Below are 144,179 nucleotides of genomic sequence, written 5' to 3'. Positions count from 1 at the left end.
TTGCAACACAGGCCCTGGCTCACCACGTGGGCACTAAGCTCGCCATGCAGGCACTTGCATGGGCACTCTCCTCACCACACAGGCCCTTGACCTGCCACACAGGAACTCACGTGGGTACTCAGCTCTCCACGTGGGCACTCAGTTCACCACACAGGCATTCAGCTAACTACAGGGGCACTGGCTTGCCGCACAGGTATGCTTTCTCTTCTTCCTTTCCACCAAGAGCCTCTAGGGATCAAACCCAGGTCCTCCCATATGATACGTGGAGGCCTTACCACTTGTGCCATATCTGCATCCCTCAGGTCAATCATTAAAAAAAGAAATAAAGAGAAAAGTGTAGTCTGATAATAATGGATATGGTAGGGAGTGGGGAGGGAGGGGAAAAGGAGGCATAAGTCTAGAAAAGAAGACAACATGCATAGGTTGTTAGTGGGTGGCCCCAGGCATGGGAAGGGCAGACTCTTCCTTTTTTATGACCCAATTTCTATTCTGCATCTCCGATTCAGTAAGAGTACAGCACCTCACTTACTTCGCAGTACAGAGTCACAACTAGAAAAAACAGAGGAAGAAAAGAAACAGTGAGAAAAGAGCCATTCTTCCAGGATTCTCAGAAATGGAGCTAGTATTTGTATAACACCTTAGTGGTTGTAGAAGGAGACATCCCAGTCTTAATGTTTTTTCATGAGTTCCTTGTTTCTATTCCTTGGAAATGTTTCTGCATTACTCATGCAACAAGTCAGAGAAATAGGGGCAATACCTGTCTTTACTCTAATACCATATGATGAAGAATCTAAATTATATCAGATTTTTGAAGAATCCCAAGGTGCCCTAGGATTGAACTAAATTGGGGCCAGATCAGGGTAAAAGTTAGCATTATACCTCTAACTTTTCACTAATTCTTGGCTCAAAAACCCAAAACAGAGCTCCCTGCTCTAAACAGATTATCTTGCAATCCCCAAACAGAACTCACTTTCCAGCTTCTATAAACGCAGTGTTACTTTCTCTCCTTCCCTAGACTATTAGCCCCTGTTCTTTCCCTCTGGGGAAGCAAACAAAGAAAATCATCTCTTTCAGGACACCTTTGCTAATTAATACTACCAGTGGTATTTACTCAACCCCTACAGTTTTATAGCAACATCACCTCATTTTTATCATGATCCTGAAGACTAAATTAATTCTTCCATTAAACTATTAGTAAAATGTCTTCTGTGCTGGGAACAAAGAACCCTAAAAGAATGTACAAACTATTGAGAATAGTTTTAAGCAATATATATATTATTTTAACTGAGGAAAAAAATACAGTGTACTCATGCAAAATTTAATTTAATTTTTTCCTGCAGACAAGAACATCCTGAGGAATACTAATTATTAATTGCATGCTGTATTAGTCAGCCAAAGGGGTGCTAAAGCAAAATACCAGAAACTGGTTGGTTTTTATAAAGGGTATTTATTTGGGTTAGGAGCTTACAGATACCAGGTCATAAAACATAAGTTACTTCCCTCACCAAAGTCTATTTTCACATGTTGGAGCAAGATGGCTGCTGACGTCTACGAAGGTTCAGGCTTCCTGGATTCCTTTGGGCTCAGGTCCTCTGTTTTCTCTACAAGGTCAGCTATAGACTATGAGGCTCTCTAGGCTTTGCCTCTCTTCACAAGGTCAGCTGTAGACTTTCAGGTGAATGGTTCTGTTTCTTTCCCCACGGCTCTAGCTTAAGACTTCAGCATCAAACTCCAACATCAAAACTCCAACATTAAGAACCCTCATATCAAAAGCTCCAACTCTGTCCTTTACCATGCCTTTTATCTGTGAGTGCCCACCCTCCAAGGGGTGGGGACACAACACCCTAATGACATGACCCAATTAAAGCCCAATTATAACTCAATCATGCCCAGTAATAGATCAAATTACAAACATAATCCAATATCTATTTTTGGAATTCATAACTATATCAAACTGATACACTCCACCTTCTGAACTCCAAAAAGACCTTACAATATTTTTAAAAAAATAACAAATCAGTAACAATACAAGTACTGAATCATATCACAATCAATTTAAAGAAATATAGTTTGTCTTGGGGCACAGTCCTGTCTGCTATAGACCTCTGAAAGGTACAAAACAATTTATCTGTTTCCAATACACAAATGAACAAAGGATAAACATTTTCATTACAATAAGGAGAAATTGGGAAAGAAACACGAGTCATGGGTCCTCTACAGTTCAGTAAAGCCGCAGGGCATCCTCTATTCAATTTCAGTCTGACAGTCATTCTTAAGATGATAGTTTCTTCTCCTTGGTGCCTTATGAGAACTCACCCTTTCCACATGCTTGCTCAGAGGCCATTTTCTTGGTTCCACCCTCATCAAGCATCTGGGGGCCAACCAAGCTCTAGATCTCACTCTCCAAGAGTGTTGGGGTGATTGCCACACCTTATTCAATCTTTGGGTTAGAGGTTTAACCCCCTTAGAACAGTGATGTGAAGACAACATTCCCTCTAACCTTTGGCATACAGGCTTAACTCTCTCAGAGCAATGAGTTGACAACCTGGCCTTCCCTAACCTTTGGGGGACAGGTCCACTCATTTAACACCTGTGGGGTGCTGATCTTAACTGCTCTAATCCTTGGGGAATGTGCTCCACCCTCTCTGTACCCTGGGGCTGCAAAACTCCCAGAACATCAGGCAGGAACATCCATGCTATTCAACTGCTGGGGCAAACTCAACCTCTCTGTACACATGGGTGGGGTTCCTCTCTTGGCCCAAGGTGATGTTCTAATTCCAGATCTCAGCTGTCATGATTTTCCTCTTAAAGCTGTTTCTCCTCCAATCTCTTCTTTCCATGTCCCTTTAGTCCAAGCTGGCAGTGGTTTTGTTCATACAGCTCTCTCAAAAACCTTGTTGGTTTAGCATGCAGAAAGCAGGGGTCCAAGCCATCAGACATTAGAACTTTCCACAAGTCTTTCTGAGATAACTGCATCTTCAATCCTGATTTACAAATTCCGTTTAGTTAGGTCCTCCAATGGGGAACTTTCATCTGGGAGCTTGATTTCCAGAGGCTTGAGAAATTTCCAGAATTAGTTTCTGTTTTCTTTGTGCCTGACAGTTCAGTCCTCAGTATATCACTCATGTCTAGCATTTTGCTATAAGCTGCAAGCAGAAGCCAAGCCATATTCTCTGGGTTTACTTTGGAAATTTCTTCAGCTAGATACCCAGGCTTGCCATTTTCAAATTCTGCCTTCCATAAAACACCAGGAATTAATCTTGCTAAGTTCTCTGCAACTTTAAAACACAGATTGCCTTACCTCCAGTTTCCAATAATAGTTTCATCATTTACTTCTAAGGCATCATAAAAAGTCTCTTTAGCATCCATATTGCTACCAACAGTCTCTTGATAGCAATCTAGGCCTTTTCCATTAAGCATCTCACAATTCCTCCAAAAAGTACCCCTTACCCGTTTATAATACCATTCCAGCATTTTAGTAATTGCAAAAGCACCCCTCCACTCCTCGGTACCAAATTCTTCAAAGCACTCTAGGCCTATTTTCACATGTTGGAGCAAGGTGGCTGCTGACGTTTGCAAGGATTCAGGCTTCCTGTGTTCCTTTGTTCCTACAAGATCAGCTGTAGACTATGAGGCTCTGTAGGCTTTGACTCTCTTCACAAGGTCAGCTGTAGACTTTCAGGTGAATGGTTCTGTTTCTTTCCTCAGGCCTCCAGCTTAAGACTTCAGCATCAAACTCCAACATTAAGAACCCTCACATCAAAAGCTCCAACTCTGTCCTTTACCATGCCTTTTATCTGTGAGCCCCCAAAGACCAAGGGGTGGGGACAAAACACCCTAATAACATGGCCCAATTAAAAGCCCTAATTATAATTCAATCATGCCCAGTAATAGACCAAATTAAAACATAATCCAATATCTATTTTTGGAATTCATAACTATATCAAACTGCTACATATGTTAATATAGATTAGCTCTGGTTGCTCACTTCTTTATATTCATAGAAATAATATTGGAAAGTAGAAAGAAGATAGAATTCCTAGTGGGAAAGACTTGAGTGGCATTATGGAACTGACACTTTACCTTTATGCCACATGGCTCTAGAATGTTTTTTGCATTGAGCTTAGTGTTTATTTTAAATAATTTTCTGTTTTATCTTTTACTGCAATAGTATCTGCTGCCTGTTTGTATGTTGCTTTCTAGGTGCTTATGGTAGATTATATTCTTGGTCCCAAGACTTCACTGGAGGATATGCAGACATATCCTTGCCATGGCCTCATGGTAAAGGAAGAGTATTTCCCAGCCTCTTGACTTTTAGTGTGGCCACATGCTTTGATCTGGCCAAAGGGATATCAGCAGATGTGTTGCAAGCAGAGATTAAAATGTGCTTGGGCAACTTGATTTGCTCAGTTGCACTACAGACTTTGCCATGAAAAGAAGACTCAGGTAACCACTATTCAAAGGAGGATAAGAAAAACAAGAAATAGAGCTTTATTCAACCTGCAGCTTGGAGCCAAGTTCAGTCAAGATCAGCTGAACACTGACCAATGTGCAAGTGCATGGGTGAGAAACAAATGCTTATTTTTAGAAGTTACTGGATTTGAGGTTTTTATGCAACCTTATTGTGATTGTAGCTAATTAAACCTAGAGCTTACATCTCTAGGTTTCATCTCACTGGATTATAAATTCCTCAAGAGCAATAACTTCTCACTACCATCAGTATGGCAGCTTCTATCAGACTCCCACACTATCCACACACTAATGCCACCTTCTTTGATGATGCATCTAATTTGTGGGAGACATTAAAATATATTCACACATGTTAGATCTGCATGAAGAACAGAGATTAAGCAGGTCATAAGGAAGCCTGCAGGAAGCAAACGTGGCTCAACTGATAGAGCGCCTGCCTACCATATGGGAGGTACAGGGTCCAAACCCAGGGCCTCCTGGCCTGTGTGGTGAGTTAGTCCACATGAAGTGCTGTCGCGTGCAAGGAGTGCTGTACCATGCAGGGGCACCCCGTGTAGGGGATCCCCATGCACAAGGAGTACACCCGGCATTGAGCCGCCCCATACAAGAAAAGCGCAGCCCATCCAGGAGTGGCACCACACACACGGACAGCTGATGCAGCAAGATGATGCAACCAAAAAGAGACACAGATTCCCAGTGCTGCTGATAATACAAGTGGACACAAAAGAACACACAACCAAGGGGGGTAGGGGGGAGAAAGGGAGAGAAATAAATAAAATAAATCTTTAAAAAATAAAAATAAAAAAAGAGTCTGAAGCAGTGCTATCCAGTAGAACTATAATGTGAGCCAAACACATAATTTAAATTTTTCTACTAGTCATTTTTGTTTATTTTTTTAAAGATTTATTTATTTATTTATTTCTCTCCCCTCCCCCCCCACCCCAGTTGTCTGTTCTCTGTGTCTATTTGCTGCGTCATCTTTGTTTGCTTCTGTTGTTGTCAGTGGCACGGGAATCTGTGTTTCTTTTTGTTGCGTCACCTTGTTGTGTCAGCTCTCCGTGTGGGTGGCACCATTCCTGGGCAGGCTGCACTTTCTTTCACACTGGGCGGCTCTCCTTATGAGGCACACTCCTTGCGTGTGGGGCTCCCCTACGCGGGGGACACCCCTGTGTGGCAGGGCACTCCTTGCGCACATCAGCACTGCGCATGCGCCAGCTCCACACAGGTCAAGGAGGCCCGGGGTTTGAACCGCAAACCTCCCATGTAGTAGACGGACGCCCTAACCACTGGGCCAAGTCCGCCGCCTACTAGTCATTTTTAAAAAGCAAAAAGAAACACTTGAAACTAATTTTAATATGTTTTATTTAACCCAATATATCCAAAATATTTGCATCTCAAAATGTAATCAGTGGAAAAGCTTTTAATATGGTATTTTCCATTCCTTTTTTTTTCATACTCAATCCTCAAAGCTCAGTGTATATGTTACACTTAGGGCACATCTCAATTTGCATTAGCCACATTTCAAGTGCTTAGTGTCCCTATGTGGCTAGTGGCTACACAATCGAACACATCTGGAGGGTTTCCTTAAGAAGCTAAATGGACAAACCTTGGTGCAGAGATTTTCTAACAACTACTGCAACTACTCAAATTCCTCTTTTTTTTTTTTTTGCCATATTTTTAGATCATTGGCTGACCTCCCTAAGAACCTAAGAATACAAAATCAGAACATTTAGGTTTGCACTTGACATGCATTTTGTGTTCTATCCTCAAACTTGTATTTGTCTATTATTTTATCCTATTTTACTTTTTCACTAAATTTTTAGCTTTCCCAAAAACAATTCTCATGGGAGTCTTTATGAGCTATTATCAGCACTTTTTAAAATGAGAGGCAATATCACTAATAAATGATACTTTCTGTGCACTTCTCTTAATGCTTTGCTAATACTATTCCTTTGATCTAAAATATTTTCTCTCCCCTTTCCCACCCTCCCCAGTAGCCCACATCGTCCAGTCCTTTTGTTAAACGCCAACTCAGCTTTAGAGTCTTTTTAGCTTCTACTTATCCTGTCTCCCTCTCCAGAACTGTTTCTGTGTTCTTGGTCTCAGGTCTCCCTTTGGCTCGGCCATAGTATCCATTTATTTAATCAAACTCTAATCCAAGTGTTGCTGGAAAGGTACTTCAGAGATGTGGTTAACATCTACAATCAGTTGACTTCAAGTAATGGGCCTTCAATAATGTGGGTGGGTCTCATGCCGTCAGTTGAAGGCCTTAAGAGCAAACCTGAGGTTTCCCAGAGAAGAAATTCTGCTTCCAGACCCTGCAGCTTGAAATCCTGCCTGAGTTTCTAGCTTGTCCACCTGCCCTATAGCTTTTGGAGCTGCCAGCCCTCATAATTGCCTGAGTCCTTAAGCCAGTTCCTTAATTTTAATTCCTTAATTTAGATTAGATTAGATTAGATTAAATAGATACTTAGATAGCAAGAACTCTGAGTGGCTTTGTTTTCTCTGGAGAACTTTGACTGATACAGGCATCCTCTAGTTGTTTTCCCACCATGAGAAATTCTGAATCAGCTCAAATCATTGTCAGTAAAAGATGACATGCCTCACTTTCCGTGACCCAAGAATGCTGTTGTGCGTGACACATTCTCATCCCTAGAACACACTGCATGCAGTCACAGGAGTACAAAAAGGAGCCAGGCTCAGATGGCTGCACAGTATAAATGATTTTTAATCTTCCATTTTGCTTTAATTTGGGGAGTCTGAAAAGTTTATTTCAGATTATTTTTAATCTTTTGGCTCAAAGATTAATATTATAGTTTTATTCCTCCTTTCTTTCCTTGATATTACTTTCTCTCACCAATCTGCATTGGTTAAACCATTAATTAGAGAATAAAAGCATTTGTAAATTATTTTTAATATTGCTCCAACCAGACTATCTTCATAAGAAAGTTCATTCTGTTAGTGAATTTAAAGTAATGTTAATAATGGTTCTTCTATTGAAATTGATAGCACTATTGAAATTAAAATGAATTCATATTTTTTTCACACAGGAGAAAATTAATTTTTGATAATGATTTTACACTTCCCCCAGGTTTAGCATATATCTATGCATAATTCTTAACAACCAGTTTCTCTGTAGAACATAATCTTATAGCATTTTGATAAGGTTGTAGGATGTGCCATGGTAAGTTTGTAGGATGAACATGTACAATATAAGATAGCCATTCCCACTGCTAATTGAGTTGAACAAAAAAACAAACATCCAAATAGATCCATCAGAAATCATCCAGCATGGTGACAAAACCTCAAAGAGTGAATAAGAAAGTAAATGAGGGAAGCACATTTGGCTCAACTGATAGAGCAACTGTCTACCATATGGGAGGTCCAGGGTTCAAACCCTCTGGACCCGTGTGGTGAGCTAGCCCATGTACAGTGTTGATGTGCACAAGGAGTACCCTGCCACGCAGGGGTGTCCCCTGCATAAGGGGGCCCCATACACAAGGAGTGCACCCTGAAAGGAGAGCTGCCCACATGAAAAAAGCATAGCCTGCCCAGGAGTGGGGCTGTGCACACAGAGAACTGATGCAGCAAGATGATGCAACAAAAAGAGACACAGATTCCCAGGGCTGCTGACAAGAATGCAAGTGGACACAGAAGAACACACAGCAAATGGACACAGAAAGCAGACAATGGGGGGTGGGGGAGAGAAATAAATACAAAATAAATCTTTAAAAAAAAAAAAAGAAAGTAAATGAGGGAACACAGATATGGCTCAAGCAGTTGTATACCCGCCTACCACATGGGAAATCCTGGGTTCAATTCCCAGTGCTTCCCAAAGACTAGCAAGACAAGAGCTGATGCAATGGGCTGGCAGGGCAAGCTGATGCAACAAGCTGACACAACAAAGAGACACAATGAGGAAACACAATGAGAGACACAACAAGCAGGGAGTGGAGGTGGCTCAAGCATTTGGGCACCTCCCTCCTACATGGGAGGTCAGAGGTTCAGTTGCTGGTACCCTCCCCAAAAAAAGATGAGCACATAATGGAAAGATATAGCAAGTGCAAACAATGGGAGGGGGGTGTAAATAAATTAAATAAAGCTTTTTAAAAAAACAACAGAAAGTAAATGAGGATGACAGGACCTTTTTTGTTCCTTGCCATTTATTCTTTGGCCTAATTTGCATAGATATTTTCACTGAAATAATTTTTACTTTTTCTTGCAGGATGACTTTTATAGCTTATTTAGAGTTGTAGTACTAGGAAGGAAAAAAATTAGAGCCAACAGGAAATAGAGTAGTACTGAAAAACTGACAAATGTTTGGCCTATTTTCAAGATTCTGTTATGCATTTATTAATACCTGCCTTCACTCTAGTTTTCACACACACAAATTGATAGATCCATAGATAGCTAAGATAGATTAGGTAGATAGACATGGAAAGGTAACAGAGAGAGGGGAGGAAGAGAGAGATTGGAGAAACCGCTATATGTGAGGCAGTATATTAGTTTTACAAGGATCAAAAGATATTCAGACATGGATTTTACCTTTCGGTCATTTATCATGCAGTAAGGAGAATAACAGTTATGCGTAAATACTTGTAATGGAGTGTGATATAAATGAGATTTTTTGCCATGCAGACTTCAGAGAAGAAAACTACTATTTCCTGTAGGAAGGGAGAAACAATGGAATGGAATTGGAATGAAAAATCAGGACAGACCTCAAGAAAGAAATGGCATTTAGTCTGGTGATGACCATTTAGATGTGTAGAGACACAGGTTGTCAAAAGAGAAGGGAGAGTATTTTTAGCTCACAAGAAGGTCTCCAACAGAAAAGGAAGAAGCATTTATTAAAAGAAAGCTGTAGCTTCATTTATTTATTATTCATACATTAACTCATTCCCTAAGCAATTAGATAACCTAAAAGAATATATATAAAATTAATATAAAAGGTTTTTAAAATTCATTCATTCGAAAAATATTTATTGAGAACTTAATATGTGCCATGCTAAAAGAAGACAAAAATTCCTTGCTCTCATGGAGCTTTAAATCTAGCATAGGAGATTCAGATTTGACAGAAAAACAAGCATATAAATAAATCTACAATGCTATAAAGAAATATAATGCAGGAAAAGAGAGAAAAAGATGACTAGGGTGGGGAGGGACATTCTATTTTAGATAAATTGGACAAAGAATACTTTTCTAAAGAGGCGAATTTTGAGCAAATGTCTGATAAAAGTGAGAAAATGAACGTTGAATATGTCATGGACTCAATAGTGGTTGGACTTCTTACGTGGTGGCTCAAGGCTCCCAGGAAACAGTCCCCACACCAAAGGAGAATCCGTAGATTTTTAAGAGCTAACCTCAGAAGACACAAATTTTCACTTCCACCTCATTCTGTGAGACAAGCAAGCCATTAAGGTCTGTCTAGATTCAAAAGGAGAAAAATCAGTTTCCATCTTTCAATGGCAATAGCAGAGAATTTGAAGTCAACCTTAGTCTCCAACAGCAGGAGAGAATTTTCTAACTAGTTCGGCACATCTTTTCATAAAGAAATTGTCCACAGCAGTGGTCAATAAACTGTACCCAAGCCAACTACAGCCAGAGGCCCAAATCCAATCTGCTGCTTACTTTAAAATAAAGTTTTATTGGAAAATGGCCATGCTCATTCATTTATGTATTACCTATGGCTACTGCTATGCTTCAAGTTGAACAGGGTGATACCTCGGTACTCATTGTTAATTGGTTCTAGGAGGTGTGACAAGTACCAAAAATGATGAGTAACAAACAAATTTTTTCCATAAGGAATAATGTAAATAAATATAATGCATTCCCAAACCAAAAGCAATGCACATTTTAAAGGCAATTTGTAAAAAGATAGGGTTGTATCATACTTTACAGAAGAAATGAAACTAAAAATTAATAAATACTTAGATTAAATAAAATGAAAGCTTCCCTTACCTACTGAGAAGAGCTCCTGGCCTAACGGGACGGTGGGTGGAGAGTGGTGAGGGGGGAGGTCATGGGGGAGCGTTGCTGGAAGGAGAGTCCCCTCCAGTGGAACATCGGGCTCTTGCACTTTAGGGCTTCTTTCCCTTTTCTGCCTTTTTTCAACTTGCACCACAGGCTCTGACACACTCTGTCACCTTCACTAAAAACTTATCCAATGAGGACTGCTTCTGTCTTCTTCTCAGAATTCCTGGAAAGTGTGAAATTGTTCAGTCATTCAATAAATTCACATTTCTGCCTGTCAGAACTTTGTCCAGATGGTACTTCTCCACGTTTTGAACTTCTGCCCATTTTGCACACATTGCTTTTATCAAGGAACTGGGGACATCCTCCCTTATCCCCTCCTCACCTGAAGAAATCTCTCCAGCCGCCTCTCGTTGCTGCTCCTTCAGTAGTTCCTGCAGCTCCTCAGCGCTGAGCTCTTCGCCATGTTCCTCCACTGACTCCTCCACACCAGCCTCGACCTCCAGACCCACGGATTGGCCCAAAAGTCCAATACCCTGCACAAGTGGACCCTCTGGACCTGCAGGCTTGGGGTCAGCCTCAAACCCTTCAGAGTCCTTCTGAGTCACAGCTTCTGGCCACAAATTCTTCCATGCCGAATTCACTGTCCTAGAAAAGACTTCATTGCAGGCCTTATCATTAAGATTAAGGCAGTGCAGGATATTGAAATGCTCCTTCCAGAACTCTGTGATGCTCAACTGGGTGTCAGAGGTGATCTCAAAGCACCTCTGGAAAAACACCTTGTGTCCAACTTTTTGAAGTTTGGAAAGACCTGCTGGCCCATGGGCTGGAGGAGATGAGCAGTGTTGGGGGCAGGAACCTTAGAGTGATGAAGCTGAACTCCTCAGTAAGGCATCCTCCAAGCCTGCAGGGTTCTGGTTTGTTTTTCAAAAGATTGGTGTGCAACACTTGTACTTTTTCATATATCCTGGCTTCCAATACACTGTCGTCCACTAACTGCTTCTTGTTTACCAAAATTAATAACAGCTTTTCAATTTCCTCGAGTGTTTGGGAATCCTGCTTTGTTCCTGCTTTAACTCTTTTCCCCAAATCAGCCTTTTTCTCTCTTCGTTATTCTTAAGGATGATAGAGACCATTGTTCTAGGCATTCTGTATTCCCTAGCAAGATCAGTAATGCATATATCACTCTCATATTTGTCATTATTTCCTTTTTTTCACTCAGTGGTGGTGTGAAGTAATTTTCTTTTCTGCTCATCTCTATCACTGCTCATTTTCTTAGGACCCGTAATGAGGGGAAAAAACACAAAAATACACAAAATAAGCACAGAAGCTAAGATAAGACCACAATGGGATGTGCAGCAGGGACAAGAGCTACCATGGGACTAACACATGACACTTTGTTTCAGTTGGAAAGGGTAGTGTGTCATGAGACAACTAACACTGACAAGTTCTAGTTTGTGTGTCAAGTAGCAAACAAATGATGAATACCAGGACAAAATTTGCCTGTCAAAATGAGTTGAGTACCAAATTCGACAATTTTAAAGTAGTTGAGTACCAAGGTATGACCGTAGTTGCAACACAGACCATATGGCCCGCAAAGCCAAAAATATTTATTATCTTGCCCTTTCCACAGGAAAGCAATCATGCTATATCTCAATTATTTCACATAACTCTCCAGCAATTTCACTTTCAATCTTGGCTCTGGGCCCTAGAAATATTTACTATGCTTTGAACATCAAAGTAAAAGCGGATTTTTAAAATGAAAACTGATATCTAACAGAAAGCATGTGCCTCAATAAGAAGAAGAAATATGTTGGACCGAATCCCATTAAACCTAAACCAACTGAAGCAGAACTGGGGAAACAAGACCTCCTCACACCAACCAGAGAACCAGGCAGCCAATTCACTACAAGCTCTGTCAAGGATTTTTGTTCATCTGTTGCTTAATTTAAGGAAAGGAAAAAGAGTTCTCAAATCTTAAAATTAAGAAAATGCCTTTCTTCTGTAGATTCAATATTAAACCCATGAGAAAAACTTGGGTTTTGACACTCCTTTTAGCAACATTCCAAGAGAGGAAACCTAGATCCATTTCAAGGTGTTTCCCAGTTGTAAAACAATGCAACCATTAGCTAAACTAAAACTCTTACCCTCAGGTATTGGCCACATCTATCTTCCCAGTGGGTTGACTTGGTTTATCACCTTCATCCAGACTTAAGATAATGCATACTTCTCCAGTTTAAAAAAGTAGAGGTATCTACTGATTTGGGGGCTGAGTTAAATGCACTAGTATAGATCTACTGTTTAATTGGCCAAATGAACAATCTAGGCTATGTCTAAGGAAAGTGAAGTAAAGAATTCAACTCTGACTGATATTGCTTGTATTTTAGAACTGGCATATTAGGATGCAAGAGTGCAAACAACCGCGCCCCCCTCCCCCCCCCCCAAAAAAAAGCAGCAAAGCATGTCACTTCTCCAGATAAAATCATTATTGCTGTTGGAAGCCTTGTCCTCTATGTATTTCCATGATTTGGGGTTAAATTTGTTTGGGGTGGGGTGAGGGACATCAGAAGGGTTGAAGCACATTAGACACCATCACAGAGCATCTAGTCTGCCCTGCTTGTGATGAGTCATCCCCTTATCAGTAATTATCAGTAATTACACAAAAAAAAATTCATTTAGACCATCACTAAATAAAAACAGCAAAAAAGCTAGTGAAAGTTGTTATATCAGAAGTATACAATAGGTGTTTTTTTAATTAGGCAAACATAAGAATAATAATTACACAGTAAAGAAAAACACATTTAAAAACAACTAAAGGATATTAATATAGAACAAATAATTAAGAACTTGGAAACAATAAATATTTTAAATTTTAAATATAAATTTTAAACAATCAATAAACCCTTTAGAAAGAATACTTTAAATGTAAAGTATGAAATAAAAAATAGCCTTAAAAGATATTAAATATGTTCAATCTAACATGGAATAATAAAATTCATAAAAGTAAGGAAAATATAAATTAGGAAAAATAAATGTAGATTTCAAAGTAAGAAATTAGGAGTAAAAGAGACTTAAAATTATAAGTGATAAAATGAGCTGTTTCTATAAGAGGTATGGGGTAAATATGCAAAATGAAAAAATAAAGAAATTAATAAGAGCTAATAGGATAAACCATTAGTGCCAAGAATTAGAAGATAATATAAATAAGATTTTAAGAAAAAAAAGGCAAAGGGATTAGATACAATAGACCTGAAAAGTGAGAAAAAGTCATGAAAGAGGCTAACATCAGATAAAGAATGATTAAAACAGCAAGCATGACTTCCAGGGAAGGTAGTGGTGTAGGGAGCTCCGGAATTCAGTCTTCCCACCAAAACAACAAGTAAACTGGTAGCAACTGTTTGAAACAACTATTTTGAAACTTCAGAGGCCAGAAGAATATAGTACAGCATCCAGGGAACAGCAGGAGGAAGAGGCTGATGAATTACAGTAAAGAACTGCAAATTGCTCTGTCTGTGCAACAGCTACTGGCACCCATTCCCCACTCTCACAGCAGCTGACACAGGGTCTAGTTCCTGACTAGCAGCATATAAAAATCTTCTCCCCAAGAACAGGACGGTGCATGGCCAATCACTGATCATGGCTTTTGATTAGCGAATTTGGATCCCTGGGTCCTGGCTCTGCAGACAGCTATTGTTTCAAGCCTCCCAGGACAGGGGCAGAAGCAATGGAGATTTAAAGACTCGGGGCTCCCTCAAAGTTGCAGGGGGATACGTTAGCTGAAGAACCACATTTGCGGGCAGGCCAAGAAAGCTCAGCTTTGGGGAACTATTGGAGAAGTTTTTAGTTCCCTTCCTGATCCCCTCCACAGGGCACTTGGGAGCCAGTCTGTGCCCTCGTCATGAGTTCCTGATCATGTTTTGGCTGGGAAAGACCAAACTGGGAAAGTCCTTCCCAGGGTGACCCTCCTCCCAGAATTTGCCCTCTACGCAAAAGTAGCGTGAGACAATGAAATGAGTGTAAGAAATTATAGAGGCAGACAGTCTAGAACAAAGACCTACCAACTTGAAATACCTGGGAGAGGGAGGTTTGTTCCCTGGGAAACAAAGGGGACAGCCCAACTCTGTTAAAAAGGGGAACTATCAAGGAAAAGCCCAGGACAAGATGGAGGCCCAGACAGACAGGGAAAACCCTGCACACTGCATTTTGCCTTGGGCTGACCTTCCTCAAAGGAGCGCTGAAGTTCAAGAAAATCTCTGGCTTATCACCAGCTGGTTATGAAACCAAGAACATCCCAGGGAATAAATCCCAGAGTTACCATTTTAAAATACTAAAAATGCATAGTGTGCAAGTAAAAGTACAAGACAAACAAACAGGAGACAATGGCCTATTCAAAGGAAGATGATAAAAATCCAGAAAACACCAACGGAAATGAGTGTATGGACGTACCAAACAAAGACTTTTTAAAAATGCTTTTAAAGATGCTCAAGGAGGTGGGCGGCTGGAACCAGGACTCAGCATGAATGCACCTGAGTACCAGGTCCTCTGGCGCATGCCACCAGGATGCTCTCTGGGCCTTCCCCAGAGGCCCTCTTCCTCCCCAAAGTCTGAGAGTAGCCCTAGATGCCTGGTGCTAGGAACCCTCCACACGCCACCATGGAACCATGCTGCCAGAGCTGCAAGCCCAAAGCCCCCATAGGTGCTCCACGAGTGAGACCCCTGGCACCCCAAGGCCTGGTGCCTCCTCACCAAGCTGTGAGACACCACTTATCTTCCTCTGCATTTACCTTTATGACCCAACTCTTTTACTCAGGCACTTCCTTCCATCAACATGGTCCATGGAAACATTGGATTCTGAAGGAGGTATGAAAGCTTCAAAAGAGCACAGATCTATTGGTAAGGAAGTTGCCCTTCAGCCTTCTGGTAAGAGAAATACGTGCTAAATTATCTCATAGTATGGACTTCAGCTGGAAAGCCAGGCCCTGTTGGTCCTACAAGGAGCAACAGAAACATTTCTAGTTCATCTGTTGAAAACTCCTTCCTCCACTCTTCACATGCTAATCGCATCACTCTTTTTCCCAAGGATGTACAACTGGCCAGGAGGATCCAAGGCATTCGAGAGGGAATGGGCTGAGCTCCTGCCGCCTGTGGCTCTGTAAACCTTTCCTGCTTACCTAGAGAGCAAATGTATTTTGAAGAAAAAACACCTAGCTTCTTATAGCTGGGGTTGGAGTTTCTCTGAAGGAATTTCACTTCTCCATCCTTAGTCCCTTGTCGTCTTGCCTTCCATTTGTTCTGTAGAAAAGCTAGACCTGCTTTTAACTTTATGCTTGAGACACAATGGCTAAGACCCTTTTGTACAATGTTAAATAAAGATATTTTTCTATTTAATAATGACCAGACAACCTGAATCTCTGACAGAGTTAAGTTTCTCCATATAATAAGGACCAGATGACCTCATTTCAATTAAATGAAATTTTTGTTACTTGTGAAAATGCCTTATTAGTAGAAGTGTTAGTAGAATTTCAAGGATGATACCAGAGATTCTCCCTAAACTCACAGAATCAGAAACTAGAATATAGGTTACCAGGGTGAGGATAAGGAATGGGAAGGTAAGGCTTAAAATGTACAGGGTTCCTATTTGGAATGATGGCAAATGTTTTGGTAATGGATAGTGCTGATGGTAATACAACATTGTGAATGCAATTAACAGGACTGAAATATCTATCTGAATATGATTAAAAAGGAAAATGTTAGACTGTGTACATGGTAACAGAATATTTTTAAAAATCCATGGAACTGTACTATACAGTGAACCGAAAGTTCAACCATGGACTTTAATTAATAGTAGCATTATAAAATTGTGCTATCATCAGTTTTAACAAATGTTTCACAGCAATGCCAGGTGTTGAGAATCCTGTATTTTATACATGATTGTTCTATAAACCCACAGCTTCTCTAATAAAGAAAAAAACAAAACAGTAAGCATCAAGACACAGGATTTATTAACACTGCTTAAACATAGACTATGGAACAAAATATAAATAAATTTTTATTTTAAATGAAAATAAATACTTCCCCCTCCCCCCCAAAAAAAAATGCTTAGCCAGAAACACTCAAGTTTTGGTGTTCCTCAGTAAAACAGAACATCATTCTGTGCTGTGGAGAACTCCTGAGGGCCTGAGAGTCTTTGGGAAACAGTGTCATCCTCTGCAGAAGCCCTAGCTGACCTCCAAACACTCTGTAATGATAAGCCCAAAGGAGCTTCCCTTGACTAGTAAACAAGAATACATAAAGGTAAGCAGGGGTCAACAGCCTAGAAATAGAGTGTGAAAAGGCCTGTTGTAGAAGCCTTAAATGCCACATTAGGTCTGTGTTTTCTAAACCTGGCCATGTGTTAAAAATACAGGTTCTGCCCTATAGATTCTGGTTTAATAGATCCAGGTGAGTCACTGGGATTGGGAGTTGGGGAGGCACTAAAATGCTCTATCCCTGTCCCTTATGACATCTTCAGATATATTCCAACCCTTTTAACAAGTTTCCCACCAAGTTGCTATTTATCCAACTTTGGAAAATAATGATTTATGATCTTGAAACAACTGAAAATTGTCCATCGATATTCAGGTGTCAGATTTTAAAACACAGGTAATGAGGACAAAGTATTTTGAATAATAGCAAGTCAGAGTTACACAAACCCAGTAAAAGTTGCAGCCAAGTTTGAGTGACACTGGAAACCTGTTCCTTTCATAAGAAACTCAACTGTTTTCGCTGCTTTATGCTCACTGCCAAGAACCCAAATTAAGAGGAAACCATGAATAATTCCTAATAACACATCACTAACGCCTTTTAACAACAGATTATCACCAAGAGAAACAGAGATGGTCTTTTGATATTCATTTATATTGGGGATCAAATGTATGCACTCCAGGCAATATTGACCTCCTACAAGATACTAAAAGGATAAAGATTAAGATTATTCAAGCCCTTTGCTCCTCAACCTTTATATAGGACAGTGCTTCATATTGCAGCACACCTAGAAAAGGGTCAAGTTTGTGCAGCACTGAATAAACTGCAAGGAATTTAAGAGCCTCTGCATGAGTGAGGTGAAAAAGTCATCACATTTCTTCACATTAAATAATTAGAACATAGAATAAAGTATTAGTATTTGAAGCCGGCTAGTAAGATAGGGAGAAACCCTGGATAGTCCCCAAGGACTTTATCATCGAGCCCTCCTGGGAGATTGATGGGAGAAATAAGCAATCAAAACAGTAAACAGCTGGAACTCCTCCCCTGCCATTAGCAAAGGGGTGGGAGAGTTGACAGTTTAAAAAGGCAGGCACAAGGCGGGAGCTCCTACTCTTACTATCTCTCGCCTGCGGACCCCTGTTCTGCCCTCTGCCCAGTGCTCTCATCGTTTTTCCTCTGTCATGTGACCATGCAAGTAAAATTTGGGCATTCATAACCTATAATGGGGAATTTATTTTTTTAAAGATTTATTTTTATTTTTTTATCTCCCCTTACCCCCCTCCCCCCATTGTCTGCTCTCTATGTCCATTCGTTCTGTGTTCTTCTGTGTCTGTTTGTATTCTTGTCAGCAGTACCGGGAATCTGTGTCTCTTTTTGTTGCATCATCTTGCTGCGTCAGTTCTCCATGTGTGCGGCACCACTCCTGGGCAGGTTGCACTTTTTTGCACAGGACAGCTCTTGCAGGGTGCACTCCTTGTGCATGGAGTTCTCCTATGCGGGGGATACCCCTGCGTGGTACAGCACTCCTTGCACGCATCAGCACTGCGCGTGGGCCAGCTCACCACATGGGCCAGGAGGCCCTGGATTTGAACCCTGGACCTCCCATATGGTAGGTAGATGCACTATCAGTTGAGCCAAATACACTTTCCAATATAATGGGGAATTGTAGTCTATAAATCAGCCCTCTTTATCACTTTTCAACCCCTTTCTCTCTATCTGGGACCCCTGATCTGTTATTTTTCCCATTTCTCGTCCCTCCCTGCCTGAATAAATTACTGGTCTCACTCACCCAACATGCTCTTGAAATTCATTTCTGCAGTATAGTCAAGAACCTAGACAAAATCTGGTAACATATTTGTGGTGGGCAAGAGATGCCATTTTGATGGCTCTTCAAGGAAGGACTTGTCCCAGTTGGAAGCAGATGCCTCCAGCTGTCAGCTCCTTCGGGGATTGCCTCTCATTGCCCAAGGACACTCCTCTCCTGCAAATGGCTGATCATAGCAGGGGAGCAAAGGCCAAACCATTTGGCCCAATAGGGGACAATTACATGGGCTGTGCTCCAGAGCTGCCTATGGGGTTGGCCGAGGCTTTATCCATATTGCAGTGCAATTGTCTCCCTCTTCCCAATACTGCTCCCCTCCCCCCCTTTTCCACACTTGTTATTCTCAGATTTTGTATGTAACATGGTGCTTTTTTAGGTCATTCATGGACATACACAGAGCAGCGAAAAATTTGAGTTGCCAAATGCTTTCATTTTCACCTGAGATCACACAAGGCAATGTTCTGCCTTCATGTTCAAGCTTTCATACTGTAAACAAATGTCTTTTTTCATGGTATATTTAGTGCCATTGTTTTTTTTTTTACATTTTGGGCTTTTTGTTGATTTTGCTACTTAAAATGTTCCTCCAGCATAGTGCAGAAGTGCTGTCTAGTGTTCCTAAGCACAAGAAGGCTGTCATATGTGAGATGAGCTTCATTTCAGGAATAAGTTATAGGGGCTGATGGCCATGAATTCAATGTTAATGAATTGACACCTTATATAATAGGCTCCAGTTACCTTCCTGCCAATGCAATTTATGATTTAAGTCACTTAAATTTATGTTCAGAGGCTTTGTTTAGCTGCTGCTCTAAAATGTCCTGAAGACAATGATACTGTTTCTAGTATAGCTAAGTGGAGGCAGTTTCTAAAAGGTTGGCAAAACAAAGAACTTCCTAGAGATCCATGGTACACAAATTTAAGAAGAAAACAGAAGATGCAAGATATCTTTTAAAAGAAACACATAAAACAAGGTTATATATTGATTGGTTGAGAATTTGTTATGACAGTTTCTCCACTGTTCACAGGACCCTAACTCTATTACCTCAAGGGGCAATAATTCAGGCTTTGCTAACTCAGTGTTCCCTGCAACTTTATAGAGCATATTTACCATGAACAATGAGGACCAACTGTCAATACTCTGCCTGGTGAACTTGATTTCAGTGACTGCTTCCAAGAAACCAAACCTGCAACAGTATTCCAAATTGATTTCTATGAAATTTTCAAATAATCTTTTCAAATATTTAAGACACTTTAATTTGCTTTCATGATTGTAATCTTTTCTATCATGATCTTTGCTTGAAATGGCTTCTCATAATTGTTTATCAGACCATTTAATAATGAGCCCTTCAAATATTGGTGGATCACCAAGAAAAGCATGGTTTATATGTATAAACTAAAAACATTCTGTATCTCCCCTTTCATTTCAATAGCAAGTGTAATGTTGAAAGACCTTGTGAAATATTCTATATCCAATGAAATAATAATGAAGCTCTAGTTTGTAGACTGCACACATATCATTAAAAGCTGGCACCATGTAGCTCTATTAGACATCACTAAAAGTAACCAGTAAGTACACAAAGGACAAAAATATTTTATATGAAATCAGGAGTTCAGAACTCCCCTACAACTATGTCAACCAGAAGATCCCATCCCTGACCTGCCGTGTCCTCTTTAGGCTCACGGAACACAAATTTTTCATCAACTCTATGTTTTGCCGTTTAGATAGATGCTCAGTAATATCACCCCTCAGCAGTTTTCAGAGTATCCCAGTGGAAGAGCAAATACCCAGTTTTGCCTTTCCACCAGTGCTGACCACAATCAGCACCTACTTCTGACCAGGCCTCTGGATTCTAATTCTACCCCTACTTACTAATTCAAGAGATAGCAAACATTTGCTGTAAAGTATCATATGGTAAATCAAGTATTAACTACTCAACCCTGTCCTTGTAGAGCAGAAGTAGCCATTGACAATATATAAATGACTGAGCAAGGCTGTGTTCCAATAAAGCTTTATTTGCTAATTGGCCATAGGCCAATTTTGGCTTGTGGGCTATAATTTGGCAACCTCTGCTCTAAAATACAGGTGTACCTGGATCTCTTCTTTTTTCTCTTTTCTCCATGTTCCCGCTCTTGTCAATCCGTATATCAAATCTTACCTTCCTCTCAACTTGCAGCCTTGTATTCCAAAAGGATATAGACAACACTTCCTGAATGTCTTACAAATACTTCTAATTCATTAAGCACAGCTTAGTGGGAAAGCTCTCTTTAACCTCTCACCCAGACCCTCCAGTATTCAGAAAAATAACCAGTTTGACACCAGTATCTGCCTCTTCCTACCAAATTTCCCCAGATAAAATCAGATTGGTCTTTCCTCTGAATTGTTGATTTTTCTCTTTCTTCCTCAAAATCTTTCAAGTACCTTCTAAAAAACAGCAGTCAAAGAGAACTATGTGCAGTCCCCTTGCTGCTGAAACACTTTATCTTAATTTTCTCATGATTTGGTTTTCCCCTTCCTACACTCATTAGAAGGCTTAGCTTTAACAGTGTCTTCTGCACAAAGCTCTTCCAGCTGAAAGAAATGTTTCCATATTCAGAACTCTTCCTGTGCTTAGATTGTGCCTGTTAGAGCTACATTATGCTTCTGCTGTATCACACTTAGCTCCTGGCTGTCTCCTCTTATACACTCTTAGCAACCTGGAGACAGACTCTGAGATTTTTTTTTTCTTTTCCCCAGAGTATTCAGCCAAATAACTTCCAACCCTCCTCATATTAGGTGTTCAATATTGGTGAATGAATAAGAGATGGAAGACAAGCATTCTCTGGGCAAGAAAACGTGTGAATGAGTGTTTATGATAAAAAGAAAAACTCAAGATCAGTAGTTAATTTTAACTCATTCTTCTCTTTGCCATCTTCCTTTTTTTCCATTGGGCATCAAGAAGGAGGATATGAGATAAACATTATTTTAAATTCAAATCAGTAAACTAAACTCATTCTTTTTATTTTTTCCATTTTTTTAATTAGAGCAGTTGTAGGTTTACAGAAAAATAGCGCAGAAAGTAGAGTCCCATATACCCTCCCATACATACAGTTTTCCTTAATAACATCTTGCATTAGTGTGATCTTTGTTATAATTTATGAAACAAAATTATTATAGTTACACTATTAACTGCAGCCCATAGTTTTGCATTAGAGTTCACTTTATATTGTACACTCTAAAAATCATTCTTAATGGTGCTGAGGACAGTTGATGATATTGTTTTATTTTTGTGTGTGTCTGTGTTTTTTGCTTAGGGGTTATTTGCCTTGTTTTATTTTGTTTGAAGAATATTGTCTTTGTAAGATTATACAGGAAAGGATGAAGAATTTTAAAAATATACAACTATTATGTATTAATGTTTTCCTGTGCCAGGCATTGAACTAAATGATTTATATGCCTTATCTCCAAAATTCTTTCAACATCCCTGGGAGGTAAATGATCTTCCTCCTTTAGGAGATAAGGAAACTGAGACTCAGAATGTTTCAAGCAATTTATTCAATCCAGGCTAGTTCAACAGCCTGTGTCCCCATTTACTAAGATATACTACTTCTAACATTAAAAATAGCTATTAACCTGAAAGTAAGAACTCCAGACTACTGGTAAATCTGTGTATTAAGAATTAGAGAGTTGAGACAGAGTAGCAAACAGAGTCAGATTCGGAAGTAGAAACCATACCAGTTAATTTAACAGAGAGAATTTAACATAAAGAATTGTTAACTATGCATAAAGTTGCAACTAGATAACTAAAGAAGCAAGAAGAGAACCACAACATATTGAGGAGATGGTAAATGCAGGAAGCAGCTGCCACCCCTAGGGCAAGAGAAACAAAAGGAAGAAGTTGGTTGAAATTACTGAAACATAGAAGCTTAAAGGAGTGGTCCCAAGGAACTGAAACTCATATTCTGAAAAGAAGTTGGTGGTGGTATTTGGCTTGTGTTGGAAAAACTGCAAATGGATTCAGCAACTGCTCCAAGAAAGAATTGCTGCTGCCAGGGTGAAGAAGTCCTGGGCTGGGGAGGCACTGACAGGAACTGGAGCAGCCAGGAAGGAACAAATGTCTCCTGCCTCCTCCAGCCTCTCTAGTGCTCCCAGTATATAGAGGCTAAAAGAGAAGCAGCTGGCAAAACATAACTATGGCTTGTAGAGTCCCAGGACAGTGTAAAAAATTGGGTTTGGACATGAGAAACAATAATTTAAGAACTACCGTGGGAAGGATAAATATAAAGGGAAAGTTTTTGAAATGTGCAACTTGTCAGCCTGAGAGTCAAATCAAATTGGCCAAGATAACCAATATTAGACAGTTCTCTCACCTATGAAAAATGAACTTGTAAAGAACTCTAGATGGGGACCTGAAGGCAAATAAAAGAAAAATATGCAGATAAATTTCTTGACTTCAGAAATCAAATAACAACACAAGGAAACACCACCAAGACAAATGATCTCTGATCTTGGAGCGAAAATATTTATATACATGAAGTTGTCATAATTGGTAAAGTGATGTTTAATTCAAACCCCAAGGAATGCTAAACTGCCATTGTCTCACACTAGAGGTCACCCCCGGTAAGAAAATATTATTGTACCATCCTTTATTGTCCCCCTGTAGCTGTTACAATATTGGGAGCTGCGCCTTATTGCAAAGATTGGATTTTTATGAGACTGACATGCTAAGCAGCTTTCTAGTCAAGTAAAATATTACATTAAACAGAATTCACTTTCTTACCTTAGTGAGAAGCAGTTATATATTCACTGTATAGTACAGGAGACATTATTCATTACATGCAATCACTAACCTATTTCTAAGGTATCAGATTAGAGTTGTGGCAACACTGTTATTAAGAAATGATCCAGTGCATATAACACAGAGAAAATATTAGGTATGTTTTTTAATTTGGTGGAAAATACTGCCTTGTGTCAATAGGAAGCTGGTAATAATTACACCAAATATTTTACCAAACTCATTAAATTTGGGGGATTATTGCATTAAAAGTATTTACAATTTAGGAAATTAGGTAGAATATCTTTCTGTATTATTTTTGGCAAATTATGATGACTCAAGGGCATCCTCAAAAAAGAACACTTGTTAATTCTTTTTTTTTTTTTCCTTAAGATTAGGTTTTATTAACAATCATGTCTATGTAATAATGAGAAGAATTAACACATTCTTACATGCAATTATAAATTCAATCATGTTATCAGGATCAGTATTGTTGCAATAAAGGGAATACCAACAGATGAGCAATTTCAGGGTTTTTTTTTCGCATCCCATTACTTCATCTTTGGTTTCAATGATGGTTTGCAAACATCCTGAGTACCAAGAAAACAATTCCTTTGATTCAGGATTGGTTGAACTGCAGGCATTTACTGTCTACCTCACTCCTTCACCCAGCTCATACTTTATCTTCACCTACCAAATAGCATGGTATATCATTCACAGTCTAAACAAGAAAATGAAAAACACTTCAAGGATTTACAACAGATGGACTTTAACAAAATGAATTGTTCACACAAATGACAGAGGAAATGAGAAGCAAAAATAGTGTAGTGAGGACTTTCAATCAACAAAGATAACATCATAAGGAACCCCAAGGTTTCGTCTTCTGACAGGATTTTTTTTTAAAAAAAGCCTTTATTTATTTATTTTTTTTGTTGACTTTGTAATAATATTACATTAAAAATATATATGTGAGGTCCCATTCAACCCCACCCCCCCCACCCCTCCTCTCCCCCCCCCCAACAACATTCGTTCCCATCATCATGACACATCCATTGGATTTGGTAAGTACATCTTTGGGCACCTCTGCACCTCATAGACAATGGTTCACATCATGGCCCATACTCTCCTCCATTCCATCCAGTGGGCCCTGTGAGGATTTACAATGTCCGGTGATTACCTCTGAAGCACCATCCAGGGCAGCTCCATGTCCCAAAGACGCCTCCACCTCTCATCTCTTCCTGCCTTTCCCCATACCCATCGTCCACCATGTCCACTTTTCCCAATCCAATGCCACCTCTTCTATGTGGACATTGGATTGGTTGTGTCCATTGCACCTCTATGTCAAGAGGAGGCTCAGATTCCACATGGATGCTGGATGCAATCCTCCCATTTTCAGTTGTAATCACTCTAGGCTCCATGGTGTGGTGGTTGTCCTTCTTCAACTCCATCTTAGCTGAGTGTGGTAAGTCCAATAGATCAGATTATAGGTGCTGGAGTCTGTTGAGGCTCAGGACCTGGCTATCACATTGTCAGTCCAGAGATTCAACTCCCCTAAATATATCTTAAACCCCAACATTAACTGCACCTCCAGCACATTAGCATGAAAGTCTTATGAAGGGAGATCCCATTTGAGTCCAGATTCATCACACATAAACACCATTTCCAAAGAGGGGCCATCTGCCCTGGTAGTTAACCCCATCGGCCATGACCATAACTCCCATGGGTCTCTTTAGCCCTCAAAGGAACCAATATCTGGGGGTTGTATCTGCTTTATCTGTCTCTCTGACTCTGCTCAGTTGTGCATGAGGGCAATCCTTCTGCCAGCCTCCAGACTCTTTTTTAGAAACTCGTAGCCATATAAACTCATTTCTCCTTTCCATTTCCCCCTTACTTTAGGTCAAACAGCATTTTAAAGTCATGGTATTTTATGTAGACATGGATATTCTGCTGATCCGCATTGAACCTTCCATATAAGGTCATTTTCCAGTTGCATCATCAGTTGGTAGTTGATAGTGGTCCCTCGTTGCCAGGGAGGCTCATCCCCGGGTGTCATGTCCCACGCTGGGGGGAAGGCATTGCATTTACATGCTGGGTTTGGCTTCGAGACTGGCCACATTTGAGTAACATGAAGGCTGACAGGAGGAAATTCCCAGGCACAATGTTGCTCTAGGCCTTGTTCTTATTTTAGGTTTATCAGCTCACAAGCATAGTCATTAGCATCAGGGGCTCACTGTTGAACCCTCACTCCCTCCCGGTCCCCGCCACTGTACCTGGGAGACTGTCGCTGCTCCCCTAGGGACCACGACAGAGCACCACTGGCCAGGAACCCAGTACCCCCCCTGCTGTGGTTTTTAATTGTTGCCACTATGAGTATATCCAAACATTACCATGCCCCCTGGACATATGTTCTGTACAGCTCCCTGTCAGCCATATATCACCTGTCATTGGTATCCCATACCAGTATCCCTCCATTGCCATTGTTGAAACACTCTGTGATCCAGAACTCCCCGAAATTTGAAGCCCAATATAATGTCATGGTCCCTTACTAGGGAATGGCATATAGCGATGGGTTTAAAGGTTAGATAAAGAACTTGGATAAAGTTAGATAAAGAACTTAGATAAAGAATGTTGACTTGAAAAAATTCTACATCCTATCTTTTTCTTTTTTTTTTTTTTTTTTTCCCCCCCTAATTATTCAGCTTCTCTTCACAGGAGTCCTAGACCACAGCAATGCATATATAAAATATACAGCACTCCCATACATCCACCACAAAACCTTTTTCCTTCCACAGCGATACTCTTACACCCTATTCACATCATATTTACTTAACGTGATGTACAGAGTCTGAGACATTAGCTTTCTAACAAGGTGACGTCTGTGCTTACATTATGGTGCATACTTTAGGATACACAGTTCTTTACATTCTTAGTTATCCTATGTTTTACATTATGGTTTACATTATCAGTCTGTCATCTCCTATATGTTATGGTGTAATATTACATGTTTTATATCCATCCTTGTGTACTCTCAAGAAACTCCTCTCTTACCCCCCATTTACCTTGGTTCCACACTTATGTTTATGTTGTATTATACTATACCATGTGTAGCAGTTTAATATGGCTATGACTTCCAAAAATAGATATTGGATTATGTTTGTAATCTGGTCTGTACCTGGGCATAATTGAGTTATGATTAGGGCTTGGACTGGGCCATGTCATTATGTCATCCCTTAGTGGATGGGAACTCACAGATAAAAGGCATGGCAAAGGACAGAGTTGAAGGCTTTTGATGTTGGAGTTTTGATGTTGAAGTTTGATGTTGAAGCCTTAAGCTGGAGCCCTGGGAAGTAAGCTCACAGAGGAAAGAGAAGCAAGCCCCAGGAAGACAGGAACCCTGAACCCAGAGAGAAGCAAGACCCTGGAAGCGAGGAACCCAGGAAGCCTGAACCCTTGTAGACGTCAGCAGCCATCTTGCTCCAACACATGAAAATAGACTTTGGTGAGAGAAGTAACTTATGCTTTATGACCTGGTATCTGTAAGCTCCTACCCCAAATAAATACCCTTTATAAAAATCAACCAATTTCTAGTATTTTGCATCAGCACCCCTCTGGCTGACTAATACACCATACTACATTAATTATATTATATAGTCCCACTCCACTACTCTTTAGCCTCACTAATACCTCTAAGTCATTGATGCTTCATTTTTTTGCAATCCATCACTTCATCCTTTTTGCTCCCACTGCCCACCCCCCAGGTCCTATTTAAATCCCAAAATCTGTCATATAATCTCTCACCTCTCAAACCCTTTGCCCCCAAGATCCCTCTGTTATTCTCTTCTGGATAAACTCCAACCTTGGGTAGATCCAACTATCTGCCTATTTCATGTTTTTTTTCCCATAAACCTGAATAGTACCATGGAAAAAACACAAAGCCATACTATCAAATCTAAATTTGAAAATCACAAGCAAATTATTTGGAAATCCTAACTAGAGAGTCAAAAGAACTCTCAACCTTCCAAGTATACTTCTATGATATATTTGCTTACTCACTTAAAATGTAGATTTACTATATTCTTCTTCTCTCTCTTAAACTTCCAACATCAATTAACATGCACACATTTGATCTCAGCTAATGATGTCACCTCCTATTTAGCTGATAAAATGGAAGCACCCAGAGGGAAATTGCTTCTGTTTATCACAACCAAGCACGCCCTCTCCCACCACCCAGACCTGGATATATCCCCCCAGTCTGCCTTTCCTTCTGTTATATTGGATGAAATTTGCCTTCCCTATGTATCCTTCCCCTTGTTTCAAGATCCCACCCCATTTCAACATCTCAAGGTATGCATCCATTTATGATAAGCACTTTCTCACTGTCTACTGGACTATTCCCATCAACAGATGCACAGTTCCTCTAACAACTTTCTTTCCAACATCCCAAAATAAATTTAAACCCTGCCAATTTATGCATAACAAAGTACAGAGGACAGCTTAGCTCTGTTAAGTAAAACTAATCTGACAGGCTCAGACCACTGGGGTTTGGTCATTCACATTCTGGATGGCTGGGAATGATAATGTGCCAAACCTCCTTGGGTACTCAGTGAACCACACTCTCCACCATCTCCCTACCCACTCCTGGCAATTACCAGTCTGGTTTGCCTGGCTCGCCCAGTCATATTTGAATGAGGTTGCTCAGCTGAAAGTGAATGGTGTGTGTCCAACCTGAAAGGCAGCCTCTGACAGTTGTTTCCCAGGCCTACTTGCAGCTTCATCAACCTCTCTAGATGTCAATCAGAATCATCCCAAAAAGCAGCAGGACAGTGGAAGGCAGAGGCAGGAAAGGGGAGTTAGGAGACCTGGGATCTAATTCCTTGCTGTCACTCACTCACTGAATCACTCTGGGTTTCTGTGTGCAAACTGTGGGGTTCACACTAGGTAATCTCTAGGAATTTCTTCCAGCACTAACATTCCAGAGTTGTAAACCGCCAAGTGGTACGCATTTGCTGGGTTGCAGATTCCCCAAGCCATTCTCCAGCTTGGGGTGAGTGGCCATTTCACTGCCATTTGGGTTTCTTATATTTGCCCTAAACCTCATAATCTTGAGGTTACCCTCACCACACTGCTTTGACATAGACGGGTGACAAATTGCCCTGCTTTGCTGGAGACAGAAGCAAGGCACAGAATGATTAAGTGACTCATCCTCTGTTTACCAAAAGCAGTGGACAGGCAGAGACTAGAAATCCATAAGCTTCTGAATTCCAGGGCTGGGCTCAGGACAGTGGCCACAAACTCGGCTGGCACACAGGGGTGCTTTGCTTTGCTTTGTTTTTATTCTGAAATAGATGAAAAACATTTCAAGGTTGCATTCTCTACTTTGAACAACTCCCTGCTATTGGTGCCAATGTAATTGGAAAGAAGAAAGAAAGTTCTGTTTACTGCAAAAAGAAAATAATCTAAGAATTAGAGTCTGTGTGGCCAGGCAGTGAGGCAGATGGAGAAAGCAAGGCCTGTGAAGTAAGAGACACTTGTCTTTGTTTTGTGAGCAAGCAATTGAGCCAGATATTAAGAAACAGCACAAAAAAGATAAAGATGTATAATGCTCCATTCCACCCCTAGCTCTGCCACTCGTTAGAAAGAGACATAAGTCTCTGAACCTTGTTTTTCTCATCTGTTAATTGTGACTGATAAAGCAAGGACGCTGTGTGATGAAAAAAGGAAGTTCCCTCTGGTGGTTGCTCAACTAATTAGCACCTTTCCCTCTCCTCCCTGTCTCGGGAAGCAAAATAGGGCAGCCAGTACCCACACACTGCACTCTCTATGCCCAGGCCCTCCTCCCACTCACCACTAGCCAATGCAGAAGGACCACCGATTACTCAGAGCCCGTGGCTCATGGCCCAAAGGTTAAGGCATCCTCTGGGATCTCCAGTTCCAGCCTCACTAATGACCTGTTGTATCATAGGAAATGAATCACTGATGTGATGTCTCCTTCTACAACAGGGAGGCTAACCAAAGTGTCCCAGGAAATATCACAAACACATTTAAGAGAAGGTGTCTGAAAGGCTTGGAAACCCTTGAGCATAACACATAGAGATGGAGTACTGTCATTTGTTGGTGAGCAGTCTTTCACCCCACACTCGAATGCCTTCACTCATCCAAATGGCTGCCTTGGCTTACTCTCCCAACTGTTTGCCCCTGTCAAGTCACTGGCAGAGGCACCTGTGGAACCCAGAAGGAGGAAGGCAAAGAGAAGAGATGCAAGATAGGGAAAAGAAGGCAGTTCACCAGTAAAAGAAATTTCTTATTGTAGCTTATATAGCTTTTTCTTACCTCCCAGAGATCTGGAGAGCGATGTTTTCCAACATCAGGCTTCTCCCTATATGGTTGAAAACAAGGGACTTAAAATAAGATGATAAACAAGAGACAAATTTAAATTTGGGTCCAGACAAGGAGCTAGGGGGGATCTGTGTCCTTCTGGTGATGTAGAAGGCTCTTGGATGCTGAGCTGGGAGGCATTCTCTAGGCTGCCCCCACCACCAGCTGGCTGGGTAGACGAATGAACTTTCTGAGTCTCAGTTTACTCATGTCTAAGGGGTAGGAATAAATTGTCCCCAAGATGTTTACTAAGCACTGAAGTCCTATGAATCTTGAATGAGACACAGAGAAGCTGAAGAACGGTCTTCACACATACCTCAAATTCAGGATTGGGAGCCCAGACATCCAAGGACTCACTATTTTCATGGCTTCTGACAAGGCATAGTTCCAATTATTTCCAGGTAAGAACAAATTTCACCTCCCTGAAAGAGATAGAGACATATGTAGGAACTATGTATTTCAATACATCTGTATCACTAACAAGTTTCCCAAGTGTTTTAGGTAAAGAAGATCTAAGGACCACCTTTTGAGAAATTTGTCTAGAGGCACACACAGCAGACAATTAGTTGGGAAGATGGAAAAGTCATTTTTAATATTTGTTCCATTTGTATTCTTTGAATGCTTAATGACAAACATATCTACCAATTGTATAATATACAAAGAAAACCCTAACAAAAAGGCCATTGATAGACAATTGTTCCCAAAACTTGTAGTGGAATTTTCAAAAATACAGATTCCTGGGCCTCACCCCTTATCTACCAAATCAGAAACTCTGGGCTGAAGATGGTTCATGATCCAGGAACAGGTATATTTACAAAATGCCTAAGGTGATGCTGATGACTGCCCTGGTTTGGAAACCTGTGTTAGAAAGCAAAGGCTCAGCAGCCAAGCCTGGCAAATGCATCAGTCCCTCTCCTCAGTGCCCAGCAGAAGTAATCTCCCCTTTCACTTGTGAACATCTGTGATAATCATCTTGGAGAGCTGGCTTGTTTGTTAATGGAGGGAAGAAAAGCTATTACCTAGTTTGCAAGCCAAGGGAGAGCTTAATTAATGTCAGAGCGGATAAGATTTCCTCTTCTCTCCTTGCCCTAGGAACTCACAGGGATGACGAGAGGATTTTTAATTAATGTTTGAAAAGCATTCTGAGATCCCTGGATGAGAGGCATTGGAGAAGGGCACAACATGGTTATTGTTGTTATTAATAGTAGTTGTATTAATAGAAATAATGAAGTTCTCCAAAGTGATTTTTTTAAATCTATGACATCAATCGTCAGTGTGTTTTTGTGGCAAGACTTTTTGGAGAAAGGGAGAGAAGGAAAAAGAAATAAGGGGAAAAAAGGATATCTTTTTCTTTTTCTTTTTTTAATCCATTAGAACTGGATAATATTTTGAGGTTCTAGGATAAGAATTTAGCACTTATTCTTACATTTTTCTCACATAAATGAAAACGCAACTATTAATTTTTCTAAAACCAGTAAAAGTTGTCAGAGGAACATAGTCATAAAGGAAAGAATTCAGGATCTGGAGATAGAAGTTCTGAATTTGGAGCTTACTATCTACACTTTATTGAATTACCATTTACTAGTTCTTTGACATTGGGCGAATCACATTATCTAAATTTCCTTATTGTAGAATGGGGAGATATTGAAAAATGTTCTATCTGAGTCAATTAATGATGATGAATGGAGATGATAAATGTGGGAAAATGTTATATGTCTGTAGATTGCTATAAAGATGATTTTTATAAAGATGGTGATGATCTTAATGGTGACAATTCCATGAAAAATAGTATTAATAAGTTGGAAGATTGTATAAAGGAATTACTGATGATGCACATTTTAAAATATGAATTCATTTTCTAAGGCCAAATTGTTCTATAGGGCCTATAGATAAAAAGCAGCTTTAGGAAATTTAAAAAGTTAAATAGTTTTTCAAGGATCACAATAAAAAGCAACTGACTTCTGCCCATCCCTCCCATCCCAGTCCTTATCCCCAGAAATGGTCCCTTTTAATTCTTAAGCTGTTTATTTTGGTGTTAAACTCTATATTGTCAATTAATATCACTTCACTGCTGTTTCTTGCTTGTTCAAATTTAAGAAATTATTCATTCCCTATTATAAGAAATATATTAATTCCTTTCTACCACAATTCTCATTTCTCCTTACCTACATCTATAGTTATATTTAATTTTGCTAAAATTAATATTCACTATTCACATTATTATGACTGTAAAAACTGCTTATTGCTGAACCAAATAATATGGTATAATTTATTTTCTTATACAACACTTTGTTTTTCCTAGGGTTATTAATAACCTAATATTTTTAACTTGCTTAGATTTCTATGTACTTTCACACTGTTCTTTCCATATGTTCCTACTCTTAACACTATTGTACTTTCCTTATAAAAAATGCATCAGATAATATAGCATTTCTTTTTTTTTTTCCTAGACATTTCCCTATTGCAAAACTCTATTCTCCTACTGCAATTGAGGCTGACTACTTTTTAGGCCAGCTGCATAGCTATTATCCTAGGTATTACTTTTGCTATCTTTGAAATCTCTCTTGACTTTTCTCCTGTGTTGGAGACCTATGTCATTTATTCTGACTTCCTCTTTCTTCATTTACTCCTTTCTCTTTTTATCTTTTTGTTTTGAAACATGTTCAGACTTACAGGATAGTTACAAAAATAATACAAACCCCATTCAGAGAACTCCAAAATACTTCTAGACCCCCAAATTCCCAGATTCATCAATTTTAACATTTTGCCATAATTGTCATATAATTTTATTTATCTGCTCATCTATCTATCTGTCTCTCTATCCATCTATCTACCCATCTGTCTGTCTATCAACCCATTTTGTGAACACTTGAGTATAGGGTATATACATCATGCTCCTTGTACACTGAACGTTATATACATATCTTAAGAACAAAGATATTCACTTATATAACCACCTTAAGTGTAGTTATCAAGTTGAAGAAACTTAAGATGATATAAAGCTTACAATCTATATTCAAATGTTTTCAGATATGCTAATAATGTCCTTTAGAGACTTTTCTCCTCCTTTGTTAGATTCCACCCAAGATTACATATTGCATTTAGTTTTCATTGTCTCTTTAGTGTTTTTTCTCTCTCTCTCTTACATCTGTTGTGGGAAAATATATACAATATCAACTTTCCCATCTTAGCCACTCCCAAGCATACCATTCAGTGAGATTAATCACATTCACAATGCTGCAATATGCTTACCACCTTCTGTTACTAAACTTACCCATCTCCCCAAATAGAAACCCTATACCCATTATGCATTAACTCCCCATTCTCCCTACACCCTGCCTGTGGCAACCAGTACTCTACTTCTGACTCTATGAGCTTACATATTGTCCAATATTTTCTTTGTAGTTACCATGGGGCTTAAATTTAACATCCTAGATCTATGACTATCTCATTTGCTTTGATATCAACTTAACTTCAATAATAGTATACACAAACTATATTCCTATACCCCTCTATCCCCCCACCTTTTGCATTTCCTGTCACAAAGTAATACATTTATACATTGTGAGTCATTACATTTTATGCATGTGCCTTGTAGATCCCATAGGAAGTAAACAGTAGAGTCACAAACCAAAATAGTACCAGCATTTATATTTACCCATGTCATTACCCTTACTGAGGATCTTGATTTCTTCATGCAGTTTCAAAATATTGCCTATTGCCCTTTCATTTCCAACCTGCAGAAATCTCTTTAGCATCTTGTGAGGGCCAGTCTAGTAGTGACCAACTCCCTCAGCTTGTGTTTACCAGGAAATATCTACATCTCATATAATTTTTGAAAGACAGTTTTGTCAGATATAAAATTCTTGGTTGACAATTTTTTGCTTTCAGCACTTTAAATATGTCAACTCACTGCCTTCTTGCCTCCATGGTTTCAGTAGGTGTTTGATATTAATGAATTCCAAAAAGAAATATTGGATTATATTTGTAAACTGATCTTCTCCTCTGGGCATATTAGATTATATTGGAGTCATAGGTTTACTTAATTAAGTAATTATTTAAACCTCTTGTGCCAAAGGGTGGGGACTCACAGATAAAAGGCATGGAAAAGGACAGAGTTGGGGGTTCTTAAGGTTGGAGTTTTGATGTTGAAATTTGATGCTGAAGCCTTAAGCTGGAGCCCTGGGAAGTAAGCTCACAGAGGAAACAGAAGTAAGCCCCAGGAAGAGAGAAAACCTGAGTCCAGGAAAAAGAAGCCTGAGGAAGGGAGGAACCCAAGAAGTGGGAACCCTTGCAGACGTTGGCAGCCATCTTGCTCCAACATGTGGAAACAGACTTTAGTGAGGGAAGTAATTTATGCTTTATGGCCTGGTATCTGTAAGCTCCTACCCCAAATAAATACCCTTTATAAAAACCAACCGATTTCTGATATTTTGCATCAGCAGCCCTTTGGCTGACTAATACAGTTTCCAATGAGAAATAGGCAATTAATCTTATTAAGGCTCCCTAGTATATAACATAAAACTTCTCTTTTGCAGTTTTCAGAATTCTCTATCTTTTTTCATGATCTCCTTTAGTTTTTTGTACATATTTTTGTTTAGCTATTTAAGCATATTTAAGACCATCTTTTAAAGTCTTCTTCTGGTATGTCCGAGGTGTGGTCTTCCTCACTGATGGTTTCTAAAGCTTTATCATCTCCTTTGCCTTTGCTATTGCTTCCTATTTATGTATTTTTTTAATTTGTGTATTTCAGAAACTTTAGTTGAAACCCTGACATTCTGATATTTTAAGGTGTATTACTGACATTTAGACTTTGAAATATCAACTTAACTTCTCTCCCCTAGCATTCTGTAGGAGAGCTCTGTGAGGACCACCTCTACATGCAGGGCAAGTTCTGGGAGACCAAGTCTATAACAAGTGCCCTGATTCAATCTATTAGGCTGCCACAGAGAATGAGCCATACATACATGCTCCCAGTATGTACATGAGGTTTATTCTGCTCTCTTGAGAACCAGGACCAGGGATCTACTCTGGGAACATGGGCTAGTTCTGACCCAAGTCAGTGAGAGAATGGAGGGGGCAGGGGGGGGGGAGGTGAATAGGCAGAGTATCAGGAGATCCTACTGCTTTTAACTTTCCTTTTTCTGGATTTGGTACCCTCCCTGTTACTATAATCCTTTACTACTTCCTGGAATGTTAATAAAGGATTTTTTGTCAGTTCTTGATCATTGTTCAAAGCTTCTGTGGGGGGGATAGATCCCTAAAAGAACTTCTCACCCTGTCATCTTGATCATACTCCTTATTTTTAATGGTTAATATCTTCTATCAGTTTCCTGAGAAAAGGTGTGTGGGAGGTGTTAATTGTTTGATTCCTTTCATGTCTAAAAGCATCTAAAGTCTATCCTCAGAATTGACAAATGGCATTTGGGTGGTTTCCAATTTTCCTCTCAGCAAATCCATGCTCCTGTTTATATTCTTGTAATGTCTCCATCCACAAATGGATAAATTTCTCTGATAATATGTACCTAAAAGTGAAGTTACTGGATGTTAAAATAGGAACATCTTTAAGTACATAAGAATTTGCTAAATTGTACAATAAAATAATTTTTACCAATTCATACTCCATGAAAAGTAGTAAAGTATTTCTATTTAGATATTTTTTTAAAAAAGGAATCTTGGAAGATGTGCTAACTCATCAACTGAATTGTTGAAAGAAAAAGTTGAGAAATTTTCTAGGAAGAATTAAATATACAAAGAACTGGACAATAGAAGAATAAGTGGTTGACATTTGCCTATTGCAAGTTCCAGAAAGAGTAAAAATTGAGAAGAAAGGAAATACTGCAAGACATTTTCTTAGAACTGAAGGACATGAATCTCCAAATTGAAAGGCAAATGTCAACCTCTTTTTCCTTTATTGTCCAATTCTTTGTATATTTACTTCTTCCTAGAAAATTTCCCAACCTTTTCTTTCAACAATTCAGTTGAAAATTTATCACCTGAGTTAGCATATCTTCCAAGATCCTTTTTTTCTTCTCTAATTATTTCCTTTGAAAATCATCTTGTAGATGAACACATATTTTCACATATTTCTGAAGTTATTAAAGACAGTGTCTGCTTTCTTTGAATTCCTTTCATCCTACTTATTTTAGTCTTTTCTGTTGATTGGAATTGCTTCTTAGGTATCTGGTAATTCTTGGATATTCTCTTACATTTAAGAATGATGCACTAAAAAATGTATACACACAAAAGATATATATTAAAAAATGTATGCATGGACTGACTTGACAGTTGGTAGACTTTAAACGAGGGGGTATGGAGACTTCTATTTAATACTCTACCTTCCCCACGAATCAACACCTCCCACTACTATACCTACTGTCCCCATGTCTGGATTCTCTGATTCAAATTCTTCAGAGAGATCTGTGTGTGTGTGTGTGTGCACGCACGTGTGTGTGTATGTTGAGGTGGGGGGAGGGCAGAGTGGGATAAGGGATAATTTGTTGGCAAATATTTAACTATCAGCTCAAGTGATTCTGATGTAGATGAATATTAAAGGACGATAATTGGCAAACTACTGAAAGCAATAATCAGAAAGATCACCTCCAGCTCTGAAATTACTGTATTTTAATACAAAGCAACTACAAAATGAGTGAGATACTAATTTTACTTTATATGCTTTCATTATATTAATAGAATAATGGACAAAAATCACAGGATCACCTAAATTCAACTAAAAGTGAAGTTGCTGATGTTAAAATGGGAACATCATAAAAAGCATTTGTCAAAGTTCAACCTCATTTCATGATAAAAACACTCAAGGTGGGAACTTTCTCAACCTGATAAAGCACATCTATGAAAAGCCCACAGTTAACATTATATAAAAGGTGAAAGATTGAATGTTTTCCCCCTAAGATCAAGAACAAGACAAGGATATCCACTCTTGCCATTTCTTTTTAAATTGTACTGAAAATTCTGGTGAGGACAATTATACGAGAAAATAAATAAAAAGCATACAGATTGGAAAAGAAGGCATAAAACTCTCTCTATTCAAATATGACATGATCTTTATATAAAAAATTTTAAGGAATCCACACACACAAAGAAATCTTTAGAACTAAAAACAACTGTAGGAAGGTTGTGGGATCTAAAATCAATATGCAAAAGTTAATTATATAGCAGTTAATAATTCTAAAATTAAATTAAGAAAACTATCTAACTGTAAGACTCATATATTGGAAACTACTAGTTAAAGAAGACCTAAGTAAATGGAAAGTAATCCCCCATTCCTGGGTTGGAAGCCTTAATATTGTTAAGATGGCAATATCCCCCAAACTCGTCTATGGAGTCAGTGCTATCCCTATCAAAATCCTACCTGGGTTCTTTGCAGAGATCAATTAGCTGAACCTAAAATTCATATGGAAGTACAAGGTACTTATAGCCAAAAGAATCTTTAAAGAGAACAATATTAGAATGCTCACACTTTCACATTTCAAACCTTACTCCAAATCTATGGTAATCAAGATGGTGAGGTTCTGACATAGTCATACAGGGAAGCAGATGTGGCTCAAGCGATTGGGCCCCTACCTACCACATAGGAGGTCCATGGTTTGGTTCTGGTGCCTCCTAAAGAAGACAGCAACCTGGCATGATGGGCAGGCATGGTAAGCTAACACAAGATGATGCAACAAAAGACCCAAAAAGAAAAAATATAATAAGACACAACAAAGCAGGGTACAGAGGTTCCCAATGCATCCTAAAGAAGATGAGAAGAACAGCAAGCTGATGCAACAAGATGATGCAACAAGAGACACAAGAGGAAAATATAATGCTAGACACAACCAAGCAGGGAATGGAGGTGGCTTAAGTTATTAGGTGCCTTCCTCCCTCCCACATCAGAGGTCCCAAGTTAGGTTTCTGGTGTTTCCTAAAGAAACAAAGAAAGTGAACACACACAGCAAGTGCAAACAACAAGGGGGTGGGAAGAGATAAATAAATAAAATAAATCTTTAAAAAATATATATATAGTCATATAAATCAATGGAATAGAATCAATGGTCCAGAAATAAGCCCTTAAATTTTATAGTCAATTGATTTCAACAAGGTTGGCAAGACAATTCAATGGAGGAGAAATTGTCATTGTAAATCATTGTAAAAATTGGTACTGAGACAACTGGACCTCCACATGCAAAGAATAAAATGGGGCCCTTACCTCATACTATATATAGAAATTAACTCGAAATGGGCCATAAACCTATTATAAATACAGAAGCTAAAACTTTAAAAACTCTTAAAATAAACCATAGGAGTATATATCCCTGACTTTAGATTTGGCAATTATTTCTTATAATACCACCAAAAGCAAAAACAACAAAAGAAAAAAAAAACTTTTCATACCTCAAAAGACACTATCAAAAAAATAAAAAGGTATTCCACAGAATAGAAGAAAATATATGCAAATCATAGATCTAAAAGGGAACTTGTATCCAGAATATGTAAAGAACTATTACAACTTAACAATAAAAAGAAAAATACTCAAGAAAAGGATTTGAATAGACATTTCTCTGAAAGAGATACATAAATGGTCAATACGCACATAATAAGAAATATCAGCAGCCATTATGAAAATACAAATCAAAACCATAATGAAATATTGCTTCATATCCACTGGGATTGATAAAATACAGTGATGGACAATCAGCTGAAATTGGAAAAAGCTGGCACATAGAGCCTTAAAAGGAAGGAAGGCTGAAAACTCGCAGACATTGCCTGCCATCTTGCTTCAACACTTGGCAAATGACTTCGAGTGAGCAAGTACCTCTTGTGGTACCTTGAGTTGGACCCTTTTGGGCCTTGTGACTATAAGCTTCTACACCAAATAAATACCCTTTATAAAGGAAACAGATTTCTGGTGCTTTGCATCAGCACCCCTTTGGCTGACTAATACAGACAATAACAAATATTGGCAGATAAGTGGAGAAATTGGAAATCTCATACGTTGCCGGTGGTTTGTAAAATGGTGCAACCACTTTGCAAAATGACTGGGCAGTTCCTCAAAAAATCAAATACAGTGTTACCATATGACCTAGAAATTCCACTCCAAGGTATATATCTTAAACAACTGAAATCACAAACTTTTACACAAATGTGCTTTTTTCATAATAGCTAAAAGTAAAAACAATCCTTAAATCCATAAACTGAAGAATGACTATCCATCCAATGAAACTTAATCAGTTATTTAAAAAAATGAATGAAGTACTGATAACAAACTAGCATGTGAATGAAACTTGAAAAATGATTCAACCTTGTAAGAGCTCAAAATGGGTCATGGACCAATTATGCTAAGAGAAAGAAGTCAATCACACAAGGCCACCAATATATTGTATGATTCCATTTATATGAATTGCCCAGAATAAGTAAATCTATACAGACAGAGAACTGATTAGCAGTTGCCAGGAGCTGAGTGAGAGGATAATAGGAGTGACTGCTAAGGGGATTCAGGGCTTTTTTTTTTGTGGGGGGGGGAGGGGAGGAGGATGAAAATGTTGTGGAATTGGATAGTGGCAATGGTTGAGGAACTCTGTGAATATGCTTAAAACCACTGAATTGTATACTTAAAAGAAAAGGCTATCACATATCTTTTATATTATGACACATGTCAAAATCTATTCAGAGATTATGGGAAAATAGCAATATGTTGTAGCAATAAAGATACAGAATAATTATTCTGGGAATAAAATGAGTTTCTAAAAGACATCAATTTCCTTTATTAAAATTATCATAATTAACATTTTTATATAAAAGAGTATTAATGCTAAATGAATATTGGCTTATTGAGTGGTAATTTGTTTCATATTTACTATTTAGATTTCCCCAGAGAACATTTCTGAAAAACTAATTTTCCATCTTTAGCTTGTCCCTGTTGACTGCCTACCATTAAGTGCATGTGTGTGTCTGTGTGTACACTGGCATATAACAAAAAAGGGGAAGAAATTCACTTTATTTAGGGTCTCATTTCTTTCCTACACATTGATTTATCCTCCATTTTTCAAGACATTGCCTGAACTAACTAGGTTGTTTTGGTGGTGTATGAACATATCACTGACTTTAATAAGGAGAGAGAGATTACTGATGGTCACCAAGTGGTTACCATTTTCAAATCCTTTCCCACTGAATGGTGTCCAGTATACATGGAGAGGCCCAATGGTTTTGCCTACTCTAGCTCTTCAAAATCATGACATCACCTCATAAGTGGCAGAGAGGAAATGTTACCTGTGGAAATACAGATTTTATTTAATATCCTAAAACGAGCTCAACAGTACTGTGATCCTTTTGTAGTAGCTTCTAGTAATAACTTGCATTTTTAACATGCTCTGTTCAAAGCACTTTTACACTTATTTACCTTTATTAACACATTCAGCATCTGAAGTCAGAAGAGATTAGGTATCATTAGTACTTTTTTCCAGATAAATAAACTGAAATATCACAAAAATATATGGAACATAACCCAGTGATTTTAAGCATACATGGTCTAACATACTCATTAGTGAGCATTCACATATTTTTCAGACCAGCTCCTTAGAACAATGTATACTCATTTTTATAATGGATTTTATGATAACAAAGAAGGCAATAAAACTTTAAGTTCAAATATGTGTTATAATTCATAGTGCTCTGATGATCCCCATGTCTGACCTTATCAAGTAGAAATCAAAACAACAGAACAAGTATTCACCACCAACTACTGAAATCATCATTTTCACTTCATATTTAAATGCATCCTCTTGGATAGCATTGTCTTTGTGAAGCATTATGCTCCATAAGACTATACAAATTTTCTCAGAAAAATCATTCTAAAATGTGGCAAAGTATGATTGTTAATAAATGTATTAAATGTGACAAGAAATTATTACAAAAACTTTGGGGAACGAGAGGGTGATATTTCAAGTTTCCTTTCAGTGTAACAGACAGTACAAATTATGTATGCACAGCATGCTTTTTGAAATTATTTGTTTATTCAGTAAATATTTACTATTATGTACCAGATCTTATACTTGGCACTGAAGATACAGCTTTAAACAAGAAATATAAGGTCTTTGCCCTCAAAATGCTTACATTTCAGTAGGTGGAAATGGACAATTGAAATAAAAACAAAAATAGAAGAATATTGTAGAGTGGAAAGTTAGAGCTAAATGACTAAAACAGGACAACATAAGAGAAAATAACTGAGTAGATAGTTTTGATTGGCTAATCGTGAAAGACCTCTGTTGAAGGTGATATTTAAGCTGAGTTCTAAATGACCATAAGAAACAAACTGAGAAGAGATGTATTTAGAACAATATACTAACATGGAATGAGCTTGACTTGATAGAAGGAAAAAAGAAGCCCATTGTGGCTAAGTGATAGTGGTGAGCAGGAGAGTAATACCAGATGATGCAGGAGAGCTAGGCAGGAACCAGATTACATGGGGTTTCAGTAAACCAGGCTAAGCATTTATTTATGTACTGATAGGAAAATTTATAGACAGTCTCAAAACCAAGATAAATATCTCTTGGATGAGAAAGGGGAAAAATATAAAGTGGTCAACTGGGTTGAGGCCATGGAACTGCAGCCCTCCTGGCCTGGAAAACATGGTGACAGACTTCAGGGCAAAGGAGACAGAATCCAGGCTTTTTGCTTAAAGCCGAGGACTTGGGAAGGGCTATTCCCATTTGTGGAGAAAAGAATGAAAAATATTCCCACCATTTGTCTAGATCAGTGATTCTCAACTATAGATATTTTGCCCCTGGAGGACATGTGGCAACGTTTGGAGACACTGGTTGTCACAATGGGGCAAAGGGGGTACCACTTGCATCTAGAGTATTGAGGTTAGAGACTTGGTAAAATATCCCACAATGCACTAAGCAGGCCCCCACAACATAGAATTATCTGACCCCAAATGTTAACTGCCAAGGTTGCAAAAACCTCGTCTAGATATACACTTTTAGCCTCTGCAGGCCTAGGGAAGTCATAAAACAGACAAATCTCTCAACCAAAAACAAAGCCAATCTGGCCTTTGGCTCAGTGGCTGGACCTGTGATTTCCCCAATACCACTACAAAGCGCCATTATAAGACCTGCATAGTCTACAATCCTGAAAGACAATCACAAAATCCTTAAAGACGGAGGAGTGGGAACAGAGCAGAGCCATGAGGAAACACCAATTCAAAAGGAGCCTGTCAATCAAAATTCCAAAACACATCAAGAAATGCCAAGAAAGACCACAAAATCAACATTTAGACTCAGGATGAAATTAACTTTAAGGAAAATGTGACAAAGATTTTAAAATAAATATACTTACAATTATCAAAGAGGGAACATTAAGTATAAATACCATCCAAAAAATTGTAAAACAAAGAAAGCAAAAATAAAACAAAAATAAATGGAAATAAAACAAAAATGTGTTCTCTTTTTTTTGCATCAAAATTCAGGCATCAAGAAATGTCTTTATAGTCATTTGTAAACCACCCAAACAAGGAGAACTGAACTGTAGAATCATAGAATTCATAAAGGTGGATAAAAAATGATAAAAATATAAAAAGTCATCTAGGAAAGATAAAGGACAATTTTCAAGTTCCAATATATATTGTATAAGAATTTCAGCAAAAGTGAAAATGGCAGAAAATCAATATTTATAAAAGAGAGCTGAAAATTTGTCAAGATTGGGGAAAGACACAAATTCTCAAATCAAAATATATTCCAAATTCCAAGCAGCAAAAATAAATATAAACCTACTCTTATACATAGCCTCACAAAACTGGAAAATGTCTAGAATGAATGTGAAATCTTAAAAACTCACAGAAAGACAAAATAGTATACCCAGAAAGATATGTAAATTCATCATCCATGTGAGATAGCAACAACAACAAAAAAGGAATAATACCTTTCACATATTTAAGGAAAATATGTCAGTTTAGAACTTTATGCCCAGCTATATAATCTTTAAGAGAAGAACATAAAGATGATTTTATCACACAAAGACTATAAGAGTTTATCTCTAATAGACATCCTCTAAAATAACTATTAAATGATTTTTTTTTTTTTTTTTTTTTTTTTGGTAAGAAGAAACATAAGCAGAGGGGAATACCAGAAATTTGAAAAATGTAAGTTACTTAAAGCTTCTGGTTCTTATTGTATTATTCATCAGCACGTATTTGGGGGAAAATATTAAAGAACTCTTAGAGTCAACATGAACTTCACTGGCTCTTGTGCATATAAACACCAATAACAGATAGATGCACATTTGCAATCAATTTTGATGATAGGGAACACTTGGTCATTTAAGTGAAATGACATCCATTCTTCTCATTGTAAGGCTATAGTACAGATAATATCATCCTGGAAATACCTTTGGATGAGCCTTTTGTCTTATGCTGTGAGTTCCCTTGACACACATGGTAGGTCATATCACTAGGTTCCTGAGGCTGTCATTGCAACCACCAGCTTGGTTTTGAATCTCAGTTAAGCAAAATGGTAGTTTCTATTCTTCTCATCAATAGACCTTGCAGCTGATATTGTGCATGTCGGGGTAGGTATTGCAGGGGAAGTTGTGGCAGCACTGTTCCTCCTCGGTGTTCAGCCTGATCCTGCTATATATATATAACTAAAATACCTCACTCATTCACATGTATTCCTTCTTTGCATGATAAATAGAATAGCTGTAAGTCTAAAACAAGATCCTGGCCTCTCCCACATACACATCTGGAAACTCAAAGATGAATAATAATCATAAAGGTGCCATCATAGATATATATATACATATAAAAATTCCAAGGGAAAAAAGAACCAGAGAAAACACAGGGAACAAAACAAACTGGCGGCGGACTTGGCCCAGTGGATAGGGCGTCCGTCTACCACATGGGAGGTCCACGGTTCAAACCCCAGGCCTCCTTGACCAGTGTGCAGCTGGCCCATGCGCAGTGCTGATGCGCACAAGGAGTGCCCTGCCACGCAGGGGTGTCCCCCGCGTAGGGGAGCCCCATGCACAAGGAGTGCACCCCATAAGGAGAGCCGCCCAGCACAAAGGTAAGTGCAGCCTGCCCGGGAATGGTGCCTCACACATGGAGAGCTGACACAACAAGATGACACAGCAAAAAGAAAGAGAGATTCCTGTGCCACTGACAACAACAGAAGCGGACAAAGAAGAACACGCAACAAATAGACACAGAGAACAGATAACTGGGGTGGGGGGAAAAGGGGAGAGAAATAAATAAATAAATCTTTAAAACAAACAATCGAACAAGCAAAAAACATGAAAAATGCTCACTGTAATGTTGTGGACATGTATTTTGTTGTGACTTTAAAATATTTGAAATAAATCTACAACTCAAGAGCACAGAGGGGAGCTATAAGATTTTGGGAAAACTATGGCAAGACAACAGAAAGAGGTAATTTGATCTTTTAGAGATCAGACAAGAAGTGGAAGAAGACAAAATTACAATAAAAGAAAGCTGTATTGGAAAAAGCTCAAGAAAGTAGCCATTCCTTAAAATATAACAGAGGATATGATTTAGCCAAATGAGGAAAATGAAATTAAAATAAAACATTAGAGAGATAGCTGTTTATCTGGAGAAAGCCAACAGATATACAACATATATATATAACTGTTTTCCCCATAGAAGGGAAGCAAAAAAAAAAAAAATTTAAGCAGGTAAATATTTCACAAAAGACTTTAATGTATAAATTGAAAGGAAATATTAGCACATAGCAATCAACAGAAACATATATTTTAGAAAAATCACTGGATTTCAAAGATAAATAAAGAATCCTTTGGACAACTAAGAAAAAAGATCAAGTTTTCAAAAAAAATTAAAAATTCAGGTAGAACTCGAGTTTTTTTCTGGAGCATCTCTTTATACTAAGAGACTATAAAAGCAATGCCTACAAAGTCTGAAGAAAGAAAGCATGGCACAAGATGTAATAACCAGCCAAACCATGGTTCCAATAGAAAGGCAAGAAAAACACAATTTTTGAAATGAAAAATCAAAATATAATCTCACCAGTTTTCTAAAGAACTTACCAGAGAATGAATGGAAATCTGTGACAAAGGAACCAATGCTGAATATTGAACCCATTTTATCATAAAATTAACATTAAAATAATGTGGAGACTACAGTTACAGAAAAGAATATAATTATTTTAATCTTGACAAATAATTAAAGCTGGAAAGAATACAGAAGTTAGGAGGCCGCTAAATTAAGCCAATTTCTTCATTTTCTATCACCAAGAATCAAAATAAATTATTCAGAAATAAGAAAGTAAGTGATATCAATATATTTGAAAGCATAAAGGTAATAGTAATGAAATAATATATTCAACAAAAAATGGGGTGCAAAACCCCATTAAAATGGAGATAAAAATGGAGATAAAAATGGAGAAATTAAAATTGTATTCATTCCATCATTGCTTACAGAAAGGAATTAATAAATATTGTTCATAAAAATTTTAAAAAAAGAATTACTAATACAAAACTACAATATCTGAAAATATATATACACAGAAACATGCAAATCATAGAGTGAACGCCAGACGAAGGGTGAGTTACAGAGCTGCTCCATGCTGGGGGCAATTGGGCCCTGATCCCACCAGGGACCTAGGTGCAGTCATTTGAATGTACCTCAGAAATTGTCCATCTAAAGATGGAAAAGGGGAATATTTGCCCATTGTCTCCTGTCCTCCATCCATAATTCCTTGCCCATGAAGTATTAACTACCTATATGCACAAGTCATTGTGGCTGAGCAGGATGTGTACATACACAGATTCCTAACACAGATGAGGTGAGGTGCAGTCAAGTTACACATACGTGGAGCCAGTTGCTGCTAGAACTAGAATAAATAGAGCTAAAAGGATATCAAGCAGGACACAAGATGTATCGATTTACATTGATACACATTCCTAAAGAAAGTGGCTCAAGAGGTTGAAAATCAAACAACTTGGCAAAGGTTTATCAGGTAAATGCACAAGGGTGGGGGGGAAATCAGACAAGGCTGAATTTAGGGCAAAAATAATTAAAAGAGTACAATTTTTAGAGGGAAGATCTAAAATTTATGGTTGTTTTTGCACCAAATAATATACAGCCATTTTCACAGAGCAAAATCTACAAGCTGAAAGAGAGGCAAAATAAATCAAAATGAAACTTCCAAGAACAACCCTGGGGTTTAAGAAGAAATCAAAGTGAAACAGGTAGAATATTTTAAAATAGCAACAATCAACAACTAAATATCAGATGCTATCTAGGCACAGCTAGAACCACGCTCATAAGAAAATTCACAGGCTTTAATACTTAAATTATTCAGTGAAAAGTACTGAAAAATAATTCAAGGTTCAACTAACACTACCTTAGACTATAGTTAACATTAATATTGTAAATATTCTTTTATCAGTTTAACAAAGGTACCATACCAATGCTAAGTCTCAATAATAGCGGGGTGGTAAGGTATATGGGATATTTTTTTGGAGCAATGAGCATGTTCTCAAATTGACTGTGGTAATGAATGCACAACACTGTGATTATACTGAAAGCCATTACTTGTACACTTTGAATGGATTGCATTGTGTGTGAATAAAATTGAAAAAAAGAAAGAAATGAACAGCAAAATGAAGGAATTAATAAGTAAGTAATTAACTAGAAAACGGAAAACAGTAGAACTTAAAAAAATTAAAGTGCTAAAGTCGAGAGAGAGAACAATAGATAAGTGAATAAATAAGAAAGGTGTTGTCCAATCTAAACATTTTTTAAAATAGAAGATGCAAGAACATAGAAAGTAGTGGAGCAGGTATAGCCCAGTGGTTGACCATCTGCTTTGCATGTACAAGGTCCCAGTTTCAATGTCAGGTACTTCCTAAAAAAAAAAAAGAATATATATATTTAAAATATATAGTAAGAAAAAATAAAAATATAATAAGAAAAAAACTACAGATAGCATGGAAATTTAAGGAATCACTAAAGAATAATTATTTTAAACTCTTTACAAATAAACATGAAAACTCATGTGAAATGGATGAAGACCCGGGAAATACCTAAAACAGATGACCTCAGAAGAGAAAGAAAACCTAAACAGAGTAATTAGAATGGAAAACAGAGAGAAAGTTATAAAAGAGTAATTCTTTAAAAGTAAATGGCCCGGATGCTTTTATCAAGAAATTCTACCAAAGTTTTAAAGAACAAATAGATAGCACTAATGCTATCTATGCCGGAGAATGGACTTTTAAAAAAATGAAACACCTAAATCATTTTTTATGAAGCAAGTAGAACCATGGCTCTAAATCCTGGCAGAGATAGCACCCTCAACAAAGGAAACTACAAATCAACTTCATTTACAAATATTGATGCAAATATAAAAATATTAACAAATTAATATAAAAAATATAGCAGATTAAAAATAATAATCCACCATGAAAATGTATGGTTTATTCAAAGAAAGCAAGAAAAGTTCAATGTTAGGAAAATCTGTTAATATAATTAATCATACTAACAAGTCACAAACAGAAAAATCATACAAAGTCTATGAAATTGCTATAAAGTCATTATAGAATTTAGCAACTGTTCTTGAGAAGAATTATCATTTTCAAAATAATTCTGTGTTTGGGTGCCAATGTGTATATGTATGTGTGATAGGAAAACACAACTAGAAATTTTCTCATTAAAGTACAAGGGTGAGACTGGATGTCTTTTTCCCCCATTATTATTTAATATTGCTCTGGAGAACATAGCTAAGGAGAAGGAGAAGGACCAGAAGGAGGAGAGGAGAAAGGGAAAATGAGAGGTATAAAAACAGGAAAAACAAAGGAGAAAGTGTATTATTATTTGAAGACATTGTTAACTGGAAGTTCCAAAAGAGCCAAGTGAAAAGCTAATATCAAATGGTAAGCTAATCTTCTAAGTTCACTGGGTAAAAATATAATACACAGAAATCAAAATCTTTCATATATAAAAGCAACCAGTTAGCAGACATAATGGAAGAAAAATCAGTAGCACCTGAAAAGGTAAAATACCTTGGAAATGAATATAACAAGAAATGCCCGAGATCTATAGAAAGAAATCTTTAAAATGGTACTAAGGGAAACCTAAATACAAATATCTAGAACCATGCCCTTGCAAAAGTATACCAGACATCAGAAGGATGTCAGTTCTCCCTATATTGATCTATATTTAATAGAACATTCCACCTCAAAAAAAAAAAAAATACCAACCTCCAGATCAAGATAAGCTGATTGTGATATTCATAAGGAATCACAAAAAAGCAAGATCCAGGAAAAATCTAAAAGAGTAGTGAAGGAGAATTTGTACTACCATATATTAAAACTTATTGTAAAATTACAATGCTTAGGAGCATTAGTGTGGGGTGTCATTGATAGGGGATGCATGGGTGGGAAGGAGTTCTCCAGGGCATGCACATAGTGTATATAGATATGTTCAGATGTTCCTTGGGTATAGACTTTGTGGGTAGAGTTATACACGACAACTGAGGGAGTGCTGAGTTCCCATCCTGGGGAGATCTGTCACATTCCCCAATGGAACAGCAACAATCCCCCAAGTGCAAGGGCAATGATCAGTGAAGAAGGATGGTTCAATGATGGCCCTTGATATTGATGACTATGCTTATGAGACTGTGTGCTTGAAATTTCAACTTGGCCTCGAGTTGCAGGGTGCCAAAGAGTGACCTACCTGAGAGCCTCCAAGTTGCTCAAATGTGGCCACTCTCTAAGCTAACCTCGGCATATAAAAGCATTACCTCCCCCACCGCATGGAACATGACTCCTGGGGATGAGCCTCCCTGGTGCTGAGGGATTACTACCAAGCATCGACTGGTGATGCAACTAGAAAAAGACCTTGAATAAAAGGGGGAAATGGTAAAAAACAAATGAGTTTATATAGCTAAGAGACTTCAAAATGAATTGGGAGGTCATCAGAGGGGTCACACTTATGCACATCTCAGCATTATCTCAGAGACAGTCAAAATGCTTACAACCCCAGGTAGTGGTACTCCTGAGGGTTCTGAAGACAACCAGGTTCTATGGTCATGGCAGATGGCTCTGGAGTTTGGTGCCTTGCCAGTGGGCCCTACTTTGGAATTTGTGCTCCTGAGTGTGATAAAGTTGGACTCACATATGTCTTCTCTACATATGACTCTTCTGTCACTTTTACTGGAGCTGAGATTGGCACTGGGGTTGGTGTTTGCCCAGGAGACTTGAATCTCTGGACTCTTCATGTACCAGCCTGGTCCTAAGCCTCAGCATAGTTGCAACACCTACTCTCCAGTTCATTGGACTTACCCACGTCAGCCAGCAAGGAAGTGAGGATGGTTAACCACCAAGGAACCAAGAAAGTCTACAACTATAAGCAGGAGAATCTCATCTATCAGCCATGTGGGATCTAAGCCCCCTCTCAATTTAGAGGTGGAGTGGGCATTGACATCCCAGGTCCTCAGGATGGAGGAATAAAATATGGATTAGAGTGGCCTTACTGGTATTCTACTATAGAACTATTGTGACTCTAGCAATGGAAGAAAATATATCATTGATGTGGAGATGGTGGCCACGGGAGTTGCTGAAGGCAGGGAGAGGAAAGAAGAGGTGTGATATGGGGGCATTTTTAGAACTTGAAGTTGTCCTGAATGATATTGCAGGGACAGATGCAGGACATTATATATCCTGCCATAACCCACTGAATGGACTGGGAAAGAGTGTACAATGTAAAGTATAATCTGAACGATGTGATAGTGCTCCAAAATGTACTCATCAAATGCAATGAATGTGCCACACTAATGAAAGAAGCTTCTGATATGGGGGGAGTGGGTGGTGTAGGGAGTGGGGTATACGGGAACTTCTTATATTTTTTAATGTAACGTTTTGTGTGATCTATGTATCTTTTAAAAATTAAAAAAAAGCATTTTAAAAAATTACAATACTTAGTAATAATGATATATGAATAGATGGACAGACCATTGGAATAGAGTTAAAAATCTAGGATTGGGGACAGGGTGGTGGACCCCTTCCAGGGATGACCTCCGGCAGGCGCTCTGCTAAGTCGGCACCGCCCCTCAGCCCCTCGTCTGTCCACCCCGCCAAGTGGCCGCAGACTGGGCCAGGCAGCTGCAGGGGAAGCTCTAAGCCCCTAGGCTTGGGGAGGCATCTACCCTGTGGTTCCATGGAAGAGGCACCAGCACTGTGTTCTCCCTCAAGTCGCCCAGACCCACGTTCAGATTCTACCTCCTGCCACCTCTCCAGACTGATGATAAATTTAATTTGGAATCAAATATTAAAAAACTGAAGCCAGTCCTTTTGCCAGGAGAAATTGTCATAAATGAAGTCAATTTTGTACGAAAATGCTTTACAACACACACGTCAGTACAATTTGTGGGGGAAGCTGATATGCAGGAACTTCAAAATTTCCTTTATTACAGATGATCCAATGCCACTACAGAAATTCTATTATAAAAACCTTCTTGGTGAACTCGATGTCTCTTTAACATATATTGAGCAAATTGTCACAGTAAATGACCACAAAAGGAAGCAGAAAATCCTAGGCCCCAACAGAAAGTGAAATTTAATCCAACAGTTGATTACTTATTGTAAAGATTTCAGGATTGCCAGATTTCGTTTTGATGAATCAGGTCCCAAAAGTTCCATAAAGGTATGCCTTGCAATAGCTCATTATTCCCAGCCAAAAGACCTCCAGCTACTCTTTGTATTTGAATATGTTGGGAAGAAATGCCACGATTTCGTTCTGTTTACATATGTTGGCCATGACATCACAAGAAAAATTCCAGATGATTGTGTAATTCTGTATACTGTTATATGAAAATGTTACTTTAATAAATCATTTTCTTAAATCTTAAAAAAAAAAGTCTAGGATTGGGCCTAAATACATCTAGGATATGATACATGGGGTGTTTTATTTCAATGGGGAAAATATTCTATAAATTGTTTTGAGATACCTGGGTTTCCTACTTGGATTCCTATCTCACACTTAGACAAAAATAAATTTAAGATAGATCAAAGATTCAAACATCAGTTTTGTATAAAAGTAATAGAGGAAATTATGGGAGAAAGTATTTTCTTATAGTTTTGGAAGAAGGTCTTTCTACATAAGACGGAAAACTCAGAAGATCTAGAGTAAGGGATTTATAAATTTGACTAATCAAATTTTTAAAAAATACCTACATGTCCAAATACATTAAGAACTAAACCAAAAGGAACTAAAACTAAGAAAAATATTGCATAATAATGTCACAAAGGCCTGATCTCTCATTTCTTTAACACACTTCGAGTTCTTAAAATTCCAAAATAAAATGATCAATAAAACAATAGGAAAATACGCAAAGAATATGAACAGATAACAAAAAAAGATAGCTCTTTAATATATGAAAAGATTCTCACCACCACTCAGTAAGAGAACCAAAAATTAAAATTATGAGATACCATTTGTAATCTAGCATTTGACAAAAATAAAAAACTTTGGTAACACCCTGAGTTAGTGGAAAAGCAGCAAAGCTGAGAGGCCCCATATACTGAAGAATGGCATGAATAACTTCCATGAAAATAGTTTGGCCAACTCTTTTAAAATTAAAAATGAATGCACCCAGTGATCTAGCAATTCTGCTTCTGGAAATTGTTCCTATAAATATACTTGAACATATTTGAAATTGATCATTTACAAAAAATATTTATAGTAGTATTGCTTGTAAGAGGAAAAGTTTCACTGAGAAAAAAACTAAAGTATGGAAAATCATCCTGTACAATGAAATAGTATGCACTCATTTAAAAATATTGACTGATAAGGAGTAATTCTCAGGATATATTTTCAGTGGAATGAAATCAAGGTTTTTGTAAAGGAAAAAAAGGAATATATACATGTGTGTTCATATATTGCACATGCATAGCATATCCCTGGAAATATCCACCAGAACTTGTATGAATGGTTGCCACTGCTGAGGAAACTGAGTACCTGGGGGATATGGGTGGAAGAAGACATACCTTCTGAATATTGGATCAAGCTCATGCATTTCCTAATCATAAAGCAAAATTTAAAATATAGATGCTAATATGCATTGTAAAATTTTATGTGGTGTTTTTTAAAACTGAGCCACAGAGCCATTATTTAATGGGGAAAAAAAAGTCACCTCTTCTGTATTTTCTAGTTAGAAATCATCTCTCGCTTCTCTTTGCCTTCATTATGTGGTTGTGCTGTGACTGCAGTTAGAGCAGGATGTGTACCATCATCACCTATATGTGTCCATCCCACCCCCTTTAGACTGTAAGTTCCTTGAGGTCACTCCTAGGGCCTTATTCCGTCTCTGTATTTCCAGTGCTCGGCACGGTGCCCACAAAAAAGAATTTGTTGAAGTGCCTCATGCCTCACCCTGACATTTTGCACCAGAAGGAGCACTCCAGGGGAAGGGACACAGGGTGCCGCACACAGGGCCATATGGTACAGCCCATTTAGACACAGGCTGCCTATCCATCCAGAAGAGATCTGACTGCCCTGTCCCCTTGGTTACCCTGACTGGTCACTTGACTATTCAGCTGCCCTTATTATTGTAATCCCTCAGACGGCCATCTGCTCAGCTCACCGGGGAGAGCTGGCCCCTGGGAGGAGCACTCAGCTGCCCTGCATCCTCAAATCAGGTCAATTACACCACTGCTCCTTAATTGCTCATGACGGCTTGGCTATTGTGTATGAACCATCCGTAATTTCCAGTTCACTGTGGCTAAAGATTCTGGGCTAATGAAGGTGCCACCCTGTTTCCCTCTCCCCCTCCCCCCCCAGTTCCTGGCACCACTCAGCTTGTATATTTTGCACAGCAGGCTGGGGTCCATTTCACTCCCTATCAGCCACTGGATTTCGAGCTAAAGTTTAGGTTAAAATAAAACCGTACCACAAAAGACAGGGCAAGAAGAGTCATTTAAAGACAGCGATTCATTATCAATGAAAACAAGTGAGAATAGCCTCTCCCTGGCAGGAGCACTAATGGTGACTTTGAGGAGCAGCGTGCAAGCCCCAGGACAGATTGTTGTGTTGTTTAATTTGTTGTTGTTGTTTTTTCCATCTGCGGCAGGAACAGTACCACGGGTGATTGAGGTGAATGACTTACTGGGCCGAATTTTGGGACCCTTGAAAAATATCAGGAGAGTGAAACTATCTTTCCAAGACCACTCATTTGAGAAACTCTAGTTTTCATTTTTCCTCTTGCCCAGGTATAAATGAATAATCATCCTGAAAACTCACTATGCTCTGAAAAGTTGGTTTCCTTTTGTCTGATGGTGAACAAAGAAAACGTGGAGGGAAATGTTCCAGGTGGCATCTTTAAAAAGCCTGAATTTGTAACAAAAATCCAACCTCTTCTAGCTTCAAGTGATATTAAGAAATTTAAACCATTGAGTCCTCCAATCTCTCTCTCTCTCAACATATAATTATGTATAATATTCAGAGTCAGTTCCACATTGGAATGTATTCTCCAAGGAAAGGATTTCATTGATACCATTTTTAAGAAGGTAACTAACATAATGGATGTCCTGTCAACTCAACTTCCTCAGGTTTCAAACTGTAATTGGAATTCAGATTCACAAAGAGGCTGCTCCTGACACCGTCTCTTGTTGGCTTTGTTTTCTAGGGCCACCATGACAAAGTACCGCAAACCAGATGACTTAAAACAACAGAAAGTTATTGTTCACAGTTCTGGAGGGTGAAAATCTGAAATCAAGGTATTGGCTAGGACATGCTCCCACTGAAACCTGTAGGGGAGGAGCCTTCCTTGCCTCTCCTGGCCTCTGGTGCTAGCTTGGCAGGTGCTGCCGTCCTCATACTGCCTTCTCCTCACTGTCCAGCTCTGCATTCAGATGTCTTCTTATAAGGGCTCCAGGCAAATTGGACTAGGGCCCATCCTAATCCAGTTTGGCCTCATCCTAACTAATTCAGGTCTTCAAAGACCCCATTTCCAAATAAGATCACATTCAGGGAAGTGGGAGTTAGAATTTGAACACATCATTTTGGGGGACACAATTCAACCCATCAAATATACGAAGGCAAAATGTCAACCTTTTTCTGTCAACTTGCCATATTGTATCTAAATACTTCAAATCCAGCATTCTTTCTTGGGCTCAAGGAACCTTCCACCTCAAAGGGAATTCAAAGACCATCTTGCCCCAAACTCTCCCTTTAAAACTAAAGAATCCAAGGAGGTGAGTGTGTTTCCATGTCTCATGGCTAATTACTGGTGAGCACAGATTTAAGCACCCAGTCTCCTACATTCTGGAGAAGTATTCTGAGCCTCATAGAGCTTCTACTTGCCTGAGAGACCCTTTCTCTCCTTCCTATTTCATACACACATACACACACAAACACACACACATAGAGTTTTCTGATATTTCCATTATCAAATGAACTTGTACCAGCAGAATTAAAATAATAAAAATAGCTCCTCTTCTGTCTTTTCCTGAAAGTCAGTTGGAGCCTGTACTAGAATGGGAGAACATTGGAAAATATTTTATTCAAAGGAATGCCTTTGATTGTGTGTGAAAATCCACTCCCTAAGTCTTAGCCTGCTAAATGCAGTCTAGGAGTAAAACATACTTTGTAGAATATTCAGCTGGCAAATATAGAATCATTGGGTTTGAAAACCTAAATGTCCTTCAAAGTGAGATTACATTTAAATTACTAGCCGCAGAAAGGAAGTTAGTATACTATGGATACGTAGAAAGAAGAACCCATAGCTTTTCCTGGTGACCCATCTCTACAGTACTGTGGAGGGAAAGGAACTCTGAGCTAGAAGTTAGAGGACTGAGTTTAGTCATAGCAATAGCTGTTCCTCATTCAAGGTATGAATCTGAACAAATAACTTCTACTGTCCTCATTTGTAAATGAGGGCACCTTTTCTAAAATTCCTGACTGGCTTGATTTCATTTTATTATGATGCTTTTGGCACTTTTACACATAAAGTAGATATACATCAAAAAAAAATTAAAGGCTATAGGTTGTGACACTAAAGTAATGAATAGGTCATTTATTGTCTTGTTTATAAAAAGTCATCCCTGCAGTTATCTTCAAGATAAGTATATTTCCCTTTTAAGTGATTACCAAAAGGCTAAGAACACTAATTTTGTATAGGTCTGTTACTTCCTTAGGGGCTGCAAAATGGCACATATTAATTATGTCATTCTTTCTTCTTTGATCAGCTCTAATGTGTCTATACAAAAAGTCTTTATGTCATCACCTGTTTGGTTCCAGTTGGGTGAAGTTACAGGAAAGGCAGAATAGATTCTTAATTTTGAGGCAGCCAGAGCACAACTCCCAAATTGTCCATTTAGATTTGTCCATGAACACAAGTGTGCCAGCCCCTAAGAATTTCCAGAAATACTTGAGAAGGGCTGGGTCTTAGAGAGATAAGCAAGTGGAGTTCCTGCTCAAATAGGAAATATGTCCTAGTGCAAGGGTTCTTATTAAGAGGTCTGTGAGCTTGAATTGAAATTAAAAAAAACGACAACATTATTCTTATGGGGACATGTTGGTGTGGGTATGATATATTTATTAAATAATAAATAGTATAGTGTGGACTTAGTAAGGGGTCCATGGCTTTTACCAGACTGGTAAAGGAGTCCATGAAACAAAAAAGGTTAAGAACCCATGCCCTAAAGAGATTTAAGTGATTACTGTTAAAATGACCAAATTAATATCCATAATTTTAAGATGTATTGGAAACTCAAGTCACATGGGATTAAGAGTACCTTATCCAATTAATGGAGAAGAGAGAAATTATATAATAAATTAGACAGGGATAATTATAAAAATATGTGGAATGAAAATACTTACATCACCCTTAACTCATACATTACATCAAAAAGCACCAGGTGAATTGAAGAGTTAAATATAAGAAATTACATAAAAAAGTATGGAAAAACTGGTGGATATTTAACCTCGTAGTAAAACTTCTGGAAATAACAACCAAGGAAAAAGCTACACTGGGAAAAACTGATATATTTTTCACATAAATTTAGATAGGTTTGTCAACCGTTAAAGTAAAAGGCGACCTGAAAAACCTGACAAACAATATACTCAATAAATAAGAAGCTCTTATTGGCGAGTCAATAAGAAAATGGTCATGCTCTTATAATAAAATAGAAAAAGATATGAATAAACAATTCAAAAATGAAGAAACACAATGGCCCAAAACTTGAAAACACATTCATCCTCAATATTAATCAAAGGAATGCAAATTAAAACCCAAGGGAATTCCTATATTTTTCCATTAAAATTGACACCAGATTTTCTCTGATAACAAAACCCAGCACAGGAGCATGTACAGGAAAATGAAAATCCATGCTCTGCTGATGGGATTATATACCAGTATATATTCTTAAACTTTGAATCAAAAGATTCTTATAGAAGTTTGGAATTTCTTTCAAAGACATAGAGACATGCATTCAGATTTATGGGCAAGGTTGTTCCCAATAAGGTTATCAGTAAAAACTTGGAAATAATTTAAATAGTTAGTATACAACCATAAGATGAGAACAGCGCTAATAAAAATGTTTCCAAAAATATTTAAAGATATGAAAATCCTTTGCTATACAATAATAGTGAAAAAAGACTCAAAATTATTTCTATAGAATAAATCAAAATTCATAAATTATATACACTAATCTATACATACATGTATATACACATTTATATTTCTATTCACTTATAGATATGTGTAAATGTATAAATATGTGTATATATGTGTGTATATGTATGAAAGTGAGTAACCAGTGTTTTGAGCTTAAGGAATTTTCTACTTTTTTTCCTTATAAATTTACTTTTAGTTTTGTTTCCTAATGAAACATCATTATATAAACAAAAAAGAAAAATAGTACTACTTTCAAAGAATTTTGTTTGATTCACTCAGTGGCTCTATCCGTGTATATTAATTTCATTACCATCAACTTTATAAACATTTTTTACTATGTGCCAGGCACTATCAGTCCTGAGCTCCATGGAGAAGAGGATTTGGCAACTATACCAAATTAAATAAGATGCTGATCCTGCCCATTGGGAAGGCATGCTCCAGTGGAAAAGACAGATCTTTTCAAAACTAAGTATGATTTCCTATACTTAGGGCTGGAATAAAAGTATAAACTAAGAGCAAGTAACTATTACATAACCCATGCAGTGGGGTTTTTTGCCTTCCAGTGTGAAGTCTGATTGAAGCAAATGGAACACTTGGAAGGACTACTGTCTGATTAGTATAGGTTCCCTAGCAAAAGAAAGTGTAGACAATGCAAAGGACTCAATGCCGTTAATATTCCACATGAACAGTGCCTTTCACTGTACTAAGAGCTACTCTTTGTCCCTGTATAGTTCTGGTTTTTCTCTTAACTCATCGCTCCCTTAGTATAAAGGGCTGCAATAGTTCAAGATATTCCCATTAAACAAGAAAAATAGTCACCAGTCATGCCTGTCTTTCTCAGACCCTCTGTCCTGTTCCACACCAGCTAGCACCAGGTCCCGACACAAACCAACCTTGAAGGTTTTGCTCTACAAGTTATGTGGGCAGAGTTAATGGAGCTATCACTTGCTTTTGTCTGCAAAGAGGGAATGACGGATGGCTATCTGCTAAACGTATTCAACTTCATAGCGTTGCTCCTTAGCATGCACGCGACAGACAAAAGTCAGATTTCTCCATCTCTTTACTCACCTCATGCATTCTAGGAAGAGAGATTTTGTCATCTCTTCCCTTCTCACCCTATTCACCAACTTGATTAACATGTTCCTCAAAGTCAAATCACATACATGTGTTCATTTAACACAGTGCATCCATTCTCTCATTCTACAAACATTTACTGAGCACCCACCAGGAGGCAAAGCTCTATGCTGGAAACTGGAATACAAAATGAATAAAACATCATCCCATTATTTGGGAGCATATGTACAGAAGGAGAGACAGGCATAAAAACAAATCATTGAAATAAAGTTTTACAGGTATTCTAATAAACAATATATACCCCTTTTATTAAGAACTTGCTATATAGGCACTGTGATAAATACTTCCTATGCATTAAAATTTGTCAGTCCTCACAAAATCCTTATGGGGATGTGGGAATTCAAACCAACATACTTTCCTGACGTTGTACTAAACAATTATTCTAAATGGTCCACTAAAATAGCTTACTGCGTGACTCAGCTTGCTCATCAAGGCTCACTTTAAGGTTATATCCACCAATCCGAAGCTATTTTATAATAAACTCTGTCCAATCCCAATCAATTCCTTGCCTTGAAAGGCATATATTAAAATCACATAGCTCAGGGCCTAAAACCCTATACATACCTCCCCTCATTTCCCCATTTTGAGGCACTATTAAAACTCAGTTAAGTTGGCCTTCTGCCTTACTGCAATAGGCCTAAAAAACTTAACTTTGCTCAATCAACAGATTTTCTTGGAATCTTTCAGGAGACTGGTGATCAGCACTCATACTATATTCATCTTTTCACAGGTAAGTGACAGAACTGGCATGTGCACCAAGATTTATCTGACTCTAACCTAAACCTTCTATTTCTGCCCATTCTGCCATATACGGTGGCTTAAAGAAAAGAAAAGTAACTCATTGTTGGGAGGTGTGTGCAGGAAAGGCAAAGCAGAGGTGCTATTTGAACTGAGTGTTGAAAGACACAGAAGGCATTCATCTGGTTTGCAAGAGAGGAAAGGACATTCCAGGCAAAGGATTCCCATGTGCAAAGAGACAGAGGCATGACTTTGGAGGGGAGATTAAGGGAAATTAACATTGCAGAAAATGACTAGAATCGTAGGAACTAGTGCTAGGAGTTGAGCTGGAAAGGTAGGTCTTTTTGGTACCCTAAAAGCTTTGGATTTTATCATCTAGACAATGGGGAACATAGAAGGAAGGAATCACTGCTGCTTCTGAATTCCCATATCTAAAGGGTTTGGCCCATTTTGGGGAACCAATAAATTCTTGTTGAAGGAAGAAGGAATGTTTTCAAGGTATTTGCCCCATTCTTGCTTTACTTATAAACATATCTTCAGCACCTCTCTCGAGTGTAGACTGGTCTCACACTTCTCAGAGCACTTCAAATATTGCCTTGAAAATGGTTAGGCCCATAATAAACAATTATTGAATGAAGAGCTCAGAGGTCAGAAGGCAAGTAAAGCATGAATTGCTCAGTTAGTGGAAAGAGTTTTTAAGACACTCCCACCTTTCTAAATTTTGGATGCTTTTACAAAATAAACACAGATACTGAAATCTTTGAGGACCTTCCATATCATTAGCTTTATACGGATTTCTGCAGTGGAAACCCTGGCTGTTTTTCATTTTGCACTCAGTATTTGAAACACCTGAGCAGGAATCATGTGACAGAGAAATGGGAATTCATATTTGGGAGCTCAGAGACTCACAAGCGAACTAAAGGATCCTGGGAGGCATAAAATATGCCACATCCTCATGATTCATTAATCTAAAACCAAAACCAAACTGCCTTAGGTTTAGTCTGAGCAAAGTCTAAAACTAAAAACTAGGACCTGAAAATGTTAATTTCAATCCTTGATTGGTCCATTTGGAATCTGGATTTTCTCAGATACTATCAGGGGACAGGCTGTGGCCTCAGCTCATTAACCCAAGTCACTCAGTGATTCTTTCCAAGCATAACTCTAACACACAGAAAACAATAGCTGATAATCAAAGTAAATCAAATTTTAGGAGAAATAATTATTCAGTGTGCTAGGACCCTGCGTAGATAGAAAGCTTTCAAAGTATCTACCATTTCCTGATGAAGAGGATTTGGGTAGAATATTTGTCTTTTGACATATTTAACAAAATTATCCAAATATAATATTTATCCAACCATCTGTCCTTTTGTTATACAAAAAAGGGGTTACTCTCAAAATCATTTCCAGTATAACCATGTATACTCACTCCCTGTAAACAGATGCTCCCACGTGCAGAAAACACAGTCCCAAGAGGGGATTCTCTATCTTCCATCCGAGCATTTCCAGAAACACAATATTCTCGGCTAACATGGCAATTGTGCAAGGTGTCCCACCAGGGGGCCACTCTTCACCTTGTAATGTTTAACCACAGGAGTCTCTGTAAGGAGAAGATTGATTTACAATCCAAGGTGCCTCATCCCCCAGGGCCGCTCGCTTCATTCTAGCCTTCTCGAATCATATTTCACAGTCCCGGATAAACCACTTGGGTAAATAATCAAACTGAGCACCAGAATTGCCGAGGGAGCAGAAGGCTCCAGCGACCAGGGATCCCTGGCTTCCAGGCGGGGTGAATGTCTCGGGAATTGGCATGTTCACCAGTCAGGTTTCTTGATTCACAATCGCTTCCCTGGCGGCTCTTTGCTGTTATCCAAGCAACTTCAGGCCTAAGCTGAGCTCGTGGCTCTGATCCTCAATCTGGAAAAGTCGTGTCTGTTACACAGAAGGTAAAATTCTGGAAAAGGCTGTCGGAGGAATCATGTTCGATGATTTTCAAACACTGGAGGTCTGTGCACAGGGCCTAGGCAGATTTGCACTCAGCCAAAGGCAGAGGACCAACTTCAACCAGGCCCTGGCTCCCCTCACAGTGCAGGGCCTGGTGCCCAGGGCGCTTTTTTTTTTTTTATCCCCTACCCCCTTGCGGCTTTTTGCGTGATGCCTGCTCTCTGTGTCCATTCGCTGTGCGTTCTTCTGTGTCTGTATTTATTTTTATTTATTCCCTCCCGCCCTTGCAGGTTTTTTGCTGTCTGCTCTCTGTGTCCATTCGCTGTGCTTTTTTGCTGGGTCACCTTGCTGAGTCGGCTCTCAGCAGCGTTGCTGGCCAAGGCTCTCCGCGGCATGTGGGCCAGCCTGCCTTCACACGGAGGCCTGGGATGCGAATCCAGGGCCTCCCATATGGTAGACGGGAGCCCAACTGATTGAGCCACAGCCACTTCCTGCCCAGGGCACTTTTTATAAATTCACCCAAACTTTTTGACCCTGGTGGAGGCTGTGAGGGGGAGACTGGGCTGGCGCCAGTCTGAACCCTAGGTCCTGCTTCAATCAAAGCAGTTTCACTTTTATAGTTTTTTTAAAATATTTGATAGAATCTATAGGATTTCTTCTTTGTAGAGGCTTCCACGGCCTTAAAATAAAAAATAAAAAGGTCCTCTGATGAGAAAATAGAGACATCCAGAACAAAAAGATCACGCAGGTTTGTACATAACAAGGGAGGGCCAGTGATTGGAATCTGTGGCCGCCCAACTCAGGGCCCACTGCTTTCTCCATGCCCCACTGCCTGGCTGACAGTGGCCCTTTTACTTCAAAACTCAGGTGGCACGGCCATTTACAATGTTCTGGTCTCAATTCTCACGCAGAGTGAACAGCAGGAGAAAATGAAACTGTTGAAAGGGACGAAAAGGAACTGCCTGTGGACTTCCTGAAAATCAATGGCCAACCCCAGAACCACCACAGGCAAGTCAGCACCTCTGCCCTGAGCTCATTTTCACCTGCTCAGGAGCCCTTTGTGGACTTTAATATTTGTGGTTCCTGCTTATTTGAGATGCACAAGGTGATGAGGGAAATCCTGATGCCAGAATTACCCCCAAATTACCCCTACACCTGGGCCCAATTCGCTCTGGGATTTCAGCGCTTTCCCAGCAGGTGTATTTTTAAACGCAGGCTTGTTTTTCCCTATAATTGAGAGAGGAGGCCCTTGAGACAGGGATGCCTCCCCTCTTAGATGCGCCTGCCAGAGCCCTGAGTACCGGGAGAGTGCTCCATGAATAATTAGGGTTCAATCGTGTGGCCTGTGACTTAGAGCAAGGAGGTGACATTGTTTGAGAGCATTGCCCCCTTTGTTCCGAAAAGGAAACAATCTCATACATGGTTCCTAGGTTCTCTGCACTACATTATTTTCACATAAACGTCCAAGTACTTTTTTTTTTAGGTATTTAAGTGGCCACATTGATTCAACCAACCAGTAGGAGGCAGACTATATCACCCAACACACCTTTTGCCCCACACACTTTATAAAGGAGCAATCAAAATACCAGCACCCCCCTCCTCCAAAAAATAATGAAGATTTAGTCCAGTTCTTTGATTTTTACAGTTGGGTAACTGAGGGTGGCCCAGAGATTCTAAGTATTTAGTGCTAGAACCCACTCCCCAGTCTTGCGCTACCACCAAGCTCACACCCTGAGCAGGGGGCACTCTATCCCAGTTTTCCCGGGACCATCTCGGTTAATGTACACTGAACTGGTGTAGCTGTCCATAGGGCCAGCTGTCACTCTTGAAAATGTCCCGGTGAAGGCAATAAATGGCATGGCCACATTTCCTACGGAACGCATGACCATTGGGCTTATAACTAACCGAAGGAAGCCCACAGCGGGGAGTGGAACTTGTACAAAGCATTAACCCTTGGGCGGACCGTTCAGAGAATCCTAACCACGAGCTCCCAAAATGGTATCCCAACCCTTGTGTTCCTGTTCCTCAAATTCTCGAAGTGATCCACGACCTCAGACAGGTTCAGAACCGCGGATCCCGCCTTGCCTCCCACGCCCACCCCCACCTCCTCGGCAGCCAGCTCAGGCGTCAGCGGGGCCGCCTCCCCCTCTCCTTTCCTTCTCCCGCTTTCTCACTGCTGCAAACCGTTCCCATGAAACTCAAACCTTTCCAAATGAGTTTGGCTCCTGTTGTAGTTTTTGTACTAACTCCCTAGGGCCTCTCGCCTTGGCAAGATTCTTTTCGGGTTGTCCTGTTTCAGAAGGAGCATGATGAAAAACCACAGGGAGGGCAGGGAGGGGAGGAGAAGGGGAGGGGGGTAGGGGAGGGAGGGGAGGAGCGATTGGGGAGGAGGAGCAGGAAGTATTGTTAACAACAAGACCCCTGGGACCCGCAGCCCTGGGAATGGTTTCAGTTTAAGCAACAAAGCCTGTTTTGTTTTCCGAGCTCTCAACTGAGCAGCATTTGGCTGCAGCAGAAGAAAGGGATCCCTGGGGAAAGGCGGGGGCTGGCTATTCAGCTGCCTCCCTCATCACAGGCTGTCGTCTTGTCAGGAGCCCATAAACCAGGTAAAGCCCGGCTCAGTGGGCCCCAGGGAGACTTGAGGTGCTGCGGGTGTCTAGGGGTGGCGCCCCCACGGGGATGCCTCTCTTCTTTCCCAGCCTCTCCCTGCTAGAGCCACCCCTCCTGGAGATCCCGCCTTCTTTTCTGGAGGCATGAAATTAAGATTCAGACCACTTCGGGAATGGAAAGTCCCGAGGCAGCTGACAGGAGGTGAGGAAGAAGAAAGAAGAGACCCCGGGAGACCGCGCCCCCCACACACACAGGTGCGGCTCGCCCACGCTCCTCTCACCGTGCCTTCCTTCCAAATGAAAAGCAGCCTTCACCTGAAAAATGGGGATGCACTCCCTCACTGGAAGGGCTGCTGGGAGGATGGGGGACAACCGAAACCGAGCCCACCGTGCAGTGCCTGACACTACTGCTCAAGAAATGGCCGTTCCCCTTCCTGTGCTATGGGGGCTCCTCTGCGTTGGATTAGTAAAGAGGTCTGGTGCTTTTCAGAAGGAAGTAAAGGCTTCCTACAAAGAAGAACCATTCCTCCTCAGTCACAGGAAGCCTGTTTTTAGAATGATGTGCCTTCAGTCAATGCCCTGGTCTCAGTGAGAAGCCTTGCTAGCAGACCCCATTCCAAAAATTAGCACATCTGGACTTAGAAAACAGGCTCTATAACAGGCGTTGGAAAATGGACACGTGCTGTTCTCTCACCCAGAGGCCCATGACAATGTTGTAAGGAAAGGCTCGTGTTAAACAGCCCAAGGACAGACCTAGAAAGAAAACTGAGTGTCTGATAACGTGGTCAGGGAGAATCTCCCTAAAGGAGCTTGGACCATGCGGTACCAGGTCTGCCTGCCTTAAAGTTGAGAAGTCGAGGGCAGAGGCAGGCAACCTCTGTTGGGAGTGGCTGTGGGTACCATCTAGCACTTTCTCTGCCCTGACCACTCTACCACTCACCCTCTCTGGGCTTCCAGGCTCACTCAGTTGTGAGACCAGATGCATTCATATCCCCAGAATGAGAGCTGACATTACACACTGCCTTTCTGAACTCCCTTTTGCACATGGCTAGAGGAACAGACTCGGAGCTTCCTCTCTGGAGCATCGTTCGTTACTGCTCTGAACAGGCTGGGACTTGCTTTCAAAAGGCAGCTGGGCCAGGGGACCATGTTTCACTTCTTGACACCATTAATTGGGTTATGAGTCACAGCTGTAATGAAGACAAGTTTTGGTGTCTCCTGCAAGTGTCCTGGGAAATGCAGACACAGACCCAAAGCCACAGTGGGAAGGAGAGCTGGACAGATTTGCTTTGTTTATTGGGCCCACATGGTCACTAGATAAATGGTCAGAGCCATGGGACTCCTCTGTGGACAGACCTGCAGTTTTTTCTGCTGTTCCCAGAGGCCCTTCGATGTCACGGTCTCTCACCCAGAGAGGCTCATTAGTAACAGGAGGAAGTGGGGAGAGGCAGGAGTGGATGCGAAACAAGAGACCGAAGGAGGCTAAAAGGAGGGAGTATTTCGAAAACGTGTTATGCTCAAGATGACACAGGAGCTGATCTTGAAGTGTACAAACCAGGCCATTGTACGTTCAGGCAAAAGACCAACTCCATACGCTAAGGTAGCAGAGTGGAGCCTGGGTAGCAGCCTACATCAAGGAGCAAATCTCAGAAGAGTTGATGCCAAAGAAATGGTGTAGGCTTATCAGTGTGACAAAGATCTATTATTATGCAATCCTGGATCTAGCTACAAAGAACATGCCGGCTGATGATTTGCCACAACTAATTTGAAAGTCCAATTACGTTTGTAGGATTGTTGACCACTCTTATCCCTCAGACTTCATTTGATCCCCCTGCCTTTCCCGGTCTACATTTGCAGCTTCAGCTGTAATCTCACTCAGATTTTAAAATGCCCTAGTCTGTTGTATTGTTTACAGCTAACAAGAGGCTCCTCCACAGTCTTTTGGAGAGGATGCATTATGACATCAGCTAAGGAAGTTACAACATACAGCATCTTTAGGTTCTCCCTGAAGGCCTTGGCTCCAGAACAATTTTATAAATCCCAGGGTTTGACAAACCACACTACAGGAAAGCTCAAGGTCATGTAAAGACTTTCTTCTATGCCTCTTCTGCAAGGGAAGAGAAGAGGGGAGACATGCCCCATGCTGTTCTTGAGGTGTGAGAAGGCTGGGGGTGGAGGTGGGGAAGGTGGGGAGATGGGGGGACCAGGGCTGAATGCCACCCTAGGGAGTCTGGGAATCACAGAGGGAGGGAAGGGTTTATGTCTTTGAAGCAGTATAACTTCAGTGACTCATTCTGAGTGCTCTGGAGTCAGATTGCCTAGTTGCAACCCAGCTCCATTACTTGTGTCTGGGGCAAGTTAGCCAACCACTTCCTGTCTCCTTTCCCTCTTGAAAAATGGAGAGATTGCAAGTGCTTGCTTCATAGGACACTGCTCAGGGCTAGAGAGGTAAAACATATGACGTGCAAAGAATGATGCCTGTCACGTAGTAAATGCTCAATACGGTTGAGCTCTTATCACTGTTATTACTTCTCCCAGTCACACTGGATTTGTTATGGCCAAGGAAACCAGAAGTCATAGTCTCTACTCCTAAACTTTATGGAGAATTGACTCAGATAGCTCAGGAAATCTAAAAATGTGATAGCACCAAAATTGGTTGTCCCCTCCTGCTTTCTCACTTAACACACCAAATAGAGGCTTTCATGTTGTAACTTTCCAAAGACAATAGGAAAAGATAAGCCACATTGACCAGCCTTACATTCTACTACCAACCCTAGAATCAAATAGGGTGTTTGGGATTGGAACCTGGGCTCCTAACAGAACTACTTCTGATAAGTACCAATTAGACCCTTCCTCAAATTTGGTGAGTGGCAGGCAGCAAAATCTGAATGCACTATCAGGCAACAGAAAGCTAAGGATTTCCTGTTAACCTCAGTTGCTTATTAAACCTCCCATCGTGAGCACTGCAATCTGCCCTAATAATATGGTTATTTATCCTCAGCCAGTGTGCCCTTGTTCATTAACTGGCATCTATTCCGCATGAAGTTACCATTCTGGGAATTTCCAGGGCAGTGAACCTGAGCCCTGCCGGCAAGATCTGCTCACTCTGGTGAAATTCTCCTGTGAAGTGAGGGGAAAAAGCCCTCAGGTTGAGCTGTGATTTTGAAACCCTTGCCATCAAATGTCATGTTCGAATGTTCATGGTGTTTTCCTGTAGCTTGGTCTGAACTGAGAATATTTCTGGGCTCACTTACTCTTAAAGACAACCCCAGCAATTCACACTGAGATTAACACTCTTTGACACAGCACACAGTGCCAGAGTGTAACATTTACAAGGGGAAAATCACTTGAAAGTGAAGGAGACCAAAAAGGCATAATTACCCAAGGCAAACTGTTTTGTTCATTCAGTGATTACAGTGGTTTTAAAGCCTTATAATTTATCATAGCTCAGAACAACTTAAATCTCAGTTGTGTTCCTTTGAGAAATGGAGACACTTCCCTTTCTTTATTCCTTCTGACAGGCTATTCTTTTAATATCATCTTAGTTCTAAAATGGCATAGAGTCTACCTTCCCAACATCACATGCAGAAAAGAAGAAACCTGACAGCAACATACTTTTACCCTTGCGTTAGACTGCAATGCGCAAATAACCCAAGAGTAGAACAATCCCAAATGGGTGTAATTTCTTTCAGGTTCAAGTATCAGTTTGCTTGTTTTGCTGCTGCTAATCACCTCTTAAACAAACAATTGCTTTATCTATGTACTGTGCCTCATTTCACTTTCAAATTATGTGTGTGTTTTGCTCCTAACAGCTTATTATGATCTATAATTAACAATTTTGCTGAAAGCAGAGCCATGTATTGAAAGAGCCCACATGCCATCTGAGAAGTACTTGAAACAGGAAGTCTTTAGCACAAATTTGGCAAGCAGAAGGTACCCACCCTCTCTGCTTTTCGATGTCTTCTTCAAACGTCCACTAGTATATAAATACTATATACTAAATTAAATGAAAACATTTTGTTCCTGAGTAAACCAGGAGTTCTCAGGCTTGGCCACAATTTAAAAATCACCTCAGGAGCTTTAGAACAATGCCTGGACTCCACCCCAAACCAATTTGATCAGAGTCTCTGGGGTGGACCCAGGCCCCAGTGCTTGTTAAAACACCGCAGGTGATTACAATGGGCAGCCAAGATTGAGAACTACTGGGGCAAACTATCAATAGTTGCAAAACCTAGGCAAAAAAAGAAAACCAGTAAGTATTAAATAGTTAAAAATTGAATTTACTAGATTGCATTAAAAACTTAGATTACTTTCCAAGTACATGGAACATCTCCAATCTGAGTGACTAATAGAAAAGTCTTTCTACCCATCTCCTAGTTTAGGCAAACTCACTAAGCAAGTACAAAGAAGCTTCAAAATTTCACCCTCGGAAGCAGGTCTTTTAGATAACAGAATGGGAAATTGTTTGAGAACACATTACCTGGATGTTTTCTAGGATAAGCAACATGTACTCCTCTAGTGGTTCAACCACTTTAGAACTTTCTCCGTGAGGCATGACAGAGTTTTAAAAGACAGCTCTGATTTCTTCTCTAAAAGCTCCCCACTTTCATATAATCTGTTAGACTTGAGGGAAACTGGTTTCTCTAGTGCATGACAGAAAAGGAAAGTTTGGGCTCTGGTATGAGTCAGCCTCCATATCTGAATTTTTGGGCATGGGTATCTTTTTAAACCTTTGTGAAGTAGGCCTGAAGTCCCACCAGAACAGCTTCTTCTAAACCTCATTCTAAATTGTGCCAAGTTTATTTCCTGTGTTTTCCTCCTCTACTCTCCATTCAACCCTCTCTTGAAATCATTGTCCTTTATCGCCTATTCTATGATATTAACATATCAACTAGCTTCATCTCAACAAATTCTACATACACACACATTCAAATTCAAAGTGCTAATAGGAAATTCTAGAGAGTTAAATTGCATGTTGTATTTTTCCCACAGTTTTCTCCTCCCATCTCTCTACCAAACTCTATCTCTAACATGCACACAACTTTATTATCTAAATCAGTGGTTCCCAAGCACGGCTGGTCATTAGACTTTTTAAATTATAAGTTCCTTGATTCCACTCACTGATTCTGATTCCATAGCTTTGGAATGAGCCTAAGGATCAGTATTTCTAGAAACTCCCAAAATGATGCTAATGGTTTCCCAATATTTGAAAAACAATGATCTAATCCATAAGAGATTGCCACGTGGTTTGAGCAAGAGGGGAGAGAGCCACCCCATAAAAGTTGCAAGGGGGAGGGTTGTATTTAGAAGTAGGTAGGGATTTGGGGTGCTCCTTCACTCCCATAGTACGGTTATGGCCAACACAGTAGCGGTCCAAACTTGTGCTACAGATGTGCCACATGCTTAGAGAGAGAATGGCCCTGGAGTCTGCAATCTGTCACCATTACTGCCTGAATATTTCTCAGAGATGTCAAGCGACAGGGCTACCTTTGACCATCATTAAGATTCTCTATTTCTGAAGCCTGTTCTCCATGTGATAAAAGAGAAAGCAAATGCTCTATCTAAGGTCCTGCTGCTCAACTGAAAACCTTGAATTAAAGGCTGAAGAGGAGAACATGGGCTGGGAGGAGGGGAGAATTCATGAAGAAGTGTTAGGAGAGAGATGAAGTGCATAAAGCACTGATGAGCAGAGACCTTAAATTTAAAATTTGATGTTAACACCATGCAAGCATTTTTTAAAAGACAGAGCAAGCAAGGAGTGGGAAGCTCCTCAGAGGAGTATAAAAGGAAGCTTTGGTACCCTTTGCAGTATCTCCCATTGCCTGGTTTGCCTCAGAGATTCTCCTTGCGAAAAACACTCTGCAAGGCCAGAAATATTGTGACTTAAATTGCATTCATGAGATTCTCTGATAAAATAAAAAAATCAATTTGTCAGATCAATTTTTCTTAAACAAGTTCATCATACTCTAGAGCGAGGAGCCAATCAATGGGGAATGTTTTTCAGCCGCTTCCCAGCCTTCCCACTTCAGTAATTGCTAGAATTTCATATCGACAGGCCATAGGATGCTTTGAAGGCTGAATTGATCCATTAGCCTGTGGTGCTACAAGGCTGGGCCCCAACAATAATGCTGTATCCCCCAAGGGACGGGGGCTGAAAATCAAACTGGAGGTAAGCCTTTACGTTATGCATTTGACCCTCGGGGTCCCAGGCTTCCGTTTCTATTTGAAACCTGGGAAGGAGGAAAGAGGTAAAAAGAACCAAGGAAGTAGGAAGAGAATGAGACACAGCAGGAAGAGGGGGCAGCAGAGGTTGGGGAAAAAGGAAATACTGAGCCATCTGCAGCCTGGTTGTAAATCGTCCCCATTGAGGAGGAAATGTGGTGTGGCCTGCTAAAACCGCATATGCTGGGCAGCTGCAGTCAAGAGAAAAATAAACTTGAAAGGAATCCAAAGGGAAGCTAAATGATGCTCATCAGTATCATTTTGGTCTTGAACCTTAGCTCATAGTTCTTCTTTTACAGCAATGTGAATAATTACTTGTGCCTGGGGCTAAGGAGAAAGGGAGTTGAGAGTGCAGCCAAGGAGAAAGGGGCAAGGAGTACAGAGAGAATGGAGAATACTCCTATCTTTGGCCCGGAGGTAAAATTATTCATCTTGTAATCATTCCTGGACAGCTGTACTGTGCATTGATACAACCCACTAGCTCAGCAGGTTATCATTATAGGGATTATAATACCAAACGCATCTAGGAGAAATCAAGCCTTGATTCACCATGAAGAGGAATTACCCTAGGGAGCCAGGTCATGTTGCCTTTTGCAGGAGAAATTCTAACTTTGGTAAAAGGAAAATAAAATCTGACAGTCAGAATGTCTTTTAGTAAGAGGTGCTGATTTGCCCATTACAAAGCTGTTGTTAATCTATTAATAGGGAATTGTTCATTAACTATTCTACACATCACAGTTACATTGGCTTCTCATAAACCTGTTGGAAAGCAATGACTGTGGAAAGCAAATTTGCACATGAGATGGAAATTGCCCACCACATGCTAGCATGGTTAACCTTCAATTTTTATGTGGAAATTAGGTATGCCTTATTAAAACTCAAAAGCCAGGATTTTACTGCTCTCAAATACAAGCATATGTAGATACATATATTTATATCCAGTGGCATGAGCATAGTTCTGAGTGACAGGTTGGCATATATTACTTGCAGGGTCAACCTCTCCAGAGGACAAACTGACATGTTCCATGCTGCCACACATTGCATTTTGCAGGCCCTTAGGCATCCCAAAGGACATTTACCTCCTTGGCAATCACATTTTTTTTCAGTTGTTTCCATGAAAACCCTACTTAGTGAACTCATGTGGGTATTTATTCAGCATATTTCATAATCAAAGTCCAACCTGGATTTCATGCAGATACAATTAATCTGTCCATTTTGGATAGACAGCTATGGTATTTCCTATATAATTTTTTTTCCAAGATTTACTTATTTACTTCCTTCTTCCCCCACCCCATCCTTGTTTTTGCACTTGCTGAGTGCTCTGTGTCCCTTTGCTCTGTGTTCTTCTGTGTCTGCCTGTCTTCTCTTAAGGAGTCACCAGGAACTGATCCCAGAATCTTCTGGAATGGGAGAAAGGCATTCAATCTCTTGCACCACCTCAGCTCCCTGGTCTGCTGCATCTTTTATTGTCTCTCCTCTTTGTCCCTTTTTGTTGTGCCAGATCTCCCTGAGGGCCAGCACTCCTGCACAAGCCAGCACTCTACGTGAGCTAGCTCGCTGCATGGGCCAGCTTGCTTTTATCAGGAGGCCCTGGGAATTGAACCCTGAACCTCCTGTGTGGTAAACAGGAGCCCAATTGCTTGAGCCACATCTGCTTCCCAGTCATTTTCCATATAAGAAGTTAAATATAGAGGAAACAAAATTCCAAAAGTGATGACTATGTTTCAATAATAGGTTTGTTGAGTATGTTACTAAACTCATTGGCAGACGTAGGTAATATTACGCAGTTGACAATATATGTATTTGAGCAAATCTACAGTAAATTGTGGAAAATGCTTGGCTTCTAGAAACAAATGTGGCCCACCAGTAAGCATGGACATAGACAAGCTTGCCACCTAAGTAGCTGCCTTCCAAAGCAGATTCCTGTATCAGCTGCACTCCAATCTTTGCTGGCCCTACCGAAACACCACTAAAGTGAGAGATAGAGAGGGCATCTGAGAAAGTGAATCACACTCACCCCTTCTATGAACCAACGTTATCCATAGAGCTGGGCAGGTTTTATAAAATAAAGATCCCCAAGCTCCATTGCCAGAACTTATGATTCTCTAGATCCAAAGAAGGCCTTAGAATCTGTATTTTTTAAAAGTTCTGTAGATAAGTGTGATGGATAGCCTCACATAGGAAGCAGTAAACTACATATTGTTCTTTAGATGTTCTAAGTCCTTGCTAGAGGTGTTGCCTCACTTGGGAGCTTCTTAGAAATGCAGAATCTCAGGCCACATCCAAGAACTTCTGAATCAGAATCTTCTTTTTAACAAGATCTAGAAGTGATTTGTGTATACATTAAAGTTCAAGAAGTACTCCTCTAATTTGTTTGTATATGTATTAAATCATCTAAAGCTATCTATTTGGTGCTCAGTGGATGCCACCACCTTGCTTTACAATTCAAAGAAATGCCTTCACTAAGTCATGCCATCAAATTTTGGTTAAGGGTCTCATGAAAAATATTTGTTTCTTTAGTAAAAACCATTGTTTAAGGTATCATATATTAGGCTGTCAAATGTCTCTTGAATTAAAGGCCTATGGAGAAAATTAATTTTTTAAAGGAGGGACAAAAAAAAACATACAGAAAGTAATATAAATCTGCATGAAAAAAATACAAATAAACACAAAAACAAATATAAGTGAATAAAAGTTATCAATGATTCCACCATCCAAATAAAGATACTCTTGATTTTTTATATAGTATATTGTATAGGTATCACCATAAAATTTTCACAGAATGAAAAATAGTCATTTTCAAAATGATTTTTATGTCACCATGAGATTCTAATATATGAATACATATCTCCATATGTAGTGGTCATATGGTATATTTATATATCACTATTCTTCAAAGTTTACTTCCAGTTACTTTTTTGCTAGTATAAATAATATTGTAATAAACTTCTTGAATATCAACATTTGTATTTTTGTATATCTTTGTAAATATTCTTAAAATATATAATAGCTTCTTTAAATGACTAGCTTTCCTAGGGAAATACTATGCTGACATTTTGTCAAATGTGAATTATAGTGAATTGAGTTGCACTTTTGGCTCTGGTTTGTCAGGAAGCTCAATATTAAATGTAATGCTCCATTACACTAATTATACTAACCCAGATTTGAGATTTGCTTATACCTCCATCAATATCTTTTTGATACCTTTTAAAATATGCATCTTTAATAAGCTACATCAAATCTTTTAGGGAAGTAGCATATTTATCATATCCAAAGAAAAGATTCCAAAGTTGGCAAAATTCCTTTAAATAAGTGTCAATAAAATTATAGTTAAAATTAGTTAAAAATCACAAAATAAAGTCCATCATGCAACCTGTTACTTATACACCAAAATAAATTTTCCTCACTATTCTATTATTGAGATTTATTTCTTTAGACCTTAAAGCATCTCTCTATGAAATGCTTAAATCCACATGAAATCAAAGATACAGTAAATCCATAGAATAAAATTGCAACAAAGGGGAAAATGGCTAAAAGAAGGAGAAACTTGGCCTTTGACAGATTCTCATAGAATGGGTTACAATATGACTTCTAAATGAAATCAAATTTTAACTTACTATAAATACAGATTACCATACAAGTAAGTGGTTTCCATTGCAAAGGGAAGTTTAGGCTCATGCAGATTTAAAAGCTAATGAAGGCAAGAAAATAATCAAATGAAAAATAATTATAAGAAAATAACCAAACTATTATTAATTTCATTGTCTTATTATTTTTATTTGGTTATTTTCTTGGTTTCATCTCTGGAGGGGTTTTGGATCACAGAAGGGTCACAGCTGTGGCAAGGGAGGAACATTGGTGTGGGGTGTCGGTGATGGGGACATGCATGGGAGGGGGTTCATCTGGGTCATTCCTCTAAGGCATATGAATGTGTTCAGGTGTTCATGTGGTGGGTGGATATCCACACAATAGCTGAAAGAATATAAGATTCCCATCCTGGGGAGTTCTGCTACATTCTCTGGTGGGACAGCAAGAATCCACCAAGTACAGGGGTGGTGCCTAGTGAAGGAAGACAGACTATTGCACCGGGCCCTTGATATTGATGAATGTACTTATGAACCTTTTCTTTTGAAATTGAAACTTAGCACAGTATTATATGTTGCCAAAGAGGTACCTCCTGAGGGCATCCTTGTTGGTCAAATACAACCTCCCTCTAAGCCCAACTCAACACATAAACGCACTACCTTTCCCCCAGCATGGAAAATGTCTTCTGGGGATAAGCCTCCCTGGCACCAAGGTATTATTACCAACTGCCAACTAGCAATGCACTAGGAAAAAGACCTTGACCATATGGGGGAAATGGGAAATACAAATGAGTTCTTATGGCTAAGAGATGTCAAAGTGAATCAGGAGGTCACTCCAGAGGTTATGCTTATGTACATGTCAGCAAGATCTCAATTGACTGCCATAGTAAATATTCCTTCAAATAGCAGGGCTCCTGAGGGCTCTAGAGACATCCAGACATTATAGGCAGGGCAGACAGCTCAGGAGTATGGCACCCTGCCAGTGGGCCCTACCTTAGAAATTATGCTCCCCAGTGTGACAGAGTTGGACTCATTTGTGGTTTCCCTACACTTGGCTCTTCTACCCCTTCTATTTGAACCTATAGTTAGTACTAGAGTTGATAGATGTATCTCCAAGAGACTTAAATCTTTGGTACATCCATTTGCCAGCTGGGCCCTGAATTTCAGCAGAGTTGCAACACTTACTTTCCAGTTCGTTGGACTCACTGACAAGGACATGATGATGGACAATGCCCATCACAAGGAACAGAGAGTCTGCAACTGCAAGCAAGATAGTCCCATCCATGTGCCCCCATGAGATCTAAGCTTCCTCTCAATTAGAGGTAGAGTGGCCATCACCATCCCCAAATCCTCAAGCTTGGGGAATGAACAATGAACTAAAATAGACTTAGTATTATTTTACTATAGATTTATGGTTATTGTAGCAATGGAAAAACTTCTTTCATTGATATAGAGTCAGTGGCCACTGGAGGTTCTGAGGGGAGGGATAGGGAAAAATAAGTGTAAAATGGGGCCATTTGGGGGACATTGGAATTCTCCTGCCTGACATTGCAATGACAGATACAGGCCATTATATATTTTTGTCATAACTTAGAAAATTGCATGGGACAGAGTATAAACTATAATGTAAACTATAATCCACAGTTAGTGGTAATGCTTCAGTAAGTGTTCATCAATTGTAACAAATCACAGTAATGAAGGATATTGTTAATGTGGGAAAGTTGGGGGGGGGAGTGGGGCATATGGGAATCCCCTATATTTTTTCTGTTACATTTATGTAATCTAAAGCTTCTTTAGAAGAAATAAATAAATAAGCAAATGAGTGATGGGGAGCAGCAAATCCAAGGAACCTAGAAGGGAAAGATGCTGCCATCTTTCATAAAAGCCAAAGACCAAGGATCTCAGGAACCAGGTCCAGAATGCACAGTCTTTGGGGAGAAAACATTGCCTTGCTGGTGCCTCGATTTTGTACTTCACATAGCCTCAAAACTGTGAGCCAATAAATCCCATTGCTTTAGGAAAAAAAAAAAAAAAAGAAATGAATGGTAGTTGATGACATTAAGGGAAGGGAAGGGAAAAAAAGGGAGAATTACTTTGTCAGCAGAACCCCAAGATCACAGGATCCAAGAAGCAGTCAGACAGAACGTTTGTCTACTTAGGCTCAGAATTATGAAGATGCAGAAAATAAGGATGAGTAGACAAGAGAACAGTTCCATAACAACTTGCAGCAGTTCTGGAGAGACTTGACTGAATACTTTGTCTCACCAATAATTGTCTTACACCCAGAGACTAGAAATTGAAGCATGTTACTGCCTTGGATAGAACTGCTACGTTTTCCGGACATTCTTGCTTACAGTTAGCTAATGCTAGGAAAAATATTTAACTCTTCAAGAATGACAAGAGTAAATAACCTGAAACCCCAAATAAACTTAAGACAGATTATTTTATCTAAATCTTGAGAATACAGGGCTTCCAAGCATTACAACTTGTGTTACTCCACAGCTGAGCTATAAGGACTGGTCAGCCCATTGACAGAAAACCCCTTATATAGAGCCCATTACTAGGCCTATTCCTCTTGCAGAGGAGGGGATAAAGGGCTTTCTGTTTTGGAGCAGTTTAACTCTGGAGCAAATTATTTTTGCACTAGAGGCCAACCAAAGAAAGTGTTAATACAAAAACAGGTAACTAATTTAGTCCATTTTCACAGGAGTTAGAAAGATTCTGCTTGGTTGTCTCAGAATCAAAGTTTTTGAGCTGAAGATGGAATAAATGCTGTAGTCCAGTGGTTTGCTAATATTAATGCCAGAACTGGGACTAATCCAGAGCTCCTAGTTTTGTGTGTGTGTGTTTATATATATATATATATATATATAAACACACACACATATGTATATATTTTTTAATATATATACAGTATATATTTTATTTTTTGCCCTTTTATGCATTCACTAACATTTAGCCTTTTAACCTTTGTTAAATCTAAACTTGGATTTTATCAACAAAGTTAGACAAAATCTATTTTATCAACCCCTCATAGCACTACTGTGTGCAAAAATTTAGGTAATATTTAAGTGAAAATACTTTGACCAGTAAGTTTTTTACTAGGCTGATTAGTGGTAACATTACAATGGAATTTATAGGTAGCTATGATTTTTGTGCACCCAGCAGGCTATATTACCTGTTATTATATTAATATAACTACCCTCTCCTCTCCTCAAAGTATCATATACCAAGGTGTAGCCAAATAATACTCCGTTGCCCTGGATTGAGCTAAGGGAGGATCAGATGATCCAGCAGGTCCAGATGGTATCCTTCCCTGGGACTGACATGTGAAGGACAGGGCAAAGAAATCCTTTATATAGAATTTACTGAACCCTGCCATTTGGAGATCCTATCTGTAACAAGGCATAGGAAGAGATGAGGGATGGATGGATGGGTGGGTGGATGGAGCTGGTGTCAAGACAGAAAGAGAGACACCTGGAGTCAAGTCCTTCATTCCAGTCCTGGAGGCCAGTCCTATACTATAATTTCAGGCCTGAGGGCTGCACAGATTTCCTTCCAAACTATGTGAGCCAATAAATTCCCTTTTTTACATACACTGGTCTAAACAGTTTCTGTTACTTACATCCCAAAGAATTCAGAATAATAGAGCATTCTTCTTAAACCCAATACTGTCCTTTGATAACTAAACATTGTCTTCCTCACTAAAATTCTCTTTTCTGTTCATCAGCACATTCCTACCACCTTTGGAAGGAAACTCTCTGATGATCAATTTTGGCTTCTGGGGGCTTACCTGAAAACCCCCTTACTTGCTACCCCTACTCCCCATGCTCTCAGTATTTGTGCCCTTACTCCAACTGAATCAAGGGTTTAACTAGTCAACAGCCCAATAATATGACACCAAGTCTTGCAGCAAGGTATTTTTCTCTGTCCCCTTATGACTCCCTGTCTTAGTTTGCTAAAGGATGCTAAAGAAATTTACCAGAAATGGGTCGGCCTTTCTAATGGGAATTTGTTAGGGTAAAGCTTAAAGTTCCAAGGCTGTGAAAATGTCCATATCAAGGCATCACCAGAGATGCTGTCTCACCAAGTTGTACCTGGCATATGGCGGTGTCATCTAAAGATGCTTTCTTGCTGAGCTCAACTGCAGGTGATCAAGCAGAGGGCAGTGCATAATGGAGGCCTGCTCATCTCTCCCCTTTCCTCTGGGTCTACCTCTTTAAGCTTCAAGCTACTCCGTGGGTCTGGTCTCTTGGGAGCTTTGTTGTTTCAGCTTCGTCTGCTCTGCTGATTCCAGCCTTCAGTCTCTCAGGGTTTCTCTGTCTTTCTACAGCGATAAGTGATCCTGGAATCCTCTCTTGCATGGCAGGGTGAAATGGCAGCTCTCTTTCTCTGTGTCTCTCTACATGTTTCTCCAGTTTTTAAAAGACTCCAGGAAGAGGGCAGGGACCATCCCTAGGTCAAACCTCACTGAAATATTCCAATCAAAGTCCCCCAACTGAATCCAATCCAATCAAAGTGTCCCACACCCACAGGAAGGGATTAGCTCCAAGAACATGGTATTTTCTGGGATTCAAAAAAGCTTCAAACTGTCACAGTACACCATATGAGCATCTCCACAATTCCTAGGAATATCTATGAATACTCTTTGAAAATGCATTGAGCATCCTGACCTTATGAGGTTGCTGTGGGCCTTCTAAGTTAAGGAAAGTGTAAATAAGAGTCATGGTTTTCCAATGTCAGTTCAAATTTGACTCAAGCTAGATGCTCCCTGAAACTGAAGCTTCATTGATACTTGGATAATTTTCTGATCTGTTATGAGTTGAAGTTATGTTTCAGAAATATGCTTGAGGGGAGGTGGTCATGCAAGAGAAGATAATATGAAGCCTCTGGACTGATAGGAAGAGGGTTGAGTTTAGAAATAATTTCCTTATTGAATGAAGAGGATATGCCTAGTGAAGAAGAAAGAAGGTAAGAAGGAAAGATGGGAGGGAGGGAGGAAAGGAAGGAAGGCAGGAAGGAAGGAAGGAAGGAAGGAAGGAAGGAAGGAGATGGTTCTATTATTTGGATATGGAATAAAAGAAAAAACATGAAACACTTAGATGTGGAACATTTTCAAGGATAATAAGATGAGCACAGTTTTAAGATGAGCACTAGAAGAAGTTAAATTCACCCAAATATATAAAAACAAATATGCCATATAGAATGCTGTGGTGTAACATACCTACCTACCTTCTAGGTCAGGGGTTCTTAGCCTTTTTTGTTCCACGGACCCCTTTGCCAGTCAAGTGAAAGCCATGGACCCCTTACTATGTCCACACTATATTGTATATTATTTAATATATCACACCTGCACCAACATGACCCCACATGAATAATGTTTTTCTTAATTTTCAATTCAAGCTCATGGACCCCCTGAAATCTTCTGTGGACCCTTGGTTAAGAACCCCTCTCTAGATCAAAGCAAGAGCTTTGTCTGAAGTAATTAATCAAAATTCACGCCACAGGAAAGAAAAATCATATGTAGCTGTTTCTCTTTACAACCCATGTTCTAGAAGTAAACAATAGATTTCTTGTGAGAACATATGCCTCAACGTGAGAGCATATGCCTGTATTATACAACATCCATTTCTCAAACATGCTCCTTGGATCTAATGGAAAACTTCCTCAGCTGTGTCTGGGTGCACCTCAGCAGACTGCATTGATAAGGCAGCTTCTTACACTACAAGCTGTTTTTTTAAAATATGGTTTCTAAGTCCTGTGGTCTAATTAAGCACAGCTGGGTCTTCTACATCAGCCTCACTCAAGTTTGACAATTAACCTGGCAAGAAAGAATCAATCATCATTAATCGCCAAATCCATGTAGTTACATTGAGATGCTAAATGAGCTGAGCAGGGTGATGGTGATGATTCTCATTGAGTGACCAAATGGTTAAAACTAAAGAGAGCCTGAGTTCCCCTTAGATTGAATAACCTGGGGGAGATACCCATATGCCTATGAAACAAGAAAATATGAAGTGGGAATGAAGTGCTTATAATTTCCCATATATTACATTACCTCCAGTTTTGGCTCACTTTGGGGTTGAGGAGTCAGGTGTGTAGAGGGATACACATAGCTATTGCCACCACTTTTATCACCTGAATGATATCTCTGTTGGAATTTAAGATATCTCTGTTACAGTGAATATATATTCACTTGTAAAGTGTTTTCACTGAGCAGACATTTTCCCTTTTATTTGATTACTCCCTATAGCCCATTGCCTTATGGTGCACTGAGAGTTTATGCCTTTTCAAAGTATACTCTTTCTAAAGCATTCACTGTGAAGAAGTCTGACAACACCAATACAGTTTAATTTGTCAACGCTATCTTTCCTTTTTTAAGGAAGCTGTTTAGGATTTCCATTGTGGAGAACAATTAGCACTAACACTATTATTGATTTCTATAATGTTTTGAGGCTTGTTATCCCTTTTTTGAATCCCCCTTTCATTGGCCCAGCAGGCTGATGAGATGGCAGCTGTGGAAATATTTTACTGCACTCACAAGGAAAATCACTTATCAAATAAAGGAGCCCAGTTTCTGGTTTCCTCACTGGATATTAGTTTAGAGGTCATTTTTCCTGTATCCTATGATAGAGAATACAAGCTAGGGTATGCCAATTTCCCAAAAATAAAGCAAGACCCAGTATTCTTTTTGGTGAAAATGAGTGCAGGAATTAATTTAAGCAACAACACTGCCTCTTCCACACCCCAGCTGAAGAAAAGTGACAGTGTAAAGTATTCATTAGTGGGTCAGTTTGAAAAGCAAGGCACACATGAAATCAGCATTAAGCAGGTGAAACAATTTTCACTTAATTTTATTTTTTATTAAAGAAGTAGGTTTACAGAAAAATCATGCAGAAAATATAGAGCTCCCCTTCACACAGTATTATAAACGCTTTGCATTAGTGTGGTAACTTTGTTATAAATAATGAAACAATATCTTTGTAATTACATTATGAATTGTATCCCAGAATTTACATTATGATTCACTGTTTGTGTTGTACAATCCTATGGTTTCATTTTTGTTCTGGTAACATATATACAAACCAAAATTTCCCCTTTTAGCCACATTTAATTATATTATTCTGAGGTGTTAATTATAGTCACAATGTTGTGCTACCATCACTACCACCCATGACCAAAATTTTTCTATCACACCAAATGTAAACAAGGTACCACTTAAACATTAATTTCCTGTTCCCTACCTCTGTCGCAACACCTGGTAACCTGTATTTTAATTTCTGACTCTAGGAATTTCCTTATTCTAATGATGTAATATCAGTGAGAGCATACAATATTTTCCCTCTTGTGTCTGGCTTATTTCACTCAACATGATATCTTCAAGATTCATCCATGTTGTCACATGTATCAGATAATCATTCCTTTTTAGGGCCAAATAATATTCCCCTGTATGTATATACCATATTTTCTTTATCATTCATTGGTGATGGACACCTGTGTTGTTTATTGGAATACCCTTGTACATAACATGTTGCTTTTCTCTTACAGCTTTCAGAACTCTATCTTTGTCCCTGGCATTTGAGAGTACAGGCATTTGACTATTGCCTTGGCATCATTTTCTTTGAGTTTATCCTGCTTGGGATTCATTGGGCTTTTTGAATAAGCATATTCATGCCTTTTTTTTCAATTGGGGGAATTTTCTGCCATTACTTCTTTGAGTATTTCTTCAGTCCCTTTCTCTCTTTTCTCTCCTTCTGGGACTCCCACAGTTTGTATCTTAGAGCACTGACAGTGTCCCACAGATCTCTTAGGCTCTGTTCACTTTTCTTCATTCATTTTTCTTTCTGCTCCTCAGCCTGAATAATTTCCTGTCTTTGAGTTCACTGATTCTTTCTTCTGCCAGTTCCAATCTGCTATTGAAATTCTTTAAGGGAACTTTCATTTCTGATATTGTGGTCAATTCTAGCATTTCTGTTTAGTTCCTTTGCAAAATTTATATCTCTTTATTGAGATTCTCATATAATTTATTCTTTGTTTTCTTGATATCATTTAGTTATTTCTCTGTGTTTTCCTTTGTCTCCTTGAGCATATCTGAGAATAATTTTTTTAAAAGTCTTTGCAAGGCCATAAGTCATCCTCTTCATTGATGGTTTCTGGATATATATCTTGTACCTTGGGTGGCTATCATTTCCTGTTTCTTTGTCTTGTATTCTTTTTTTTTATACTATACATTTTAATATTTTAAAGTGTTAACTGTGGGATTTAGTCCCTGAGTTTTTGGTTACTTAAAGTTTTTATCAAGATAGTGGTATGACTGAGATATCCTTGAGTGCCAGGATCTAACAGGAAAAAAAAATCAATGCAAAAACCAACTTTCACAGTTTTTGCAAATTAGCTCTGTGTTGACTGTTATTATTCAGAATTTAGTTCTGAAGATCAGCCCAAGTCAACCGTGAAGTATAGGGTATTCTCTGCCTTTTCTGAGCCTGTGTTTTTTCCTGGACTAGAGCTTGCTTCTGACCTTAGGAATTCCATTGTTTACAGGAATTTAATTGCCCCCTCTACTTCCTCTGAGAGAGACTTCTGCTCCCTCCCAGATGCTCTATTGTATGACTTAAAGTAGGCAATCTTTGCCCTGGGCTACTTTGACCTAATTATTTTTATACTGCTTTAGCAGTCTTCAAACTGCTTCTACCTGCAGGTTAGTTTCTGTGAGCACAAGCCAGAAGTGAGTCTCCTAGTACTTTCTGGTGAGCCAAATGAGTTCCCTGGTTCATCTTTAGGCTGCCACCCACTATACTGGTATTGACATAGAAGCACCCCAGTATGTTCAAAGGGATACTATGCTCTTTCTAGAAGATATCAGGGACCTACTATGGAGCACAGGCTGGCTCCACTGTGCTGGGATGGGAGTGGAGGAGAGGCCAGCAAGGACTCCATGAGCTTTTCCTACCTTTTTAAAGACTATGTTTTCTTGATTTGACACTTACCCAATTACTGCAACCTTTTACCTATTTTCCTGAGTCTTGAGAAACATAACATTGCCAATTTTGCTACCTGTTCAAAGATTCTGAACAGCACTCTGAAGTATCTTAGGCTACCATCTTGGTCAGCCTGACTCACAGTTTTTACTTTTGCTTCCTGAATCTTAAGCTTTTGTGTCCATTCTAAGCATACCATGTGAACTGCCTTGTATGTGGAATCCTCATGGATGATTCTTTGCTGGAGAACCAGATGTGGAGAAGATATAAAGTACACCTCTTGTCACCAACCCCTCCCCCTTTTTTCTTTCAACTGCTGTGTATGTTTTTTTAATTTCTTTGTCTTTATTTATTTTTTTAATGTTACATTAAAAAAATACAAGGTCCCCATATACCCCCTCACCCCACTCCTCCCACACAAACAACCTCCTCCATCATCACAGGACCTTCATTGCACTTGGTGAATATATCTCTGAGCACTGCTGCACCACATGGTCAATGGTCCACATTATAGTTTACACTCTCCCTCAGTCCACCCAGTGGGCCATGGGAGGACATACAATGCCCAGTAACTGTTTCCGCAGTACCACCCAGGACAACTCCAAGTTCTGAAAATGTCCCCACATCATATCTCTTCTTCCCACTCCCCACCCTCAGCAGCTACCATGGTCACTTTCTCCATCTCAGTGCTGCATTTACTTCCATTACTAATCATAATAGTTCCAGAATAGAATATCAGTAAGTCCACTCTAATCCATACTCTATTCCTCCATTCTGTGGACCCTGGGATGGTTATGTCCACTCCACCTCTCTCCCGAGAGGGTGCTTGGATGATGGATGCAATTCTCCTGTTTGCAGTTGTAGGCACTCTTGGCTCCCTGGTGTGGTGGTTGACCTTCTTCAGCTCCCTGTTAGCTGGCTGGGCTAAGTCCAATAAACCTCTGTGTATGATCACTGTCCACAGTGAAACTGGGAATTGTTTGAAGGGACAAAAAAGACCTAACATCTCAGTTCAAAATTCTTCCTCCTTCTGCAAAGTCAGAATATCATATGGAGAAAATGAAGTACATGTCCTTGTAACTCTCCATTCCCCTTTATCCCCCTAGAATCAGCAACTTTAGAGACCAGTAGCACAATAGGAAGAGGATGGTAAAGGAATGAGATGACATTGAGGAAGAGAAGCTATAGTTCCTAGGAGAGATGGAGAAAATGAGGGGAGAAAGAAGGGACAGGGAAGTCTGGAAAGCATACATGAAAGGAAAAATCCTGAACCCAATTATAATGGAAGGTGAAATGATGTGACAGTTTGGGGCTTTCTGTGGATCCCAGAAAAGATCATGTTCTTGGAGTTGGTCCACTTCTGTGGGTGTGGGACCCTTTGATTGGATTACTTCAGGAAGGCATGACCAGGGATGGGTTTTGGCCCTCTTGCTGGAGTCCTTTATAAACAGAGGAATAAAAGCCCTACAAGAAAAAGCTGAAGAGAAGCCAGGAGAGATGAGTGGAGCTGCCATTATGCCCTGCCATGTGCCTGATCACCCACAGCTGAGCTCAGAGAGAAAGTATCTTTAGATGACGCAGCCATATGCCTGATTGCCAACATCTGTAACTTGGTGAGACAGCATCTCTTGATGAAGCCTTGATTTGGACACATCCACAGCCTCAGAACTGTAAGCTTTTAACCATCATAAAAGCCAGCCCATTTCTGGTATAGTGCTCTAGCAGTTTTCAGCCAACTAAAACAGATAGCCTGTGGTTTATCCATTCCTCTTTATAGACCTCCCATCACTCATAGCAATGCTTAAGATCCCAGCAGTCTCATCTCCCCTATCCATTCATCCTGTCTTGAAAAAATGCCCCTTGTACACAGTCGCCCCCATCCACATCAAAATGTTATGAAAATTTTCAATCACTCCCCAGATTCTGAGTTTTTGTGGTCCATCTGACCCATCTGTGTGTATCCCACAGCCTCTAACATAGTGAAGACAGTTAGTTCACAGTATATATTTACTGGATAAAAACATGTCTAGACAATGAGGACTGATTGATTACTAAGTATCATTAGAAAATTAACTATGAGGATTTTTATACCTTTATGACCTGAAGTACAGATTTTCCTAGAATAAATTGCAAGCATTTGGCAGGCCCTGGAGTGTCTTATTGGTTGTTTAGGCCTTAGGAGAATCTTCCATTTCCACCAAGGTAATGACCTACTCACCAGAGGAAAGAAAGGAAGGCATCAAAAGTGAAGCATGTGTAATAGTAGTTGGTAATTTTAGGCCCAAACACACATACACACACCATCCAATGCTTTGGTATCACCCTGGATTGATATCAGAAACTTTAAAGCTATGTTACTCCTGCTCTCCAGTTCACTGGACTTGCCCAGGACACCTAATGGGGAGATTATGATGGACGGCACCCATCCCAGGGAATGGAGAGACTCTGTGGCTGCAAGTAAGATGTCCCATTCATCTGCCTCATGGGATCTAAGCCCCCTTTCAATTACAGGCAGAGTGGGCATGACCATTCCAGAATCCTCAGGGTCAGGGAATGAACGAATGACTAGAATTGACTTACTGTTATTCTATAATAATGTTGACTTATTGTTATTCTAACAATGGAAGAACTATTATCATTGATGTGGAGGCAGTGGCCACCAGAGGTTCTGATGGGAGGGAGAGGGAAAAACTGTAATATGGGGATATTTTTGGGACATTTGAATTGTCCTGAATGATGTTGCAATGATGGATACAGGCCATTATATATTTTGTCATAACTTACAAAATTGTGCAGGACAGAGTGTAAACTATAATGTAAACTATAAACCATGGTGAGTGGCAATGCTCCCATATGTGTTCATCAATTGTAACAAATGCACTACACTAATGAAGGATGTTGTTAATGTGGGAAAACAAGGGAGGGGTAGAGAGTAGCATATGGGAATCTCTATTTTTTTTATGTAACATTTATGTAATCTAAAGCATTTTTTAAAAACTTTTAAGTATAAATAAATAAATAAATAAAGCTATGTTACCAAAGACTTTGGTGTCTGGAATTGCTAAAACTTAAGGCTGTCAGTAATTCATACCTTAGTGTGAATGTATGGTTCCAGAGCCTGTTTTGATAAATAGAAGAGGAGATAACAAAAGGTACTCTCAATCTAATTGGGAGCCATAGAGTAAATAATAGGTTAGAAAACAAATGGGAAAAGAGAAATATTCAGATGCCATTTAGGCAAGTTGGACAGGTATTATCTCCTACACTAGGAAACCATTGGCTGGTTAAGCAGACATTCACCCGAAACCTGTGAAGCTGGCATGCACTCAGTCACTCAGAACGGCTGTTTTAAGCCTCATGAACAAGACGCCTCTGTTTTCCTGGCAAGGCAGGTGACCCACGTGAAGAGGGCCAGCTGTGTCACAAAGCCACATCACCATCTGAGTCCATGTTCTCCATCAACAAGCTATGCCAATAAGCTCATCTCTCAGGGACTAGTCCTGGCACAGGGTAAGCAGACACTGAGATGGAGAAAGTGTAGGCAGTAGATGAGCAAAAGCAAAAGAGAGTGATCATGGATGTCGGCCAGGCTGGGTTTCCTGAAAGAAACACACCAAGATCACAGCATTCCAAAAAATGAAAGCACAGATGGGGAAAAGCCACATGCCACCCTCCCACACACACATGGGCACACATGGTCACACAGGGGCACTTACACAAACATACACTGACACACACACTGGAACACACACAGGCATATACCCAGAGAATAAGAACATCTCAGGGAAGAAAATAACTGCGGGGTGAAGACAAGGAGCCAGTAGATAGCCAACTCAGGCCTGAGAGAGGAAGGCAAAACCCTCTAAAGATGTGTGGAAAGTGACATGGTTTTGACCACTGACAGCCCCCCAGCTGGGGGTGGAAATCCCTTGACTAGTGAGTGGAGGGAGAGAGCAGCATGGCTTGGGCATCAAATCCTACTGGAGAAAGCTCAGCCCTTAGTGCCTTCCTTGGCATGAGTGCTGTGGGATGCTGTCCCTTTATCCCATGCTCAGACAGACAATAGTACAGATTATTTTGATGGGACCTTCATGCCTCATTTCTCAATCAGAGGCTCCTGTGACACCACAGCAAAGCTAGCATGACATACAACCTCCCAAAGGCAGAATCTACAATGGCAATGTAGGATAATCCCTTCTACCCCTCTTCAGGAAATAAAGAGGAGACAAAAACCAAGAGAAAGGATTAGTGGAGGATCTTTGGGGGGGAAATAAGCTGTCCCTTGAAAATTCTCATCACAAGGGGAATCGCACTGCACAACACAGGGGCACCAATGCAATTGCATTCTGTGTACGCTGGTGTTCCAGAAGCTACTATACACATAGAATGAAATATGACTATTGCCCCCAGAATCATTCAATGCCACAGCCTTGTCCCACCACAGTGCATGTCCCTTAGGGGAAGAGGTGGGGAATTTTGCCTTCTCTCTCCATGTCTGGTGAGGAGATCTTCAAGGAGTCACTCAGAGAACTTTGAAATGGCTTGCTTGCATGTGGGAGACAAGAAGAACGGGGGCCTGATTCACACCGACAAAGCTGACTGTGGACTGGGGTCTGCCTCTGGCCCTTGAATAAAAGGATGAGGGCAGAGTTGACTGCTTTGGTAGCAAAGCCAGAACTCCACTGCAGGGTGGACTTTATCTCTAAGCCCAGTGGAGAACGTCCAAAATTCTTGCAAAATCACCCATAAAAGAGCCAACTTGAACCCTTTGTAGAGCAGAAGGCACCAGTCAAGGAAGAACTACCTTATCCATTTACACTGTCTTCTCCCCCACGCTTACCACCAGTTAAATCAGCTAGTGGGGGCTGGAATAGGTGAGTAGGGGGAGAAAAGTAGAAGAAGCCAAGAGGTACCCTTTCATCATGAAGACCTAGCTGGGGAAGAGGAGATTTAATACTGCTGTGTAACAAATAGCACAATCTTACCAGCTGAAAAAATATCCATTTATTGTCTCTCAATTCAGTAGGCCAAAGGTCCAGCTTGGCTTAACTGGGTTTTCAGCGTAGAGTCTCACAAGCAGAAATTAAAGTGTTGGCTAGCCAGGCTCTTCTCTTAGAAGCTCTGAATGAGGGATCCAGACTCATTCAGGCAGTTGACAGAATTCTGTTCCTTGTGTTTATAGGACCAAGATCCCCATTTCTGGTTGTTGTCCAGGAGCTGCTCTCAGCTTCTCATGACTCTAGTGTTTCCATTGTACCCTCACCCACCTTCGAAGCCAGGAACAGCATGTTCAATCCTTCTTGCACTTAGAATCACTCTGAGTTCTGCTACCAGCCCAGTAGCAGATCAGATTAAGTGCGCCTAGATAATCTCCCTGTTGCCTATCAGTCCCAAGAGTGATAGCTCATTGTAATCACAGGTTTCACCTCTACTCACTCAAAGGAAAGGGGATGATACAAAGCTGAGGGTACTGGGGTTGGGGGTCATTCGTGGAATTCTGCCTACCATACACACTGAGTCACTTTGGAAGCTGGATTACTCCTCAGATCTGAACATTCAGATTATTCAATCAAGGGTGTTTTTGTAACACAAAGGAACTGTGGACCTGTCTATTAATGAAGAATGAACAAAAAAGTCCAATTTTTCTGTAGTTTTTCTCACTGGGGCAGACAAGGGTGGGAGATTACCACCACTGAAATTAGATTTTTAGGACAGTGGAAGACAGAAATAAAGCATTAAGTATTTGTTTACATCATGAGTTGTGCTTGTTGATTACCCAGAGATCAAAATCCTAAAGAAGGGGACGGATGTAACTTAAACCAAAATAATGGATGCTAAGGACGGTCATTACCAGCGTGGGTTGCTAGAAGCAGAGAGAAAGTAGAATCCCCAGCTACAAAGTCAAGCTCACCACTGCTAGAAAAGGAATGGGGCAAATCTTCCTGCACCACAGGAGCAAATAGGGACACATGAAAGGAGCCCTTGAGGCTATGCCAGGAGATTTAATCCTGAACTGGCTCTAACCTCTAACTTGAAGTATAAATTTAAGCAAGACACTGACCTCCCTAGACCTCAGTTTCCTACCAGGAAAATGTAACAAAGATGTATGGAATAGGGTGGCATAAACTCTAAAGCAGAGTTTGCAAACTGGAGGCCCATATGCTCTATCAGGACCACAGATGTGTTTTGCCTGGCCCATGCAGTGTTTTAAAAAATAAAATGTAATATCACTTAATGCCAACATTTAAAAAGAGAAACAGTAGGTTTCTGATATATATATATATATTTTAATCCAGACTCATGGCTTCTCTTGGAAAATAAGTATATTAGGAGCTACCAGGCCTGCACTCTGGTGACAAGTTTCTATAGCTCAGCATCAGCTGATCCTTCTGCAACGCAGACAGGGGATCTCCGTGCCCCAACCTCCCCCCACCCACCCTAGAGGCTTCGTTTGTTGACAAAACCTCACTGGGCCCTCCAGGCATCTGTGCGTTTGACCTGGCTCTGAAGCATTATACAAGTGTTGGTTGTTGTTATTACCTGTAAAATGAGGTCACTGAAATAGATGGTCTACTTCCTGCCCTGAGAAGCTGTAATTCTGGCCCATGAGATGGGTTCTTCAGTCACTTTTTCCCCAAAAGGTGCAAAATGATCCCCCCAAGCCCAGGGTGGTCCACGTCCCCTGTGTGTGGTAGAAAGGCCATAAAATGCTCTGCAAATCAGGCTTTTGTGCTGTGAGTTGCAGAAAGCCTGCAATAAATTGCAAATGTAGTTTTCCACTGGGCAATATGTAGGCACTGACTTCTTTAAAAGCAAATAGAAAGTGGAGAAGAGGAAAGGACAAAGTTACCATCCACATTGGACATTTGACATTGGGAGACAGGGGGCAGGGCTCCAAGAAAGGAGGGGACTGTAGGGAAAATAAACACTCACCATAAGAGAGCTAATCCCAAGTGTTTTGCCCAGAAAGGAGCCAAGAGTTTACAGTACTTTTCGGTTTGTTTTATTTATCCCCCGCCACCACAAGATATAAATCAATCTATTTAGATAGAGATGGTCAAGAGAACTCATTTTATTGCAGTAGATAATTTCCCAGGGGAGAAGGATCGTTTTGTTTCATTTCTAACTTTATTTTTTCTTTTGGTTTTGTGAAACCCCACAAGTTTATGAAAAGTTTTCCAGATGAGGACACTGAACTTAGCAAACTATTCCCATCTTTAATTCACATAAAAGTGGAAACACATACCCAGGCTCATGCACACACAGCTCTAGAAACCCAGAAAACTAATTGAGTGCCAAGCACTTCTGGTACCCTAAGGATATATATATATTTTGGTAGCCTGAGGCTGCCAGAAACTTTGCCTGCTGAATGAATTATAGAACAGGAAGCAGATGGGCTGTGTATATGAAACAACCACTATCTGGCATGATGTGCTGTGCAATTTGGCTGCAAAGATTAAATTGAGCTATTGAATGTTTAATACACTATGCATAACAAATACAGCCAGAGCCACGAAACAGCATAAATTACGAAATTGGTATTCACGCGGCCTTTCCCAGGAATCAATACGCTGCCACCGCTCATAAGAGTCTGTTGTTTAATACACATAAAGAAGAGAAGAATTCTTCTATTAAAATGAGTTATCTGGGCTATTTACCAAAGGCAGTGATTTAGCAGTGGTAAAGTCTATGTAGTGCTGTTGAATGCAGATGATAATACTTCTTGTCCTTGTCTGCCTGTTTCATTGCGCCTATCAGTTGCTGGGGCTGCGAGTCCCCTGGGTACATTAGCAGTCAGCCCAGGAAGTGTGTTTAAGTAATGGACATAATGTTCGCATTTGCTAGACCAGCCTTCTCCCTAATCATGAATTATTCTTCCCCAAGGCTCAATTGGAACATTACTTTAGAAGCAGAAGATTTAATCCTTTTCAGCTGATTGGAGGGAATGATTACAGTATTATTTTCTTGTACAGGCTGTCTCCAGTGAAGGTGCCTTTTTCTGTCCCCATCTTTAATAGGCAGCAATCTTTATTTCCCTGGAGGGAAATGGCAATGAATTCGAAATGGGATAAATCTTCAGGAATGCAAGGTGCCGAAGCTGTAGATCACTGCTGGTTAGTTAATTAGTTTAGCCCTCACTTGTTTCATCTCCAAGACAGAACACCTTGTAACAAGGGGAAATGGTGGGTGGGTGGTTGGGTGGGTGGAGAGGAACAATGAAGGAACCAGCTGCAGGCAGAGAAATAATCAGATGGCTTCAAGTGACAAGGCTCCCATGGATCTCCTTCCCTGCAAGTGTTCGGTTCTGGAATCTGTAGTCCCACTTTTTACATTCAGTAAAATAAGCAGTACTTGCTTTTTTCAGACCATTGTGACTTTTAGGGACCATTCAAGTCGATGAAAAGGATTACATCTTTATCTAGCAGAAACAGTTCAAGCGGAGTAAGGCAGAACAGTGTAGAAGACATGACTCAAGGCGATTGGAGGTGTCACCCTACACCACCTGGGAGGAAAAAATTTGCCTGTGAACATTCCCCGTTAGTGCTCTTTAAGCATCGCTGCACAGACAAGCGATAAATAACAGTTGACTCCGTTGATTTTTTTTTTTAAATTTCACGATTAATGTTTCCAGAGAGGGGGGAGAATGTGGCCTAGAAATTAATTACCTTGGGTTGGAAGATCTAAGCCTCGCTCCCCCTCTCTGCTCTGATTGAAAGGCCACACTGAATAATCTTTGGTTCCCCTGACATTTGGTTTTGTGGGCAGCCTCTACCACATTCCCTCCACTCGCGGCCTCCCTTCTGTTTTCTTTTTATATAAAGAAAGAAAGAAACAGATCAAACCTAAAGACATCAACCGAATTAGAAGCAAGTCCTTGGTGGCGAATGCGCCTTGCCTCTGATTTAAAGCAGGAAGCCCCCTCAACTAGCTGCCTGTGATCTATTTAGAATAAAACAAGGTCACGCTGCCTTGGCCCTGATTATAAATATATTACGTTTAAGTGATGAATACCGCATTCATGAGGAGCAGGAGATCAAGAGTGCCTGAGGCTGGTGCTTTTCAATCTATCCTCAGAGCAGATTCAGAGACTTAAAATAAACAGGCTTTTAAACGAATGCTACAGAAACCACAGGGAGGCACAGGACTGATTTTGTTTCTGAAGCAAAATATATAGGGGGAGAGGAGGGGAGCAGAGGGGACGCCCTGTGAGAGCTTGTTGGACGATGGGGAAAAAACACGGCTCTGTGGCCCTACCCGGGCTTCCCTTTGTTCTGCTCAGCCTACTCTTCTAAGCCATCAAGACGGGCAGAAAGGTCAGGTTTCTTAATATCACAGGAAGGGATTGCATGAGCCGCCTGCTTTCTGCGACACATTCGATTCTTAAATTCTTCAATTTTCCATGAATGGTCACACGACCTGCCCCAGACCCCTCAGCTTCCTAGGCAGTGAGGACGGGTAGGAACGGCAGAAACTTCCTTGGGTTAGTCCTCTTGTTCTAGAGAGGGCAAGAAGTTATTCTGATGACACGCATCTGGGAAATAGCCGACTGGGGAGCATGACCTGCTGATTCCAGTGGAGGCAAGCTGCTACCCTCCTGTCACCTCCTTTTAGGGACCTCCAGATTCTGCTCCCAGTAACCCCAAACGCCTCCACGTTTAAAAGGCCCCAAGCTTTGAATAAAAAGCCTTCGGCCATCCCTCCCCTTCCTCTCTTATCTATTTTAAATGATCAACCACATAAATACCAAGTACCTATTTCCCGCTCTCTCAAGACAGCTGAGTTCCAAGCTTCAGTTGTCTGACCCACTTTTGTTCATTTTCTCTCCATCAACTTCAGGCTCAGAAAATTAGTATTCTACCCCCAAACTGACATTTACGTATAAGGCCGTATGTTTTTATTCTTCAGTGGCAGCAAGTAGGAGCAATTACCCTTTGTTACACAATTATGGAAGGAGCTATTGCTGACAGCTTTCCGCTTTCCTTCCTCCCCCGCTCCTTCCAGGGGTAGCAAAGTTCAGTGAAATGGTCAAAGCTACAGAAAAGAAAAGGCGGAAGGAAAAAGGGGCAGCAGCGTGATGAAGAGGAGTGGCCTGGGATTTAAGGGTGAGCAGAACTAGAACCTAATCCCAGTTGCAGGTAAGACTCCTTGGTTGAACCACTCAAACCCCTCAGGGTCTGACTTTTTCTCTCTTTTTTTTTAAATTTGAAAACCTAGGGGTTGAACTTAAGTCTCCATCCACTCTGTAGTTCTATGTTCCTGGTCTACCCCCAAACATTGATTGGATTGTACATCATTTGGTTTCCTTTCCAGACATTTACTCTGAGTAGTGGGGAGCATTCACAGCCCACTTACTTTCCCAAGCTCATCGAAATTTAATTTGCTGCTTGCAGTGACACACAGCCGAGTTTGACTAGAAAGTCAAGAAAGCCACACCAGTGATTTACACAAGGCTCCCTGCCTAGGAAATTTACAATCAGGGATGTCTAATGAATTTTTTTCGTGTAAACATAATAGCTTTCACATCTACTGGATTGGGAGCAGATTAGCTTCTCAGGACAGAATGTACTAGACAACATGCTCCTTTTCACATAATGAGCTCGGGGAAACTCTGCTGTGAAATGAAGGATCTTGGAGTTATTATAATGCTTCATAAATGAGAACACTATCTCTTTCAGGACTTTCCAATGCTATTTGCATGTTAAAAACACCTAACCTGGGGAGGCTGCATTTATTTCTACTATACCTTTTAAAATACTATGACCTCCACATTTACATTTAAATTCCAATACCTGTGCACATTCCACCCTTAATCTACTGTAAGGATTTGGGGAGGAGGGCCTTTTGACATAAACTTAGTATGATTTTATGAGGCATAAAACATTATCAGGATTTCGAAGTCACCAATGCAACCATCATTAAATTGCTGACTCTAAGCATTTTCTTCTTCCTGTCACTGCTTTTAAAATCATACTCTCCATATCTGCACTGTCCTATATGGTAGTCACTGGAACATGTGACTATTGAGCCTTTGAAATTGAGATGCACACAAGTGTAAAATTCACAACGGAGTTCAAAGTTTTAGTGTGAAAAAAAAGAATGTAAGATACCCAGTTAGTTATTTTTTTATCTTAATCTTGTTGAAATGATAATAGTTTGGATATCTAGGGTTAAATAGGAAAGATTATTAAAATTAAATTCCCCTGCTTCTTTTTAGCTTTTTAAAGAGCATCTGAACATTTTAAATGGCATCTGTGGCTCATATTTATGGTTCACATTATATTTCTATTGAACAGCACTGTCCTAAATGTCTGATATTTCTATGTCATGCAAAAAGTTCATTTATTCTGCAAATCATTAATAAGAATTTATGATGGAGGAGTTGGAAAATAAACATAGTCCTTGCTTTGAAGGAACCTACATTTTAGAATAGGAAATGGGTATGTAAAGAAAGAATGAAAATCGACATGATACTCAGCCCTCCGTCAGGACCCTGCCATGGCTTAGGAAACACAGGCTCTGTGTTCAGTTTTTTTCACAGCCCTGTCGCTGGTGTGATTAAATCACAGGCCTAATTTTTATGCCCTAGGGTGGACCCAGATTTTGTGGGGCCTGAAGCTTATGGGAATCCTCTTTAGTAAAATGGATGCAAAAGGACAGTGACTAATTTAGGTAAATATTATCATCGAAGTGTGAAATATTGAAATGGAACAGAGGTGGGCATAGTAAGTCCTTGAGTGAGACAGCGAAGTCTCCACAAAACCCTGGACCTACATCATATGGGATGAGTAGGAATTTGTTGAAGCCATTGGGACAGCGTCCCCTAACAGAAAAAAAAAAAAGAGAGAGAGAGATGGAAAGGTAAAGGAATGCTTTTGGCAGGGGGCAAGCAGAGCCAATAATGAGAAGAGGTGAGGCTGAGCAAAAGGCAGGCAAGCAATCAAGCGATGGATTATGCACGACCTTGCCTACCAGGCAGAGGTGTGATGACTTCATCTGGGAGTGTAGGAATTGAGAACCGATGAAAGATGGAGCAATAGCTCAGATGTGTGTTTTAGAAAGACTGCTTAAAGTGGTGGAGGGACCGGGCTGTGCACACTTCTGTTTCAGTGTATACACCTCTGGGAGCAGGTTAAGTTTAAGAGTCTCCTGATTATGCTCTGGCACTCGGCAGGTGCCCTGTCAGCACTGTCTGCCTTTTAGCTCCTATAAGAAAGCAGGAATGCTCGGGGGCAGGTGTGTGGGGTGGATGCACAGATTTGAAACCCAACTTCCATTGGGGCTGGAAGCGATCCCCTAGTGAGGTGAGGCAGGCTGAAGTCTGGCTGGCAAGCATAGCCGCGCCCAGTGGGGGATATGCGCAGCCCACCACTCGGGTGTAGGGCGGCTGGAACGGGTGAACTGCCCTCGGCCCCGCCCAGGCAACCGACACCGGCTTGCTGATAGCCAGCAGGAGCTGCCTACGCTCACATCCCCCCTCCCGCACTGTCAAGCCGCAGCACAAGCCGCACCATAAAGGGCAAGGAACTAGTCCCTACCAATCACTCCCAGCCCCGTTCCCCTTTCCCGCCGGTGCCGCCCCTTCACCAACCTAGAATCTGCCTCTTCCCCCCACCAACTGCTCGCCACCGCCAATCCAATCCCCCTTTGGCCACAGCCAATCAGTCCCCTGCTCACTCCCCCGTAACCCTATATAAACACATGTACTTCCCTTAATAAATTAGACCTGCCTGCTCACCTCGTCTCCATGGTGGTTTCTCCGCCGCGCGCCCTCCACCCCTGCGAGCCCCCGCAGGAGCCTAGGCCTCTCCTGCCCCGTCGTCCACCGGACAGGACGTACCGACCGCACCCTAGCATTTCCAAGAAACTTTAGTTCCATACTTACCCACTGTATTTACTTAATTGCAAGCCTCAAAATTCTTCCTATGGTATTTGGACAGAAGAAATCAAATGAAATTGTCTCAACTTATTTTCCAAAGTGAAAATGAGAAACTCTTTTTCTCCAAAGGAACTGTGATTTGATGAGGAGGGAGGTACTAGGAGGAACTCTGGAGTCATTAGCAGGTGCCAGAAAATGTTTTGGATGCTTTGGGTAATACTGACTCATTTGATCCTCATAAGTTGAGTGGTAGATGTCATTACTCCCATGTTGTAGATGAGGAGAGGAGAGCTCAGACAGCAAATGCCAATGTGAGGTGTAGGATCATGAAATCACTCATTTGGGAGATATTCAGGCAGGAAGTACAAGATGGAAAGCCATCTAGAGAAGAGGAATGTATATCTCCAGACTTGCTTCTTGGCTCTTCAGCATTTCACGGTAGAAAGCTCTGCCACTATCTAGGAAGAAACCCACTTTTAGTAATCTGTATTGCATGACCTCTGTACCATGTGAGTCTAATGCAGTGGATCTAATCCTTAATGCAGTGGATTAGAAATTTGTACTGTCATGCACACATGAACTGTAGAATTTAGGTGGGCATTGTACAGGGTAAGTGATCTCTGCTTTGTTTTAGGATTGCTATGTAACTTTCTCTCATTCTCAATGTAAATCATACTTCTTAACTTACCCCCAAGTCTTGCTTCAGGAAACAAGAAAAGCAGAGAAAATGAGGTTATAAATAATTTCAGTTTTGAGCATTGTGAACACACAGAGCAAGCAAAATAATAATAAAATAGACACACCAGAAGCATTCTGAAGGGGTGATGACAGGGAATAGCATTACCAGGGAGCGCTGAAATGGCTGGCCATCGGGAGGTGGCATCTCACCCCAGGACGGAGACTTGGCTTTTAAAGGCTCGGAAATTGGATTCTCTCAATACACCAGGCATACATTCGTTTCTCAGACATAATGGGTGGTAATCAAAATCAAAAGAGACTAATGGAACAACCAGGATGTTGCTCAGTATATTCTTCCCTGTGATGAAATCTACATGGGAAGCCAAATTTGGAAGATGAAGTTGGTTGGAGGGCCTGAAGTTAGAGTTGGGGGAAGAAGGATGGACCATTCACATGTGTTCTGACATTAGTACGTGGCCTGTGCATACATGAAACCCTGAAGTCTCTCCCTTAGGTAGCATGGGGTTCAAATGGCCAAAGGTTCTCCCAATTTTGTACAATTTTCTCAACAACAATGTTAGGTACATTAATGTAGCCAAACCATTTCATCAACTTTTGTGTTGGTGGGAACGTAGAAGTGGGGACAAGTCTAGCAAACAACATCCCCTTATCTCCAGCATAGACAGCCAGATGCCACATAACACCACCCCTTCCCTCTTAAACAGAGGAAACTCTTCCTTCAGACTTTAATAAGCTGTTGCCTCAAGACAATTTATTTTACCATAATGCGTTTTTTAAAAAATCACTTTTGTTCTGTCTCCCCTGCCTAGAGAACTTGCCAACTACCAAACACCATCCCCAACAACCACCACAAAATGACACACATATCAAATAGCAACACCAAATGTCATTTAAAATTCCACTAACATTCTTAAAAGAATAAAAGATATAGTCCACTGTGGACAAGGCCTACATTATAATCTTTTCATTCTACATTTCACGCAGGAAGTATGCCAAAGACAAAAAGAGAGAAACACAAATGAAGACTGCAGAACACCAGTTATTATCCTGTGGGTATTGCTTTGTCCCTCAATTTCAGAAGCTCAGGATATATCAAGCAGTGGAACAAGATATTTAGAGCCAAGAGTATTATATGACATATATCATAAGGGAGTAGAAAATAAAGCAACTACCTGGGCTTAAATTCAGGATTCATACTTATAACCTATTGCATTGTTGCATAACTAAAATGAGGTTGATGATACCTAAACTCCAGGGTTGTTTTTAGAATTAAATGAGATGATGTAATGTAATGTGCCTGGTACATGTAGATATAGCTATTATTATTACTGTCAATTTAGAGATACTTCTTTTTTTAGCATTTCCTTTCCCTTTTCCAAAGCCACCCCACATCCTTCAAACAAACAGATTTAACAAAATATCTACCTGACCTCCCTCATCAAGTTCTTCCAATAACTGACAAGAATATATACATTCTTAATTCTTCCCTAAAGGACACTGATTTCTTTTGCCTGTAAATGGGATGGGTTAGGAAGAGCCAATCAGGTGACCTTCAGCATAGGGCCAATGCATCTAGGAGGCCCTGAAGCCTCTTTCTTACAGAGCATGGAATGAGGGAACTGAAATCAAACCAGTTTCCATATTGACCTGGACATGGAAATCAAGACTGAAAAGTGAATCCTTCAGCTGAAGAGTTCACATAGCTTAGAGGTTGGTTTGGTTCCACTTTCTGTTTCTGTTCTTTATTGTAAGCCTTAAAATTTAGGCACATGTTCTTAGCAAACCCTATTTTTAATCAAAATCTTTATTCCCCTGAACAGAAGGGGACCTTAGTATGGCTTTAACTCCAAACAGTCTCCTCCCATCATCGTGTTCTTGAAAGAAGTTGGGGGATGTTTTCACTTCCTAGCTGTTAAACAAATATCATGTAATTGATTGGCCTAAATGACAGGCATTTATTGGCTCACAGTATTGAGGCAAGAAGCCCAAAACAGAGGTGTCAGCCAGGCGATGCTTTCTCCCAAAATGCTGAGGACAGTGGTACTTTGGGACTGGTTGCCAGAGTTCCTTAGTCCTTGGCTTTTCTATCACATCGCAATGTACAAAGCAGTGTCTTCTCCTTTCTCTGCCAAATTCCATTGACTTTCAGCTTCTGGCTCCTCCCTGTGGCTTTTCTTTCTATTTCTGAATTTAATTCTTATAAAGGACTTGAGTAATTTGGATGAAAGTCTAACCATATTCTGTTGGATCATACGTCAACTGAAGTAACATTTTCATAAGATCCTTTTTTTTGGAGTGGGTCCACAGCCAGCAGAATGGGGAACAAGACCAAGAATATGTCCAAAGTTCAATTCACCACAGGAGAATACTCTCAATAATACTTTACATTTACCTTTACCAACATGCCTTTCTCTTTTATTTGCCTCCCACCCACTCGTTTTCAATTTGATTTGCTTCTTACTGAAGTAACTACATCCCTAGACCTTTGACTGGAAAGAATAATTAATAATAAAATCCATAGATAATAAACTGAATAATAAACTATTCATCTTTGCCCATATGTAGCCTTCTTTCTTGACTGACATTTTAGCTGGGAATAGAATACCAGCATGTTTTCCCCCTAAGACTGAAAGTATTATTTAATATGTCTATTTGGCACCTACTTTTTGCTGTGAGAAGTTTGTCATCAGTAAATTACCTAGAAAATCATAGTCACCTGGCTTATTTTTTCTGGTAATTTTGAGACACTCTAGGTATGGATTTGTTTATCAAATACTGCTTGGAACTCAATGACTGTTAAATTTGAGAACCCATGTCTTCCTTTACTTCTGAAAAAATTCTCAGTCATGGTCTTTTCAAATATTGACTCTCCCCCATTTCCTCAATTCTCTTCTAGAACTTCTATTAGAGAAATATTAGAGCTTTTAATTCTTTCATCCATGCCTTCTAATTTTCATTCATTTTCCTATCTCTTTATCTTTCTGAACTGTATTATGGCTGATTTCCTCAGATTTCCTCAGTTCAGAAAATTCTTGGGGGTGTCTAATTACCAATTAACCTATTAATTGAGTCTTACTTGTTATGAAACTAAGCATTATACAAAATACTATAGTTTTAACCTAATTCCCTGACTACACCAAAGAGATGAAAATGCATATTCTTATGCAAATGTTCTTTTTATGGCAGCTTCTGGAGCTGTTTCTGATTCATATTCCATATAAATAGAATCTTGCCATTTCAGTCCTATCAGAGTGACATATTGGACACCCTTGGTAAAATGAAGCCAGGAAACATTTCTAATATACTCACAGACATATATTTTTCCAGCTAATTATCTATCCTGTTTTAAAGCATGCTTATTTTTGAAGTGTCAAAATGTACCAATCCATGCTGTGATTGTTTGGAAAACTTCATGAACAAGTATATTTCAGCAAGAAAAGACATTTGATGCCAGCCAAATTCTCTCTTTTTTTCTGTCACTATAAATGGCTTTCCTATTTTCAACAGTTTTTCAGAATCAAAGTCATATCTAAGCTGACAACTTCTTTGGCAAGTTTCAGCTCGATGTAATTTGAAACAGTCAAGGAAGCAAAGCCTAAACAATAAGGTTTTTAATGGGAACGGTGACAGATCTTTAACTACTGTCATGCTGTGTCTCACACCAGAAGACTTGAGAGGAAATTTGTTAAATAAATACTTGTAGTTAAAGCAATACACCTGCATTTCATGTATATGTCCTGTGTTCTGAAATTATGTAAGAACTGAGAATTCAGTTATGTTAAACACTTCACAAAAACATACCTGAAAAATAATCCTCAAGGAATTTCTCTCTTTAATCTTCAGAATATTCTTTAGCTATAATTGGCATCCAAAGGTAAGTAAAAGGTCATGGATAAAAACAAATGAATCAATGGCTCTTCCCTTTTAACCTCAGATCAGTCCTATAGGAAACAAGGCTAACTTTCAAGGGAGAAGGAAGGTTCTAATGTGACCCTTTTAATCACTGTAACTTAAATGCACATACTTAATTTCCTCTTCCTCAAATGAGAATTTTTAAAATTTTTCTATGCAAGGAATTATTAGTCTTTCTAGGGAAGACACTAGAATTCATAATTCATAGAAATTTTTCTCATTGCTTCAAAATCATACAAGTGTTTTTTAAGTTTAATGTACATTCTAATTTCACTTTCGAGCACATTACCCTGTGTTCAGAATTGGGTAATTCCATTTCATCTACACCTTGCTTTATATTAATTATGCTGTCTTTTAAAAAGATTTATTGCTCTGTTTTTAGTTATGTTACAGGCTATCTGAACAGAATTATAATCCTTAATGATTGCATTATCATAACCCAACTGAAACTACTTACACAACTAAAAGAACTTCACAATATCAAGCAAAGGTACACTCACCTCAGCAGGGTCCCAGAGACAGCCAAAGTAGATACAAGCCCAGGTACTGGTTCTCCTGAGGGTGACAGAGACCCACAGGTTCTATGGTCATGGGAGATGGCTTTGGAGTTCAGTGCCATGTCAGTTGGCCCTACTTTGGAGTTTGTGTTCCTGAGTGTGATGGAGTTGGACTCAGATGTGACCTTTCTACACATGCCTCTTCTGTTACTTTTACCGAGCCTGTGGTTGGCGCTGGGGTTGGTGTATGCTCAGGAGACCTGAATCTTTGGACTCTCCATGTGACAGCCAGACCCTGAGCCTCAGCAGACTTACAACTCCTACCCTCTGGTTTATTGGACATACCCTGGCCAGCTAGCAGGGAGGTGAAGAAGGTCAACCACCACACCAGGAAGCCAAGAGTGCCTACAACTGCAAGCAGGAGAATTGCACCCATCATCCAAGTGGAATCTAAACCCCCTCTTGATATAGAGGGGGAGTGGACATAACCATCCCAGGGTCCACAGGCTGGAGGAATAGAATATGGATTAGAGTGGACTTACGGATATGCTACTATGGAACTATTGTGATTAGTAATGGAAGAAATTGTAGCATTGATGTGAAGAAAGTGGCCATGGTAGCTGCTGAGGATAAGGAGAGGGAAGAAGAGATATGATGTGGGGGCATTTTTAGGACTTGGATTTGTCCTGGGTGATACTGCAGGGACAGATGCTGGACATTGTATGTCCTGCCATAGCCCACTGGGTGGACTGGGGGAGAGTGTAAACTACAATGTAAACCACTATCCATGTGGTGCAGCAGTGCTCCAAAATGTATTCACCAAATGCAATGAATGTGCCACGATGATGAAAGAGGTTATTGATGAGGGAGGAATGGGGTGAGGGGAGTGGGGGGTATATGGGGCCCTCATATTTTTTTAATGTAACGTTTAAAAGAAAATAAAAGATATTATGGAGGCAAAACCAAATAAAGACTCTCAGGGAACAAAAGATAAACATCAATAACTTAATTGTATTGTTTATAAAGCATCCTTTTGACTAAAATATTCTTATTCCCCTTACTCTACATCTAACTCTGTAAATGCCTGTACAAATGCTGTCTTTGAAATATAACAAACTTGAGGTCTTCCCTAAGAAAAAGAAACTAAATCACAGGGAAGATCAAAATGAGTCTATTCTTGACAGTTGGTTTAATTTATAACAATTTTCTCTATATAAATCTTGTAAGTCTGGCTTCAGATAAATATTAACATCTTTATTTAAACATTTAAGTCTTAACAGGTCAAATACCAGTCTGATGCTTTTAAACTCTTCAAATTGAATGAAAATTCCTAGACAACAGTCTGAATCAAAATCAAGCCCCCATTTCAGGAACGAATTAGCCAGAGCTAACTTGGACACCAAATCCCTCCAAGCCCCAAAAATGCTTGAATAGCTACTGCAGAGAGGATGGACCTAGCAGGTGACTCTGGGAAGATGGCAGACGGATTATAGCTGTCATCCACTCCACTGCCAACTTCATTCACTCTGTCTCCCTGCCCTGTGCTGAACAGTTGTGTGGACCTATAAACTATCAGGAGCAGATGAAGCCTTGGGTTCCTTGGGAATGCAAATGGAGAGAATAAGATTATCTCCTTCTTAAGCTGGTTAGACACCAAAGACCAGAACCTAAGGTGAGGGTCATAAAGTGATGGATCCCAGGGAGACCTTGAATTGCAGAGATCTTTGTACTCCCAAAGAAGGTCAAGATCAGCCCTCAGGAAAGCATGACCCCCTGATTCCTAAAAGTCCAAGAAGGGACACATCAACGGGCCCAAGCCTTCCTTTCCCTAACCTTGGCAAAACCCAAGGAGACCATATATTCTGAAGCCTTCCTCTACTCCATGTACCTCAACAGTCAACTCAGTATCTGCTTGGTTCTATATGACTAATGCAAAAAGGAAGAGATTTCTCCCTCTTGAACTTCTCATGGGACTGCTACAATATACTTAATATACCCCAACCATACCTGAGTTCCAGGGATCTAACAAAAACAGAGGCCAGCTGTCAGAGAGATAAAGACAAGCCTAAGCAGAAAGAACTCTGGTCCAATGAAACAGAGCTAGCAGGAGACAAACAAAAAACTGAACAAAAACTCAAAAGACAATTCAAGTGCAGCATTAAAAAAAGCTGTTTTGAGGGAGGAAAACAACATTCCCACTATACAATTCGGACAGTATAAAAACCAAAATTAGTGGTGTGGATCAAATGGAAGAAATATCTCAAAACTATAAAAAGGTAGAAATCATGCAAAAAGATAAGGAAGCATAAGGTTAAACTAGAACTTCAGAAAGTGAAGGTAAAAACGAGAGGCAAGGTAATAATTTAGCAAATAACCAAAGACCATTTCCCTTAGGTAAAGAAAGATCAGATCTGGAGTTCACCGTTTTCAGGCCAGGTTGGCAAGAAAACACACACTGGGAACAGCCTGGTAGGGTTCCTGGCTTCCAAGGATACAGAGGGAAGCTGACAAGCATGCACACAAAGGAATAAGCTGCCAACATAAGAAAAAGGATTGTGCTTTTACACATGTAGCTAGAAGATAGAGGAACAATACCTACCACTACTAACAGAAACTACGTGACTCCCAGGATTTCTATACAGAACCAAGATAGTCACCTATCAAGGTGAAAGAAAGGCTATTAAAAACATACAAGAATTCATAAACAATATCACCCACGTATACCATCTGAGAAAAACAATAGAGAAAGGATTTTATATAAACAATAAATAAACCTGAATTTGCCCTGAGACGAAAGTGTGGTAAACAGTGAACCTTATAATGCATATATATGACTATAGCTTATAATTTATATATCATAAATATATTTGCACACAAATTGTACTATATATTGCAACTATATACATGTCTTTAAATATCACTTAAAATAGACTTTGAAAATATGAAACTTACATATTAAAGACCCATAAAGATATATTCAAGAGAAATTCTATAATTGGAATAATGGAGGGAATGGAGGAAGAAAGGAGAGTAAATATCCTAAAGATTTCATCTTACTGCGGAGGAAAGAAAATACTTTACTGAGAAACTATACCTTTAAGTGATAGTAATAATAATGCTTTGTTTTCATATAATTTAAATAAACATGAGTATATATAGTTCAGGAAGATAAAAGGTAAATGTTAATGGATTGAAAAATATATAGTAAACTACCAGATTAACATGGGTAATGGAGTGAATATTAATTTGATCAAATAAAGAAGAAAGGATGAGAAAAAGCATTGTAAAACTAAATAATAATTATAAAGTGAAAGGAAAAATTCAAGTATATGAGTCATTCCATAAACTAAATTCTCCCTTTAAAAAGACAGACCATAGGAGGAGGAGGCAAGATGGCGGCTGAGTGAACTTCCCGGTTACTAGCTCCTGGAGGGAATCGGCTGGGAGGCGTCGGAGACTCCTTGGGACTGGGCTGTTTCGGGATTTTTCCTGGTCCCAAGGTGTTTAGACATCGATTTGGAGGGAAGGTAACAGAGAGGATCCATCCGTGAAATATACACAGAGATCCCAGCTACGTGTGGAGGATTCCCTCCTTGGGTAGGCAGAGCCGAGGCAGCTAGCACCGCGCGGAGCCCCGGCGGGCGGCGGCCAGGGTAGCCTAGCTGGGCCGCGGTGAGCAGCGGGCAGGGGATCCGAGCCATGCCGCGGCGGGCGGCGGGCAAGGGAGCCGAGCCCAGCTGAGCTGCGGCGGGCGGCGGGCGGGAGAGCCGAGCCGCGCTGTGCTGCGGCAGGCGGCGGGCGGGGAAGCCGAGCTGGGCCAAGCCCAGCTGAGCCACGGAGGGCGAGGGGGCCGAGCCCAGCCGAGCTCAGTCGAGCCCAGCCGCGCCGCGGAGGGCGGCGAGCGGGAGAGCTGAGTCGCGCTGCGCCGCGGAGGGTGGCGGGCAGGGAAGCTGAGCCCAGCCGGGCCCAGCTGAGCCAAGCCGAGCCGCGGCGGGCGAGGGAGCTGAGCCCAGACGAGCTCGGCCGAGCCCAGCTGCGCCGCGCCGGGCGGGAGAGCCGAGCCGCGCTGCGCCGCGGAGGGTGGCGGGCGGGAAAGCCGAGCCCAGCCGAGCCCAGCCGAGCCGCGACGGGTGGGGGACCCGAGCCCAGCCGAGCCTAGCCAAGCCCAGGCAAGCCCAGCCGAGCCGCGGAGGGCAGGGGACCGGAGCCAGCTGAGCCCAGCCGAGCCCAGCCGAGCCTGGCGGCGGGGTTTCTGTTCTTTGTTTTTTGCTTTTTTTTTGTTTTTTTTTGTTTTTTTTTTATTGTTTATTTTATTTTTGTTGTTGTTGTTGTTGTTTTTTAATCCTCTCTTTCCTGTCCCCAATATTCCTCTTATACTATTTTATCTTAACAATACAATAGGTCCTACAGGAAATACCTCACATTTGCTGGGTTTCCTCACCCTCCACTGCCTCATTTTTCTGTGAATAGATTTAGCCTATCTACACTATCCCCTTTCCCCTACAACTTGATATCCTCCACCATCTGCTATCTCTCCTATATTCCATCTCCCTTTCTTTGATCCGCAAAGTGTCTAACTCTTAATTTCTAATACCTTTGTTTAGTTTTCCATTTGGTATTCATCCCTGAAACTATTACCTTTCTTTTCTCTTTCCCTCTCTCACGGAAACAATAGCCTCTTAGTACGTACCACATTCCTCCCATATTCAGTCGTCTACCTCATTATAGGTACTTTCCTACTACTATAACTCTACACAATTTACATGATCTAACCTCCATCCTCCCAGAACTCATATTGTTGCTTTGTTAACATATATCACCAATACTACTTCACACTTTTTCCTCCCTTACACAATTGCCTTTCCCCAGCACTAATACTTTCCTTTAAAGTGAGCTTAACTAGCAATAAGAAATTGGAATAAGAAGAACAAAGTGACAAAGAGAAGATATAACACTTACGCAAAAACAACAGCTAATTAATCTCCAAGACTAGACAAAGAAGCTAAGGAACTGATTAAACCCGTCAAGAAAAAATGTTGACAAGACAGCAACAAAAATCTACAAACCAAACCAGTAATCAGGAAAACATGGCTGAATCCAATCAGGAAGGGGGGCAGGACTTTGCACAAGCAATGAAAGATCTCAGATCATTTATCACCAACAAATTTGATGAAGTAATGAAAGAGGTTAACAGCATGAAGACAACACTTGGAGGAGAAATTGCAGACATGTGCAAAAAAATAACAGATATGATGGAAATGAACACCACAATTCAAGAAATCAAAAATACACTTGCAGCAAATATCAGCAGACTAGAAGAGGCAGAGCAGAGAATTAGTGATATGGAAGACAGTGCATTGGAAATCAAACAGATAGTAGAAGTGGTCAATAAAAAGGTAGAAAAAATCCAGATAGGACTTAGGGACCTGAATGATAACGCAAAACGCTCAAACATACGTATTATAGGCATTGCAGAAGGAGAAGAGAAGGGAAAGGGGTCAGAAGGACTGTTGCAGGAAATGAATGAAAACTTCCCAAATCTACTGAAAGAGACAGATGTACATATCCAAGAAGCACAGCACACTCCACTGGTCATAAACCCCAACAGGCCCACCCCAAGACATATACTTGTCAAATTATCCAATGCTCAAGACAAAGAAAAAATTCTAAAAGCAGCAAGAGAAAAGAAAACCATCACATACAAGGGAAACTCCATAAGATTAAGTGCTGATTTCTTATCTGAAACGATGGAGGCAAGAAGGCAGTGGTATGATATAGTCAAGGTACTAAAGGAAAAAAATTTCCAACCAAGAATACTCTATCCAGCTAAACTAGCATTCAAAAATGATGGAGAGTTCAAAATATTCACAGATAAACAGAAACTGAAAGAGTATATCAACAAGAAACCTCCCCTTCAAGAAATTCTTAAGGGAGTTCTGCAGGAAGAAAGGAAAAAACAGGACAGTCAGAGATGGAGGAGAGTGTAAAAGCAACAAGAAAGACAAAAATAGAAGGGGAAAATAAAATAATACAAACAAAATATAACAAACACAAATCCAACCAAAATATGGCTACCATAAATAACTCTCTAAACGTAATAACACTGAATGTCAACGGACTAAACTCACCTATCAAAAGATTCAGACTGGGACACTGGATAAGGAAATACGACCCATCTATATGCTGTCTACAAGAGACACATCTTAGACCCAGAGACTCATGGAGGTTGAAAGTGAATGGCTGGAAAACAATCATACAAGCAAACAACAACCAAAAAAAGGCAGGAGTAGCTATATAAATATCAGACAAAATAGACTTTAAATGCGAAACAATTGTGAGAGACAAAGAAGGATACTATATTTTAGTGAAAGGGACAATCTGTCAAGAAGATCGAACAATCCTAAATATTTATGCTCCTAACAAGGGCACCTCTAAATATGTGAGGCAAACGCTGGAAAAACTAAGTGAAAGAATAGATGCATCTACAATTATAGTGGGGGATTTTAATACACCACTATCAACTCTGGACAGAACATCTCAGAAGAGAATCACTAAAGAAACAAAACATTTGAACAGTATATTAGAAGAGCTGGATCTAATAGACATATATAGATCATTACACCCAAACACAGCAGGATATACATTTTTCTCAAGCGCACATGGAACATTCTCCAAGATTGACCATATGCTAGGCCACAAAGAAAGGCTTAATGAATTCAGAAAGATCGAAATCATACAAAACAATATCTCTGACCACAGTGGAGTGAAGCTGGAAATTTGCAAGGGACAGAGACCCAGACTCCGCATGACAATTTGGAAATTAAACAGCACACTCTTAGAAAAACAGTGGGTCAAAGAGGAAATCTCAAAAGAAATCAATGACTACCTTGAAACAAATGATAATGATAACACAACATACCAAAATTTATGGGATGCAGCAAAAGCGGTACTGAGAGGGAAATTTATAGCCATAAATTCATATATCAAAAAAGAAGAAAGAGCAAAAATTGGAGAACTAACTGCACTTTTGACGGAATTAGAAAAACAACAACAAAGTAACCCAACAGGAAGAAGAAGGAAGGAAATAACAAAGATAAGAGCAGAACTAAATGAAATAGAAAATAAGAAAGCACTTGAAAAAATAAACAAGACCAAGAGCTGGTTTTTTGAGAAGATCAACAAAATTGACAAACCTTTAGCGAGACTAACAAAGAAAAAAAGAGAAAAGATGCAAATACACAAAATAAGAAATGAGAAAGGTGATATCACCACTGACCCCACAGAAATAAAGACTATCATAAGAGGATACTTTGAAAAACTATATTCCAACAAAAATGACAATTTAGAGGAAATGGGCAAATTCCTAGAAACACATAAGCAGCCCATACTGACGAAAGAAGAAATTGATGATCTTAACAAACCAATCACAAGCAAAGAGATAGAATCAGTCATTAAAAATCTCCCAACTAAGAAGAGCCCAGGGCCAGACGGCTTCACAGGTGAATTCTACAAAACATTCCGGAAAGAACTAACACCAATCCTGTTGAAACTATTCCAAAAAATCTAAACAGAAGGAACACTGCCTAATTCCTTCTATGATGCCAACATTACCCTAGTACCAAAGCCAAACAAAGACACCACAAGAAAGGAAAATTACAGACCAATTTCTCTAATGAACCTAGACGCAAAAATACTTAACAAAATACTTGCTAATCGTATTCAACAACACATTAAACAAATTATACACCATGACCAAGTGGGATTTATTCCAGGTATGCAAGGATGGTTCAACATAAGAAAATCAATCAATGTAATACACCATATAAACAGATTGAGAGAAAAAAACCACATGATTATATCTATAGATGCAGAAAAGGCATTTGACAAAATACAGCACCCCTTCCTGATAAAAACACTCCAAAAGATCGGAATACAAGGAAACTTTTTGAACATGATAAAGAGTATATATGAAAAACTGAAAGCCAACATTGTTTATAATGGCGAAACCCTGAAATCCTTCCCTCTAAACTCAGGAACAAGACAAAGATGCCCATTGTCTCCACTCCTATTTAACATTGTCTTGGAAGTACTTGCTCGAGCACTGAGACAAGAACCAGATATAAAAGGCATTCAAATTGGAAGGGAAGAAGTCAAAATTTCATTATTTGCAGATGACATGATCCTATATATAGAAAACCCTGAGAGATCTTCAACAAAGCTCCTAGAACTCATAAATGAGTTTAGTAAAGTCGCAGGTTATAAGATCAATGCGCAAAAATGAGTAGCATTTCTATACACCAATAATGAGCAAGATCAGGAGGAAATCAAGAAACAAATACCATTCACAATAGTAAATAAAAAAATCAAATACTTAGGAATAAATTTAACTAAAGAGGTAAAAAACTTATACATCGAGAACTATACAAGATTGTTCAAGGAAATCAAAGAAGACCTAAATAAATGGAAGAATATTCCCTGTTCATGGATAGGAAGACTGAATATTATTAAGATGTCTATCCTACCAAAACTGATCTACACATTCAATGCAATCCCAATAAAAATCAACACAGCCTTCTTTAAGGAACTAGAAAAACTAACTATGAAATTTATTTGGAATAGAAAGAGGCCCTGAATAGCCAAAGACATATTGAAAAAGAAAAACAAAATAGGAGGAATCACACTTCCTGACTTCAAAACATACTACAAAGCTACAGTAGTGAAAACAGCATGGTACTGGCATAAGGAGAGACACACAGACCAATGGAATCGAATTGAAAGTTCAGATATAGAACCTCATGTATATAGCCATATAATATTCGATAAAGCCACCAAACCCTTTCAACTGGGAGAGAATGGCCTATTCAACAAATGGTGCCTGGAGAACTGGATAGCCATATGTAGAAGAATGAAGGAGGATTACCATCTCACACCTTATACAAAGATCAACTCAAGATGGATCAAAGACCTAAATATAAGAGCCAAGACCATAAAGACCTTAGAAAGCAGTGTAGGGAAACATCTACAGGACCTTGTAATAGGAAATGGCTTCATGAATATCACACCAAAAGCACGAGCAGCAAAAGAACAAATAGATAAATGGGACTACCTCAAAATTAAAGCCTTCTGCACCTCAAAGGAGTTTGTCAAGAAAGTAAAAAGGGAACCCACACAATGGGAGAAAATATTTGGCAACCATATATCTGATAAGAGACTTATAACTTGCATATATAAAGAACTCATATATCTTGAAAACAAAAAGATAAACAACCCATTTAAAAAATGGGAAAAAGACTTAAACAGACACTTCTCCAAAGAAGAAATACAAATGGCTAGAAAACACATGAAAAAATGCTCCAAATCTCTAGCAATCAGGGAAATGCAAATCAAAACTACAATGAGATACCATCTTACTCCCATAAGATTGGCAGCCATGAAAAAAACAGTAGAATACAAATGCTGGAGAGGATGTGAAGAAAGGGGAACACTCATCCATTGCTGGTGGGAATGCAGAAGGATCCAACCATTCTGGAAGACAGTTTGGCGGTTTCTCAAAAAATTATCCATAGATTTGCCATATGACCCAGCAATACCACTGCTGGGTATATACCCATCAGATCTGAAAACAAGGACACAAACCGATATATGTACACCAATGTTCATAGCAGCATTGTTCACTATCGCCAAAAGTTGGAATCAATCCAAATGTCCATCAACAGATGAGTGGATCAATAAAATGTGGTATATACACAGAATGGAATACTACTCAGTTGTAAGAACCAATACACTACAATCGCACGTGATAACATGGATGAACCTTGAGAATCTTATGTTGAGTGAAGCAACTCAGGCATTGAAGGACAAATACTATATGACCTCAATGATATGAAATAAGTTAACTGCCTCAGAGAGCTAGAGTCTGGAAAAGTGGCTTACAGGAAATCGGGGGGTGGAGGAAGGATGTGAGTTAATGTCTGCAGGGGTGGAATCTGTGATGAGCTGGCGGTAAGTATGAGCACAAAGAAGGGACAAAATGGGGGCAAGGGGTTACCTTCGGGTGGGGTTTTCTGGGTTTGAGGGGGGCTGGGGATGGGAAGAGGGGTAATATTGTCCAAGAAATAGGTGGGAGGGAGGGGCAACATACGAATATGGGAGTGTCAGAAGTTCGTTGAGAACTAAATGTTGAGTAAAACGTATCAAAGTATAAGTAGGAGGGTTACCTGGTTAGGACGCTCAGGGGGTATGGTCTGATGCGTGACGGACTCCGGAGGGAATAGCTGAAGGCTCATTTTGCCAAGGTGGGTTCTACCATTGGGTGGGGTGGACCCATATCCTGGGGAAGACTAATGCCGTTGAATAGAGAGAACTGTATCTCTCATGAGAAAGGACGGCTCCCAGGGTATTAGATTGGCAGGCGTTGTGGGCCCTAAGGGGAGGGGAAAATGGATGTGGAATGGATGGAACAAAGGTAAATAAGGGGGCAAAAGAGGAGTTATGTGAGAGTACACAAGGATGAATATAAAACAGCTAATATTACACCAAAAACATATACGGGACGACAGACTAATAATGAAAACCATAAGACAAAACATAGGATAACTAAAAAATTTAGAAAACTGTACAGCCTAAAATATGGACCACATAGTAAGCACAAATGTCACCTTGTTTGAAAACTATAGTGTTGGAATCTGTACATCAGTTTCAGGAAATATGATATGAATAAGTTAAAAGATTATTGCTGTGCAAGGGAAAAGGTTTTATGGTGGATCTGGGGAAATACTGTATATTGTATATATGAATTTCGGTGATCTAAGACTCTTCTGAAGCTGACATTATGTTGGGATTCACTTTACAGGAAGTTTTGGATCACAGAGTGGTTCAACAATGGCAGCGGAGGAATACTGATATGGGATGTTATTGACAGGATATATATGGTTGACAGGGAGTTATACAGGGCATATGCCCAGGGTATATGGTAATGTCTATATATACTCATAGTGGAAACAAAAACAACAGCTGGGGGGGTACTGGGCTCCTGGCCGGGGGGTCACTGTTGTGGGCCCTGGGAGAGCAGCGGCAATCCTACAGGTGCAACGGCAAGAACCAGGAAGGAAGGAGGGCCCAACAGTGGGCTCGTGATACTAATGGTTACACTTTTGAGCCTATACACCTGCAATAAGAACAAGGCCTAGAGTAGCATTGTGCCTGGGGGTTTCCTCCTGACAGCCTGCATGTTACTCAAATGTGGCCACTCTCACAGCCAAACTCAGCGTGTAGATGCAATGCATTCCCCCCAGCATGGGACATGACACCCGGGGATGAGCCTCCCTGGCACCGAGGGATCACTACCACATACCAGCTGAAGAAGCAACTAGAAAATGACCTTGAATTAAAGATTCAATGCGGAACAGCAGAATATACCTGTCTACATATAATGACATGACTTCGGGAAGCTGTTTGACCTAATGTAAGGGGGAAATGGAAAGGAGAAATGAGATTATAAGGCTGTGAGTCTCTAAAAAAGAGTCTGGAGGTTGTCAGAAGGAATACCCCTATGTACAACTGAACAGAGTCTAAGAGACAAATAAGGTAGATACAACCCCAGGTATTGGTTCTTTTGAGGGATAAAGAGACCCACGGGTTCTATGGTCATGGCAGAAGGGGTTCACTGCCATGACAGATAGCCCTTCTTTGGAGCTGGTGTTTCTGCTTGATGGAATTGGACTCAGAGGGGATCTCTTTTCACAAGACTTGCATGCTACTTTATTGGAATTGTAGTCGGTGCTGGGTTTAAGATATATGTAGGGGATTCGAATCTCTGGACTGATAATATGACACCCAGGCCCAGAGCCTCAACAGACTTCAGCTCCTACACTTTGATTTATTGGACTTACTCCACTCAGCTAACATGGAGTTGAAGAAGGTCAACCACCACAACATGGAGCCTAGAGTGTCTACAACTGGAAGCGGGAGGAGTGCATCCAGTACCCATATGGAATCTAAGCCCTCACTTGACATAGATGTGCAATGGACACAACCAATCCAATGTCCACAGAGAAAATGTGGAATGGGTGTGGGAACGGTAGCCATGGTGGCTGCTGGGTGTGGGGAACGGGAGGAAGAGATGAGATGTGGAGGCGTTTTCGGGACGTGGAGTTGTCCTGGATAGTGCTTCACGGACAATTACGGGACATTATAGATCCCCCCAGGGCCCACTGGATGGAACGTGAGAGAGTCTGGGCTATGATGTGGACCATTGACTATGGGGTGCAGTGATGCTCAGAGATGAACTTACCAGGTGCAATGGATGTGTCATGATGATGGGAGAGAGTGTTGCTGTGGGGGGAGTGGGGGGTGGGGGCGGTGGGGTTGAATGGGACCTCATATTTTTCATAATGTAATTTTAAAAAATAAATAAATAAAGAGATGTCTGCCAATAAAAAAAAAAAAAAAAAAAAGACAGACCATAAAGGATCAGGTATAGCTCAGTGGTTGAGCACATGCTTCACATGTGTGAGGTCCTAGGTTCAATCCCTGGTACCTCCTAAAAAAAATTATATAAGTGTAAGGAAAAAGGAAAAATATTGTAAACATCATAAATAAATCCAAAAACTATTTCTTAGAAGAAATTGATGGCATAAATAAACCCTTCATGAGTCTAAATAAAGGAGAAAGAGAAGGCATGAGTAAAACATAAGATCAGAATGGAAAAGAAAAGAAAATCCCAGATAGAGAAATGATAAAAAGAATTATAAAAGAATATTATAGGCAAGTATGTGGTAATAAATTTGAAAACTTAGAGGAAACAGATAATTTCTTATATACATTATCTCTAAAATTGAACTGCCAAAATTGACCCAAGAGAATGTGAAGAATTTTAATAAAATAGTTACCATATAGTACAGTTGAAAGATGATTAATAACTTGTCATTGGAAAAGATACCATGAATATGTGGGTTTACAGCTCAGTTTTGTTTAGCTTTCTAAAAAACAAATTTAAAAAATTTAAAATTTAACAAATTGAAAAGAATGGAAATCACACAAAATACATTCTCTGAAAATAATTAAAACAGAAGTCATTAACAGACACCTAAAGGAAACACTTGGAAATTAAACAACACATTTCTAAAATTTCATGGATCAAAGAGGGAGTTTCATAGGAAATTAAATATTTCTGACTGAATGAAAATGATAATACATGAAAATTGTGGGATACACTGAAGCAGAGTACAGAGGGAAAGTTAAAACAATAAATGCTTATATTAGAAAAGAATATAATCAAATCAATAATCTAAGCTTCTACAATAAGAAACCAGGAGGAAAATGAGCAAAATATACACTAGCCAGTCCATATAAAGAAAGTATTAAAGATAAATGGAATCTATGATATTGGAAACAGAAAATCAATAAAAACAAAAATCGGTTCTTTGAAACATTAAAATTGAGAAATCTCTAGAGAGACTGATTAATAAGAGACGACATAAATTACCAATATTAGGAATGAATGATTTGCTACCCCCATATACCCTATAAGCATTAAAAGGATAATAAGTGAATACTACAAATAATACTATGCACATGAATTTGGCAATTCAGATATAATAGATCAGTTTCTTAATAACCACAAATTACCAAGATTTATATAAGAAGAAATAAATAATCAGTAGTCCTACAACTACTAAAGAAATTGAATTAGTACTTTAAAAACTCCTGAAAAAGAAATCTCAAGGCACAGCATATTTGACTGGTGAGTTTTACCAAATATTTAAAGAATAACATCAGTTCTATACAATCTTTTCCAGAAACACTTTCCATCTATTTTATAAGGTTATTGTTACTTTGACAAACAAAGAAAGCAGAAGAAGAGAAAAATACAGATCAGTATCTCTTGTTAAATAGACACAAAAATGCTCAGCAAAATATAAGCAAACTGAGAAGGGAAAATATATAAAAATGATATAACACAATGAAGTAAGTTTTTCCCAGAAACACAAGTCTTTTTTGATATTCAAAAATTAATCAATATAATCCACCATATATACAGTCTAAAGAAGAAAAAACACATGTTCATATCAGTTGATGCAGAAAACAGCACTTGACAAAATTTAATAGGTATTCATAACAAAAACTCTCAGCAAAATAGGAATAGTAAAACTTCCTCAATGTAATAATGGGCATCTGCAAAAAAACCTACAGCTAATATCATACTTAATGGTGAAAGGCCGTAACACTGGGAGCAAGGCAAGAATATCTACTCTTACTACTCCTGCTCAACATCCTACAAGTCCTGGATGAAGCAACAAGACAATAAAAAGAAAGAAAAAATTATACAGATTGAAAAGGAAGAAATAGAACGTCCCATATTCTCAGACATCAAAATTGTCTACATAGAAATTCCCAAGGAATCTATAACAGAAATTTCAAGAACTAACAAGCAAGTTTAGCAAGGTTACAGGATAAAAGATCAACAACAATAACAAAATTATTGGTATTCTATATATTTGCAATGAAAATTGTAAACTGAAATTTAAATAAAAACCATTTATAATATCAAAAAAATAACCAAAAAAATCAGGCACATAGTCAAAATTTTAGCAAAATACAAACAGGATCTATAGAGTGAAAACTACAAAACAGTGATAAAAAGAAATCAAAGATCAAAATTCTTTGAGAGATATTGTGTTAATGGATTGGAAAACAATATAGTAAAAATATCAATGCCCCCCAAATGGATATATAGATTTAATATAATTCCAATAAAAATCCAAGCTGGATTTCTTTGGTAGTTGTAGACAAGTTGATTCTAAAACTTACGTGCAATTGTAAAGAAACTAGAATAGCCGAAACAATTCTGAAGAAGAAGAGAGTTGGAGAATACAGACTTCTCAATTTTGTCTAACTTCAATGATCAGAAACATTGTGGTATTACTAAAGGGATTGATAAATAGATCTTTAGGACAGAATCAAAAGTCCAGAGATAGACTCACACAAATATGGCCAATTAATTTTTGAAAAAGATGCAAAAGCAAATCAATGGAGAAAAGGATCTGCTTTACAAAAAAACATTGTTGGAATATCCATATGCAATAAAATGCATCTCAATCTAGACCTCACTGCTCTTGCAAAAACTAACTCAAAATGAAACATTGATAAAAATGTAAAATATTAAGCTATGAAACTTTTAGAAGAAAAGCTTCAATACTGGGATTAAAGAAATAATCCTTAAATGTAACACTAAAAGCAGGATCCATAAAAGAAAAAATCTATAAATTGGTCTTCATCAAAATTAAAAAAGAAATGGTCAAGGGAATGTAAAAAAGAAGTTACAGGCTGGAAGGAAACAATTGGAAGTCACATACCAAACAAAAGACCAGAATCCAGGCTATATGAAGAATATTAAAATTCCACAGTAAGAAAACAACCCAGTTTCAAGAGATGAAAGACTTGAACAGATACTTTACCAAAGAGAATATATGCATAACAAATAAGCCTGTGGAAAAAATGCTTAACATAGTCTCTAGAGAAATGCAAATCAAAACCATAATGAGATACTACTGTGCACCTATTAGAATGATAAAAAAATAATAAGAATACCATGTGCTGGCAAGGATGCCGAACTATTAGGATGGTCATATGTGCTGATGGAAATACAAAATGGTACAGATACTCTGGAAAACAGTTTGACAGTTTGTCATAAAGTTAAACATATGCTTACCTTATGATCCAGCAATCCCACACTTAAGTATTTACCCTAGAGACATTAAAACTTAAGTTCACACAAAACCCTGTACATGACTGTTTATAGCAGCTCTATTCATAATCATCTAACATTGGAAACAACCCAAATGTCCTTCAATGGCTGAATGAATAAACAAGCGAACTATTGATTCATGCAAAAACATGGTGAATTTCAAAGACTTTATGTGAGGAAAAGAAGTCAGTTGCAAAAGGTTATATGTTCTATGAGTCCATTTTATGTCATCCTCAAAATTACAAAACTGTGGTGTAGAACAAGTCAATGGTTGCCAGGGGTTGGGGGTGAGGGGAGCAGGTATAACTACAGAGGACTAGTGCAAGGCAGTTCTTAGGGAGGATGAAACTGTTCTGTATTGTAGTTGTGGTTACACGAATGCATATAAATGCACCCACTGATCTGTGCATCAAAAATAAAGTTTATTATGTCTGTTTAAAAAAATAGAATTAAAATAATATTAATTCAACTAACCTAGGCCAGAGAAAAATTTAGAAAGCTCTTCCCAGTCATCTTATGAATCCTGTGTAACTTTTACTTCAAAACCTGGTAAAGAAAGCACAAAAAACAAAGCATCTCTAAATGCATGTGTGTTCCAACCCTACTCCTGAAGGGCATGAGTTGGGGCAGCTGTGAGACCAAGAATGCACCTGGCACTGAGTAAGACATGAGCTTTATTTGGACTTAATAAAGACATGACATGAGCTTTATTTGGACAGACATGGGAAGATGAGGGGTGATATAAGGGGCTTCAGAACAGACATTCCTTAGGGTATGAGAACAGGGTCCCATGATGGCACATATGGGGTCTGGTGATGTTATCGCAGGAATGAAGTTTAACCTCTCCGAGGAGATTATGGTTTACAATACCATCTATACATCCTTTCCCCTCTGGGGAGGGTTGATGACCTTTAACTTATGTCTAGGTCATGCATGAGACTAAGTGCTGAGGGCTTAGGGGGAACCCAGGCCCTGGGACCCCACAATGGGCACAATGTCTAAATAAATAATATGTAAAAGAATCCAGCTTTGTAGCAAATGAATAAGTCACCATGTCCGAGAAAGGTTAATTCCAAGAATACAAGTTCAGATCAGTCTCAGGAAATATATCAACAGAATTCATTACACCAATGGTTTAAAGTAGTAAAAGCAAATGATCATATCAAGGATGTTGAAAATAGATTTTGTAAAATGCAGTTGCCATTCTTATTTAAAAATCCCCAAGTAAATTAGGAATAAAAAGAAACCGCTTACATATAATAAAGACTGCTATCAAAAACCAATCTGCAAGCAGATGTGACTCAAGCAGTTGGGTGCACACCTCCCCCTTGGGAGGTCCTGGGTTCAGTTCCCAGTGTCTCCTAAAGAAGACAAGCAGGCACAATGAGTTAACACAATGAGTAGATACAACAAGCAGACAGAGAAGCAGACACAATGAGCAGGAGCAGTTGTGGCTCAAGCAATTGGGCACCTGCCTCCCACATGGGAGGTCCCAGATTCAGTTCCTGGTGCCTCCTAAAGAAGATGAGCAGACACAACAAGCACACACAATGAGCAGACAGTGAGCAGACAGCCAGCAGACACAGTGAGGAGATGACGAGTGAAGACAACAAGCAGACAGACAAGGGAACCATCTCAGTGGGGGAGGGAACCAATCAAAAATATTATCATAGATACAATAAAACCATTTGGTCTAAATCAAAAACTAACTATAAGGGATGTTCACTATCACCAATAAGTTTCCAACAAATAATGTAAGAATATGAAATAAATGATGACAACATTGGAAACTTATCTTTTGGCTGATATCATGTAAAATCAAGATACTCTGGGGAAGAAAATTACTGGAACTAATATGCAACTAGAAAAGAAAATAGAAAAGTGTTATTATACATTCACCATAGTGATTAATATTGGAAAATATTTAGGAGAAATTTACCAAGAAATACACCAGGCAGATATAGAATTATATGTATGTGTATTTAATTACACATGCACATACATACATAGACACAAATATACTTTAAGGAGTTTTGGGAAATGGGTAGCATTTCAAAATTTCCATGGAAGAATAAATCCCAAAGAAACGTAAAAAATTATAAGCAGTTTGTTTCAGTAAGGGAGACTTGTCCTGCCAAATAGAAAACCATTCTATGAAGTCAATTGTAATTTAGTCGACATTGTACTGATCTAGGAATAGGCAAAAGATCATTGGTACAGAAAAGAGAATTCAAAATTAGATGCCCACAATTCTACTATAGACTTCCTGTGATTCCAGTAATGGAAGAAATTATACCATCGATGTGGAGACAGTGGCCACTGGAGGTGCTGAAGGCAGGCAGAGGGAAAACAAGGTATAATATGGGGGCATTTTCAGGACTTGGAATTGTCCTGAATGACATTGCAAGGACAGATACAGAACATTATATATCCTGCCATAACCTACAGAATTGAGTGAGAGAGAATGTAAACTACAATGTAAACTACAATCCATGCTTAGCGGCAATACTCCAAAATGTGTTCATCAGTTGTAATGAATGTACCACTCTAATGAAAGAAGTTGTTAATGGGAAGGGTGGGAGGTGTGAGGAGTGGGGCATATGGGAATCCCTTATATTTTTTTATGTAACATTTTATGTAATCTAAGTATCTTATAAAAATAAAAAGTATATATATATTTTTAAATTAGATGCCCACATATTTGAGAATTTATGTACTATTTTTATTCAATGAGAAATAAGATTTCTCATTTTGTTTAATAAATACCAGTGTTGTTAAAAACTTAAAGGTAAAAAATCAATACATAAACTTAAATTCTGCAAGAAAATCTAGCTTTGCCTGTACAATCTAGGTGGCAGAGACCTTTTCAAGCAAGATTAGACACTATAAAGATATAAAAACAAAGATAGATATATTTGGCTATGTTTTGTAAATTGTGTAATAAAAGACAGCACAATATCTATTAGATAAACACTGGCTTTGAAAAACGCACTTGTAATGGAGGGGACCGTCCGAGTGTTTTTATCTATAATATATAATTTGTCTTACAAATTTACAATAGGGATAAACACGGGCGAGAGAGGCAGCATAGGCAGTGCAGAGAAAAGCAAAACCAAGAAATGTATTAAAATAAACTAGCAGTCTGGAAAATTCAAATTAAAGTAGCAAGGAGACATTAGACAGACACAAATGAAAAAGTCTGCTTATGCATATTGCTGCCAGGGATATGGCGGGAAAGTCCACACATTGCTGGTGAGAATGTGAATGAATTATTAAAGGCTTTGGAGAAAACAATCTGGCAACATCTGTATTTAAATTAAGAATCCTTATATATTTTGACAGAGCCAACTCACTCCCAGGGATATAGCCTATACAAATAAGAGTGCCTTACCTGAGCTCCAATAACCACTAAAAATACGAGAGGAATTATGAGCAGGATATTTATGGCAATACTCTACTAGCAAAACAAACAAAATGGGGGGAAAAAAGTAAATGCCCATCCATAGGGCAACTGTTGGAGAGTTTTGATTCATCCACCCCACGAAACTACTCTACAGCCATTTAAAAACAAAACAAAACAAACAAACATAAAACTTGGTGACTTGGCAAGAATTCCCTATGATAATGCTGAGTGAAAAAGGCAAAATACATAAAAGTATATCCAACGCAATCCTTTGAAAAGAGAAATATTGACCAAAACTGTATACGTGATATTTGTATGTGATGAGTGTTTGTGTGTGTGATGTATTAACCCTATAATCATGTAAGCATAGAAAAACATGCAGCAGGAGACACAGGAGGTGGTGGCCTGGGTTTACCTTAGGGTTGAAGGGAGTTATAGGAGTAAATTCAGGGAGGGGGATAGAATAGAGGGATAGGAATGGAAGGGAAGGGGAGGGGAGGGATAAAAGCCTACAAAGAAGGAATAAGACACACCTAAACATATGAGAATAACACATGTATACATTTTTGTGAAATGTTATATGTATATGAGTAGTAATAAGACTTCAATTAAAGAAAAAAGAAGAGGAAATAGATGATTTTCCATAGCAAACCACCACATTACCAAACAAGGATAATCCACAAGTTTCTTCCTCAGTTTGTTATTTGAAACTTGGATTTCACTTGCCCATGAAACACATATACACAGATTCCAAAGATAACCCATGTAATTCTTTTTACCCATGATGTCCTGGGATATAGATTACAAAGAGGTCTGAAGAACCTATCCAACAGGAAGTTGGAGCTCCATGCTGGAAGGCCAGGACCACCCTCCTCCTGTGGCAGCAGGGACAGTGGTCACCAGTAGGCCCTTACCACACCTTCCTGCCACTACCTCCCTCTGACCAGAGTGAGAGCAGAGTTCAGTTGTGTTGCACAGCTCCCGGGAGAACCATTCACCTTGTACTGGACATGAGCAGTGCCTCCTGGAGTTGTACAATGTGGTGGTCCTTGCCAGGACTTTTCTTAGTTACAAAAAGTTCATAGTAATTCTGTGACGAGAAACAGAGCTTTTCACACAGACAAGGGTGTAGGGGCTGAGGGATGAGAGGTCAGAATTGGGACAGGGGTCTAGCAGGGTAATAGCAAAGTAAGATGAGATGGGTTGGGGGGAAGGAAAGCTAGAGAAGTGCATGGAAGTCATGACATTACAGGTTTTATAAATTAAGAACTATCTCTATTTAGACGATGAGAGCACCAAGTTTATATATCATCATGCAGCAAGAGTACAGGCCTGTCTTCACTCCAAATTTACACTCACTTTCAAAATCCCATTTATCAATCAGACTTAGGTAAGTAATGAGGATATGAGAACAAGCAAAAATGAAAGATGTTGGCTGTCAATTTTTAGATTTTGTAATGTAACCTGGATCAAAGTTTTAACAGCCATCTTAAAAACAAAAACAAAAAAACTCTGCTAAATTTTCCAATGTCGTTCACCTCATGCTCTTTATTATTAAAGAAGTTGGGGTTTGACAGAACAACCATGCTTAAAATACAGATTCCCATACACCACCCGACTGCCGGGAAACTTGCATTGGTGTGGAACAGCAGGCATCTTTTTAAGTCACTTTTATTTTTTAGTAACTTAGATGCCCTAGACATCCAATCAGATACAAATATTTTCCTCTCGCAAATGGAACCATAGTCTATAATTACAGCTTACCACAAGCCACCCAATTATCCAGTGCTTATTCAATTGTGTTGTAAAAAGAAGGAGCCAATGCCTGTGGTCTGATTTCTACCCTCATCCACAAAGCCTGGAAGCCTCCAAATGCAGTTGGGAGCCAGGGCTATACCAGAATTTTTTTTTTCTTTTAAAAACACACACATTCCACCTTTCCTGTATATCTTTCCTCTCTCTTTCCTCTCCATCTAACATGGACTTGTTCACACGGATACGGTGTCATATCATAAACTCCTGACTTAAGGGGCTTTCAGGAGTATTCATGCTCAGCATAGTTTCCACAGTGAATCCTCTCCCAGAAGTTAATTGCTAAGCCCTATCTAAGTCCACAGCTGACACGCATAACCAGCCGAGACTCTCAGCAGTGCAGAACATCCTGCGGTCGAAGCAGATGATCACGTCACCTTCAGTGAAACTGAGACCATCAGGCAGAGCTCCTCTCATATAAAGGGCTTGAGATGTAGGCTCATGATTCTATGTTGACAGCAAGTCTTGCATATCTGCCAAGAGTCTGACCTCAAAGAGGGAGAACTCAAGTACAAGCCAAAGGTTATTTACAGCCTTCTAGCACTCATAAGGCAGCCTGGCAAGGACTACGAGTAGAGCAGTAGACATTTCCACTAGTTTCTGATTCTGTCCAACCAGCAAATGAGTCATATACCTACAGCCAAGATTACCTGCTCATATTCACTACCCCCCACCCCGCCCCAACCACCTGACACAAGTTAGTCAGGACAGTGACAGCAGGGCCAAGAGAGAAAATGACTCAAATACCCAACTGCAAAAGGGAGTGTGGAAAGGGTGGTAAAGAATGGACAGACCAAGAGTTGGTGGTTGAGACAGCCACTACTGAGTCCACAAAGAAAAACAAGTGGTTTGTAGTAACGGCTTTTTTTTTTTTTTTTTAAATCTGTTTAGGATCGTCTGGTTCAAGAGTTAAAAGAAAGATTTGGCTAATTCCTGTCTGAAAAGAAACTCTATCAGCACAACCAATTGATTTGGCTGTCAAAATTGAAATGTCTTGGCTGGTAGTTGGTTGAAAGTTTATAATTATGGATTCAGAGGAGGCAGAAAGGAACAAAGTTCACAAATGTCAGCCTGGAATACATTGTCAAAGATCATCCATTTTAATGCCTCTAAGAAATTTCCTTCACCCCAAACCCTACCTGTTCCTTACTAACCAATTGTCATAAAGGCTTCTCGGAACACTGTTTATTTTGGAGAGTGCCATTTCCCTGACTTATACTGATATTATTTAGCCTTTGAAATTTGAAGATAGCTCCAGCTTTTAGCCTCCACCAACAAAACAATTGAAAATAAGAAATGCCCTGATCCCCAGAGAAGCATAAGTTACATATTTCAAGCAACTGTAATACTCTCCCATTTGGGAAATTATCAAGTGTTGCTTTATAAATGCATTTAGGAACCACAAGGGTTTTTCAGTTGGTCAGGACATTTTCTTATTTAAATATTGATTTAGAAACCTTGCCAAGTAAACCAGGAAATCAAGAGAGCAAAATTATGCAGCACATGAAGAAAGCAGCTGCACGTCTCCAACCATGGTAATTTAACCAGTCATTCTTTAAACAAAAATGAAGAGGGCAAAAAAAAGAAGCAAATTTGGCAGCACTAATCTCATTTCATTATACTGGCAAACCAAAATATCAGTCATCAAACATATTTGATGGAAAACATTTGTCCATTGTGTTGGTATTCTTAAAAGTGAAACTGACAATATGGTATAGGAATTTAATATCAAATGACAGTTGAAGGTTCATTTCAGTAATTAAGTGAGAAAACGATTTCTAGCTTTCAGCTTAAAAGCATACCCCAGGCAAAATTCCTCAGCATTAAGAAAGACCAAGAGTGTCAAAAGATTCAGAAAATCTCACACATGTACGCAGACAAAAGTCAGAACAGAGAATGTGCACTTTGAAAAGTGAAATACAATGTAAAAGATGCATTACTTATGCAAAGATAAGTAAGCAGGGTAAGTCATCATTCAGTATAACAGACAAAAAGAAAATTGAGGGAGGCTGTGGTGGCAGGAGAGAGAGAGACTGACTCATTCCACTCATACTGCTATTGGGTTAGATACTGTGCCTAGTTGAAGATTTCAAATTACACAGTCCCTGTTTAAGCCCAAGTGGAACCTAGCTAAAAGCTCTCATGGGCAGAAAGTGTGCTCATAACCTTCACACCCTTCTCCAATTCATATTATTCCTTCATCTAAATTTTCACAAATGGAAGTGACATATACATAAGCAACCATCAAACAGGTTTGGTGCTTTAATACAAAAAGATGTAATATGTTCTTTTTGAACATAAATGAGAAGTGAAAAGTACTTATGAAATTACTGCTGTATTAATAGATACCTATGCTATCCACATTCTGGCCAGCCTACATTGAGAGGCTATTGAAATCTTAAAGAGGAAGTAAAACTCAAATAATTTAAGACTGATGGCCCTTTAATTTAACTTAAATAATCTTTCAAGACTTTAGGAAGAATAGAGTTTTCTGGATTCTTTGCTATCTCTTTTAGTTCAAAGGATGTGTTACGATTATTAACTCTTACGTTAGAGACTCTTTTAAAAAAAGTAAAAGACCTCCATTTCTTTCAGTGTGGTAGAACAAATATACCAAATGATCCTCCCATCAAAAACAACCAATACAATGTAAGCATTTTTTAAAATTTTAACTTGTCAGTGAGCTGGAAAGAAAATTCTCAGAATCAAAAACTAAAAGAAGAGGGATACAGAGATATAAATGTGTCAATGAAGCTGTCTTCTTCATTGAAAGTATTTGCCTAAGACAGGTATACTGACCTTTGATTTACTGGCCCTTTAGGCACTGGGAACAGGAGAAAGATCTTGGGCATGTCTAAAATGAGGGATTTGATAGAGGTGTCAACTTCTGAACACTTCATAAAGCTGAAACCCCTTCCCAAGGGCCTGCAAGGAAAATTGCCTATGCAAACCTGGATGAAGGAGTAAAAATCTCCCCTAAGAGTTTATCATAAATGCATGCAATGAATTTAAGTAAATAAAAAGGAGATTAAAATAGGAGCAAGAGAGGATTGTGGGAAGATGGCAACAGACTAACAAGGCAGATCTGAATGCCCTCACAAAAACAATGGAGAAAGAGCCAAAGCTGTCCAAGGGACCTGCTTTGGATGTCAGCAAACCAGCACAGTGCTACACAACTCTCTGTTGTGGAACAGAGAGACAAAGTTGAAATGACAAACGTGAGTTACTAAGCCCATGTAGCAGCCAGAAATGGTTCCCTTACCCCACCATCAAGATATTAATTTGGAATAAAGTACCTGGCTCACTACAGATGACTGAAAGAGGAATAGACATCTTTCTACCTGTCAGCTATTTCAAGACAAAAGGGAGGGAAGGTCAGGGTGCTTTTCTTCAGTGAATTCTGCCAGCAGAGCCCACTTTGAATCTCCAAGTTGGAGATTCAACACAGGAACACAGGAGAGCCCAGACTGAAACACTTCTATGGAAAGGTGCCTTGACCAGCACCATCTGCTGACATATCTGGAAATTGCATGGACAAAAACTGTTCTCCATGTTCTCTGTAGCCAATCCTTGGGAGAAAATCTGAGCTGCATTAGTGAGTACCTGACCTGATTTTGAAAACTTATGCTGGGCAGTTTTAAAGACTGAGAATAATTTGAACCAAGTATAAAAGAAGAGGTGTGGAAAAAAATAGGCAAGAGAGAGAAATTAGCCATCAGAGTAAATTCGCCAACATATTGAGATGCCTAAACATCAGCAAAACATTATAAGCCTTTCTAGGAAACAGGAAGAGATGGCCCAGCCAAACAAATAAATCAAATATCCTGAAGAGATATAGGATTTAATATAATTACTCAGTGATGATCACAAAACTATCCTAAATCATTTCAAAGAATTTAAAGAAAATGTGACTAAAGAAATAAAGGATATTAAGAAGACACTGGGGAAGCAGACTTGGCCCAGTGGTTAGGGCGTCTGTCTACCACGTGGGAGGTCCGCAGTTCAAACCCTGGGCCTCCTTGACCTGTGTGGAGCTGGCCCATGTGCAGTGCTGATGCGCGCAAGGAGTGCCGTGCCACACAAGGGTGCCCCCACGTAGGGGAGCCCCACGCGCAAGGAGTGCACCCTGTAAGGAGAGCCGCCCAGTGCTAAGGAAAGTGCAGCCTGCCTAAGAATGGTGCTGCCCACACTGAGAGCTGACACAATAAGATGACGCAACAAAAAGAAACACAGATTCCCGTGCCGCTGACAACAACAGAAGCGGACAGAGAAGACACAGCAAATAGACACAGAGAATAGACAACTGGGGTGGGTGGGGGAAAGGGGAGAGAAATAAATAAATAAATAAATCTTTAAAAATCTTTAAAAAAAAAAAGAAGACACTGGAAGAGCATAAACAACAATTTGAAAGCCTGCAAAGAAAGGTAAGAGACCTTATGGGAATGAAAGATACAATGGATGAGATTAAAAATACATTGGAGGCATATAAGAGCAGATTTGAATTGCTTAAAGACAGAATTAGTGATTTCAAAGACAGAACACTTGAACTGGAAGAGACAGGAGAACAGAAAGAGAAAGAGAAGAGAAATTGAATGACAACATAAAATGCACAAACATTCATGGAAAAGGGACAGAAAGAATATTTGAGGAAATAATGATGGAAAACTTCCCAACCCTTATGAAGGACATAAATATCAATATCTGTAGCAGTTTTATATTGTTTACAAACTCAAAAAAATACATATTGTTTTATGTTTATAAACTGATTTGTTCCTCTGGGCATATTAGATTATATTGGATTCAGAGGTTTTACTTTCACTTCATTAAATAATGATTGGGCCACATCAGTAGGATGTTGATGGGCAGAGACTCACAGAAAAAGCTCCTTGCAGAGAAAGGAGGTAGGAGTTTTGAGCTGGAGCCCTGGAAAGTAAACGTGCAGGGAAGAACAAGAGGAATAGAGACAGCTCCATAGACATGGCAGAGGCCCCAGGAAGAGAGACAAGCTTATTGTCTGATAGTTCACCGCTGGCCTTGGGGAGCAAGCAAAGCAGCTGAGCCTAGAGAGAATTGAGCCCCGGCTAGAGAGGCTAGGCCTGAAAACTCATAGTCTACAGCTGACCTTGTGAAAAAAACAGAGCAGTTGAGACCAGAGAGAAATAAGCCCTGAGAGAGAGATGAGAGGTATTCCAGCCTACAGCTGATACTGGAAGAAGCTGGGACCATGGAGCATGAATAGGAAGAGAAAGGCTGAATGTCAGCAGCCTTCTTGCTCTAACATGTGGCAACAGACTTTGTTGAGGGAAGCAATTTACATCTTATGGCCTGGTAACTGAAAGCTTCTACCCCAAATAAATACCCTTCACAAAAGCCAACAGATTTCCAGTATTTTGCATCAGCACCCCTTTGACTGACTAATACAATATCCAAGAAGGACAACACAACCCAAACAGAATGAATCTGAATAGACCTACCCTGAGACACCTGCTATTCAGAATGCCAAATATTAGAGATAAAGAGAGCATTCTGAAAGCAGCAAGAGAAAAGCAAAGCATCACATACAAGGGAAACTTGATAAGATTAAATGCTGACCACTCATCAGAAACCATGGAAGAGAGGAATTTAAGGTATTGAAAGAGAAAAACTGCCAGTCAAGAATTCTGTATCTGGTAAAGCTGTCCTTCAAAAATGAGGGTGAGTTCAAACTCCTCACAGACAAGCAAAAACTGATAAAATATATTACCAAAAGACCAGATTTGCAAGTGTTACTAAAGGGGGTGCTGCAGTCTGAAAGGAAAAACAAAGGCTGGAGATTTAGAGAAAAGTTTAGAAAGGAAGATTATTAGGAAGGGTAAACTAAAGGATAAGAAGACAGACAATAGAATGATATGACAACAGAGAGCCAAAGGACAAAATGGATGACATGATACCTTTACAGTAATAAAACTGAATGTTAATGAACTCCCCAATCAAAAGAAACAGACTGATAGAAGAGAGAAAAAAATATGAGACATCTGTATGTTGTCTATAAGAGACCCATCTCAGACATAAAGACACAACCAGGTTAAAAGTGAAAGGTTGGAAAAAGGTATTCCACGCAAATACTAGCCAAAAAGGAGCTGGAGTAGACTAGATAAATACAAAATAACAACATTATAGTATATGAACAATAATTACTCAGTGCAACTGGCAAATTGTTCCTGTGATCAGTATTCTATAATTTTTTTCATACAAAATAAACACTTGCTTTTAATTGAAGAGGGCTGGAGAAGAGGTATGTTTTTGGATACTTCATTTTTCTTTAATACTTTCTTATTCATGCTCTTTAATTAAAATAATCCAAATGGATCAATAATGAATTAGCATGACTACTGTTGAACAAGATTTTGAGTCTTTCTGCCTCACAAAATTATGAGTTGGCAAATTATCTGTTGTAATTCATTCCAATAAGAGGTGAAGAATTCCCAAGTAAGAATTTGATTATCTAGAAAGAACTGTGGCCTAAATGGAAATAACCAAAAATTTACTTCATTCTTAGAGATTATGACTAATAGTTATAAAAATTAGAATTATGTTTTAATTAATTTCTATTAGAGTTGAATTATTATTTACATTTATAAAGGTTTGTTTCCGTACTATCTATTTTTTATAATTAATTATATTAAATCTAACCTGGCCCTGTGCTCTCATTTAAAATTTATAATTTCTCTTAATCTATTTTTCTATGTATTTTATAATTTTACAATTAAGGTCTTTTTAACAGCTCAAAAAACCCCATTGATTATACACATTGGATAGATCATATGGTATATGAATATATCTCAATAAAACTGCTTAAAAAACAAATAAATAATAGTGTGATAGCCAAAAATAGCAGCTATGTACAGCCAGGGAAACAGAGAGATGGAGAGGAATTTTCTTGTCTGTCTGTTTTTTGTGTATTATTATTGAAATAATGAAAATGTTTAATAATGATTGAAGTGGTGAACACACAACCATGTGATTAACCAAATGCCATTGATTGCACACTTTGGATAAATTGTATGCTTTATTAATATGTACCAATAAAGTTGATTTGTTTAAAAAACATATAAGAGCAAGAAACTATTTTAAATGACCAAGAAGATTTAGAGAGAGAGAAAAAAGAAAATCTCAAATTAAAAATGTAATCAATACAATTTAAAACACAAGGGATAAGTTTAAAAGACTATCAGATGCAACTAAAGTGAGAATTACAGGATTGGAAAATATTTCTGAAGAAATTATTCAGACTACAGTACGGAAACAAATATAAAATATGTTAAAAGATAGAGAATAAAGCTGTAGTTTCTAAAATATATCTAATTGGCATTTCCAGATGAAGAGGAAAGAAATATGAGGGCAGAGACAATAGCTGAAGGAAAATTGCTGAAAATATTCTAGCACTGTCTAAAAAACATCAAGCTACAGATTTAAAAAGTCCAAAAACAAACCCAAGCAAGGTAAACAAATATAAATCCACACCAAAATACACCATAAGGATTTGCAGAACACTACTATCAATAAAAACAAAACCAAAATAAGTGATTTAAAACTGACAGGAAGAAGAAAGATTACCTTCAAAGCCATAACAATCTGACTGAGTGCTGAATTCTCAACAGCAACACTGAATCCAGGAGACAGAAGGGAAAATATTTTCAAGATATTGAAAGAGAAGTGGATGTGGCTCAAGAGATAGGACCTCTACCTACCGTGTGGGAGGACCCAGGTTCGATCCCTGAGGCCTCCTGGTGAAAAAGATAATAAGAAAGCATGCCTGTATGGAGAGCCAGTGCCCCTGCAGTGAGCCAAGTGCCCACGGGAGTGCCTGTGTGGTGAGCTGAGTGCCCGCCTATGTGCCCGTGTGGCAAGCCAGTGTCTGCATGGCGAGCCAGTGCACAAGTGGCGAGCCAAGTGCCCATGCAGTGAGCCAGTGCCCGCACAAGTGAGTCATGCAGCAAGATGATGATGCAATGAAAGAGAGATGAAGGGCAGAGACAAGGTGAAGTACAGCAGAGACCAGGAACTGAGGTGGTGCAATTCACAGGGAACCTCTCTCCACATCAGAGGTCCCCAGGATCGAATCCCAGTGAATCCTAGAGGAAAAGACAAGAAGAGAAGACAAAATGAGAAATAGATACAGAAGATCACAGTGAATGGACACAGCAAAAACAGCAGGGCAGGAGAGTAGGAGGGGGAAAAAAAGATATTGAGAGTAAATGCTTGTCAAAAACAGATGCTCTTTAAAAGAAATTCTAAAGGATGTTCTTTAAACGGAAAGGAAAGGAATTCCCAATGGAGGGTCTGAGATGCAAGAAAGAATGAAGAGCATAGAAACCATAGAAAGAGAATAAAAAGTGCTAAATATATGAATAAATTCAAATAAAATGCTCACTGCTTATCAGAATAAGAATAAAAATAAAGAATAAGAACAAGAGGGAGAAGGAGGAGGAGAAGGAGAAGGAGAATGAGAAGAAGTTGTTGTCAGATTAAAAAAAATTTTTTTCCAAGGAACTATAGCAGGAATATGCCCACTACCTACCTTTGCCCTTTCAGATGGACAACACTACAGAAGTGATGGACAAACAAATTAGAAGGAACCTTGATCCCTAAATGACTGTATAGATCCATTGTGCCAATTGGCCCACTCACCTCCTAAATGGTGTGTGAAAGAGAATTTAATCTCCAAGATCTTCAATTTATTGTGTTTTTGTAAATTAGACTGTACCCAAATCTAAATTTAATATTTATGTTCCAATCCTTAAATTTAGTCACACCCACCTGACTTAGATAATACTGTTGTAAAGTATCTTACATAATGCTACAAATGTATATACCTAATAGTATAAGCTTAAAATAAAAAAAGTCTTAAAAAATAGTGGGACTATAAAGAGAAATAAATGAATATACCACTGTAATGAAAGATTTTCACATAATCCTCTCATGCATGCCTAAAAACATCAATAACGATACTGATAAATTTTACCAACACAATTAATAAGCTTGAACTAATGGACATATTGATAGCATTAATGCCAAAAATCGTACAAGCACGCATGGAATTTTTATGAAAAAAATGACCACATGCAGGGCCATAAAGGTAGTATCAATAAACCTCAAAGGATAGTGATTTATATAGGCTACATTTTCTGAATAAAATTAATAGGAAAAATATAACTATAAAAGTAAATTTGGAACTTAAGAAACATGCTTCTAAATGCCATGTAGTATGACAGAGAATGATCACATACGCACCATACCTGTTCTAGGTGGTGCCATGTGTCTATTTCTTACCAATACATTGTGAATGAAAATGGTATATAATTAAAACTGGTTGGCATTCTCCACACTTTTTTCCTTTCTTCAGTGACTTTAGAGGCAAAGTGTTAAAGATGGTAGAGGTACAAAATGGAAGAAGCCTAAGTTCTTGAGTTGCCTCTTGCAGGATAGCTAGCTTACAAAACCACCCAAACAAAAATATCTGCATGGGACTCTAAGAAAGTGATAAAATAAGCCTTTACTCTATCACTAAGATTTTGCAGTTGTTTGTTATAGCAGCTAGTGCAACTTATGCTGACAACCACAGTTGGATCTGATTCCATAATATTTTAACTGGAAGCTCTTGTATTCCTCTCCTTCCTCTCTGAGTGTACAGGCAAAATTCTCTCAAAAGTTAGAGAGGGGAGTAACTTCTTAAGCTAAGTTCACCATATGCCATAAAGGTTAAGAAGTCTAGTCTTTAGAGTCAGACAGAGATGAGTTTGAAGCCTGGCTCTCCAATTTACTTGCTGTTTGTCCTTGGGTCAATCACTGCTCTCTTTCTGAGGCCCAGCTGTAAAATAGGTATAGTCATTTCAACTTTAAGCAGTTGTTAATGAGGATTAAATTAAATAATTAAAAAAATAGGTAAAATTCTTAGTGTGGTGCCGCACTCATAGTAGATGTTATCATTATTATAAAAAGCTGTTTATTTAAAAACTATGTACCTCATTTAGAACCAATAGTAGAATCTCTTTGTCCGTTCTGCCTTCAGCCCTCCCCATGTCCCTGGCAACAATTTTTTCTCTTCCTCCCACCTCCCACCCATATGTGATTATATCAGTCTTGAGAGAAACAAAAAGAATAGTGAGAGGATGCAGTCATATTGACAGCCAAACACCAGGCTGAAGGCCCATGACCTACAGAAGCTGGACTCCAAAGCCACCATGAATGCAACTCCAACCCAGTAAGTCCCAGCCCAGTTCAGAGATGGCGCCTGAATTTTGGTAATGTGACAGTTTGTTTTATCCTTCCAAATAAACCCCTATTTCACTTGGGCAAATTTAGAGAATAATTTTCTGTTCTTTATAAGCAAGGAGTCTAGACTATTACAACTTAGTCACATAATTTGACCCATTATTTTCTTCCTCACTCTAAAGTAGTTAGGCTTTATCTACATAACACCAAACAACCAGGCAAAAAGGCTACATCCACCCAAGCTCGTTTGAAGAACACACTTGATCCTTATTTCACTAAATAAATGCTACTAATGATCGGAAAAGAACATTTGTAGCATTCCCATGTGTGGGGGTGGGCTCATTCCCCAACTCATTTCCTTCAGGAAGTTATCAATTCCTTTGAAATATTATGTATATAAGTTGAAAGAACAATCCCTGGGCAGCAATATTTTTCATTTAGTCCTTGATCCAAAATAATCCAAATGTATTCATAGATCAAAATTCCATTGACATTCCTTTAAATAAAAATTAGAAATTATACCATAACCCTAAAGACAAATAATGTATACTGTGACAGACAGTGTGAAGAAATTGAGAGAAGAAATTAAAATAAAACGCCAGATGAAAACTTTAAAGTACTTTGCTTACTCCAGCTTTGTTCAATCCATTTGCCAAAGTCTTCATGAAAGCAAATATATTTAAAACTTCCCCAAAGACTACTTATAAAATCGGGAGCCCTACTCAAAGGCAGCCATTGATTTGTGCAGGGTCCTGGAACTAAGAAATATGTGGCTACTATTGAAAGATTAGACTTTTATCTAATTGGGGTACTCATGCTAGAAGCATGAAAGCTATAAACTGCATTCCAACTTCTCCTACTTGAGGCAACTTGCAGTTACTGCATTTAAGCACCTCTGATGCCATACTTTGATATCTTGATTAACAAATCTTGAGGGAGATAGAGCCTTCAGAAAGTCAATTTGTTGACAGAGACATTGAGAGATCTGTCTCCTCAGCAGTGTCATCTTTAGATAAAGAGGAAGACATTGGAGATAGCTCAGACACCATCCTTTAATCATGTAGATCTATAATGGAGAAATTATCACTACCAGGTTTCCACAGTTTAGTCGTGGGAATGGGGCAGATGTCAACTATTTGGTGGGGTCTCCAAACTGAAAGACAAAAAAGCCCAGTGAATATGTTGAAACCACTTGACATAGATAGTCATTCCTGAAGAAAGAAAGAAAAGACTAGAATTCTTCCACTCTTCAATCTCCAAATCCAGTCAATACCCAAGACCTACAGATATTCCCTCTGAAGTATGCCTTAAATGTGGCCCTATTCTCCTACTATCAGTACTTTCATTATAGCCATCATTATTTCTCTACTATGGCCTGCTAACTGGTCCCTTTATCCAAATATCAGTTCCCTCCAAAAGTGTTATGTCATCTTTTATTATGGTTCATAAATATTATCACACAACACACTATCAAAACTCTCTAAAGGCATCCCTTCATATCTGCCATAGTTTGGTATTGTTTGTGAATTCCAAAAATAGAAACTGGATTATGTTTGTAAACTTGTCTGTTCTTCTGGGCATATTAGATTTTATCAAATTCAGAAGTTTCACTTTTACTTGATTAAATTATGATCAAGGCTTTGATTCAGCCATGATAGTAGGACATTGAGTCCCTTCACCTTTGGTGGGTGGGGACTCACAGAGAAAATGACAAGGCAGAGAGTTAGAGTTTTGATGCAGGAGCCCCAGAAAGTAAATGCATGGGGAAGGAGAACACAGAAGTAGATATGCAGGAAGAGAGAGTGCTCCATAGGCATGGTACTGAGAAGACAGATGAGTCTGCTGGTCTACAACTGACCTTGTGGAGAACACAGAGCAGCTGAGCCCAGAAAGAAATGAGCCCTGAGGAGAAAGACAAGCCTTACACCTGCCTACAGCTGAGATAGGGAGAAGCTGAGTCCATGGAGGAAAGAGGAAGAGGAAGGCAGAACCCTCACAGACATTGCCCGCCATCTTGCTTCAACACATGGCAACAGTTTGGTGAGTAAGCAACTTTTGAGTTGGACTCTTTAGGGTCTTGTAACTATAAGATTCCACCCCCAATAAATACCCTTTATAAAAGCCAATGGACTTCTGGTCCTTTGCATCAGCATCCCTTTAGCTGACTAATACAATATCCTACAAAGTTCCCCTGTTGTGGGACATGACTCCTAGGGATGAACCTCCCCGGTACTGAGGGATTATTACCAAGCATCAATTAGTGATGTATTTGGAAAAAGACCTTGACCAAAAGGGGGAAATATTAAATACAAATAAGTTTTTATGGATAAAAGATTTCAAAGTGAGTCAGGAGGTTATTCCAGAGGTCACACTTATGCATGTCTCTGGAGGATCTACTGAATGACACAGTAAACTGTACCTCAAGCAGGGTTGCTCCTGGGGGCTCTAGAAACACCTAAACATTACAGGCAGGGCAGACAATCTCAGGAATTCAGCATGCTGTCAGTGGGGAATATATGTTCCCCAATGTAACAGTTAGACTTATTTATAATTTCCTTACACATGACCCTTCTGCCCCTTTTGTTTACACCTATAATTAGCACTAAACCTGTTAAGTATACTTATCAGAGAGTTAAATCTTCTGGCTATTCATATGCCAGTTGAGTCATGAGTCTCAGCACAGTTACAGCCAACGTCCACTCTCCAGGTCATCAGACTCACTTAGGACAACTAACAAAATGATGATGATGGACAATGCCCATCCTAAAAAACAGAGAGTATCTACAACCACAAGCAAGACAATTCCATTTATCTTCCCCTTGGGATCTAAGCCAAACATAAGAGGGATGCAACTATGGACTAAAGTAGACTTATTTTAACTTGTTACATTGATATTAAGGCAGTGGCTGCCAGAGGTTCTGATGGGAAGAAGAGGGAAGAATAAATATAACATGGGGCATTTTGGGGACATTAGAATTGTTCTGAATGACATTGCAATGAAGGATACAGGCCATTAAATATTTTGTCAAAAACTATAAAAATGTGCAGTGAAAAGTATAAACTCTATTGTAAACTATTGACCATGGTTAGTCAGAATGCTTCGATATGTGTTCATTAATTGTAACAAATATACCACACTAATCAAAGTGCAGAAGGGAGAGAGGTGGGGTATATGGGAATCCCCCTATATTTTTGATATATCATTTATGTAATCTAAACCTTCTTTAAAAATAAATTTTTAAAAAGAACAAGCAGACCATATGCTAAGTCCAAACTATTTTGCTTTGCATATGAGTTCACCCCTGAATTGGCTTCTGCCTACCTTCCCACCCATACTGCCTGCTGCCCTGATATGGGTTCTAACCATTTCCTCCCTTTCAGATTTGGCCTAAAGTGGTGCCTTCTCCCTACAATTTTCACTTGTTTGCATGTCAGTTTTTCTACGAAATAGTGAGCTCCATGAGGGCAAGAATCATGTCTTAGCCATCTCTGTAGGAATACCCGTACTTTCAAGGTGACCCATGATGGAATCCACTTCCTTGAATATAGTGTTTTGCTCCATCATATTATTTATTATCTGTGGTATTAGTTCTTCTATTTTTTCAGGTCCAAACTCCAGTGAGCTGGAGTTATACAAGTCTGGAGCATCATTCACCTAAATACAATGTATAATATAGTAGCCCTCCCTTTGATAGTCTGATGAAAGATCCAGGCCTTATATTCCTAAATATGCCTGGTCTCATGTACATAGAATTTATCCAGAATTTCAGCAGTTCTATGTTCCATTTGTAAGAATTCGATGAGGTTAAAAACATCTAATCTATGATAACACAGTTTCTGTCATCAGAAAGTGACATGGAATGCATTCTTTATTCACCATCAGTACTTCAATCACAACAGCAAAAATAAAATCTTTCTTTATTAAGAGCAAGGATTTTGAACTGATATAAAACTGATTTTGAAATTCAACTGGGTCCCTTAATGACTGTGTGAGCCTGGGTCAATTATTAATACTTAACATCCTAGATCCTTGATTTCCTCACATGTAAAATGAAAGCTATCTGACAAGAATGCAAGTGGATAAAGAAGAACACAGAGCAAATCAAATGGACACAGAGAACAGACAATGGGGGGGGATAAATTTTTTTTTTAAATCTTAAAAAAAAAAGCTATCTGATAAGGTTGCCTAAAGATTAAATGAGACATTACAATAAAGGGCCTGCAGCAAAGCTGATCCTCAATAAATACTAATAGCTTTCTCCCTGTCCCACTTCACCACACCCCTCAAATCAACTACACAAACCAGTTTTTAAATGACATTGCAGGGAGGCAGACTTGGCCCAGTGGTTAGAGCATCTGTCTACCACATGGGAGGTGTACGGTTCAAACCCTGGGGCCTCCTTGACCTGTGTGGAGCTGGCCCATGTGCAGTGCTGATGCGCGCAAGGAGTGCTGTGCCATGCAGGGGTGTCCCGTGTAGGGGAGACCCACTCGCAAGGAGTGCGCCCCCTAAGGAGAGCTGCCCAGTGCAAGAGAAAGTGCAGCCTGCCCAGGAATGGTGCTGCGCACATGGAGAACTGACACAATAAGATGATGCAACAACAAAAAAAAGAAACACAGATTCTCGTGCTGCTGACAAGAATAGAAGTGGACAAAGAAGACACAGCAAATAGGTACAGAGAACAGACAACCAGGGTGGGGGAGGGAGTGAGGGGGGGAGGGAGGAAGGGGGTTGGGGGGCAGGAGGGGAGGGGGGAGGGGAGAGAAATAAATAAATAAATCTTTTTAAATAAATAAATAAATAAATGACATTGCAGACAGTGTTTCTTACCCTATCCCTCACAGTTTCCTCCAGGATAACTTTCTATTTGAAACAAGAAGTGAAGTAAAACCACCTAAGTTGCAGCCCAGTCGAGACTCAGCTCAATTCCTGCTTAAATCAAAATGCCAAGTCCCTCACCTAGCTGTCCAACAAAGGAAAGGGTATTCCCACTCTGAAAAAAAGTAATATCTACTTTGGTCACTATAGCCCTTTTATATATGAAGTTCAGCATACAGTTAAATATTAAAGGACATGTAAATAACCTGGAAAATGACCCATATTCATGAAAGAATACAGAATACAGAATACAGAAATAGAATAATTGATGACCTAGATGTTGAAATTAGTAAATTTGAAAGTATAAATTAGTTATTATAAATATGTCAAGGAAAATAGAGGGAAAAATGAGCTAGGATGAAAGATGGAGAATTTCAAAAGAGAAATGGAATCTCTAAAAAAATCAAAAGTATATCTAGAACTGAAAAGCATAATTATAAAATTAGGAATTCACTGGGTAGCTTTACAGCAGACTAGACAAACAAAAGACAAAATCTGTAAAATCAAAATTAGGTCAATATGTATTATCCAAACAGAAACAAAGAGAGAAAAAAAATTGAAAATAAGCCAGAGCATGAAAGACATGTGAACGATGTCAAAAAATTAGTGTATATATAATTGAAGTCCTAGAAAAAGAAAGAATAAGATAGACAAGATATTTGAAAAACTAATGGCAAAGATTTTTTTTAAAACCGAAGAAAAATATCATCCCAGAGATGCAAGAAGTTCAGCAAACCTAATAGGGTAAATAAAAAAGAAAGCCACATTGCAGCACATCATATTGAAACTGCTGAAAACCAAAGAAAAAAAGAAAATCTTAAAAGCACAGGAGAAAAAAAAAAAAAAGACACACTAGATTCAATGGGATATCAAGAGGAGATACAGCTGACTTCTTACCAAAGAAGGATAAAAACAATAAGACATTGGAAAAATATCTTTAAAGTGCTGAGAGAAAACTGAACTACCAGTCTTTAGAATTCTATATCCAGCAAAAATATATCTCAAAAATAAAGGTGAAATAGGATTCTTCTATGAAGAAAAGCTGAGAATATTGACTACCAACTATCAGCATAACAGGAATTTCTTCATACCAAAGGGAAATTATTCCAGATGGATGCCTTAAACCCCAGGAAGTCTAGAAGAGCAATGGAAAGTGTAAATATTTGGGGAAATATTTAAAACTATTTTTATTATTTAAAGACTATTGTATGTTTTCATCAATAATAATATAGTAATATAACATATATAGAAATAAAATATATGACAATAGCACAAGGGATGGATGAATGGAATTATACAGTGGTAATGTTCTTTTTTGTGCAGTGGTAAAGGTCAAATTCAAGGTAGACTATAATAAATTAAAGATGCATAATTTAATCTCTAGAGCAATTTCTAAGTTAAAATACTAAAAAAAGTATAAGTAAAAAGCCAATAGATGGGATGAAATGGAAAAATAAAAAAATTGATTGGTCCAGAAGAAGTCGAGAAAAGAGTACCAAAAGAAGAAAAAGAACTGATGGTTCAAATAAAAACTAAATTACTAATTACCTTTAACATAAATGGATTAAATATCCCAATTAAAAGACAAGGAATGTTTAAGTAGATTTAAAAAATAAAAATTAATTACATGCTTTTAACTTTATATATAAGGACAAAGAGAGGTTGAAAGTAAAAGGACGAAAATAAAAGGAAAGGAAAGGACTTACCATGCAAACACTACCATAAGAAAGATGGTGTGGCTAATTGATATTAGACAAAGAAGATTTTAAGGCAAGAAGTATTACCAGAGATAAGAGAAGAGGAAATGGGTAAACAGGAAAATATAGAAATAGTAAATGTGTATGCACATAACATTATCTTAAAATATATGAAGCATTGTTAGAAGAGAAGAAAATAAATTAGCTAAAAGAAATAGAAAAATTGACAATTATAACTGGAAATTTTAAAATATTATGTTTTTCACCCACAGGTATATTTATCCAAAGAACCATGAAAACAGAGATAATTGATGGAAGAGGGGTGAGTGTCCTTGGCCTTTTTTATCTGACTTTTGTCTTGAAGAAGAAAGATACTTTCAGATGTAATCCTTGGTAGTTCTTTAGAAAGCAAGAGGGAATATTCACACAGAACTCCAAGAAGGACGAGGTTTGTGAAACTGCTGTATTTTGTGGAGGGTTTATTTGTTTGAGATTTTTAAGTCCTTCAATTTAGTCCAAAGTGTAAAGCAAGATCCAAAATCTAAGCTATTAGTCCCCTAGCCCCTGAGCCCCAATATCGGCTTACCATTTGAATAAATGCCTTTGTGTGTAAGCATTTTCAGATGTTATCTCTGTTATTACTATTAGAATACACTAGGTTGAACCATATGGAATTATCATTTCTGTGGGTCAAAACTGGTTAAAAATCAATCTTGAATATGGTTCAATCTAGAAAATTCATGTATGTGTGTTTTAAACAACAAAAATAAATTTATCCCTTAGAGTTTTCACACATCAGAATATGCTTAACTAGTACTTCCATGGCACTTTAGAGAGATACAACATGTTGTAGTCGGAAAGGAGATTTCCAGGGAATAGAAAATTTCCCCCTAAACCCTGCTGCTCTTCCACTATACATTAGATAGATAGATAGATAGATAGATAGATAGATAGATAGATAGATAGATAGATAGATAGATAGATAGATAGACAGACAGACATATATATTCATAGAATTGTATAAGTGACAGTATATACTACTATCACTTTATAAGCATTAGTTGTATAAGTGATTCCCGGCACATCACTCTATAGAATTCCACTCACCAGCATAATCCCCTGAAAATGCATTGTCCCAAATGGGTCAACAGTCCATATGAAGTCATGTGAGTCTTTAAGTGAATTAAATCAGAATGAACTGAGTTTACCATTTACCTTGGTCCTTAACAAACTCATCTCCTTGATCTGACTTCTGCCTGTGCTGTATCTAATGTCCCCCTTCCCCTAATCTACTACAACCTCACACTGGTTTCCCAGCTCAGACTTCAGCATCTCAATTTAACCACTGATCTTCAATTCACTGGTGTGTTCCAGCTGCAGTAACCCTTCACAAGAGGTTTCATCATCTTCAGTTGTCTTGGGGGAAGGTCTTAAACCGGCAAGCCGCCATCAATTGACATGTTTTTATGATTTATTTCATCACATTTTCTCCTTCAAAATGCCAGCATGAAAAGAAATCAGGATGGTTGAAAAATAATTACTAAACATTTTGTAATCTAGAGAAATGTTAATTATGCTTGAAATACTTCATTAATACATTTAACCTTATATTAAAAAGGTTTTTAAGGTACATTAAAGGTCAAAATATAATTACAGAAAATATAATTACAGAATCATACTTATAAGGGCTAATGATGTAAAATAATACATGAGAAGATATTATGGAAATTTTTGACAAATTGGCAAGACAAGTACATGTTACATGTTATTGACTTGCCAAAGTTCTCACACATGGTTCCAGGGACAAACTTTAACTACTAAGGCAGAATAGCCAAGACATAAACCTCCAATGATCATTCATCCATTAGGACAACTGGAAGCAATTTCAGGATTAAAAGTGAGCCACTCAGGAAATACAGATATGCTGATAAGATTTTTAAGAGACTCACTAATAAAAAGAAGGAAGTCACTAAGACAGACACATTAACCATAGACTCCTGAACTGTTATAATTCACCAATCCAGCTCCTCCTGTAATCAAAGAATGAATATTTTCTTTCCTTGGATGAATTCACTTAAGCTAAGAAGTAGTTTGAAAATTAATAGAGGATGTATTTCTCCTCCAGATCATGAATAAATACAAAAAGGACATTAAGGAATAAATTCTATACTTAAAATTTTTCTTATTGGCTTGGTTAAAGGTTTATAAATTTTTTATGTACATTAGCGTTTTAACCAACATAATTAAATATTCAAAAGAGACATCTTTCTCTTCTTAAATAATTTTATTTTGTTGTTGAAAACATTATAAATCATTTAAATAATATTTATTTTACTTTCATTTCTGCCCATGAAGAATTAACTGTTACAGGAATTCTACCATAGCAGCTAAGTACACAGTCAAAAATATGTGAAACGACAGGATTATGATTCCTGAGTGAAGGGAAACAAATCAAATAAGCTCTATGTTCATCCCTAGTTTACTGTCTGGAGGCAGTCTCTAGGCTATAGCACCAAGAGGGGGAACTTGAACCCAATGAGTCTTGCTGAATTACATAATCAGAGATTGGAGTTCAGGCAGGCTAAAGCAGGTAGAATTTACAGGACAGAGAATGGAGAACAGGAAGCTCTCTTTAGTTTCTCTAAAGAGATTCCTTCTGGGCTTTGCCAAATTCATGATCCACACACGTGTAGGATAAAATTTCATGACATCAAATAAACACCCTTTGAAAATTAATGTTGAACAATTCCTAACGCTAAGACAAGGCCCGGAATAGTTTGCACCTCACCAGCCAGAATGAAGAGACCTTATAATATATAAAGCCTAAGGTAGATTCCTTAGAAGGGACCTATCTCACTATGGGGGATAAACTGTCCCTGGAATAAAGGTTACTCTGGACCTGTCATAACAATGCTTGAAAGTAGGCCTTGTGTGGAAAGCTAGTCAACTGTGAAGTCAGAGGGAGCAGTCCACGAGACTGCCCTCACTTTTTATTTCAATTATAAACTACCTCAATTTTGATATTTCGCTAAAAGAATTCACAGAACCCACCAAAAGCTGCTATTCTCACAGTTACAATTTATTACAGGGAAAGGATACAGATTAAAATCAGCCAACTAAAGAAGCACATAGGATGCAGACCAGGAAAAGTTCCAATAGCAGAGCTTCCATTGTTCTCTCCCCATGGAGTTCTTTCCTAGAATTGATGTGTGACAACACATGCAGTGTTGCCAACCTGGGAAGCTCACCTGAGCCTTGGTGTCCACAGTCTTATTGGGGTTCAATCACATAGACACAGCTGACTGCCCATTAGACTCATCTCAGATTCCAGCTCTACTCAGGAAGTCGAGCTAATACCATGTGACCCAAAGTCCCCACCTGTCATCACATTGTTGATATGGCTCAAGGCTCCCACCCTAATTCACACTGTTACTATACGGCCAGCCCCGGAATCCCAGGTAAACAAAGACACTTCTATCCAGATATGACATTCCTATGGCTAGAGATTACTTGCTAGAAACTAAGTGGAAAGGCCACATTTCTATTTGGACAATGTTAAATTCTTTAATATATACCTCATGAAGAAAAATTGATCCCAAGTAACTTCCTTATGTGTCAGAATGAAGCCCAATACTCCTTAAAGACACAAACAAACAAAGAAAAACCTAGTACTCTAAAAGGTAAAATTCACAATGGCCAGCATTCAATCAAAAAATACTAGGTTTGCAAAGTGGCGGGAAAATATAACCCTTGTTCAGAGAAAATCAATTAACAGAAACAAATTTACAAATGACAAAGATGACATAATTAGCAGACAAGGTCCTTAAAACTAATTTTTATATCTTGTAAATATGCTCAAAGATGCCAAGATATGGAAAAAACAATATTTGAAATAAATAACAGTTATTTGGGACTTTGATTATAATGTGATTCTAATACCATCTGACAAAAAAGTGTCCATGATTGCTGCTATGCATCGAATCATGACCCCATAGGAACATGCCCAAGTCCTAACTCCAGGCCTGTGGATATGAACTCTTTGTAAACAGAGTCCTCAGTGATCCTGTTAGTTAAGACGAGGCCAAACTGAATCAGAGTGGGCCTTAACCCAATGTGACTGGAGTCCTTACAAAGAGAGGAAATTTAGACACAGAAGTAGGAAGGGTAGGATACAGAAGGAGGCAGATGGCCATATGGCAGAAGCGGAAACTGAGTTATAGATTTCCAGCAAGCCACTACTATACCACTATATACGTCAGAGAAAGCATGGTCTTGATAACACCTTTACTTCGGTCTTCTAGCCACCCAAACTGAGACAATACACATTTTTTTCATTTAAGTCAACCAGCATAGTATTTGTTAGGGCAGTCCTGGCAAACTAAGACACTAACTTTTCAAATATAGATACCACTTTTCAGTCCATTCACATTCTCTTATAAAGCCATCTCTTTGATTCCTGTGTTACCTTAAAAAGAAAACTTGAATTATAGGTTGCTGTTTCCCAAAGTAAGCTCTAGGTATTAGCAAACTTGCTCTGTATTGGGTCAAATAGTAAATATTTTTGCCTTCGCAAGCCATTTGGTATCTGTTGCAAATACTCAACTCTGTCACTATGGAATAAAAGTGGCAATAGAGAATGCGTAAACAAACAGGCATGACTGAATTTGGTCCTTGGGCCATAGTTTGCTGACCCCTGCTCTAAAGCAGTCCTATACAAAAGTCACTGGCCACAGGTGGCTATTTAAATTCAAACTACTTAAAATTAAATAAAATTAAAACTTCAGTTCCTCAATTGTACCTGTGGACAGCACAGATTTTTAACCTTCCCTTAATCACAGAAAGTTCTGTTGGGCAGTGCTACTCTGGAGACTACATGGATGAAAATTATTTGGAGTGGTTGGTAAGTGCAGATTTCTTCACTAATCTGGAGATATTGTATTAGACTCTCTCTCTCTAAGGGTGGGATACAGACTTCTGCAGGGTAATAATATGGATAACCACTGGATTAGAAAATGAGGTCCTTCATACAGTCTCATCATGGGTTTAAGGTTTTAATCCTAACAACTTTATACCTTTTGATTATTTCCTTTTATGCTTTTTCCTTTTATTTTCACCCACTCTACTATGCCACACATTACAATTGAACCCTATGAACTAGCATGTCTGACTACAGAAATGAGAGAAACAGGACACTTTTTGCCCTGACAAAACCTCTCTCATAAAATACACATAAAATTCTCTCATTTTCTAACTTAAATTATTTAAAGAGAGAAAACCCTGTCTTCTTTTGAGCAAATGTGGTAGATAATACTCTTCTCCTAATTTGAGCTCTCTCCTCAAGTGAGGGTGCCTTTTAATAAATGAAAAGAGATATTCCTGCCTAATGTAAATGGGAAAGGCCATGTGATAGGGTAGGGTATCTGGAGGCAGACCACTTGGATTTGAATTCCAACTCAACCAATTATTATGTGCATGACTTTGAGCAAATTCTTCTAATCAAATATTTACTGATAAGGATACTGAGGCACAGTCAACATCTCTATGCCTCAGTATCCTCATCAGTAAAATGTGAAAATAACTGTAGCTATTACCTACTGTTCCTATGAGGATGACATTAGTTAATTACATAAGGAACTTAGAATACTAGCTGGAACATTGTAAATGCTATGCAAGTATTAGCTTTTATGATTTTCACGGTAATAACATTAAGGTAAAAGTTTATAACATCAATAATATTAATTACAAAAACATTAGTTACCAAATGGATTCTATGGACTCATTACTAATTGGACTCCTTTAACATACAGGTATGTCACCGATGTTAAGAATAACACTATTGTGGGCAGGGAGTGGAGCATATGGAAAACCCTTATATTTTTTATGTAACATTTATGTAATCTAAAGCTCCTTTAAAAATAAAAGTAAAAAACCATTAAAAAAAAAAAAAAAGAAATAAAGGTGAACTTAAAACCTGAAAGGAAGGGGGAAAAAAATGAATAACACTATTGTGAGATTTCTGCTTACGGGAAATTCATATCAATACAAATGTAAGCAAATGCTGAAACTTGAATTATTATGGAAAACATGCACCTCTTTTATGCATGCATTGAAACCACTTTCTCACTTTTACAGTGTTCCCTATTTTTCTTTATTTTTCATACATTTGAAAACAATCTAATGGAATTTTACTCAGCCTGAAAACATTGCTGGCGTTTATATGTATATACCATTTATGAAGAGAAACTAAAGCAAGAGCAAAAATCTAACATCTTGCAAATAAACTGTAGCTTGCTTATCTTCTCTTTTGTATCAGTCCTCTATTGCCACAGTAATACTGGGTAACCAAGAACCACAAAATCTGAGGAACACACACACAAAATTAGTTTTACTCATGACTCTTGGGATTGACTAGGTATTCTGTTCATCTGAGCTGTGCGAGGCAAGGCTCATTCATGTTTGCTGGTCAGCTTTGGGTTGGCTAGACAATTTTGCTGATCTTGGCTGGACTGTCTCACACATCTGGGGCCTCACCAGGGGAAACTGGACTGACTCATTGATCTGTCTATTCCAGGGGTTTCATCATCCATGAGGCTAGCCTGGGCAGGTCCTCATGGTGAAGCCAGAGAAGCAAGAGCAAGCTCAATCATGCAAATTTCTGTGTCATGTGTTTAGCATCCCATTGATCAAAGCACATCATTTGGCTAAGCCTAGATTCAGAATAGGAGGGGAAAAAATATACAGGGCGAAGGCCACGACACAGGGAGGTCTGTGCTGCAATCAATCTACCACACTCTGTTTCATGAATTTTAACACTTCTGTTTCTTGTACTGAACTCACTGTCTTTAAGTGTCTCATAATCACTAGGGTTCTTAACTTGACAAATGGTGCTTTCGTGAAATGAAGTGTACTTCTATCATAGAGT

The 144,179-nt window shown here is 39.1% G+C and overlaps 1 long non-coding RNA gene across 2 annotated transcripts; it reads right to left on the bottom strand.

Moving 5' to 3' along the window:
• Nucleotides 1-25,909: 25,909 nt before the first annotated feature.
• On the bottom strand, nucleotides 25,910-115,287 carry LOC139439489 (uncharacterized). 2 transcript variants are annotated; one of them, XR_011649371.1, is made up of 4 exons: nucleotides 115,177-115,287; nucleotides 29,945-30,050; nucleotides 29,584-29,629; nucleotides 25,910-28,589 (listed from the first exon to the last, which is right to left on the bottom strand). It is a non-coding gene; the product is annotated as an uncharacterized lncRNA (long non-coding RNA). The 2 variants fall into 2 exon arrangements; XR_011649370.1 differs by lacking the exon at nucleotides 115,177-115,287 and adding an exon at nucleotides 59,569-59,876.
• Nucleotides 115,288-144,179: the final 28,892 nt, after the last annotated feature.

This window comes from Dasypus novemcinctus, chromosome 8, assembly GCF_030445035.2.
Source record: "Dasypus novemcinctus isolate mDasNov1 chromosome 8, mDasNov1.1.hap2, whole genome shotgun sequence".
Classification (NCBI taxonomy): Eukaryota; Metazoa; Chordata; class Mammalia; order Cingulata; family Dasypodidae; genus Dasypus; species Dasypus novemcinctus.
The sequence above is the reverse complement of the archived record's forward strand: the minus strand, read 5'-3'. Positions and strand labels throughout refer to the sequence as shown.